This window comes from Sorghum bicolor, chromosome 6, assembly GCF_000003195.3.
Source record: "Sorghum bicolor cultivar BTx623 chromosome 6, Sorghum_bicolor_NCBIv3, whole genome shotgun sequence".
NCBI lineage: Eukaryota > Viridiplantae > Streptophyta > Magnoliopsida > Poales > Poaceae > Sorghum > Sorghum bicolor.
The window spans coordinates 57,083,444-57,195,789 of NC_012875.2; the positions used below are offsets into that span (position 1 = coordinate 57,083,444).

Here is a 112,346-nt window from a genome sequence, read left to right on the forward strand (position 1 = left end):
TATTGATCCAACAAATCCATATCATAAATTGGTGGCATCTGACATGCGAATCTGAGGGAAGGCGAGTCTCCCTCCCACTTGCTGGTCTCGAAAGTCCTCGAGCCCTCGATTTTTTAGCATGTATCCATGGTCAAGAGGAAAATATTGGTAGAAGAAGAATATTGTTCCTTCTTAGGCTACTTCTAGTATCCGGTTGTGTGCCCACCTTTGGTTGTTGCCTCTCCACTTAAGTGTTTATGTCATGATTATGTTGCTACTAGCTACCATGGAGTTTTTAACCTTCTATTGCCTATATCTTGGTTTTAACTTTTAACCATACAACATATATTATGATAGTTGTGACTAGGACAAAAAGGCAAGTCTTAAGCAACACAATGATAATATGCTCTTGAACGTCTATGATTCTAGCCTTCAAAAATTCCTCTTTCATTCGTTTTTTACTTCCCACAATACTCTTAGGCCCCTTTTAGTTTTTTGGAATTGAATTCATCCTAATAATCATAATTTAGACACTAATTAAGCTAATATGGTTATATATGGAATATATTTGTATATTATTGTGGGCCATATGAAAGAGATACTTATGTGTTGTATTTATTTTATATGGGAGCAAGTTGAAGAGCATACTATAAGTTGCAACGTAGAAACATAGAATGATCTATAGAATTAATTTTCATCTCACACTTCATGAATTTGAGATAGACTTAAATGTGCACTTTGGAAAGTTGTGGAATGTCAAATTCCAAACTAATCCTAGTCTATAAAATAGATTCTAATTCTCCCAAAATGAAAAGATCCAAATGGCCCCTTACTATCTCTCATTGTCTCATCTGGATCCCAAAACTCGTAGCATGTACACATACGGGTTAGAACCCTACGTGTTTGTGGATCCAGCAATGGTACAGAGTCTGGTTCCAATATACATTGGCACATATGACACTAATATAAATATTTGAGCCACAAACTATCTAGGTAACCACGCAAGTGTATGTTCCACACACAAACATGTTTGCTAGTAGCTACATAGTACACATATACAAGAGGGTTAAGCTATTTTATTGTTGAGATACAACTTATATCTTGAGCAAGGGCAAACATTTGGCATGCGATCATTCTCATGATAAAATTACAGCGAGAAATCCCCAAAACATATCAAGTGTTGTTACCAAAATATACAAATAAAAAAGGAATGACTTAATTATGTCCGGTCATATTTTTATCGACTCCCTGCATCCACACACCCGACGCACGGCGCCCGCCTGCTCTCTTCCACCTCCTTCCCTCCCCCTCTCTCAGATCTCCCGCGAGCTCCTCCACGGCGGCGATCTCCTTCTCGAGCCCACGCTCGTGCCCCACCTCCTTCCTCTCTCTCCTCCTGCGGTGATGGCGGGTTTCAGCGGTGCTGGTGAGGTAAGCCTCCCCCTCCTCCTACTCCTCTTCCTCTTGGATCTGCTCCTTAGGGTTTTGACGAGCTCTTCTTCTAATCTTCTCGAACCCCGACGCCCTTAGAAGGAAATGGGTTTGGGAGAGAAAGGCTGGCCAGACAGTGTGGAGGCTGGGCGAGTGATTTAGGGTCCCTAGCGACGATGGAGGCAGTTGGGTAGGTCGGCCCGGGGGCGCCATGGCCACGGTGGCGGCAGCAAGGGGAAGGGGAAGAAGGCGACGCCGAGTGAGTTAGGGTTTCGCTGAAGATCGTTGTGGCAAGGTGGTGGGTGGCAGCAGGGTGAGGGTCACTAGAGAGAGAAGGCGTCGACGAGGATTGCCGGCGAGGACAAGGATCTAGCAAGAGGTAGAAGACGACCGTGCAAGACCTCATGTTAGATGTGTCTAATCAAAAATACAAATAGACTACCAGGGGTTCTCTAAAAATACTCACAGTCCTGAGGCCCTCAATTGCAAATTGCGCGCCTCCTCCGCCCTTGAATCCTGACCAAAAAAAAAAAAAACACGCAAAGCAGAGCTCCCTCCCTCCTCTCTCTCTCCTCTTCTTCCCCGTCGTGGTGCGGGGCATCTCGCACCCCACCCGTGTGCCCCCGCTCGCCGGTGTGCGCGCTTTCCTAGGGTTTCCTGTGCCCGCGCCGCCCACCCCGCTCTCCTCTCGTCAGCGGCGATGGCGTCGGCGTCGGCGTCGGCCCCGGTGACAGGGGCCGGGGCAGGGGCCGGGGGCGGGAAGGACGACGAGCTCGCCGATCTGGTGCGGCGCCTCGTGGACGCCCTCGCGCGCTACGCTGATCGTCTGCCCTTCGACCTTGATCGTCAGGTTCGCGCTCGGATCTGTGATCCACTGCCGTCTGTTGACGCCTTTTTTGACCAGTCCATGCCTCGTTGCGGGGGATTTGTGGGGTCCAGCCGCCCAAAGACGTCGCCTTGTTTGGGAAAAGCTTTGTTTTTACTACTATTGTCTAGGTAGTGTTGCGCTGTTCTCGGGTAAAATTCTAGGTTCCCAATCATCATCGATTTGGTAATGCGTTTTTTTGCTGTCGCGTATGCTTGGGCTCCACATGTATACGTTGCTGGGTATATATATAGCTCTTGATTTGCAGGTTTTCAATGCAAAAAATGGCCCCCTTTTGAGTTTTGATTAAAGTGATCATGTTTGGCGGTAAGTTTAGGTGATTAGTGTGCCCCCGTCCTGTGATTTTGATGTGTTCTTTGGCTCCATCTTTTTTTTTGGGTATAAAAAACAGAACAATATATGCAAAACAACAAAACAAGTCTAAGTGAATCACTTACGGAAGTGGAACATTTCTTTAAGAAGATCACATTTCTTGATTGTTTCATTTATATGATGTCAAGAAATGGTTTGTCTTTGTGATCTATCATGGAATTAGAATGAGAATTGTTTGCTCTCAGAATTTTCTTTCCTTGTCACTTAACCTAATGTGTTATTAAATTAGTTTTCCAAATACTTGTAGTTCCTAAGGTCAGCAGCATTTTTGTTGCAATGCTTTACATCTTTGTATTCCAAATGCTTTACATCTTTGTATTTCACAACACATGCACTTGATGTGCTTGATATGGTTGGCTTGATTGACAGCATTGTAGCATAACTGTTTTAATAACAGTGTATAGCCAAAGAACATGCTCATATGGTTCATGGTTCCCTTGAGAATTGAAGCAGTCTACCAGAATATATTGTAAGACAAATCTAGCATCTCTCACAACAGGGCTGATCGTTTACTGATGGCAACGTTGCTTTGTCGAAGAAAGTCCAAGCCTTATTTTTGTAGCTACACATAAACAAACGCACCACTGGCATGTTTATGATGTATTAATTTGAGCCCTTGTTACAAGAATTACTGAATTTCTTCATGTTCATGCTTCAGAAACTTCGTTCACTTACTACACTTGCTGCGATCTCGATCACACTTCTGTTTGCCTGGAAAATGTTGAGAGCTCCTCAAGAGCAAGCTCGGAGGCCTCGTAGGAGGGCTGCCCCATCATCTAGCAACACCAGCACTAGATCACAACCAGGTGCTTTAACCACAACAGATGCTTGTTCATCAGCAGATTCAAGAGCACACGAAGCAGTCAACCAGCTTTTCCAGCCAGTAAATGTATTGCTTGATTTCATTTGTTAGATACAGAGATGATGTAGCTGTTTTGCTAGAACTCTTTGGTTTGATAGTTGCTTGTTTCTTCTGCAGCTGACTCTTGAGCAGCTTGTCAGGCATAAGCTAAGCGAAGGACGAAGGGTACTCTGCTATAGCTTCTTCCTCACAATAGTTATCAGATTTATAGAGTAATGCTATATTGATGGATGTTTCTTGTTTTCAGTTCACATGCCGCTTGCTTGGTGTGATTTTGGAAGAAACATCTCCAGAGGAGCTTCAGGTGGGCTGTAATGATGTTGCATTGATGCCAAAACTAACTTCAGTTTACACTAGTCAACTAATGGATTTATATCTTCTTGCAGAACCATGTCACAGTGAAGCCTTCTGTGGTGGAGGTTCTCCTAGAAATTGCAAAATTCTGTGATGTGTATTTGATGGAGCGTGTTCTTGATGATGAAAGTGAGGCAAGTTCTAAATAGCAACACTTTTTTCTTCTTCTTTTGATAATGTGGGATCACATGAATCAATAGCCCTTTGGTCTACGATTTTTCGATTTCATAGTGCTTTCATTATTCTATATGTACTACCTATTACGAAATTTAGAACTTGAATGATTTCTGCAGGGAAAGGTTTTATTGGCCCTGAGTGAAGCTGGACTTTTTGCTGGTGGTGGCTTGATAAAAGATAAGGTAGGCTGCAAGCAACAACTGATTGATGTTCTAGTATTGTTTATAGCCATCGGCTATTTGCTATGTAAATATGTGACCTATCATTTCTTAAAATCTGCAGGTTCTTTTCTGTAGTACAGAGAATGGCCGTACATCTTTTGTTCGGCAACTCGAGCCTGATTGGCACATCGACACAAGTCCTGAAATTGTTCACCAATTAGCTGTAAGTACACAAACGCCGCAACAACATAGTGACAGAAACTTTATTGAGATATTTTTTGATTTGCTATTTATCTATCTATTTATTTGCCTTGCAGAGGTTTATCAAATATCAACTACACATTTCGCCGCAGCGAACTGAAAGAATAGCAACCAATGTTTTCAGCGCTCCAAGCTTGGAACAATATTTTGGAGGCCTAGACCAGAGATAGAGGTAGAGCACATGCGCTGTGATGTCTGTCCTAATAATCAATACATGGAACACCCGTAAACAATAAGAGGATCAAAGATGATAACATGGAACTCCATAAGAAATACCCTAATTTCTATTTAGTTTCTTTATCTGCAGGTCAAACTCCATCCAGCAAAGTGGTGGCGGCTTAGTGATGAGAACGGAGGACATCGTTGTTTTTTATTTTCTCTGCTCGAATGATGAACTCGTTTTTCCTGTATCATGTGTAAAAGCCTGTGCTATGTACTAGTAATCCGTTGTTATGCGATATGCAGTGCCTCACAATCTATGCAAGGAGATAACATATGTAGTAGCTTACATGGCGAATCAGTTGTGTTAATGTACAAGTATAACCAAAGTACCTGCTGCTATTGCCATTCGGTCTTGTCACTGTTGGTCCCCATGAGGCTGCTTATTACGGTAGCAGTTTTTTAAAAAATGAGACTAACGAAAGCCCGGCTTTGCTGCGCGTCCTGTCGTGGCCCAAAATACCGAGCTACATACATACAGTGCCTATCCACTTTTTTCGGTATATATCAAAATTCTTGTCTTTTGTATCATTCTGTGGAATTTGAGAATGTTAAGATAGCTTTAGCAGGAGAAATATGATAATATTAATACATGTAAGGTTAAACTTATCCAATATGTTCCTTTTCAATTAAAATTTAAATAAATTAATAACATATAAGCATGCATCTTTCGTTTGGCTCGAGACTCCCTCAATTTGACCATTTCCTGTAGAATTAGAACTCTTTGAAGGATTATACCTTTAGAGTGAGGCGTCTACTTGGTAATGCTTAGAGGATACTAGTGATTTTGAGACGAGAGCTGTATTTGCTCGTTTCGAGTGGTTGAAGATAAAGTACAAATTTGTCGAGTTCTTCAATGAGAAATAAATATTTACAGCTAACTTGTTTTTATTTGATATCATATGGTTACCTTGTTGCGCTGTTCTTTTTTTCTTTTGACAACAGTTGTGCTGTTCATTGAAATGACATCAAGATGAAGATGACGAATTGTAAAAGATATATTGACTTTTCTGAGCAGATTAGCAACCAATGTTTTCAGCGCTCCAAGCTTGGAACAATATTTTGCAGGCCTAGACCAGAGATAAGAGGTACTCCCTCCATACCTATAAAGAAAATCGTTTAGGACAACGGCATAGTCTTCAAATCCTAACTTTGACTCCTTGTTTTTATAAAATATATTTATCAAAAAGTGGTATATGTATATTTTTATGAAAGTATTTTTCAAGACAAACATATTCATATGGTTTTCACATTTCCAAATTCAAACACTTAAAAGTTATTCATGATTTATATTCCTAATATTTGACTCAAACTTTGTCCAAAACAACTTTCTTTATGAGCATGGAGGAAGTAGATCACATATGTTATGACGTGGAACATAATGTGAGGCTAAAGACTGATCGGCTGTTGCATTTTAACATGGTCGCCACTATCCATTTGAACAAGAACATATCATCTTTCGCAAGTTGCAACCCAAAAAGAAACTCCCCTTGTTTGTGCACTTTCACTTTTTCCAAGCTTTCAAAAATTACCCAGAGAAATAAAATACATGAAGATTCCCAAATGCCACAAAATACAAACTGAGTTCTCCTTTCAGACCGGTTGCTCTTCTTGGCATTTCAAGCATGTACACGTGAACCCGTAATCTGCAAGCTGTGCTTGCCTCTCCTCGTATGGAAGGTCTTCATCGATGTAGGAGATGGTAATCTGGAATGTTCATTGTCAGATCGTTAGTATAGGTGGCAGCATAGCATAGCCGAAGTTCCCATCTTGAATGTTTCAAAAAAAGTTCTCATCTTGATTGCATAATCAAAACGATTTGAACAAATAATAGGATACCTCTTCACCCTTGCTGATAGGCCTCAGAGCAATTATCACTGCATGGCCATCCTTGTCCTGCAGTTGTATTTCAACAGCTCAGATCTGCCTTACTGACGGCAAATTGGAATGAAAAATGAACTAGTCTGCTCAAACAAAAAATGTACACACTCACCTCGTCTCTCTTAAATGCTTTAGCATTTGGACAGCATGAGTGGTTCATGCAACTCTGCAAAGGAAAGAACGCCGTTCCTGCCAGCAAGAAATCATCAGGGACAACAATTTATACTGTTGAGCAAACATAGGCAAATAACAAGTACTGCAAAAGGAGCTGTGCATACCCTCACAAGGGACTGAATAGTCTTCACCTAAAGCATCTAGGAATGGCCCCGTTACCTTCTCTGCTTCCTCCTAGATCACAATGCAATTCAGGTTTACAAGGGTTCTTTCCAGATTAAGAATCATAGAAATTTGGGCAAACTATCAACAGACCTTCTCACTCTCTGGAAGATCATCAATGTGTATGAAATAGTCTTCAACTGGTGATGCGACAACTAAATCACTGCAACAGAGGAGAGGAGAGCATTTTGAGTTATGACTTTGATGTCAAATGCAGAACAGATATTTCAGATATTTGTGCTCATTATAGTTGCAAATAAAATAATGACATCACATGTATGTCCATCAACACTAAAATAAATAAATAAATCCACTTACAGATTGTTCATCTCAAACATGCCAATTATATGGCCATAGATGTCAAGCGAAAACACTAGACCATTGTCAAGGAAACTTCAAAAATGGATAAGAAAATAATTTCAAGGAAACTTATATATGCCAAACAAGTCAGTAGGCTACTGAAAAGGATACAGGGTGCACACTCAGGATCAAAGATTGCATCCTTGAGAAGCTGCAGTGACTGCAAAATAAATCAGCACATCAGTGACTGATTAGATACATCACAACAGAATAAGGTGAATATATTTAGATGTTATTATATAACTTATTATCCTTGCCCAAACAATATTATTAAATTGATACATTAATGAAAAAGATGCTGCATTGAAGTAGCCTACAATACCATCAGTAGAATTTGGACTATTTGTTTCATAATGTCCAATAAAGTGAATTATCTGCTGCGTAATTACCGTAAATGCCAGATCCCTTATTTGCTGTCTAAACAATTCTTCTTCACTGGAATCAACATCTTCAGGCAAAGCAACACATTCCCACCATCTGCAAACATAAGTTTTTTTTTCACAAGTTTGTAGTAGATAAACAGGATTTTCTCACAACTGGCACACACAACAAAGTTCTCCCATCAAGGTACATGGAAGCCATCCAGAACTAGCCTTCTGCTGGTACATTGTGAAGAATAAAGACTAAAGAAATGCCATGCCATTAGCTATTAAAGAAAGTTTGCAGGTTATATTATTCCATTGAGATGTTACTATCACACACACAAAATAAACAATAAATATCATGCTCAACAAGAGCTGTATCATGTAACACTGTTGCTTAGTGATGTACTAACCACTCCAAGTCATCTGAGGAAAAGTCACACAAGCTCATTCCTGTTACCTCTTTTTGAAGCCCATTGAAAGTGGTTTCCAGGCTTCCATGAGGAGCGAAGAGCTCGATTCATGAGACCCATGCTGTCTTTTGAGTTTCCTATATCTCAACAAGGTGAAAGTGATAGCCTGACATATAAAAGCAGATGTTTGTGCACGAGAATCAAGAAATATTAGTGTATGGCAACCTAGAAGGCCAGAAGACAAAAAGGAAACAGAAGTGTTTTTTGTTTTGTTTTGGTTTGGTTTGGTTTGTTTTGTTGGTGTTGTTGCTCTTTTTAGCATTCTTGATATTCACATCATCGTCTTATCATGATATGTTCCATTCTGGTGCATTGGCCTATAGCAGGTTCACAGTTTTGACAGACATTGGCAACTGATATCAACTTTTAAGTCTGATGCTCAATTTTCTGTTTGCATACGACCAAGACTAATCTGCACTATTCGAATCAAATGTAAAAAGATCTCACTTGAACAAGATTAGAAAATGAAAACCAAACATGGTCAATTAGAGTGATGTTTGGATGCCTACGTACTATATAGTATGCATACTTCTGTCACTTACCTTGGCAGCAATCAAAAAAATATCATTGGTTCCTGAAATGAAGAACAACTATCATCAGAAAATAGGTTTACAACTTCAATGAAAGGTGGAAACTGGACATTGTTCCATAATGATGCAGATCATAAATATTTAGTGCTGGCTTACCATTAGCATGCCCTACAAATTTCTGAAGGGCGGATTTCCGTAATGGTTCGGTCTTGGATCCAGCACACAGCAAAGAGTGATAAGAATCCCAATCAGAATCCGCACATGATTGGCTGTACAAATTGCAATATCACTTAACCAAGTTTTCTTCTCAAGACTACATTTATATGAAATATCAAAAAAAAAACAAGAGTATGTTCTATAGCCACAAGTTTTTTTTGTGAGGAGATTAGGTCTGAAGTTACTATAAATAGTGAGAAGAGAAACATATATCATATGTTTTGCAGAGAGAAGTTAGTTTTCAGGCCCATATAATCATCTGTTGTGTCACTTTGCAAATCGAAAAGAATTCACAAATTGTTAGGAACACAGACCTGCAGTAGAGTTCTCCCTCACATCCACCAGGGCAAGCAACAACTGATGGCAGACAGAACTGATCAGTTAAAGGCAATGACATATTACCATCCATAAGTGACATCAGGACCTCTTGTGGCACAGCATTGCTATTCCCACTTGATGCACCAGAGCAGCCAGTACTTGGCCCAGCATCACTCCCATGGCAATGTCTCTCAGTAGAGCCATCAACACTACCACCAAGGCTTTGCAAATACAATCTACGCCCAATTTGGAACTCTATAGAACCAATGAAGCGGAAGCAGTAACTACACACAACACAGTCAATCTGCAAAAAAGGCACATAAAACTTAATACTTCAGAGAAACAGTTCACATAAAAGCCACAATGAATGATCCACTTTCAATCAGATGGGAGAACCTTGTTAAGGCTGTCCTGAGCACCAACCAACATTTGGTCCTTCAGAACAAGGTCGTCTTCAGCAAAGTCCCTATTTGCACAAACACCTGAAAGAACCAGTTTGTTGAAATTGCCAGCTTTTACCTTATGCCAATTTTACACGAGAACAGCAGACTGGATGGCTGCCCTCTAAAGTAATTGCTCAGTAACGGATACCTTTCCCATGCTTGCCACTGTAGCTCACTCTAATGCCATCAGGCTTCTTGGACCGTATGAGTTCATCATAATATTCCTGATGAAGAAAAAAAAAGGCAGCATATTCGTTACCTTATACTAACACTGGATCAACCACCGATGTTAACAACTAAATATAGGCCCCCTCTCATAATTTTGCATCAACGCTATCGAAGCCTAAGATATCACACCAACAGCGCCATGAAAGGCCAATATATACCACGCTAACGCCATGAATGAAAAGCCTAAATTTGGCAATATTGGAGCAGAGTAACAGCTTTGATGCCACGAGACTGTTCAATTAGGGGATTCTCAAGCAAACAGGCTAGTCGTACAGAATGGGCCGGAAAGAAAGCAAGTACCTGAGCGGATTGGAGAGGAGGCGTGGCGAGGAGCTGGGCGATTTGGGGCGCGAACTCCCTGTCCAGATCGCACGGGCTGACGCCAATACCACCCATGCCGTTGGTGGGGTGCCAACCGGGGTTTCTCGCGGCGGGTTCGTCAGCCCCTGGCCGCCGCCGCTGCTTTTGCTGGCCGCTGGGGTTTGGGGGTTTGAGGTTTGAGCTCAAGCGTACGGAGGTTGTAGCACGCGTTCGCCACAATGAAGACGTAAATATGATTTTACGCGTTCGTCTCCAGTAACCTCCGGCTCAAGTCCTTTATCTCTTCCATGTTTAATCATGAGAAAGCAAAGTAAAGCCTCCAGTCAATTTGATTTAAATTAAACTAGACTAGATTATATTCTAGTATGCAAAATTTATCGCATGAAAAATAGTGCAACATGCACAAATCAAAGTGTGTTGGGTATGTCTGAGGCCATGAACGGTTGGACGGTATGTTAACCATCAGAGTTCAAAGTTTTAAGTAGGAGTTGCAAATTCTAAGGGTTTTCGTAGATGGGTGATTTTTTTGCTAAAATATATTTTTTATTTGAAAATACTATTACTTGTTAAACAAGACTTATGAATTATGTCAATCAATCTGCACATGTGTGCCGAAGGTTGGGAGATAGTTTCCTCAGTTCTACCTCTTTTTGTGCCAGAAAATTCTATGGCTCATTTGTGGCCCCATTTAATTGTTTGACTGGAATTACTGGATTTCGGTATTTTCACCATGAAGGGTAAAGAAACCAGAATATCAAACTACGGTGATTGTGAATGGTAAAAACCAAAACAAGCTATACGATGATGAATTACTCCCGACAATCAAAAGAAGTCACACAACCGCGTTGTTGTTGACTTGTTGTGGACTTAAAGAGTGTGGTTTGGATGCTGAAACAACTGGGCGCTGACAGGATGATTCCGATTTAAGAGATGTTTGGCTAGGTTTGCCTAGCCCTAGATAGCAACGACTCCCCTGGATTTCTTTCTCGAATTCCCCTCATACGGAGATGAGCTTAGATTTATAGTGACAATATTTGTTTTCGGTAGAATCTATCATATACCAAGGGATTGTTTGGTTTGAGCCCAAGCAGAATTGCCTAACTCATGCATGAATCTCATACCTCCAATTTGTATGCTTGGGGCTCAGATTCCTTCCTGGGCCAAGAGGCCTCCAACCAAACAGTCTCTAAGGCACTAAGCCATAATTATCCGATTCAATCTCTTCATATGTTAGTGAATCATGGAAGCCAAATAGTCGGAGCACCACCCTCCCTTCATCATTTATCATTACTCAAGGTTACAAAAAGCTATAGGCGCTAAGCGAGAACGGACCTCTGATTAGAGCTTAAATGTTTTCTACATTAAGGCTTATAGTAGTAGAATTTTGAAAATATACCTACGAAGCAATTATCATCGGCGCAGTCACCACGTAAAATGAAGCAATTTAGGCAAACACCTAGTGCCCTTAGCTATACCCATGGGCCTTTCCATCCAATAAAATCTTCCATAAAAGGAATATGAGATGGGACGAACTTAGTCCTGTGTTTGGTTACATAGATAGGTTGATTCTAGTTTTTGTTTGTTTGTTTGAGCTTGACCTAGTAACGGTACTAATCTTTTCTAACACTATATCATCATGAACCAACACATTGCTTCTTTAGTTTGCATTCCATTGTTGTGATGCACGTACAATTTTACTAGTCAATGTTTGAATAGCAGTTCATGGTTTGAAGTTGGAGGAACGGCTGTAGATTATTATATATGTAACACACAATAGCTCCCAAATGTTGTTTGGGCATTCAAATGCAGCAACCTCTGAATAATGCATGCTACTCAAGATGGTAGAGGTTAGCGGCCGGGGGAGTAGACAGTAGACGACGCGCGCAGATGCAACCTAGTATATACATATACAACTTGATAAAAGGATAGCTCTGACAACTACCTCCAATAATTAGAGCCTGTTTGGTTCCCCTTACTAAATTTTAGCTAGCTAAAATTATTTTAGCTACTCTTGAGTGACTAATGGAACTAAACTATTTTAGCTCATTTTAGTCAATATGTTTGGAACTTTAGCTACTAAAGTGACTAAAGTTTAGCTAGCTAAAATTTAGTTGGTGGAACCAAACAGGGCCTTAGATGGATCGCAGTTACAGTACGCGTATACTAATGCATGAAGTTAAGTACAGACACAAATAACTTGTCAACTGATGTCTGTTTGAACAAACATAGCTCTGTCGTGCTCGCTCATGAACAATTAATCTCTTATTACTATATATATATATATATATATATATATATATATAACAGCAAAGGACTCATCATCAATCAAAGTGTCAAAGCACTAACCAGCATAATCATGCCATGGCGGCGATGCAAATGGGACACATGATACGGGCAGCCTGTTTGTCGTCATCCACGATCCAGTCCAACCACCGGACGTGGAGCTCCATTTATTTGCAGGCCAGCTTCACCATTCGTACGTAACTGCAAGCAGCACCTCTCCCAACTCCCCTGCAGCTAGCTAGCTTCCGGCGCCTCTTCCATAGGTCCTGCGAAAATGCCCGCGCTGCTGGTGAAGGCTCTGGCCGCCCTCTTGGCAATGGCCGCCGTGGCCGAGCTCGCCGCCGCCAAGAACTACACGATCCAGTGGTCCGTCAGTGGGAACTACGGCGACTGGTCGTCCAACAACGCCGTCAGCGTCGGCGACACCGTCGGTGAGCCGAGCATGCTCCCGATCGAATCCTTCCTGCCTATACTGTAGATATGTACTGTATCTGACCGAGTTTTTTGTACGCACGCCGCCGAACGGCCGGCGGGTTGTTGGCGCCGCAGTGTTCACGTACGGGCCGCCGCACACCGTCGACGAGCTGCCGTCGGAGGCGGACTACAAGGCGTGCAGCTTCGACAACTCGGTGTCGTCGGACCAGAGCGGCAGCACGGCCGTCACGTTCGACAAGGCCGGCACCAGGTACTTCGCGTGCGCCGCGGCGTCGCACTGCAGCCAGGGACAGAAGGTGGCCATCACGACCGCCGGCGCGGGCGCTTCCCCGGCGCCTAAGCCCAAGGAGAACTCGGCAGCGACGGCGATGGCCGGGCTCGCGGTGAAGCTGGCGCTTGGCCTTGGCGTCGGAGGCGCCGTGCTTGCTGCCTTCTAGTTCTGAGCGCTTGGTTCTCGGAGCTCTGGTCCGTGGTTCAACTCGTGCTTGCTGTGTGTCCAGTTAGTCAGCTCTTCAATATGCTGTCATTCTGTGTGTGCGTCCCCTGTTTGCTTGAGTATTTTTCAGCGAAAGAAGTGTTTTCCTCTTACAACATTTCAACATCAGGATAAGCCAAATTTTAGCGAAACGAACAGGGAACAAACAGGACTTCATGAGACTGAATTTTCATTGGAAAGCAAACGTCCGCTCTAACTGAATGTGTAGTTCTTGCAAATTTGATGCTCTCAGCATGGCGCTGTGGAATACCGAAAGTCCAAAACCACAAAACAACACGACCAACCTTTGCCAACCATGCATCCTTTTTACCCTTGCCAAGGTTTGCACCAGAGTTCCTTTAAGGATACATAACTTCTGACAAAGTTCATGCAGATAAGAGAAAATAAGCCTAATAAACGGAGTACCTGACTACCAGTGAAGAGTTCCATTGCTAGAGAACAACCAAATTAAAGCTACTATGCAACAGCACGGCCGGCCTGCCGCAACATCCAACGGCAGTGTAATCATGCAAAACTAATAACACACATTAGCTAGGTCTGGGCATATTTGTACAAGCAACATTTGCCCACAGGCCACAGAAACAACCAGAGCATACAACTGCAAAATGATTGTGCCAACAGCCAAGGCAGGTTAGCCAGAGATATCCACCTTAGGACTGCCTCGTCCCCCCAAAGAGAAACCTGAGGTCTTCCTCAGTGAGCTTGTCGTTCAATATGTTCCCGTCATAAACACGTTTTACATTTTTTCTCTTCATCTCCTGACAAGTGACAAAACACAAATTTTGAACGAGAAAAGGAGAGGGGGTTAGAAAGAGAAGTTTGTATTGCGGGCATGTGTTGTTATTATTAACTAAACTGACACTGTTATGAACAATGAGGAAAGAAACTAAAGTAGGACACTGATTAACATATATTCAAATTTCATTTTTGTGATTGTAAATTACAAGTGAACCTCAACATTATGCCTTTACTCTTTTAGATTCTAGTAAAATACAGTAACTTGCATGCCCATTGTGCAGAAGAATAGCCCATGACTCTAGTAGGGTCGGGAATAGTAAGGTACTACCTACCTGCAGCTGTAGAACACGCTCTTCAATCGTTCCTTTGACCACTAAACGGTACACAGTTACCGGACGGGTTTGACCAATTCTATGAGCTCTGCCAATTGCTTGATCCTCTATAAAAGGGTTCCACCAAGGATCAGTGATGATGACATGTGAAGCAGCAACCAGGTTGAGGCCAACACCAGCCGCTTTCAAAGACGCAAGCACTACTGTCACCTGAAGAACGAAAAATGGTTCTATGTATTAGCTGGTGAAATGTTAAAGTCTGGATTTGTGTTAAAGTCTTTCAAACAGTTCAAATTCCTGCTACAATAGAGCAGAGTAAGGAAGGACCTCTGGGTTTGTGTTGAAGTCTTTCACTGCTTCGTCTCTGGCTTTCCGATTCATCTTCCCATCGAGCCTCCTGAATTGTATACCATTGCTGTTCAATAAAGGCTGCAGCAGGTCCAGCATCCTGGTGAACTGGGAGAATATTAAAACCTTCTCAGGAGCTGATTCAATTGTACTTGATTCAATATTACTATCGCTCTCAGTAAAGGCGTGCTTGTTCATAATTGAGTTCAGTATATCGACTATTGCTTTCATCTTCGAGGAGACATAACTTCTCTCCAATATTGTAGAACATTGTTCATAATCAATTCGACTTTTCACAAGACAAGGATGGTCACAAGCAAGTTGACATTCCTTCAACAGTGCTAGGATTCGATCAAAGGTATAGTCCTGTAGTGTGAACAGAAAATCAGCATCAGATATCGTTCCCGAAGTTCTGGAACAAACATAACTTTTTTTGAAAGTGACATGAACACCGGATAGGACTTGTTAATTAAAGGTATTGTGATTTTTGAATCAAAAGTGGTATGAATAGTAAGGGTAAATCTAAAGCAAGGATATGGACTTGATTTTATTAGACACTTTTATCCAAACAAATATCTCCACATATAACGGGTGTTTTGGACCTATCCTACTGAGTACGGGCATTTATTGACACATTGTAATGAGTTGGAGTAAAAAACGGAACTTACCATCAATATTTCTTCATAGAATTGGAGAAGCCACGAGTAGAATTCTTGCTCTGCTGGGGTGAAAATTATTTCTCTCATCTGAATTGTCTTTGGTGGCAATTTAATGATTGGTTCCCCGTCGATGAGTGTGTCTATATGCAAACATTTTTAAAGTTCATCAACGATAGAACAGCACAATGGGTGAAGAACTGAGGTAAAGCCACTACAGGTATTGAAAGAGCATATTACAAAATTTGATAGAAGCAAAAAAAAAGAAAGTTCCTTAAGAAATCATATATATAGGAAGCTGAAAGACAACATCCAAATAAAATAAAATGCGCCTAACATCAGTTTTGAACAAAAAAGAAATTAATCAAATCCTTTAATTACGTAACTCCACGATTCAGTTTTTTCCAGTTTTATGATACCCTTTTTTTCTTGAGGTTTTGTGATATCCTTCATAGCAGTTGGCCGGTTTTTCTTGAGGAACTAAACACGGCCTATAAGATTGTAAAATATTTGTGGAGAATTCAAACTCCCTTGGGAGACTTGCAGAAACATATCATCTTGTTTTTTTTTCTTTGAAAGAACAACAATGGCTTTGCCATAATTTTTATTAGACGAGAGAAATAAAAAGCACAAGAATGGCGGTACCATCACAACCTCCTAAAGCGACTATTTTCTACAAAAGTCCATCGCGTTTTGGCAAATCAAGTTGGCCAGTTTTTTTTTTTTTAATACTAATCATTGGCTCTATGGCCTCAAGTTGGCCGGTTTTGGTCTATAGCTAAGGCCTTGTTTAGTTTTTTTTTGGGCTATAGCATTTTATGTCCAACTACAGACTAACTAGGCTTAAAAATTTCGTCTCACAAATTACAGACAAATTATGTAATTAATTTTTATTTTTATTTATATTTAATGTTCTATGCATGTTTCGTAAGATTCGATGCAATAGAAAATCTAAAAAAGTTTTTGAACTCATAACAGTTTTTTTTCCATTAAATCTTGCATGGAAGGCACTAGCCTCACTCCTTTCTATATTCTCTCCTCTCTTTTCTTTTCTGCGATTTAATTTACTAATCAATCAGTACTTGAAAGTACCGCAACCGAATTCAGATGAGAAGGCAGAGAAGCCGAAGAGAATGAGTCAGAAGCACCTGAAGGTAAATAGAAGTAGGGGAAGCTGGTGCTTGGCGAGAATCCGCTTCAAGCTATCTAGACCGTTGAATGCGAAATCAGACAGTCGGCAACATTTAGGGCGACATGGACGCCGCTTCTATCGCAGAATCAGAAGTGCTTGTAGTTTCTAACGGGTCACTCTTATTCAGAGTTTACTTCCCAAAAAAATTTGCAAAATTTTTCAGATTCCCCGTCACATCGAATCTTTAGACATATGCATGAAGTATTAAATATAGACAAAAATAAAAACTAATTACACAGTTTGGTCGGAATTGACGAGACGAATCTTTTGAGCCTAGTTAGTCTATGATTGGACAATATTTGTCAAATACAAACGAAATTGGCACTATTCACGTTTTGCAAAATATTTTGGAACTAAACAAGGCCATAGTCTTATTCAGAGTCTAGCCAAAATGCCAAATTCATTCTGCGAGTTCGGATTTACTGTTGGCCAAATTCTGGAGTCCTATAGAATTTGTGACCGTTCCCAAGGATTGCACACTTCTGATCTGACATCTGACATTTGAGTATCTTGAGTTACAAGCATGCACTATTTTCTGGTTCGGCAAGAGTAAGGTGGTTAGTATACTCCGTAGCTGTGAAAGGCCAAATTATCCCATCGTCGCCCCATGTATTCCTCTTCCACATTGTTTCCGTGTATTCCTCTTCCACCTTTGTTACGATTTTTAGAATTTTAATTGAAGCACAAAAACACACCTATAGAACCTTCTGAACATATAGAGTACCATGCAATTCCTCTAGGAACTATCCAAATGTCTTTTGCTCAGCCTACTCTTACAAATTCAACGTCCAATATAACCATTATTTACATATGATAGCTATTTAGTAGCTCTCGGGCCCTCACACCTGTACCTTTGAAATCGCCAAAACCAAATAATCCTAGTAGCATATTTATATATGAACTTTACAATGGAGCAGACAAATCATTTACAGCGAACCCCCAGTAATTATTCATCCATCAGATTACCACTACCGTCATCGGGCAGCCTAATTTACTCGTTTTTTTGCTCTCCATGAAAATCCTTCGTGAATCTGCCTGTGACCGATTTACGCCTTGAAACGAACAACAATGCACGATATATCATCTTTACTCTCTCTTTTTTGCGCTTCAGCAGTTAGTTGCTTGGCAGCAGCATAGGGATCCTTGTACCTTTTGGCCAAATCGACAACCTCTTGATTGTTCATCACCTGGTACGGTCGATAAAAGGAAAAGTATTAAGAGTGCAGCCATGGATATGCTTCTGGTCGGCTATATCCTGGCCATTTGGACAAATTTTAAAATAACATGCCACACCTTCCAAAGACCGTCACTCGCAAGGACAAGTAGCTCAGCAGTGTGATCTATGTCTTCGACTTTTATATCAGGCTCTGATCTCAATAGTGATTTTAGATTCCTGTCTCCAAAAGCTCTGGAGACAGCCAACTGACCACATACTCGGGGAACATCTCCTGAAAGTTCAAGTGTTAGATTCAATATGCTGTCGACAGAAAATTTCAGATAACATTGTTCTGCTTATGTTTAAGGCATATGGTTTTGTTTCATTATTTATCTAGGAATAGAATATTAAAGGATAAGAATTGCAATCAGAGTTTCCAAAAGATTTACTAATTCTCTGCAATTATGATTATATTGGAAACTATAACATATGGTAGCTTTAAATTGTCTTCCAGGTAAAACAAATATATGATTTCCACCAGAAGGTGATCATGGAAATGTGTGTGCAACTGTGAACACAGGAACCAATCTTCAAGTTAGCACACTGCAATGTTTATGTGTTTGGCAATTATCCCTAAATATTTATGCTGTTACAGTAACCACTGAGTTGAGTGTGCACAGAAGGTTAAGGGAGCCAAAACAACTTACTACCCATTTATACAATAGTATAAGGTAATACCAACCCCATTGTGGCACAAGAAAAAAAAAGTTTAGAACTATTGCATAAAACAAGCACTGGAATACAAAGGGAAGGCTACTATACCATACCATGAAATGAAGAGAACTTGTTCAATTACATCTTAAGTTAGGGTCTGGTGCAATTTACCGAGAAAAAAAGAACACATAGGGCTAGTGAACTGTTGCCCCCGAAAAGGTCAACATTGACGAATAATATATGAACCTTTTCAGCCCTTTGACATCATGTTTCGAAATCTGAACTAATATTTATGTTTTAAGAATAAATAGTAATGCCATTACACATTACTGGAGTAAGGAGTTATCTCTCAAGACTTATTTTTGAACCAGAGAGGAAGCACATACATTGACTACTGCCATATTTCATATAAACTGATCAAATATGGCAGTGATGATTTGACTTCAAAAATTGCACTGTCCAAAATGACCTAATATGGTGTTGTTGCAATGTGCAATCATTAAGCCATTAGCAGCATCTTTTTTTATAAAAATGTATGCTTTTATTAAATATGATATGACTTGTCATGTGCAATTTATATCAAAACATACTTGGAACGGTCTCAATAATAGAGTACCACATGGTGTTGTCCGATAAACACCTTCATTTGACTAGCAGTAAAGATTAAAATAAAGTAATTATGTTACAGAACTTGGCTAGTAAACACCTTTTATTTTCCCCACACCTAATAGCTGTTCAATAAGATTCCGTCAACAAAAGCTTCACTAAGATTGTGTATTTGAAATGTTCAAATGCTCCGGAACAAGGACAATGAATCAAATATTGAAAAGGCACCCTGGTCAAGTGGTCATTTAAATCAGGGTACCGTGCCTAAAGAGTAAAAAATGAGGACACACCTGGCATATTTGAAACAAAGCCACCCCTATTTTCAATTACACTTCGCTCAACATTCGGGTCATGGTCTATTGACATCTGTATGGGCTCACCACCTTTCAAAAGAACAGCTCTTGAATCACCAACATTAGCTACCCATAACTTCCTGCCATTCACAAGAATGGCAGTTACAGCAGTGGAGCCACCCTGTCCCAAATCTGGAGTATGTGACAGAATAGCCTGGTCTGTTTTTTCATACGCTTTTGTAATCGCTCTATCTGTATGTGTCCAAAACTCTTCCTAAAATAGCATGACAAGATTATGATCACCACACAGATAGCGGATTAATAGTTGTTGAAACAAAAGCTTAAAACTTACCTCATTCAAAATATTTGTAAATAGATTCTTCTGTAAATACGCAGGAACGGTGTCTCCTAGATGACCATCATAAATAGCAAAAAGACCAAGCTCGTTTCCTTTGACCTCAACAAGATCGACAAAATGATAGTCCTCCATTGGATGATTCGTCATCCCTCTTACAAGGTTATATCCATAGGAGACCTTGACTTGCCCGTGACAGACTTTCCCTTTACCAGATGCTGTTGACCCATGCCCCGTGAACTGCATACAAGCGACCAATCAGCAAGAGCGATGATGTGAATGAAGTGCTAACATGAGGCAGATTGCAATTTGTAGAGCTCCTAGCTTATTCACGAGCTTCATGAATAATGACAGCTTATGAACGTCTATTTTTAGAGTGATTGCGGGTCGAGAGATAACGTTTAGTGAAACTCGTTTCGCTAGACGCTAGCATCATGATGGTATTTCATGTCAACAAGTCAATATAGTCACTAGTTATTACTAGTGCCACAGGAGCATACTACATATTACTTCAGCATGTTTTTTCTTCACTACTATTCAGCTATAATATGAAAGGATGAAGAAAAAAAATCATTCCACTCCAATAAAAACTTAAGCTTTATTTAATTTACGCAGGAAAACAGGGTATCTTCCTATCAGTGATTCAAACACGAAATTAATTGACAAAAGCTTCAAAAATTCTCCACGGATGGTAAGTATATATGTCCCAAAAAAGCACCGCGGAAACTGATCAGAAGTGGGACTTACATCTGAGCAACCGGCGCCGAAGCAGCAGAACTTTTCCATGTCTTGGTAAGCCAGACTCAGTTCCAATCCAGGAACTGAAATTTTTAGAACCCAAACAAAAGGGGGGACGGAGAAATCCGAAAGCCCCCCACAGCGACCGAAACCTCCGCTAGCACCAGAGGCGGACCTAGCATAGGACATGGGTGTACACCCGATAATTTTTGCAGAAACCCGGAGTCAGTAGGTACCGATTAGATCCGAATAATTACACATAGCTCGTGTACTAGGGTTTGGCTGCTCGGCTTCGTGCAGCGGGAAGGGAGGGGAGAGAGAAGGGGAGCGGGCGTACCTGGTGCGTGCTCCGTGCTCGGCGCCGGCGAAGGGCCGCGGCGCTCGACGCCGCGAGTAGAGAGGAAGGTGGGAGAGGGGGAGAGAGGCGAACGGAGAGGGGGGAAGGGAGGGCAGGTGGGCTGAGGATTGCAGGTCTCCACTGGCGCAGCAGTCGTCGCCGCGTCGTCGGCGTTAGCGGGTGGGGTGGGGGGGTTGGAATGGGTCAACCGGGAGTTTAGTGTTTGACCCACACTACCCAACAAATTAATTTCGGGATTTTTTGGTTGCCCTGACCCAATGCAATGCGGTCCCCATCAGCCCAGATGACCGGTGGGTTCCCGTCCAGCGTGAAATCGGGCCCTCGATTCCCTTTTTCTTTTTCAAACCAAATTATTAAACACATGAGGGTGTCCGGACCTACTCTCTTCGTGTGGAATTGAGTCTTTTTCTTCCTCCATCCTAAATTATAAGTTTGTTTAACTATTTCTATCCCAAATTTAACCACTCATCTTATTCAAAAAGTTTGTACAAATATAGTCAAATTTAAGTTATTCTTAAAAAACTTTTATTAATACACAACAAAAAAATAATATTTTACATAAAAATTTAAATAAGACAAATAATCAAACTTGACATTAAAAAAGTCAAAACACTTACAATTTGGTATGGATTGAGTAGTTTATTTTGGCTCGAACTTGTCTAACTTGGAATAATAAGATACAGAAAATTATGTAAACATACAATATCAAATAAATAAGCTGTAAAAATACATATAGTCCTAGTTTTACCTTGGTCAACTAATCTTATGTTCAAATAAATTACTATGAAATTGTATCGATACATACGGTATTGAATAACCAAATAAATATCATTAGATTTATCATCAAATATGATTTTATAATACATTAAATTTAGTGTCATGATTACGTGGTGTCTTCAACTCTTTCTATTCCAAATCAGATCATAAAATGTTTAAATTTTTCTATAAAGATTACTTATATATATATATATATGACGCGTTTCTTTTACACGCGCGTGTAGTTACTCTTATCTATATATCTCTAGGTTTAAGGTGTATATGACCGGACGAAATGTATATATAGACAAAGTATATGATCATACTAGACCATCTAGAGTGATATGTATGTTAAGTATGCATACATACATAGAGTATATGGTTATACTTATTGTATATAATATAGTAGTGGCATTTAAGTAATATATTTAAAATATAATTTTTTTTTTGAAATTTTTCGCGTGGTAAGATCTAGAGTATCTTAATATGAGTATATAAACATACTCAAACTGATAAACAAGTATGAATACATACACAATGTAGTTTATTGAAGATGAGAGTAACTACACGTACGTGTACAAAGAAATTTCCATATATATATATATATATATATATATATATATATATATATATTAGAGTGGATTTTATGTCATGGGGGATAGCCGTCACCCCCAAGGGTGATAACGCACCACGTTCCAGATTTGCGCCATCGGTTGTGTTGGACGGTTCTGATTGAATTACTTAATATAGAAAGAAGCAACATGTTTTTTTAGGATGTTGGCTCATTTTGAGTAAGTGGTCCATTCGCTTGCTTCAACATCCTTGCTTTCGTGTGTGTATAAAAAGGATACAGGGAGAGAGGGGTAGGTGTGCTCACTTGCTTGTGCTCATTATTTTTAACAGTATGGGTGCCGCCCAGGCAAAGGTAGTTTGTTTGATTGATTTTCGAACTATGTTTGTTTCTTTGCTATGTTTTGTTTTCTCTGGTGAATCGAATGTTTTGCAAGCCCCCAGTTGTGTGTTGTGTAACAGGGAGAACAGGTGGATGGCATTGGGTTCCTACCTGGGTACCACTTGTTGCGTTTGTCATCTGGGGATCTGGATAGGCTGGTAAGCGTTAGATAACCCGTTTTCTCTTGCTTTCTTGTAGCACGATACAACATATTGTTTGAACTGCATGCACATTTCGGGTTTTTTTTTGTGCAGTTTGTCCCTAGGGGCATGGTCACACTGTGCGATATGTACCCCGGTGCTTCAATCACGCTAGAAGATTGTTTCTCTAGAATGTTCAATGTTATGATTTGTTATGATTTGTTCAATTGTTATGATTTGTTGTATACCTGCTTCAATGCTCTCATGTGATTTAGTAAGGTGTATTTTTAGTCATAACAATGAAGATGGTCAAATTTTGTCGTTAGGAGAGACGCGCCAAAACACTACAGTCCGAGGGTGTGCGCCAGGCATCAGCTTTGAGGACTGGGCGTCGACACTGGCAAACAATAGGTGTAAAAATGCTAGAGCTGCACCTGCCATTTGTACAGTGATTCCTGTCTCGCGTGTGGCAGGTAAAAGAACAAGCTTTACTGTTTGCGGTGCATGTGAATTCTTATTTGTCTGTAGTGAGTGACAAAACAATCTATATAATGTGTCGGAGGGGGCAGCAACGGCGACCAACGCAGGTCCACCTTCTAGATTTAGGGTGTCCAGGTTGTTGTCCATGTACTATATTGTGGCCTTGATCTTATTTAGTTCACTCAAAAACCAAAAACTTTCAAGATTCTAAATCACATCGAGACTTGCGGTACATACATGGAGTATTAAATATAGAAGAAAATAAAAACTAATTAGAAAGTTTGTCTGTAAATCATGAGATGAATCTTGCCTATTTAGTTCGTGATTGTATAATATTTGTCAAATAAAAACCAAAAAGCTACATTATCGAAATCCAAAAATATTTTCAGAACTAAAACAAGGTCCTGGTTTAGTTTCAAAAGATTTTGCAAAATAGAAACTGTAAAACATTTTTGTTTGTATTCGACAACAAATTGCCTAGGCGCGAACTAACTAGGTTCAAAAGATTCTTATGATAGATTACAAGTAAACTGTGCAATTAGTCATTTTTTATCTAGATTTAGTAGTCATCCAGACCGGCAGCGGCTATTGGAGATTTGTCTTCTGAACTTTACTAAAGAAGTAAGGCAGCATATGTGCAGCAGCGTGTAAGTTGTAGTCTGTCCAAAAATAAGGGGGGTGCATTATCCACCGTGGGTGATAGATATCCCCATGCAACCAGGATATTTCCCATATATATATATATATATATATATATATATATATATATATATATATTCTAAAGCCTAGGCTTCAAATAAAACTCAGCGCACCGGCGGAGCGCCGCCAATCTCCGGCGACATCAATCAGAAACAACTACTGTGGGGTCCACTGTTATTTACTAAGTTTTATTATTCCTCTGTCCGTGATATATAGCAATAATATGTATCTAAAAAATCAGTTACAGTATTATAATATTTAGAACTGATGGAGTATAGACTTCGTCAAAGGTATGGGATCATTTGATTTAAGATTGAAGCCTAGAATATTAGCCTTTGTGGAATGGATGTAGTGTAGTCCGTGATCATGATATATCTAATGAATCTTTTTTATGTTTATAGAATTTTATTATTTTCTATAAATTCGATAAAAACTAAAAGAATCCATCTTGAAAAAAGACTAATAAAGGGAGTGAGCGCAACCTTTTAGTCTAGATTTAAACAAGAGAAACGCCGCATATATCATACTCTTTCCATCTCAAATTGTAAGTCATTTTAAAAATTTTGAAAGTCAAAACATCTTAAGTTTGACTAAATTTATATGACATGATAATAACATTTATGCAATCAACTAAGTATTATTAGGTTCTTCATTAATTATATTTTTCATAGTATATTTATTTGATGCCACAAAACTTTGTAATTTTTTATATAATTTTAGTTAAATTTAAGATGCTTTGACTCTCAAAGATTCTTAGAATGACTTACAATTTGGGATAGAGGAAATATATGTAAAAGTTTTTTTTATTCTTTGAGAAAAATTGCGTGAGTTCTATGTTTCATAACATGTGTTCTCATGACCAATAATAACAAAAGAGATGTACAGTACGTAGAGTATTTTTTGTTTATTATTTTATAAGCGGTCGTGCGAACTGCGAAGCGAAGAAGAGCTTCTCTTTGCGGGCCCCGGCCGCTGTTATCTATTTTCGCCGGGTTTGCGCGTCGGGACCGACTAGTGAGCAGCCAGGGCCCAGGGGACAGCCTAGCCCACCAAGGCACCAACGAACGGCGAGTTGACGGACCCGCGTGGCAGTGGCACGGGGGGCGGACACGGATCCCGAGGCGCCAGCAACGGATCCAAGTTTGACTCGCGTGTCTAGGCCGAACGAAAACGGATGTCGTCGGTCTTCCATGGACGTGGCCTATGGAGCAGTGCAGGGTGATAGCGGCGCCGGCGCGCGCGACGCGGAGGCTGCTGCATGGTGCACCATGTCATTGTCACCCACCTGGCTGCTGTGCATCGGGTCTTTGACTAGCGCGGCAGTCCGGTGATTGAGGCGACGACCGCGAGTTCGACTGGTGCGCGTCACAGGTAATCTGCTGAGTAAATTATAATTCGTTTGAAGATTTTCTTTTTGACCTCAAATTGATCACTTGTCTTATTTAATTTTATTCAAATTTAAATTTTATTCTTAAAACTTTTGTTAATAAAGCAAGACACAACAAAAGAAGTGATATTTTACATTATTTTTTGAATAAGACAAGTGTCAAACTTAAGATACAAAATCAAACGAATTATAATTTGAAATGGATTTAGTAGTATATTCAAACTTAGAACAATATATTTTCATTTTGACATAAACAACTAGAATAAAAAAAGATACGTTTTCTATTTGATTCTTCCATTATTTCCTTCCGGAGAATAAAAAAGATACTGTTTTTTAACACATGAGAGTTTGAAAATTAGGACATGAAACTTTCACTAAGACCACACTCAAGAATCAATCTGATGTTGTTGCTTAAAAACCACTATCATCCTAGGGGCAATGATTAGTTTAGAGAGAGAAACCAAATTAATGGCAGGCCACCTTGATTTATCGGCTCACTAGCACTATTTGAGAGTTGAGACCCACTCGTCTCCTAGGATCATAGACAGCACAAAAATCGTCCTTTACCCACACAAACACACTAGCACAATGATTCATTGTATTCGTCAGTAACAGGCCTATAGCTTGCATATTTATCCCAGCGATAAATATTGATCAACCCTACCCTACGAAGGATCCTTGCAATTTACATTCCGTAAGCTGTCATCACATCTTGAAGAGGTATTTGAGATCCTCTACAGTGAGCCGGGTTGCTGGACTGCCACCGGATGGGTCCTCACCCAGCGCAGATTCGATCATCTTCCTTTTTCCCTCCTGCCAGAACAAGCACATACATTGAATCATCAGCTTGGAAGGTATATGATAGAAGTATTTATCTCAATGACAAATCTAGGAATAGTGTTCATGTACTGAACTTTTGGAAATTTAAACATGCCAGTTTCTTAAAGTATTTAGCTCAATGACCAACTGAAACTGAGTGAACCGAGACTAACCATTATTCTGTTGAGCTGTGCTCCGAATACTTTCTAAAACCACACTGTTAATAAAGTCTATGCCTTCTAAGCAGGGGGGGGGGGGGGAATCTGGACCTCCATAATGTAAGTGCATCAATGACAAAGTTACCTGCAGAGATAAAATGCGGTCTTCCACGGTGTCTTTGACGGTTAGACGGGAAACAGTAACCGGACGAGTCTGACCGATCCTGTGTGCCCTATCAACTGCCTGGTCCTCAGCAGAGGGATTCCACCAAGGATCAAGCATGAGCACATGGCAGGCGGCTACCATGTTCAGACCAAGATTGCCAGCCTTCAGTGACATAATTATTACTCTCACCTGATGAAGAATGAAAATGGACTACTTTGTCAGAACGTCTACTTGCAATGAATGAATGAATCAACAGTGAAAACAGGAAAATGGTAGCGCTCAAGAAAAATGACCTCTGGGTCAGTGTTGAACTCTTTCACTGCCTTTTCTCTTACGTTCAGAGGCATTGACCCATCCAACCTCCTGAACTCAATATGGTTGCTGGCCAGTGAACACTCCAGCAAGTCCAACATGCCAGTCCACTGGGTGAACACTATGGCCTTAGCAGGAGTAGTGCTCTCGCTTGGAACTGATCCCATGGTATCATCAGCATCCCCCGTGTTGATGATCGAGTTCAGTATGTCAATGGTGTTCCGGATCTTGGAGGAGATGTAGCTACTTTCACAGACCGAGAATGGTTGGTGCACATCTATGGAATGACTGGCTGGTGCTTCAGACTCCAGATTAGGCCAGAGACAGAACTTCAATACATCGGTGAATAAAAGATTTTCAGCACTTATTTCTCTTCCACAATGTGGAGAAGCAGGGCACACCTTCTCAATTATCCTTTTATTTTCTAATAACTCCAAATGCACACACTTGGAGCAGAAAACATGAGCACATGGTGGTGCGACAGTATCCTTTGGCGGATTCTACAAAATTGTAGCAAAATGAAAGATTGTCAAAGTTGTGGATTAAATAACATTTCAGCTAAAACAATTTAGTAGATCATTTGTGTCTAGTCACACAAATACCCCTAGGCTGACCACCTTTTCGTTCCTCATGAAAAAAAAATCAAGAGCACGGAATACTACTAGAATGAAGGGGCTTTAGCACCTATTTCAAGGTGACAAAAAATTGCATGCACAAATTCTGAATGAACTGTTTGCTTACACCACATATGGTACATTTTGCAGCACCGCTTTCCAGAACTTTAAGCAAATTTACTGCCGTCACCACAGGAAGTTGCTTTGCCAATCTTAGAGAGTGGGCACACGATTCTTTCCCCCTTAAAAGAAAAGGGTGGTTACAAGCCTGCCGAAGTTGAGACAGCAACGCAAAGATGTGCACGTAGTTTTTCTGTATGAAATCTTCAGAACGTCCCTGCAAAATGAACTCAATATATGAGCAACAGATACCACACACTGAGATTTCTAGGCGATTGAAACTTATATTTAAAGATAAATGGGGACCAAAAATCGGGTATCAGTATTGAAGCTGTTTTGGCTTAAATATAGACTGCTGAACCTAGCTCTCATGAACATCAAAATTAATTGAAGATCTCTGGGGTAGCCTTTTCGAGATCAAAACATATTTATATCATGCAAGGCAGAGAGGGAATGGGGAAAACTATGATAGAATATGGAATGAAGATAATTCAAGATGTAAACTGGTAACTACCTTTAACGTTTGACGAGAGTTTTCTTCAAGCCTTAAATAGAAAGCCCGCTCCTCCTTAGTGAAATCTATTTTACTCAACTGAATTGTCTTTGGTGGTATTTTTATGATTGGCTCTCCATCAAGTAGTGTTTCTATAATGAAATAGATCAAAAGTAGATCAATGAAAATAATATTACAATCAAAGAAGAATCAAGCAACAGTCAAATATACTGAATTATTTTTAAAAGTTCAGATGCAAAATAAGGTGGAATTTTCTTCAGAAAATCAAAGTACTAGACGCACACAAATGCAATAACTGCACAGTGCCTAGTACTAAAAAAGATTTTTTAAAAAAATCAATACTTGTTAAGGCAGTTGAATATCCATTGTTATTATTGTTATATGGCAGAGGCCTATGCTAAAAAAATAACTTGTGTAGGCAGAAGGATGCATTGGGCAGGTTTTTCAGTGTAAGCGATAGGTAGAAGAATGCAGACAGTGCAGTCAGTATCTCACCTTTTGTGCGCCGTAGCAGAACTATCCTCAAGACAGTTTGAAGTTTCTTATAGCCAAGACTTGTGTCCCTTGAGATTGGATCTTTTAGCATAGAGCTAAATGAACGAAATTTAGAATAAGGCTCATATTTCAAGAAGCGAAAATAGCTGTAAAGGTCCACAATGTTATTTTGCATAGGTGTTCCTGATAAGCACCATCTCCTTTCTGCATTCAGTCCACAACAGCCTTTAGCCGTTTGAGTTTGGTGTCCTTTTATCATGTGAGCTTCATCTAGAACAACTCTGAACCATCGTACCTTAGCAAGTGGGCCAGGTTTGTTTATCTTCTTTGCCTTGCCTTTCGTATTTTTCTTAAGTTTCCTTTTATTGCCAGGAGAAACCTCATCATTAGGGTTTTCTTTAGGCACTTCACGAGCCACAATTGCGTATGTTGTAACAACTACATCATATTCTGCCAGTTCAGTGGGATACCTAGTCCTTGAACCTCCATGATAAACCAGAACAGACAATTCCGCACTTCTTGTAACCTTGGTGGACAGCTCATTAGCCCACTGCTTAAGAACACTAGCAGGGCACACCACCAATGTACCTGCAGCTGGGCTAGACGTTGGCCTCAAGCTTGATGCAGTAGACCTCAGTCTTTTCTTCTTAACAGCCCTTGGCCGACTAGCATGAGCCTTGAATTCCTTCTTGTCCATAACAAGCACTGCTTCATTATCATCATCGATAGATGTGGGGGTATAAACCCCTATACCCTTACGGCTAGACTTCGGCCAGGAAGCTTGGCCCATTACGAGACGAGTTCGAGGCTTGATCCAACAGCTCGGAGTTTCGCGCAAGGAAACAAGACGTGGAGATCAAGCAGGATTCTAGTCGGTTAGAATAGGAATTGATATTGAACTATCTATGGCAATTGTAACCGACTAGGATTAGTTTCCAGATCTGTAACCCTGCCCTCCAGACTATATAAGGAGGGGCAAGGGACCCCCCTAGGACATCATATTCTCTCAGCACAAATCAATACAACCAGACGCAGGACGTAGGTATTACGCCAACTCGGCGGCCGAACCTGGATAAAAAGCTTGTCCGTGTCTTGCGTCACCATCGAGTTCGTAGTTTGCGCACCGTCTACCGATAAACTACTACCGTGGGTATACCCCAAGGTAGACTGCCGACTAGCTTTCGTCGACAGTGGCGCGCCAGGTAGGGGGTGTGCGTGCAACTTTTCCGGCGAACAAGATGGTCACGATCCCAGCTTCCGCGACCGTGCCCGAAGGCCTCACGTTCACCGTCGGCCAGATCACGTGGACGACGTGCAGCGGCGACTTCGCGACTACGGTTCCGAAAGAGACCCAGATCCAATCTGAGATCACGCCGTCTCCGACCACGCGCACGACGGCACCAAGCGCCCGACCACCGTTCCCACTCTACAAGGGAAAGGAGATCGACTGCTCGGACCTTCTCCAAGCGCTTGATCGCGCTGACTCCAAGCTACTCGAAGTTTCCCAACTAATAGATGGAGTTCTGCGTCGGCCCGACCAAGCTGCTCCAACGGATTTTTTCAAATCTCGCCGGCCAACTCGTGTCACCACACACGAACGGCTGGGAGCGTCTCTGACGATAACCTCAACCCCCTCAGGACGATCCGTCGAGCTCAAGAAGGAAGGCTATCCTTGCGGCCTGAACAACTCGGCCTCTGTTTACTCACAGCACATCCAGTCCACTTTCAGCAAGGCGGGTTGGTTGCCGACAAGGAACAATCGTCACCACGTCAACATGGTGACCATCCGAGAAATACGGGACGACCAGGTTTCCAGCACCAACTCAAGCACCGGCTCCGTCCCCACCGAGGTTATAAACACCGAAGATGAGGACTACGACCTGGATTTTCCTTCACACCCTCCGGGTTTCGACCGATTCCCAATATTCCCCCCCCCCCCCGCCGAGGGGATATTGTGTTCAATGTCAGCGCCGACGAACCCGACGTTGATGGAGAAACAGATGACCAGAGGCAACTCCGCGAACAGCGTAACGCCGAGCGCGCCCGACGACGTGCGGACGAGCAACAACAAATGCCACCAAATAATCTCAACGATGCCTTTGACATGGTCGGGGACCAGCCAGTCTACAAAACGCCAAGCGCCAACGTGGCTGTTGCCATGGCTAACCTAGATCGGCTTCCTGATACCCCCGAATGTCAGGGAGTCCGGACCAGCATCCGAGCACACCTGATCGCCGCAATGGGACAGACAGCCACTCTGCTCAAGAGAGTCCAGGACGTCTCTTATACGGGAGCCGCCTCCGACCAGACTAATCGTAGCCGGGCCTCACCCAGCAGGCGTCACCGCAGCCGCTCCCCCGACAACCGTCGAGGGGACTCACGGCGCGACGATGGTGGTCGGGACGCCGATGGCCGCCGCCAGCAGAACCGCGCACGCGGCCAAGAAGAAAATCAACACAGGGATCTCCGCTACAACATCCCTCCCAAAGATGCCCGGGACCGCATCAACAGGCGCGCCGCAGAGAGGGCAGTCCACGAAAACCCGCGCCGCATCGAGTACGATGCAACGCACGGTCCTCCGGGCCTAAGACAATTCTCCTCACACCTCCGCCAGGTCGTGTGGCCCCGCAATTTCAAGCTAGAAAAACTTAAAAAATACGACGGCAAGGAAAATCCAGAGAACTGGATCACCCTCTATGAAATTGCCGTCCGATCAGCGGCAGGGGATGAGCACGTCATGGCCAACTACTTCCCCGTAGTCCTCGACCAGGCTGGTCATCAGTGGCTTCTCGGCTTGCCCGAGGACTCCTTCGACTCTTGGGAAGAGCTGCGCCAGGCTTTCATCGACAACTTCATCGCCACATGCGAGCAGCCTGGAAACAAGTATGACCTTGAAAGGATAAGGGACAGGAGGAACGAACCTCTGCGCGATTACATCCGACGATTCTCGGATATGCGCCTCAAAATCCCGAAGATTTCTCATGACGAGGCCATCTCAGCCTTCATCAAGGGCCTGCGATTCCACGAAACGCTGAGGAACAAGCTGTTGCGTAAACGTCCAACAACGGTAGCAGAGCTCCTCGCCACGGCTAAAAATTACGCCGATGCCGACGACGCAGAAAAACTAATCCGAGACGATGCGAGAGGTCCCGACCAGCCTCCCCGGCGAGATGACGGTCGTGGTCGCTACGACAGCAGAAATCACCGCCGCTCCGACAACCGCGATCACCGAGAGGGTTGGGATCGGCGGCGCGACGACTTCAGAGGAAAACGCCCCCGCGACTACGACCACGAAGTAAATACGGTCAAACGTCCCAATGGACGACGGGACTAGCAAGAAGACTACAACAAAACGCTGAAGGGACCATGCCAACTACACCCAAAGTCCAATCATACCATGGAAGAGTGCCGCGTCCTCAAAAGTATCTATACACGGCGGGCCGCCCAAGACGACTCCGCCAAGAAACATAACAAGCGCGACGGGCACGACCACGAAGATGAGGATGAGGACCAAGATAGGGACCCCCGACACCAATACGTCAGCCCCACTGACGTGGTCCACTCCATTTTCGGAGGCAAGGTCTCCACTGAGTCCAAGCGAGAAAGAAAGCTGTTAAAGAGAGCCTGCCTCAACATAGACAGCACGGACGGGCTGATCGCAGATCCGAAATTTCCCACGTGGTCCCACAGGGAGATCTCGTTCAGCAGGAAGGACCAGTGGGCTGCTATCCCAGAGCCGGGTCGTTTCCCACTGATTCTTGACCCCTGCATCAACAGCATCAGATTCGAGCGCGTGCTCGTGGACGGGGGAAGCTCCATCGACATCCTCTTCCGCAACAGCCTGCCCGCCCATCGCTGACAAAGCTCCATCGACATCCTCTTCCGCAACAGCACACCCGATCACTTCCGGACGGAGTTCATCAACTTCGTAGTCGCGGATTTCGACGGGACCTATCACGCCATACTGGGCCGCCCATCGCTGACAAAGTTCATGGCAGTCCCGCACTACTCATACCTAGTCCTTAAGATGCCCACGGAGAAGGGTGTCCTAACCGTCAGAGGCAACGTCTACACTGCGTACACCTGCGAAGAAGAAAGCTTCAAGATCACCGAGGCAATCGACCTCTCAATCCGCATGGCGGAAACAGCAAACCAAGCTGCACAGCTGCCTCCCGACCAGCTCCGATTACCTGAGCAGGAGACAGCCAGAAAGAACTCGAAATCCAAGGAGTACAAAGAAGTGCAGCTGGTCGAGGGCAACCCCGAGAAGACAGCCCTCATCGGGGCTAACCTGGATCCAAAATAGGAAGACGCGCTCGTCAGGTTTCTAAGGGATAACGTGAGCGTTTTCGCATGGAAACCCGCAGACATGCCCGGTGTCCCACGAAACCTGATCGAGCACTCCTTAAATGTCTCGAAGACCGCAAGACCAATCAAGCAAAAACTGCGACGGTTCGCTCGTGACAAAAAGGAGGCTATTAGGACAGAAATAACACGGCTTCTAGCAGCCGGATTCATAAAAGAAGTGTATCACCCCGATTGGCTCGCCAATCCGGTTCTTGTACGCAAAAAGAATAATGAATGGAGAATGTGCGTTGATTACACCGATCTCAACAAACACTGTCCTAAAGATCCTTTTGGTCTTCCTCGCATCGACGAGGTGGTCGACTCAACGGCCGGATGCGAACTCCTCTCCTTTCTAGATTGCTACTCTGGTTATCACCAGACCTCGCTAAAGGAAGAAGATCAGATCAAAACATCCTTCATCACACCCTTCGGCGCATACTGCTACACTACCATGTCTTTCGGACTTAAAAACGCCGGGGCCACTTATCAAAGGGCCATCCAGCAATGCCTCCACGACGAGATCCGCGATGACCTCGTCGAGGCCTATGTGGACGATGTGGTCGTAAAAACAAGGGACGCGAGCACCCTAATCGACAACTTAGACCGAACCTTCAAGGCACTCAATAGGTACAAGTGGAAGCTCAACCCCAAGAAATGCATTTTCGGCGTTCCTTCCGGTCTACTGCTCGGCAACGTCGTCAGTCGCGACGGCATACGACCAAACCCTTCAAAAGTCAAAGCCGTACTCGACATGCGACCATCGAAGAACGTCAAGGATATTCAGAAGCTAACCGGATGCATGGCCGCCCTCAGTCGTTTCATCTCAAGGCTGGGAGAAAAAGGCCTCCCTTTCTTCAAACTATTGAAAGCGTCAGAAAAATTCTCGTGGACAGAGGAAGCCGACGCTGCGTTCACTCAGCTTAAGACCTTCCTCACTTCACCACCTGTCCTCACAGCGCCTCAGCCCAATGAAGACCTACTCCTTTACATTGCTGCAACCGACAGGGTTGTTTCCACGGCAATAGTGGTCGAGCGAGATGAACCAGGTCACGTCTTCAAGGTCCAGAGACCCGTTTACTTCATAAGCGAAGTCTTAAACGAGTCCAAGGCCAGGTACCCACAAATACAGAAGCTTATATACGCCATCCTGATAACGTCAAGAAAACTGAAGCACTACTTCGACGGCCATCGAGTCCTGGTAACAACCAGCTTCCCTCTCGGGGACATCCTGCGCAATAAAGACGCCAATGGCAGAATCGTGAAATGGGCAATGGAATTATGTCCATTTTCCCTGGAGTTCCAGAGTCGCACCACTGTCAAGTCTCAAGCCCTGGTCGATTTCATTGCCGAATGGACGGATCTCAACGAGCCTTCTGTTCCCGATGTCTCAGACCACTGGTCAATGTTCTTTGATGGGTCCTTGAACATCAACGGTGCAGGCGCTGGGATATTGTTCGTATCACCCAACAAGGACAAACTCCGTTACGTCCTTCGGATCCTTTTTCCGGCGTCAAATAACGTCGCCGAATACGAAGCATGCTTGCATGGCATACGACTAGCCGTTGAACTGGGGGTCAAGCGCCTCTATGTCTATGGCGACTCCGCTTTGGTCATCAACCAGCTCAACAAGGAGTGGGACGCAACCCACGAGAAGATGGATCTCTACTGCAAAGCAATTCACAAATGGGAAACTAACTTCTATGGCATAGAGTACATTCACGTGGTCCGGGATAAGAACCAAGCAGCAGATGCGTTGTCAAAGTTAGGCTCATCTCGGGCCCAAATCCCGCGGGGTATTTTCGTCCAGGACATCCATGAGCCGAGCGTAAGCTCCCCCCTGGTCGACAAGCAACCCACCGAGGCAATGCTCATAGATGACGCCACTCCGACAACCGGTGGGCGTGACTGGCGTACCCCGTTCATCAAATACATATCAGACGGGACAGGCTTTCAGGACAAAACAGAGAACGAGCGCCTCAGCCGACGATCAAAGAACTACATCCTGGTCGACGGAAAACTCATGCGGAAAAACGCAAGCTCCGAAGTACTGCTCAAGTGCATACCCCAAGATGATGGTATCAAGCTCTTGGAGGACATACACGCTGGATCCTGCGGCAATCACGCCGCATCTAGAACGCTGGTCGGAAAGGCTTTCCGAGCAGGTTTTTATTGGCCAACCGCGGTCGGCGACGCAGAAAAACTGGTTCGGCATTGCGAAGGATGTCAGTTTTTCGCTAAGAGGACCCACGTACCTGCCCATGAAATTCAAACCATCCCGTCGTCTTGGCCCTTTGCTTGCTGGGGGCTTGACATGATCGGACCATTTAAACCAGCCCCGGGCAATTTCAAGTTTGTCTTCGTGTTAATTGACAAGTTCTCCAAGTGGATTGAATACATGCCCCTGGTCAAGGCAACCTCCGAGAAGGCTGTGGAGTTCCTCAATCAAATCATACACAGATTCGGCATCCCGAACAGCATAATCACCGACCTGGGCACTCAGTTTACTGGCACCACTTTTTGGGATTTCTGCGATGACAGAGGCATAGTCATAAAATATGTGTCAGTGGCACATCCACGTGCCAACGGTCAAGTTGAACGTGCCAACGGTCAAGTTGAACCCTCTCCTCGGAGGTCGGGACGGGACGGGCTTGGTCTTCCTCACTGCTGGTGTAATGAGTACACCGAGCAGCGTCCTCCTCTGGCGGGACTTCTCCCGCAGGATTTTCCATCCCCGGTGCCAGTGATACATACACTGTGCACCGGTCGACATCGCCGATCTGCAAAAACAACAGAGATGAGTCAACTACAGACGATATACGAATGCTAAAACAGAATCTGCTACATACCTTTGGTGCTGGTCGTCCTAACTTGAAGGCTTGCACCCGATCACTGCCACGGATGAAGCCCCCATCCGCGAAGTTAAACAGCTCGTTCAACAGCTGTTGTACCTCCGCTTTCTCCAAGATCTCCGGCCGCATCCTGGTCGGGTCCGCGCTTCCGGCATACTCGTACGCCGAGTGCACCCTCTTCTGGCAGGGCATCACCCGGCGGCAAATGAAGTTGCCGACCACGCCAAGCCCGTCCAGGCGCGACCAGTCGATCAGCTTCATGAGATCCGCCACTGGACCGTCGAACTCTGGGCGTTCGGTCCAGCTCGTCCTCTTCTCAGGAATCCCACGTCGCAAAACGTGGAACTGCCCGGTTCCTCCCTGATGTAGAACCACTTCCTGTACCATTCGGTCAAGGAAGTGTTCCATGGGCAGTGCAGGTAGCGATTCTTCATTCCATCACGAAGGTTGAGGTATACTCCACCTGCAACCTTGGAGCCTCCAACTGCTCCCTTCTTCCTCAAGCAGAAAAGATACCGAAAAAGATCGAAGTGCGGCTCTATGCCAACATAGGCCTCGCACAGGTGAATGAAGGTGGAAATGAGGAGAATTGAGTTCGGGTGCAGATTGCAAATCCCGATCTCATAGTACAAAAGAAGACCTTGAAGAAAAGGATGAACAGGAACACCAAAGCCTCTCTTAATGAAATCTTCAAATACGACGATCTCACCGGCGCGAGGGTCGGGGTAGCTCTCCCCCTCCGGTGCCCTCCAGCCGCCGAGCTCCGCGTCATGCAGAAGCCCCATATCGACGAGGTCACCAAGAGATTTCGTGGTGCTGCGAGACTTTTTCCACTCCTTGGCCATCAGTTCGGCCCTCTTCCTGGAGTCGCTCTTCGCCATTGGAGGTGCGAATGTGGGCTTGAGTTAGGAAGATGCAGGCGATTGGAGGAGATGAGAGCGGAAGGTTTGAAGGCAATGGCAGGGTAAGCAGTACAGGCGGAACTATCAGGCTCTTATAGCCCGCAACTCCACCTCTCCCACTTCCTGTATTCTCGAGAAGTGGGCGGGCCATGCGGCAGATGCGGCGTTTCGGTTTACAATGATTATGGACAATTAATGCGGCAGATTTTTCGTACCAATTGATGGTTTCCTTTTCTCAAACCATGCAGAGTTGTCAGGCGCAACTTTTCATGCATCCGTCTGACAACCCGTGGTTAGGAGGCCTCGTCACGTCAACTTTAACTGGAAAGATCTTTTCAAAAACGAGAAGACAAATATGCCAGAAAGTCAACAATCCGGGGACTGCACCGACCACCGAGTACTCGACGCTCGGGGACTGGTCGCCCAAGCTATCAGCTCGGAACTTTAAGGACTGCACCGACCACCGAGTACTCGACGCTCGGGGACTGGTCGCCCAGTCTATCAGCTCGGAACTTTAAAGACTGCACCGACCACCGAGTGCTCGACGCACGGGGACTGGTCGCCTAGTTTATCAGCTCGAAGCTTTAAAGCATGCACCGACCACCGAGCACTCGATGCTCGGGGACTGGTCGTACGGTACAGCAACATAGAATTCCAAGGAGCGCACTTAGCGCTTGGGGACTGGTCGATTGGTCTTTTCAATTGCAGACGAGCATGACATGCTCGGGGACTGGTCGATTGGTCTCTTCAATTGCAGACGAGCATGACATGCTCAGGGACTGGCAAATTCAGTTTAGACCTTGCTACAAGGCTCATACTTCGCCTTCCAGCAAGCTCGGGGACTACATCGGTACGATGCATCTAGCGATGCATCTCAGTCTCAAAACTACTTTGGGCAATTTTCTTTTGACCCTGGCACCACGTGCCTACGTCACCTACTACCAGGCTCGGGGACTAAGTGGGCACACTTCACCTAGCGGTGAATTTGCTTGCTTTTTTGATGTTTCTACCTTTCAAAAAGGTAAAGTGGGCACACTTCACCAGGAAAGAAATTTTTTTTAAGAGCACCATGCATTCTTCGAACAACCTGCTTCTTCGATGTCAATGTTGATCAACTGTCTTTCGAGTTGGTCAAAGAACCGTTGCAACTGTTTGGGCGACTTTCCCACTTATTGAAGACGCCAAGTCTCACTGATCGAAGAAGCTCAAGACGGCGTGTTGCATCACAATACATGGTGCTCGGGGACTAGCTGTGGGGGTATAAACCCCTATACCCTTACGGCTAGACTTCGGCCAGGAAGCTTGGCCCATTACGAGACGAGTTCGAGGCTTGATCCGACAGCTCGGAGTTTCGCGCAAGGAAACAAGACGTGGAGATCAAGCAGGATTCTAGTCGGTTAGAATAGAAATTGATATTGAACTATCTATGACAATTGTAACCGACTAGGATTAGTTTCCAGATCTGTAACCCTGCCCTCCAGACTATATAAGGAGGGGCAAGGGACCCCCCTAGGACATCATATTCTCTCAGCACAAATCAATACAACCAGACGCAGGACGTAGGTATTACGCCAACTCGGCGGCCGAACCTGGATAAAAAGCTTGTCCGTGTCTTGCGTCACCATCGAGTTCGTAGTTTGCGCACCGTCTACCGATAAACTACTACCGTGGGTATACCCCAAGGTAGACTGCCGACTAGCTTTCGTCGACAATAGATATTTCACATTCTGAATCATTACTCATGAACCTAGATTGCTGAAGCCTCTCCTTCTGTATAAGGGCAATTGTCGATATTGTTTTCCCAAGACCCTGCATCACAGTAAACTATGTGCCTATAACAAGGGAATTTGACAAACGATTAAAATATACTGGGAAAAAGGTCTGAAACAAGAAATAACCTGATCATCCGCCAAAATTCCACCTGAGCAATGTGCATTATTCTCCCTAGAGACCATCCGAGCTAATGATATTTTCTTTGAAACATAAAAGAGCATAGAAGTGAATACAGTCCTGGAACACAAATAATAATAACAAGACTTTTTTTTAAAAAAAAAGGGTACCTGATGCTTAAGGAGTGATACTGACAGAACATCTTCAGGCAAATCTTCTTCCCTTTTTTCCTGTTGGATATACTGCACACAGTTTGGGGGAAAATAATTTAGTACGCGACATGCCATGTATAATAAACTAAATAAACTTGCAAACAGGATTTATATATTTGAACAATGCACCAATATGTCAATCAAACCAAAGATCCATACCTGCAGGGCATCTTCATAAACAACTTTCTCATCAACACTGAAAAGGCTTTTCTCTGGGACTTCTGAGCCAATATCGGCTTGAGCATCAATAACAGAAGTTATGGACTGCCCAAGCAATTCCTTCTTTGTCAGTTTTGATATCTTTCCAGTGGCTGGTCTATTCTCGGCAGGCCTATAAAAGGTTGAAGCCGGACGAGTGTCACTTAAAAAACTGTCGACTTCCAACATGATTGGTTCTTCGTCGCTATTCTCGTCAGAAGTTGTGCTGATACTGAGAGGTTGGATGGTCGGGCGAAAACGGGTGCGATCACCATGACCATCGTCTTCACTGTCTGAGCATGAAACGGTGCTGTCTGAGCACAGAACGGTGTTGTCTTCACCATCTGAACACAAGTCAACAAAGTTTTCGCCCTCTGATTCTGAACTTAACTCAATAATTTCCATAATGCCTGCAACAATACATGCATATGAGTTAAGTCTTTCTTGTCAGATATCTTATGTTTATTTGGCTTCATAAATAAAAAGAAAAAGATGCCAATGGTAGGTGCTCGTCAGGTTCATGGAAACGCCAGAAACATAAACGAGAATGTATTTTTCGGGGGGCTTTAATCGGATGAGTAGTTGCCGTTCCAAAAAAACAGGCCAAATGGACCACTAAAGCCAAGGGGATTTATCACAAATTCACAGCACAGGAACAGGGTTCATTTTACCCAGAGCATCGACAAAAATAAACTGGTGAATCTATCTAAGACGCAAATGCATAAAAAAAAGACCCGATCAGAACAATGATCAAGTCGATCTGGACTATGATCACGTGCTGCTGAAAAAACTCCTGACTGCATCTGCATACCCGTCGATCGAGACAATTCCAAAGCTAGCCCCCTAGTGATCTGATTCTGATCTGCTAAAAGTTGCCTCACCCTTTAATTTCCGTGGAAAACCGAGTCATGAAAATCATAACATACGTAGAGGAAAATCGCCGAAAGCCAAGAACCGGCAGGAAAGAAGCACCGGCTTGTTACCTCCACCTCCACGTCGTCGTCGTGCGCCTTGGTTGGAGGAGCCCAGCGGGGAACTATATATGCGGCGCCGGTGCAGTTGCAGAATGAAGCGGCGGATTTGAGTTTTGAGGAGGGAGTGGTGGCGATCAAGGGCGGCGGAGGCTATTTGTTTGCGAACGTTGGGGCCTGGAATACCGTTGGTCGTGATCATCATTTTGAACTTAAATTTGAAATTAGAAAAGGAAATAATGGGGGTGCGGCACCGATAAACCGGGAAACTAACCAAAGGAAACTTAGCCTCTGCCTGTGGGCCCGCCGGCCAGACGAAACAGCGGCACGGCAGCAGTGGCCCCAGCCCACAAGGAGCGACGTGTTTGTAGCCTGCGAACCCACGGGGGTGGGCCTGGGCTGATCTGGGCTGGGCTGCAATGGCCCACGACCTCCAATGCATACGTACGTGCACCAATGCACAGCTCGTCGGCGGCGGCGATGCGGTAACAGCGTGGAGAGCCTGCTTGGTCAGCGTCGAGAATCAATATGGAGTTGACAGTTGTGAAATATCATGGGACACACAATAGAATGAACCAGGAAAACCGTACATAGATAGCTCTGATGACAAATGTCTTGCAAGGAAATGTGAAAGATCAAGCAGGATTCCGAAAGAAAAATTGGTATGTCATGAAACAATGCTAAAGGGCATTTTTTTAAAAAATGTGAACTTGACTGACTCAAGACTACGCAGTTAATGAATTGACAAAAATAAAACGCACAACAACCTATGATTTCACATTCACTATCAGAGACCATTTCTGTTAAGAAATTGGAGTACAGTATTCCAACCTCTGCATTAAGGATGCACACAGCCAGCAAATTACACACCCAGCAGTTTTATGGTGAACATGTTTCAGTGCACTGCACACATCTGTAACTATGGTTAGACATAACCAAATGTCATAGGAAAACATTTGCATCGAACAGAATATCATACTAAGAGGAACAGCAGGGGACAAAACCCACTACATTGTTGTATCGCAGGGTAACATAAAGTTTTGCGTTTGCGGCTTGCCCCATACAAGCCTTGACCAAATTAAGGAACACCAATATCACAACATAACTGCATGGAAAATTAATCAACCTAGCTCCAATAAATGCACAATAACAAACTGTGGTAGATGCCAAATTCTGCTGAGATATGAAACAACAGTTAAACTTAGATTTATCCAATTATCCATTACTCTCACAACTATCCAAACACAAAATTTAGCAGAACTGAATGTAGTATCCCAAAAACAGGCCACATTTTTTTGCTAGAGAAATCAAAAGAAACTGCATATATCAGTTGGTGTCTCACATATAGAAACAATTCTAGGCAACAGTACAATTTTGCAAAAGACATGGTGCTGCTAAGAAACTTCAACACCTACATCAGCTATGCTCACAGAAACATTCCCAATGTTCTTTGTCTTAGCTTATATGTTGTTGGCTGCAGACTCAGAGAGTGCTAGAATGTTGAAGCACAGAGGCTGCAGAGTTCAGCATTAGCGGTCAGAAGATCAAACGGGTCTCTGCATGAAAAATTAGATGCCATTTTGGAAGCCCAAACAGGGGATGCCAAATCAGAGGATGGACTCTTGAAGACAATCAGTTTACAGTCTTTACTGGCCCATATTGCAGAAATCAGAGGCTTCAGCTTAGCATTGACAGCATCTGCTGAAGAGAAGCATTTAGAGGCCACCGTGACCACCATCTTCTCCAGGACTTGTGCTCTCTCAGCAATGAACTTGAGGAACGCTAGCTCACTTCTCTTACCCCGAAACTCTTGGAAGACAAATCTCTTCACATGCCTCTGGACGCAATCAATACAGCCAGCCTCCTCCTTCCAGAACTTGGGATCAACATTGCCACTGGGGACATCATTTAGTGACTGCAAACAGATCAAATCAAAGCATACATAGTTCAGATAGCTATTGATCTGAGTCAATAGTCACACAACTAGAACCTATCGAAACAAGCTAGCAAGCTGTCATTGGTGCCATTGATGCTAGATGCCGAATAAACGAGATGGGGTTGGCAAGTCTTACGAAGACATGTAGTGTCTCGACGTTGGGAAAACATTTGAGAAAGCAAGGCATCATTTTTACTTCATTGTGGACTTGAAATCCCACCTCCAAAGCCAAGATCTTGACGGTTGGGACCATGGCGCTTGGGCTCATTTTAGTACCCACCTGCAATGTAAAATTTGCAAATAAAATGCGCCAGAGCAGAAGTTTAGATCACAACAAGTATTGGCACACTGTATTGACACAAATATAAAAGCAAAAGCAGAAACTAGACCTTGAGGATGGTATTGCCAATCTCCAGTTCGAATCCCGGCTGCCAATGTCCCAGCATGCACAGGTTGGGTGCATGGCCAATCTTGATCCTTGAGCAACTCTCGCCCGGAACAGCAGGTGATATCATCCACATGAGCAGTCTCTCCAGACGAGGAGCGTCCACCACAGTGACGTGCACTTCGGCAGACGTGGTCACCTGCACGCACCGCAGGCTGCGGCTGATCAGCCGGACTCGAGCCCCGGTCTGGTTTGTGGTGATGGTGAGGACCTCCAGGACGGGGCTCCGGTTGATCAGGAAGTGGAGGTCTCCTTCCTCGATAGCAACCGTGTCGAGGACAAGCTCCCGGAGGTGGGGGAAGCGTGCGGTGCGCGGGAGCCCGGCGGTGCTGGGGACCGTGCACATGCCGAGGTGCAGGCGGGTGACGGAGGTGCAGCCGTAGAGCGAGCGTGGGAGAGGGTGGTCGATCGGCCACGGGCGGTTGAAAAAGACGAGCTCTTGGACGCCCTTGGCGGCGAGGAGCTCCAGCCAGCGCTCGACGTCGGCCTGGTGCGACGCCATGTGGCAGCGGGAGAGGTGGACGCAGCGGAAGGGGCCCGGGTGCGCGTCCAGGACGCGGGACGCCACGACGGCGACGGCCCAGGACAGGATGTCCTCGCCCCCGGGCATCGCGTGGTCGTCCGGGATCCAGTCCGGGAGGATGTGGGCGTCGACGACGGCGAGGGGCACGGAGCGCCAGAGGCCGCGCCAGCGCGTGGCGAGCGCGGCGGTGCGCGCGGCGTCCTTGGCGGGGAGGCGCGACACGACGTTCCTGAGCAGCGCGTCGGAGAGGAGGCTGATGCGGTCGACGCCGTCGGCTGGGGCCCGCGCGGCGAAGGCGGAGGAGAGAGGCGCGGCGGGAGACACGGGTGGGTCGGGGATGGCGTCGTACGCATACATGAGCACCAGGGCCGTGCCCATCGTCAACGGGTCGGGAACGTCGACGCCCTTGCGCCGCAGGTGGCGCTGCAGGTCGCGCTCCATGTTGCTCACGCTGACGTCCACGTTCGTTTGAAACTGCTGCTCCTCCATCTCCATGGTCGCCGCCGCGCTGGAGCGGAGCGGAGATTGGGGGCTGGGGCGTCGCTGGAGCGGAGTGGAGTGGAGGCGCGTGTGCGTGTGGACTGGGGATCGGAGTGAGTTGTGCCGCTGTTTATCTAGGGTTATACGTTGCTGGGCCGACAGCTACCAGGCCCATCACATATTTCATGTGGCGTGATGATGATAATTATTATTATTATATTTTGTCGACAACATTACGCGGCAACTGAGGCCTTGTTTAGCCGTGAAAAGTTTTTTGATTTTGATAATATAGTATTTTTGTTTTTATTTGATAATTATTATTTAACTATAGACTAATTAGGTTTAAAAGATTCGTCTCGTAAATTAAAATTAAACTTTGCAATTAGTTTTTGTTTTCGTCTATATTTAATATTCCATGCATATATCATAAGATTTGATGTGCCGAAAAATCTTAAATTTTTTTTTTGAATTTTAGGATAAACTAAACAAGGCCTGAGGCCAAATATTTGGCCACAAGGTCAAAATAAACTTTACCCATAAACACAAGCTTGGAATACTGTCCAGAGCCGAGACAGTACCCGGCCGGGCTCAGACTTGCCGAGCAGCGGTCAAAGTTTGAGGACGTTGCTGCCTCAAACCCCATCGTGGCATGAGCCTCCAAGACCACCTTCTGAATCCCAAGCAGCTCTCTGCAAGACCTGAAAACGAGCAATAATCTCTGCATGAAATGGCTCTCCATACCAAGCAGCACAAAGCGCCACTCTGTCGAAAAGCTCCATGCTGCTTTTGGCCGAAATGGTACAGTCTCCTCCACTCCATTCAGGCCTTGTTTTTAGGTTTTGTTTAGTTCCGCTCAGAATTCAAATTATGGCATGGAATATTTTATATATATATATATATATATATATATATATAATAACTAATTACATAGTTTGTCTCTAATTTGCGAGACGAATCTTTTGAGCCTAGTTAGTTTATGGTTGGACAATAATTACCAAATACAAACGAAATTGCTATATTATCAAAATCCAAAAAGTTTTAGGATCTAAATAAGGCCTTAGTTACACCCAAAACCAAAAACTTTTCAAGATTCCCCGTCATATCGAATCTTGCAGCATATGCATGGAGATATAGAAAAAAATGACTAATTACACAGCTTGCCTGTAATTTGCGAGACGAATCTTTTGAGCCTAGTTAGCCCATAGTTAGACAATAATTGTCAATACAAACAAAAGTGCTACAGTACCGATAATTTTTAACCCAGAAAACTAAACAAGACCTCATTTCAGGGCAGACAATTCCTCTTCATAAGACATGACTGATTGTGCTAGTGCACTCTTATTTTTTAAGGTCGTTTATGTCTTATTGTCTATCTTTTTTTTTTGTACTCGTTTCTCTGAGATATATCGGTTATGAGTTATTTTTGTGTGTTTTTATAGAAGAAACAAACTATAGGACAAATCAATTAGTATATCACAATTAGTTAGTACTCTCTTTTTCCCACAATAAACAAAGTATAGGATACGGAGGCAACTTAGGCTCCATTGGCTTCTCTTTTTTTTATCGAACAGCGTATCATTATATTAATAGAAGCGGGAAAGAGTCTTACAGGGGCTAAACCCATACAGAGGCAAAACCCCACAAACACACACACTCACAGCCTTATAACAAAAACAGCTAAATCATCGGGGAAGAAATACAGAGACGACCAAGAGAGAACCCCCCAACTAAGCTGAAGCCCGGGCAGATATTAGGGAAATCCCCTTAGCCCCTGCCGCACTCCATCGACCAGCCTCCTCCTTGGCCAGATGCAGGACTGAGTTAACATTTGAGGTTACATTGTCGAAAACACAATCATTTCTGTGCCGCCAAATACTCCAGGCACCTAGAATTACCAGAGAATTCACGCCCCGTCTTAGATCACTTTGAACAGCACCATCCATCTTTCTCCACCACTCCTCGAAATTCTGATCAGCGGGTGTTGGAGCAAGGATTGCAGCACCAAAGTGAGAGAGGAAGGTGAACCAAAAAATTCTTGCAAATACACAGCCCACAAGGAGATGATGGAGATCTTCCTCGTGCTGGTTGCATAGGACGCACACATCAGGATGAGGGAGGCCCCTCTTTGCTAACCTGTCTGCAGTCCGGCACCTGTTATGGGCCACTAACCATAACCCGTACTTTTTCTATTGGTCAGCAGATTTTCAAGGAAATTTCATTTCACAAGAATTAATTCAATTTCACAGCGGTGCAGAAGGTCCATATCATTCCACTTCCACATAGCTCCCGTGCAGGTGTTCCAATCAGTACCCCCTATGCAGACCCTAAATTTAACTTCATTTTAGGACAAATTTTGAACCACATAGGTGCGTTTATTACGGAACAGAGCGAGTATATCACAATTCAGAACCAACCTATGCATAGTAAGCATTTACACGCATGCCACTGCCATATTCAGATAACCAGAATCTAAGGGTAACTGTCATATTTACACAATTGCCTTCTCTCCTGAAGCCTGGAATTGTAAGAGTTCTCTTAGGAGCTCCATCCCATGGGAATAGTCACAAGAGAGTCAGGTCAACCAGAACTACGAAAGTGGGTCGAAACATCAGCCATGGTGAGAACCATAAACAAACGCTACCTCAGCTCCAAAATGCCTACTGCTTACAAAAATAGGGGTGCCAGATACTGTGATCAACTCTAACCTAGCCTATCCGTTAGGATTGTCACAACAAAAGTCATCAGCCCTACGGATGATTACAAGCTGCCATCACACCATGAAGAGGTATCTGAGATCTTCGACCGTCAACTTAGTAGCAGTGCCTCTGGAACCATCCTCGCCAAATGCGGACTCGACCATCTTTCTCTTTTTCTCCTGCCCAGTGAAACATTCACAGTTAGCCAACATAAAGCTCAAGAAAAGCTCAATGCTAGTTACTCCAATAGACCTTAGGGCCAATATAACGTTGTTAAAAAAAAACGAGATTGACGCTGCATATAATGTACATCAGTAATAGTTGATCGTAGCTGCAATGTCATTTCACATGAAAAAGTAGCACAAAATTGAAGTACTGGTGTTGGCTTTCATATTGGCAGATTGGGAGACCACATAAGACACAAGGTTACAAATCAAGATTGAAATGAGAAACATAAAAATTTTGACTATCTTTTATGATTAATAATTGATTATTCCTTTCAAAAAGTTCTGACTAATTGACTATAGTATTATCCCTTTCAAAAAATATGATTATTTGATTATAGGCTGAAACCAAACACTTAGCTGTTGAGTTTTCAGTGCCAATCTAAACTCACATGCTAAAATCTTCTGTGGACTAATGAAGTGTGTCCTCTACCTAGAAAAAAAAACTATCATGATTGCGTTGGCAACAATCGAAGTAATTACCTGCAGAGCTAAAATGCGGTCTTCCACCGTGTCTTTAACTGTGAACCGTGAAACAGTAACAGGGCGGGTCTGACCAATCCTGTGTGCTCTGTCAACTGCCTGGTCCTCAGCGTAAGGATTCCACCAAGGATCAAGCATAATCACATGGCAAGCATCTACCATGTTTAAACCAAGATTGCCAGCCTTCAGTGACATAAGCATTACTCTCACCTGAAGAATAAAAATTATTATCAGTATTTACTTGTGAAATGTCAGTAAATATTGCTAAAAACTTAGAATGCAGGAAAGGACCTTGGGATCAGTTTTAAACTCGTTGACTTGTCGTTCTCTCAAGTTGAGACACATTGATCCATCTAGCCTCCTAAATTGTATATCATTTCTGTTCAGTGAAAGCTGCAGCAAATCCAACATGCCAGTCCACTGGGAGAAGACTATTGCCTTAACAGGGAGTGCCATGCTGGGAATTGATTCAGTAGTATCCCCCACTGTAAGGGCAGGTGTCTTGATGATTGAGTTAAGTATTTCCACTGCTGCCCGGATCTTCGAGGAGATGTAACTGCTTTCACAGATTGAGGATGGCTTGTCCGCTGCTGTGGAACAACTAGTTTTTTCATGAAACTCCAGCTTTGGCGAAGTACAAAGTTTTAATACAGCTGGTGTAAAAACAGATCGAAAACTTAGTTTCTTTCCACAGTGTGCATAGGGGCAGACATGTCCATCACTTGTTAAGCTCTCATGTACACACTGATAGCAGAAAACATGACCACATGTCGTGACAACAGCATCCTCAGGTGGATCCTGCAAATGGGAAAATAAATTATTGTACTCATCAAAAACTTTTGGATTATAAAGGATTTTCAGCTAAAATCAAGGACATCAGTCACTGTTTAATGTTTTGTCACACACATCTCTTGGTTAACCTCGTTCTTTTGCTTCTTCATACAATAATGAAGTATTAAAACAACAAGAGGTAATACACTGCGCCTGTAAAAAATTTTGAGTGACATGATTGCTTACATTGCATAAGAAACAAATTGCCGGACCTCTTTCCAACTTTTCAAGCAAATTTGTCACTGTTTCTTTAGGAAGTTGCTTTGCCCTTTCTATAGAATTGCTGTCAATCAGATCTGATTCCTGCCCGTTCAAAAGAAGAGGGTGATCACAAGCCTGCCTAAGCCGCAACAACAACACAAGAATGTTTGCATAATTTTCCCTTATTGTCCCTGCTGCATCGTATGCCTGTATAACAAACACAACATGAGCGTCAGACATCAATTCCAGAGCAATTGAACCAATGGGAGAAAATTATAGGCAGAAATGGAATTCAGTATTTAAGCTATTCTTATTTAATAATAGACTCAGAAGTCTAATTTCAAATGAAGGTAATGCAATTAGTTGGTTCATGTTTATCAAAGCCATGCATTTTTTTCTATATGTTTAGAACTTCAGATAAAAAGAACCCGACACCCGACAGGATGCTTCTGAGATTAGACAAATATAATGCACCATGATTGCAAAAAAGAACATAATATTTCAGCAATTACTCCCTCCATCGACAAATGTAAGGACTTCTGACTTTCAAAAATTGTACACAAATGTAGGGACTATGACCTAATCCACCTGAATAGTCAGGATTTGACACTGTCATTATGGCATTGGTTACCTAAAATAGACAGGATTTACTGATTCAGTTGAATCACTGCAAATTAGGTGCTTAATTGAGGGGTCATGTCATTTCCCACCCTTCTTGGGTTGTCCTAAAAAGAAGTCTTTAAATTTGAGGACAGGGGAAATAAGTTCTTACTGAAGAAAGATGATGCAAATTTTAAGGTACCTTGAACTTCTGCCGGGAGCCTTCTTCAAGTGCCAAGTAGAAAGCTCGCTCCTCTTGGGTGAAATCTATTTTACTCAGCTGAATTGTCTTTGGTGGCAGCTTTAAGATTGGTTCTCCATCTATAAGTGTTTCTGTATGGACAACGGTTCAACAGTACATCAATGACAATATCACAACCAACGAAACAACAACATTGGCATATACTGAAAAGCTTGAAGATTTAAGGACCACAATGGAACTCTTCTAAAAGATGTACTGAAACACAAACAGGATCCAGATGCCAAACAAAGTTTTCAAGGTTGCAAATGCATTCCAGATTGAGCAATGAGTGGGGGATTAGTAAGTTTTGTTGGCAAGAGCAATAAAGTGTGCACCAGTGCAGGTTTCATAGCATAGCTCAGAACAATATGCATACAGATATATATATTTATGGTCGAAGTACTTTAATTCACCTTTTGTGCGCCGCAGTAGAATTATCCTCAAAATAGCTTGAAGTTTCTTATAGCCGCGACCTGAATCTCTAGTAATTTGGTGCTTGATCATATATTTGAAATTACTAAATTTAGAGTAAGGTTCATATTTCAAGAAACAGAAATAGCTATACAGATCATCAATTTTATTTTGTATAGGTGTTCCTGATAAGCACCATCTCCTTTCTGCCCTCAGTCCACAACAAGCTCTAGAGACTTGAGTCCGGTAGTTTTTTATTGTTTGAGCTTCATCAAGCACAACTCTGAACCATCGTACCCTGGCAAGTGGGCCACCTTCTAAATTGATAGGTTTGTTTTTCTTCTTTGGCTTGTTCTGCCTTTTTCTTTTGCTGCCGATGGAAACTTCTGGAAATATTCCATCCAATTCACTGTCCTTTTGCTCATCATTAGAGTTTTCTTTAGGTACTTCATTGGCCACAGTCATGTACGTGGTGACAACAACATCATATGTTGCCAACTCATTAGGATCTTTAGTCCTTGAACTTCCATGATAAACCAAGACTGACAATTTATTGTCTTCCATAACCTTCACAGAGAGCTCATTAGCCCACTGCCTAAGAACACTAGCAGGGCACACAACCAATGTTCCTGCAGCTGGTCTAGTCTTGGACCTCAAGTTTGATGCAGAGTACCTCACTCTGGTCTTCTTCTTAGGTTCAGCTTTATCAGTAGCAGTGTTTGACTTGCTATCACAGAGCTTAAGACTGCTGGCAACATGCAATCGTGCAGAATCATCCAGCTCATTCAAGGGTTCATCCTTCAGTTCTTTCTTGGCCATGACAATCACAGCATCGCCATTGTCATAAGGTTCAGCTTTATGAGTGGCAGCGTTTGACTTATTATCACAGACCTTAAGATTGCTGGCAACATGCAATCGTGCAGAATCATCTAGCTCATTGAAGGGTTCATCCTTTGGTTCTTTCTTGGTCATGACAATCACAACATCATCGTCATTGTCATAATCACTGTTTGGGGCAAATTTTGTACTGTATGAACCAGCAGTCATGAACCTAGACTGCTTAACCATCTCCTTCAGTATAAGGGCGATCGTTGATATTGTCTTCCCAAGACCCTGTATCACGCGAAATTAATTGCTAAACATAAAGGAACCTGGTAGGAAGAACAATTAAAAGCTATTTGAATATGGTAGGGAAAGTAAGAAGTAACCTGATCATCTGCCAAAATTCCACCTGGACAATGTGAACTATTCTCCTTCGAAAGCATCCATGCCAATGCTATTTTCTTCCAAACATAAAAGAACATGAAAAATGAATAGGGCCTCCAGCATAAGCAAAGCAACTGCAAAACTGATATTAGAGAAAAGGTTACCTGATGCTTAAGCAGTTTAACTGACATAACACCTTTGGAGAGATCTTCCTCCTTCGTTTCCTGAGTGATATGCTGCATTCATTTTTTTTGTAACATTAATAAGGGTCGCCCAAGTGATTAAAACAGAATATCAGAAGATGGCAAGGTGCCATGCCTGTATGAATCAACCAAAGACCTATACCTTCAGGGCTTCTTCATATACAGCTCTCTCATCAGAACCGAAAAGCCTTTGTTCTACGTCATTTTCAACTTTTGTATCATTAACAGAAGATGGCATTGGTGGAGGGAAGATCCGATGTGGACGTGGACCACCATACACAAAGATATCATCTGACAGTTTGAAACATTTGTCTTAAATATCCACACCTTGAACAGATACAAAGCATTTTTGTAGGACGACTCAAATCATAATATATTTCAGAATAATAATGAAATAAAATGTCACCATTTGGCACTGTAGATGAAGGCATCCCGCCTCCATGGGCAGTGCATCTTTGAAAACCACTAAATGTCATAGACGGCTCTTCCTTGATCCTGTTGTCACCTAAACTTGAATGGCTGGGTGCAAATGATTGAGGAATGAAGCTTCCGTAGGTGAAAGATTGTGGAAGCTGATGTTCAACATTTTGAGAATAGAAAATGTGAAGGTTTTGCTGCAGAAACAATTCTTATTGATAATGGAAAGAGTCCTCTTGGTATTGTTACTCACCTTATTGTTCACCTCAGTGGTTGATATATCCTCGACAGGGCTATAAGAGGATGAAGCATTTGTCCTAAACCAGTCATCGTATTCTTTCTTTGCGACCACGCGCCAATCATCGAGTTCTTCCATGCTATTCCAGTCAGGTGCTGTGTTGTGAGGAAAAAAAGGGAGAAGGAAAGGACTAGGATCATCATAGTCCACATCCTCTTCTCTGTAATAAGGGAGAAAAAGAGTGTTGTCTTCACTGTCAGAAGACAGGTCAATGATCCCTTCCTCGCTATCTGAACTTAAGTCAATAATGTCCATACTGCTTGGAAGCATTGAATCTGCCTTGTCGGATATCTGGTATACTTAAATTTAATCACCAAGTATAATCAGAGTAATCGAGATCAGCATGCTTCACAACTGTCTCCTGCCAAATGGCTTGTTACTCGGAACAAGTAATGCACCAAGCCTCAAGCAGCTCACAGTAGTACTTGTGACCAGATCTCACTAGCTAGCCTGCAAGTGGCATCAAGATGGCAAACGCTATTTCAGCTACACGTGTCAGAGTGGCAATAATGCAAAATCTGAAGGGAAACTCTAATAATTAAAAAAAACATTAGCACAACAAGAAACTAATATTTTGCTACAAGAAAGTACAAGAGTACAGTACAGTTGGTACTCGAGCACAAGGTGTTATTAGCTCCAAATAATATAATCAAACCCACGTTATCGCTTGCCAAGGAAAATGAATTTTTTTCTAAGGGTAAGGGTTACAATTCAAGCCAAGTGGAATCGGCACTACAGCAACAGGAAAACTGCCATCAGACTGATATTACCTACGCCAATTGACAGACAGTTTCTTGTCAGTAACAGTAGGTGCTCGAGCGCAAGATGTTACTAGTACCTCCAAACTAGGTGCTCGAACGCAAGATGTTACTAGTGGGTCCAAAGAAGTGAACCAAAGCACCGTTATCACTTATATACCAACAAAAAGAATCATAAGCGCAGTAGAATCGGCACCACCGCAACAGGACAAGTGTCATCAGACTGACAATTGCCAAGCATTGGTACAAACTCGTGAGCGCGTGGTGGTACAGAGAGAAATAATCGATCGATCAATATAAATACGTCAGGCAACATCTGCGGAACTCGCGAACCCAATTGATCCGACCGATCGCTTAAACCTTCCCTCCGACTCCCCTTTCGAACAAACCCCAAAGCCCTAATCTTGGGTAAAGCAGAGCAGCCGCCATCCGTTTCCATCACGAGCGGAATCCAATCAACACCGTTTTACATTTCCCCTGAATCTCCTCACCCACGTACAAATAAACAAACCTTAGAAAAGCAGTACAAACGACCATAGCTTCCCTTCCCGTGAAGGAAACGAACCAGTCCAAGAAAGCACCACGGGGAGAGCGAGCGGGCGAAAAAGCAGCGCCGAACTTTACCTGCAACCGAATCGGCGAGCACGCGAGCGCGGAGGCCGACGGGAGACGACGACACGCCGGCGCGGCGTCGGGGCGCGGCGGGATCGCCGCGAGGGGAATCCGGCGAGGCGGCTGTTGCTCTCGTGTGCGTGACGGCGGAGCGGGGAGAGTGCGAGGACCGAGACCAAGACCCGCGCCGGCGCGTCGGCTGCCGAGTTTTGTATGCCTGCGAAGTAGGCCCCGCGCCTCTCGGGCCCGCCTGACAGTGGCACATCGCGAGCGGGAAACGAAATATTTTCCATTGGCTGGGCTTATCTTACGATGGAAGGAAGCGTGTAGGGTGGGGGATGAAACGGCATAGATAATGACGCCTTGTGGAGAAATGAGGGCTAGAACTGGGAATTACCGATGAATTCCCCTGAGATTTTGCAAGGTGAAAAAAAAACATGCAAGTTGCAAGCAACGAGCAGCAGAGCAGGAACAAGAACCGGAGAAGCCGAGGTGAAATCGGTAATTATAATGGAAATAATACACAGTAGCTGTAATCATAGTATCCATCGAACGGGAAAAAAAAGGGTGAAGTTCGGAGTAATTTACCAAATTGTATTGTACAGCGAAACGAGTCAAAAACTAGTGGAAACCTAATAAGAATTAAAAAAATTGATAATAAACTATATTGAAACGGTGATTCCAGAAAGGGAGAAGACTACGACTAATAACGAGCAAAAGTCAAAAAGGCAGGTCGCATCGCCTCAGGCAGTCAGGCCTCCAGCGGCTTCAGCGGCGGCCTCCAGCAGCTGGGCCGAGGCCCACGACGAACGGGCCAGGCGGCCCAAAGTACGGTCCGCCCGTGGGCGGCGCCGCGACGCCGGCGGAGGAGGAGGACGACGGGGTGGTAGTGGCACCGGGAAACGCGGCGACGGCCGGCTGCGTGAGCGGGTTGGTCGGCGTGGTGGCCGGGAGGAGCGGGTCGCCGCCGTACGCGGAGCCCTGCTGCTGCTGGCAGTCGGGCCAGCGGCAGTCTGCTGGCTGGGCCCTGTCGGCTCCCCAGGTGTGGCGGGCCAGGCCGAAGCCGAGGACGAGGCCCGCGACGAGGAGCGCCGCCACCAGGCACAGGAAGATCTTGGTGGCCTTGCCCACGTAGCAGCACATCGGCGGAAGCTGCTGCCGCTGCCGCTGCCGCCGCCCCCTGCTCTTCTTCTTCTTCCTCCTCTGCTCCTCGTCCTCTCTCTACTCTGAAGAAGAGTGAAGACCATGCACGAAGTGAGGTGAGGCTGGGAGGGAGGAGAGGAGGTATGGAAGAGAATTGGAGGGTGAGTGATGGCGAGTGAGATGGGTCACTCGGCCACCCACCTCGCCTTTTGTTTTTGGTGTTGGTGCTGGTTGTCGGATTAGCGCTCGTGCATGGCCGGCTCCACGTGAAGGAGAGAGAAAAGGGGAGATCGCGTGACAAAAAAAGTTTTGTTATATTACCAACACCGATGTTGATTAAATATACAAATAATAAACACTGCAGCAGCGGTTCAGATGCGTACTTTGAGTGTGGTAATCAAACTGTTTCTGTATGCATAACTAATAACAGAACAGATCGACAGAAGGCCGGATCGTCTTAGCAAAGCAAAACTACTCTTTGTGCTGCACTGACAAATTCAGAGAAATAACCAGTTGATACCAGCAGATGTTCAAGCGACAAATACATGCACTTAAAAGGCCCCTCAGCTGCAGTTGCAGGGCAGGTAGCTTGTCACTTGTTAGTAATAGAGGATAAGGCCTTGTTTAGTTTACCCCAAAAACAAAAAAAAATCAAGATTCTCCGTCACATCAAATCTTTCAGCACATGCATAAAGCATTAAATATAGACGAAAATAAAAACTAATTGTACAGTTTAACTGTAAATCGCAAGCCGAATCTTTTGATCCTAGTTAGTCTATGATTAGACAATATTTGCCACAAACAAACGAAAGTGCTACGGTAGCGAAATCCAAAATATTTTCGCATCTAAACAAGGCTGCCGACACACCAGGTCAAGTAAAACCAGGGGTCTCTTTGCTGACAGTAAAAGTACAAGAGTGAAGCTTGGGGATCAGAAGCGCCACAGATCATGAAATCATGGAGAGAACACTGTGCAGCACAGTCCATGCCATGGTGGCATGGCGTCGGACCGTCGGTCGGTCTCCCCAACAATGATTTGCCTTTTCTTCCTCCTCGTCCCACCACCTTTCTCCCTTCATTTCAGTGCCTCCTGCCCTCCTCTCGCTCTCGGCTCGGGCGAAGATGAGTGCATCATTGAGCGAAAAGCTGAATGCGACCTGGCACGTGTCAATGCTTTGTCACATGTTGCGTTGGGCCACACATCCAGCTTGCAGTTTTGTCCATAATCCTAGGGTGGTTAGGCGTGGTGCCCCAGGTCAGGTACGTTTAAGTAGCAGCAGCAGCAGTAGTATATTCTTTTGATTCAGATGCAAAGCTGCAGCTGCACTGGCGCTTCAGATATAATAATCTTTTTACCAACGAAATCTGGGATTTCCATGATGCCTGACCTTGGGGATTTGCACATTTGCAATGCCGCAGAGGGTTACAATTTAATACTCCACTGTCATAGGAGAGCACTCTGGGACTAGTAAATGTATAAGCAACCACTATCATATGTGATGAAAACATGGGAAACAATGGAGAGTGTTAAGTTGTTTTGATTTCCAGAAAAACAACAAATAAAGCTGCCCTGCATGGCGCAAAGATTACAGTAGCCAGTAAGTGAGCGAGCTAGTTTTGTTGGTTTATTTTCAACCCCCAGAACAGATGCAACATTCAGAGTCACACTACAGTCAGCTGCACCTGCACGACCAGACCAACAGGCAACAGAAGAAGCAAGGCTGCTACTACTACAAAGCGACACCCATCAGAGTCACACACACGGCCAACACGAGCGACATTGGACAGTCTGGGACATCCAGACCCTGACCAAGAAGCACTCACGCCCACAGTCTCACAGAGCAGTTTCCGAAGACATGACTGAAACGGCTATTCCACGACAATCTGAGTTTGGAAGGGTTCAGCAGAAGCGTCCACCAGCTTCTTCACCTCATCTGGGTTCGCCCCAACGATCTTACTCACCACCTCCTTGTTCTTGATGAGGAAAAATGTCGGCATCGCCTTCACTCCGTACTTGGATGAAACACTCTGCACCAATTTACAGTTCGTCAGGTTTTACCTAGCTTAATCAGTCCATGTTCAGAGCACTATGCAGATCAGGTCAGTTTGGCACATGTGAGAAACAGCAAGACTTTTTGCAACATGTTTTTTGTATTCTGAATTCTGATCAGAGAAAAAATGTATTATTAAATGTATTCTGAATTCTAAAAGATGATCGATTTCAAAGCTAAAATTTTGCCTTTCCCTGCCTTCCCCTTTCTATTTCTTGGAAGAAATGTGATGGTGTGGCCATGTGAGTTCATTTCTTTTGTTAGAGGTTTAGACCAAGAGAATCCAAGACATAAGACCTGTAAGATCAGAGAGTTGTTACCTGGACATCATCAACGTCTACGTAGAGGAACAAGACCTCAGGGTGGGTCTGAGCAAGCTCTTCAAACTTGTAGTTCATGGACAGGGACGTCACACACCATGATGCCCCAAAATGAGCAACAACCTACACAACAAAGCAGGACAGATTTGTCAAGTTTAATTTTTCTGTGGATGGAAAAAAAACATGAGTGCAGATTGCAGAACCGCTGTTCACTAGAAAGACAGAGCACCTGCCATCAGACTAATATTCCCCCAAATTCTACTGATTTTGCTAGCAAAACCAAGAGATGTAATAAAGGGTACACGAACAGCTACATGAACATGAAGAACAAGGAGCATGGACACATATGCAGAGATCAAGCTGCTTCGAAGCTGTTATAATCTCACAAAAGCAATGGCTTTATGATAATACACATCTACTATCATTCTAGCACAACTGGAAACAGGAATAAAGAATGGTCCAAACCGAAATGATTGAGAGTTCAAGACCCAAAACATCAAAAGGGATTCATTATACAACTCTGAAAACTGAACAGAATCTGAACAAGAGGAAAAGAACAAGGCCAAAGGAAGGAGGGAAAGGAAGGGGAACTCACAGGTCGCCCTTCTTTGCTTGCTTGATCGGTGAACAGATCCCATGCCTCCTGGCTCTGAACCTTCACAACCTTCGAATTGCCAACCCCGCCGTGGTGCTGGATCTCCATAGAGCCCCAACGAGCTAGGCAAAGCCTCGTCCCCTTCTCTGTTCTTCTTCTCCGTCTCCTCTTCCCTGACCCCTTCCCCAGCAAGATAAAGATTTGCAGCTTGTCTACAGGAAAGAGAAGCGTGCCAATCCACTCCGCTAGGATAAGCATGGGAATACGAATATATCCTACAGCTGGTGGGTCCGCCCATACTTTGTCTGCTCTGCTCTGAGTTTTCTGGAGTATTCCAAAAATCCCATGTCCTTATGTGAGCCGCATAAAAGACATCTCCACTTCTAATTAAAACCAGAGGCATGTTATATATCCATGCTTATCAGTTGAAAAGCTATAGCATTAATTAACACCTTAATCTGATGCCTATTCAGGTGAGAAGCTGCTAGAAATTTGCTATTATAGGATTGCAAACGTGTGGGTTTCGCTATAATAGGATTCCAAATATCTGTTTCGCTATAACGACTCTCGAAACATTAACACTTTGCTATTATAACATCATAGTCTAACAGCGTCGCGCCGCTCTCGCCCACCTTCAGCAGCACCACGGGCGGCGGCGGTGAAGCCTCCGTGGCGGCTTCCGCCGGCGCAGCAAGCTGGTCGGGCCAGTAGAAGAGGAACGCGTCCAGCTTGTCGTAGTAGTCGTCCGTGCTGCGGTACCCCTCCGGGCTGAACCCGCCAAACCAGAAGCCACCGCCGGTGTAGCTGACGACGACGCAGGGGCCTTGAAGTCGCACCGCCGGTGGAAGTCCGTTGCGCTGAAGCCGTCCACGGTGGCCTTGTAGCAGCACTTGAGCTCACGGTTTGCACCACCATTATCATGCACGCAAATCAAAGAAAATTAGTCACTGCTATTATAAGACGGGACCTTTCACTTCTAATTAAAATCTATTATAACATCATGATCTATGATTAAATGAAAATATTTGAATTTAAAGAGATTTGAGTTCAATTTGTCTATTTGAAGGCCATGATGTTATAATAGCAAAGTGTTAATGTTTCGAGAGTCGTTATAGCGAAGCAGATGTTTGGAATCCTATTATAGCGAAACCTACACGTTTAGGATCCTATAATAGCAAATTTCTCAGAAGCTGCAAAATAAGCCCACAGCTTGAGCTTGTTAATTAACATCGCTATCAAACTTACCCATCAAATTCAAATCCACATCATAGGGTGTAGATGGAAGTGCTATATTCCCATCTTCCCATGTGGATTGCTATTGTTATCTTCTTGTATTTGAACAGATAATCTTATTGGCACTGATCTGACTGAATATCCAGTTGACCAGTTCTAAAGCTTCGCTTAACAGACCCCTTGTGTCAGCATATTCAGCCACCATGGGGAATCGTCGTATATGTAACTAACAATAACATCAGTTTTATGGTTCAAAAAAAAAACATCAGTTTTAAACAAACAATTGTGTAGACATAGAAGATCCACAGGGACGGCCGACGGTAGGGGAAAAGGCAGCTCTGCTTACCTAAGATGGCATAACATCACATCAACGGTAGCACACGGCATCACCAAAACATGGGGATGAGTTTACGATAATGTAACGTAGCATGTAGATGTTCAATATGTACTATCTACACCATCTAAAGTTTCCAACATGAGTTTAGTAGTATTACTTCGGTACCACTTCACTGAACCCTGCGTGTTTACAACTGGAAAAAGGAAAATAAGTTTCCAAGCGCGTTTTTCTTTTCATGAAAAAACACGGTGAGGTGAGTATCGTTGGAATTGAGGATACAGGTTTCTTCGAAAAAGAATTGAGGATACATGTTCTTACGCGCACTTAAAAATACTGTGCCCCTTCAGTAGCAGTAACTTAGCACTTCTCTAGTTTCCTTGTTTCTCTTAGTTGCTTGGTATTATATTCTTTATTATGTTGAATGGAACTCGAGCATCCAAGTAAAAAGGCACTTAGAGTCGATCTTTTGGAGCTACTCATAAAGATATGGTTTATGTACATGTGTTTATAAGGATGAATTTATGTGCGTATTGTAGATGTCTATATTGTACCGTGTATTTCTAAAAAAAATCTATTCTATCATATTAGCATGACTCGGGGTGCTTTTACTTATAAGAAATGTTATTCACGGAATTGGAACAAAGAATTATCAACATAAGCCACCTAGAAGCTGTCTTCTACCAACTTAATGCAGAGACACAATCCAGAGTCTTCCGTAGTATTATTTTACATACGGCATGGTTTGTTAAATATTGTATCCTTAGTAGAGACAGCACTAAGATCCAAAATAGATGAGAAAGAGAAACAACCCCTGCCTGATTCCGTATGATTTAAGCAATAATTGAGTTTGACAAAAAACGGTTTAACCCAATCACTAAGTGCATAATTCCATCTAGTGGAGGACCACACACAATGTATGAGTTGGCGCGCACACATGGAATGTCAAAATCAATTGTACACGAGGACATACCATTGAAGATGAAACAGCCCCTCTACATGGTGGCGTACACCGTAAGAAATACCATCAGGCCTTGTTCGTTTCATCGGGATTTAAGGCCTAGAACAATTCCCAGCTGGATTGGTTCACAAATTTGTATAAGATTCATCAGCTGGAACAATTCCTGATCCCATTCCACCCTAAATGAACGGGGCCTTAATGTTTTCTAAACAGCCAAATGAAACTCAAAAATGAAGTTTTCCTTGTTGCCTTATATGAAATGCAAAAGTGCAGTGCAGCACAAAATCGACCACAAATCAATGCCATTAATTCATTATTCCTTGTTTCTAGACAGTGATTTAGAAAGAAGAAAACTAGAAACATATTGGCTGATCGTTTTTGCGGCTGATGTTGATTTATTTTGAGAGAAAAACATTATTTCGTGGCTGATAAGCTCAAGCAAACAAGACAATCACAAGTTATTCCCAAGCCATATTAGGTGCGTATAGGAGTGCATACATTTACCAATTGGCGATTGCTAAACCACGTGAGGAAGAGGAATTGCTCGAGGTCATAGGGCGCAACGCGTGGAAGCCCTCCGATCGTCGCCCATGGAATTGAAAGGAAAGACGCCGCGGATTCTTACGGGCTCCCCATGCTCGCAAAGCCACGGAGCGCAGCTTGCACTTGGGCTGCAGCTGCGTGTGTACCTAGATTCAGCTGTTCGCTTGGCTGAAATATAATGATTGAATATTTGCTGATTTATTATAAGATAAAAATATTGTTAAATATTTGTCAGATTCGATAGATAAGCTTAAGATCAAAATAAAAATCAAATAAAATTTGTGAGAAAAACATTGCTGAATGACTAACAGCTAAATTAGGACTAACAAGTTGGTAAGTGTGTACATCAAGGTTAGTCCGGTAAAAAGAGGATGTTGAGGACAATGAGGTTGAAGCGACGAAGGAGATGAGTGCGAGGAAAGGGACGAGCTTGCAACGTGGTCCTTCTAAACAGACAAATTAAACTCAGAAATGAAATTTTCATTGCTGCCTTCTCTGAAATGCAAATGTGCAATGTAGCACAAATTATACCGGAAATTCATGCCATTAATTCATTATCTAGATTCTAGACAGTGATTTAGTTTTTTTTTTGGAAAAATATAATCACAACCTATTCCCAAAGACCCAAACCATACTAGGTGCGTAGGACTACATACATTTACCGATTGGTTAACCACGTGAGGAAGAGGAATTGCTCGTCGCTAGAGCCTGCTGGCGTCGATCCAGAACAGAGTCAGTTCGGGAGAGCGCTCGAGGTCACACAGGGCGCAGCCGCATGGACTGGAAGATCGCCATGGAAGACGCCGTCGCGGATTCTCACGCCTCACGGGCTCCCCATGCTCGCAAAGCCCCATCCATACGATTGCACTTGGGCCGCAGCTGGGGGCTGCGCGTGTGCCTCGGCCCAGGACAAGAATGGATTGTACGGATGGGGCAAGGCCGAAACAAAAATCAAATTAATTTACGCATACGATAGAAATTAGGGAATGGAACTTTGATAAGTGGGGGGTAGACATCCTGATAGTTTCGCATGATGAGAATATAAAAAAGGGAAAAAATCAGAGAAAGAATAAAGTTACCTGGGAAACATGTCAGGCTCATATAGTGTAGCAACGCTATGAATTGTTTCATCTGCATCAACCTTGTTTCAGAAGCTACATACAAACTGGCTCTCACAGGCAATGCTTTATTCTACTCCTTCAAGGAATCACAATTGTGAAAAGAACAACCACACATGGTCCAAATAAGTGGAGTAGAAATGAAGAAATACAAACATTTCAAAGGTTTCACAACTCAATGCAAACTTCCATGGCTACACATATATTATGGTAAGTCATAACGTACAAGGTATAAAACTAATTTCTTTGTAGCATTTTAGCATATCGCAGAATCATTGCTGCAGTGTTGCCATAAACCAGCAGATGAGTTCTGCTTGGTAGAAGGCAAAAAAATTCGTAGTTCCACATTTGAACCCACATTCGAACCCGCCGTCATAACTATATTAGCTACACCAAAAAGGAAAGCGTGATAAGATGTAAGCACTCGTACATATGCTGCTCTCAGCAAACCACCATCGCCTACACTGTACAAGTTACAAGAATTCTGTTGGGCATCATTGTTGTGGCCAAATGTGGCACAAACCAACTCATTATATATCACATTACAATGACGCCTACAACTATCTTCACCCATAACTGAGCCTAGAATCAAAGGAGCGGGCTTGTGTCTGACGTCTTGGTATTCCAATCTCACAAGCATTCACCCTTGAAGCAAACCTCAATGAGCATATCGTCTCACCAACAGAGGATGCCTCAGGTGAAATGTTGACAAACATGAGAGCTTTCGAGTCACCTCCAAGGCAAGGCTGCAAAGTAAAATTACAGCTAAGAGATTGTTTCAAGTAGACTACTCAACATACAACTCTAGATAGACATCCAGGGATCACTGACCTGCAATAGGTATGTAAGTTTTGAATTTCTGAAGGGAACGTGGTCATCTCCTTTTGCAATCGCAAAGATTACATCACTCAAAGCCGACAAGCTTTTATTGATTGACTGGACATTAAAGTAATGTGAATATATGGCAATATCAATTGCTTCGAATATTGGAAAATTCTATGGTAAGCAAACACTCACCTGAGTTTCCTTCAAGCGATCACCTGTGGAGCCACTTTTAGCAAGACGTTCACTCCCAGCTAAATCAATCAAGTTAAGGACTCCTTGGACATGTTGGCCTGTGTTCTACAACAAGAAAAAAAGAAAGCTTCCTCTTAGGATTTGTTATTTAACATGCAAAATATTTGTCTAAAGGGATTCAGTCTGAAAGAGAAGATCTTGGTGTGATAATTATGAAAAATGTTCCAATCTACCTCATTAGATCCGGATATCTTCAATGTGAACACAAAATGACTTCTGGAAGACTGTTCATTCATCTGAGTCTTACCCACAGACCTATTTAGATGCAGATAACAATATTAGATCAATCGAGATATGTAGTCACGTAGAGATATACACCCTCCTTTCAAAATTATAAGCCGTTTTGACTTTTTTAGTACGTAGAATTTGCTATGTATCTAGACATACGTTATACCTAGATGCATATCAAAATGGATGTACCAAAAAGTCGAAATGACTAATAATTTGGAGCGGAGAAAGAGTGTTGAATTAGAAAGAGCCATTTTAGACACAATGTGAACCCTCAACAAATTCATTTTCCATGAAAACAATATGCAAGACATGATTTTATCAATTTTATAATAAGATACTACCCCTTATACATAATAGAAATAACAAACTAGTGATAATCTATCCTATTTAAGCAAACAAGTACAACTAATAGATGTCATATACAATACTGAAATCAAACTGACTCACCTACTCTGGGATGCTTTCTCCAGTAGACTAGTCACATCAGTAATACCAAAGACATCGATAATTGTAAGCTCAGACACGGTCGTATTCCCATGAGGGTCATGCTTTATAGTGTATTGTTTATTTGGCGTCATTTCAAAACCGTTAGACCGACCAGGCACTAACAAATCACGAATGGTCTCATTGTATATTTCCAACATTGATGCCTGCATAATGAATCAAATATGCATTGACTAAATTAGTAACAACATAAAGTAAAACAATACTCCAGAAGCTAAATAGCTTTGCGAGACTAACTTGCATAGAATAATTCCATCCTTGAGATTCTAGAAATCGGCTGGTCTTAAAAATTTGCTCCAAAGAACGAGGTATTATCCCTTTTTGATCAATCCCTGGTTTACCCATCATTGTATAAGTTTTACCAGATCCAGTTTGACCATATGCAAATATGCATACCTGCATCACAGAGACACATAAACATGATATTACCATGACAAGTTATTTGGGGAAAATAAATATTGACACTACATATGAGGCTAAAAGAAACATAGTTGTGTGTGAATTATGTAATCAATTTTGGAATGCTGAACACTTGCAAAGATGTTCAAAATAATATTACCATATGCCAAGATCAATGGAAAAATAATCATAACACAACAGTGAACAACTAAAATAGCATGTGGGGTGTCTTGGAGGGCAGAGAAAACAAAACTAAGGTATCTTTGTAGCTTGAAACTCATCTGACTAATAATTTACACATATACTTGCCAGTACCTAACTCATCATGCTGAGAAGAAAAAGACAATATTTAAAAGGTAAGATGACAATTCATACTTAATATACTATCAATTAGCACATATTGCAATGCAAAATTAATACCTTGTATCCATCAAGAGCACTTTGGACTAGTTGTGATATTTCCACAAACACATCTTCCTGTGAAGCATTATGGTCAAAAACCTTATCATACGAGAAGGAGAGCTTTTGACCTACACAAGAAAGAAAAAAACAACACACGTTACTAATGTCATTATCCAAAACTTATTGGACAACTCAAGAAATAATGCATTGAACGTATATAAATCACCTTGGTTTATCAAATCAATAGCACGTCCAGTAGATTCTACAGATGTTGGAAAAGAGATAGAGGCACCTTCTGAACCATTTGAATCACCATCAAATCTAAGTAGTGGTCGAACTCTACAAAAAACTCTAATGTTTCCTTTTAATTCCTACAAATATGAGGTCGATTATTACTTAAAGAGTAAGTCATACATAATAGTACATCAACCATTAATTTAAAATATTTTTTTAGAAAAGAAAATCAAATAAATAAATACCAAAGAGGGAGAGAGAGCGAAAAATTATGTTTTTAGATATATTACCAATATAGTGTTGTGCAGTTTTTTCCGTAACTCGTCACCTTCTACAATTTGAGACTCCGCCTGTGCTAAACGCTCCTCAAGGTATTTTATTTTTTCCTTCTGTTCTTCATATCCTGTCATCGCCTCTATCGCAGTTACATCAGCAAGCTGCATAATTGAATAATGTATTAATTTTAAGATGACAAATAATGAAACATTGTATATGTTTTATAAAGACAAGAGCACTACTAGCATATGCTTCAACTTCTAACCTTCAACTTCTCGGTCGCAACTGCAAGCTGCTTCTGAAATGTCTGAATCTGTTCTTGTTGTGTATTGCACGTTTCCTAAAAGTGAAGAGCAATTTAAATCCAATAGTTATCCATAATAGAGATGAGTATAAACCTGAAGATACAAACCTCAAGTTTGGATACTTTTGTGCGGAAACTTTCACATTCTTTTGAAGTTTTACCAATTTCTTCCTTGTAATTAGTAAGTTCAATATTCAGACTATTCAGTTGAATAACTGAATGATCACGATCATCTCTAACTTGCTTCAACTCAACTCTAAGGCACTCCACTTCTTTCCTGAGCTCTTCCTTCACCCTAATAGCTTCTTGTTGAGAAACCTAAAAGCGGATTAAAAGATATCACAATTTTTTAAAAAAAATACACACATATGTTACGCATTGTGCAGTATACATTTTCAAAGAGGTTGTAACACAAAATCACTATCAAAATTCACTAAATAGTCCATGGCTTCTTTTATGACAGCATGTAAAATTAAATAAATTGTCGATCAAATACATTTCATGGAAATACTCACTCTAGAAGATTCAAGCTGATTGCCCATTGAGCTGTTGCTTTCTCTCAGAATAGCCATAGTTTCCATCATGGCACTCTTCTCTTTCTGAAGTTTTGAGATAGTCTCACCACTCTTTGAGGCATCAGCCTGAAGGTTACTGTTGTATTGTTGCAGGCTGGTGTTGTATTCTTGAAGCCTTTTATTCGTGTCTTGGACCATTTTTAGCTGGTTTGACAATTCACAGCACATATTATGTTAACAAAACCATGTGAAATATTCAATGAGACTATGTTCACCATTTCTCAAAAAAAAAAAAAAACTTTCAACCATTACCTGCTCGCTAAACCGCTTAGCATCATGAGTGACCCTTTCTAGGTCCACAGTGAGTACATCTCGTGAACTCTCAGCTGATTCTCTTTCGTGCTTTTCTTTCTCGTAAGACTCCATAGCGATCTGCCATATGTACAATTGAGCATATAAAACTTCAGCTGGAAATATAGAAGTTATCATAACAGTGAAACAAGATCACCCCCTCACCAGTTTTTCAGACTTCTCCTTGTTGAAGCTCTCCTCTAGAGACTCACAACGCCTTGTCAAGTCCAAGTTTGCAGCTTTTAGCTCTTCAATAGCATTGCTGAGCTGGGTCTCTACAAGGAGAATTCTATCAATAAATACTGTGGATCTGACGTACACTCAACTCAACTAATGATAGAACAATAATTCAGAATCTTCAGACATAAAACTAAATAGTACTGTATGCTGAGAAGAGCTCAATTTTCCACCCCCACAGATCAAGCGGACAGAAACAAAGAGAAAGATAAATGATTCATTACCCAATTCAGTATGACGAGCGTTCTCAGAGTCCATAGCACCTCGGAGCTTCTCCTGCTCCACCAAATAGGCATCCTCCAGCTCTATGTACCACCGGATGCACGCCCTGAGCTTCTTGATGTAGTCACTCATCTGATCAACTCTCCCCTGCATAAGAATGACCAATTTACGGCACTGCTCCCCAGAAATACGCAACAATAACACATCATCGTCAGTAAACAGAACTCCCAAAACCCACCTTGAAATCGTTCTTGCTTTTGCCCTTCATTTTCTCGGCGAGCAGGCGCTCCACATCCTCCCTCCCACTGAACTCGATCACGGGCGCCGCCTCTGCCGCGCCACCGGCGGCGCCGCCGCCATCCGCCGGCGTCCCACCGTTGGCCTCGCCGTTGTTGAGAGCCGAGAGCACGTTGCGGCGCGGCGTCGACCTGTACCCCATCTCCCGGCGCGCCAGCCCCGCGTTCTCCTTCTTCTGCAGCGTCACCACGGCAGACACATTTCGTCAAATCCCAGGCAGCTCGGAATGCGGATCAGTACTAGCCCAAGAGCAAGAAAACAGGGTCTGCGCTGCGGGAGGAGGGAAGAGGAAACAGAGAGGGGGGTCACCTGGTAGGAGCTGCGCGGCGGCAGAGACGAGGCCATGGTGGGATTACTGGTGGGATTAGGAACTAATAGCTAGTAGGTTTTTTTTTTCTTGTGCGCGGTGGGGGAGGTGGAGCTTTCTTGGTGCGGGGTTGGAGTGAACTCGACGGCAAAGAATCTCGTGGCTTTGAAGCGCCGACGAGCTCGCGCTTTGTTGGATCGGTGAGGTGAGGCCCGCCCCCCCGGAAACGAGAACCTCAGCGAAATCGCGGAGCTCGCATGCACTTGCAGCCTCGAATTCGCAGGAATTGTTCCGTTCGCTCGGATCCGAGCGAGAAGCCGAGGGGAGAGGAGGGGTAGGAGGAGGCGGCGGAGAGCCTTTTCGAAATATTTTGAACCGAAGCGACAAGGGGTACCCGGCGTCGAGGCCCGATGTGTCAGGGCAGGGTATATTTACTCCTCCTGCCACTGCCACTGTGTGGGAATGGTGCGGCGCCGGCGTGGCAGGTGGCACACGCCGGCAGGCCGGGCGCTCGTGAGTCTGTGGCAATGGCGGGCCGGCCTAGGAGGCCCCCTCGTGGCGGTCTCGTGGCTCTCGTCCACACGAGGCGAGTGCGGCAGCCGGCAGGGGGGGCAGTCCGGGGCTCCGGGCACATCCGACGAACGGTCAACTTCTTGCTCCCGACTGCCGTGTCGCGGCGCGGGCCTGGGGGATGGGCCGGGCCGGGCCGGGCGTGTTGCCACGTTGCTCTCCGTCCGGCCTTTTTCTTTTTTTGTCCTTTCGTGTTGGGCGCCCGCGAGCGCGACGAGGCAAGTCCAAGTCAGCAGCGCGAAGGTGCCGCGTCTCTGTTGTTTCTTCTCTCCGCCGCTCTCGAGCTGCAGGCTTCAGTCGATTCAGCGTAGGACGAGAGAGAGAGAGCGACGACGACGACGACGAGACGCGCATGGCCATTAGTAGTAATCCGCCGTCTGGTAATTAATGAATGAGCTAATGGCGTTGGCCGGGGTGTTTAGGGCACTCGCAATGCAGACTCTATCATAGAGTCTAAAGTTATTTATTACTTCGAATAATGTGGACTTGGAGTCTAAATAAGACTTGGAGTTTTATTTTTTCTATCTCTTTCTTCAATAAATATGCTGCCACATCAGCAAAATACCATAAATAATATGTAATTAAGTGTCTTGGACTCTGTGATAGAGTCTTGCATTGTGAGTGCCTTTAGTCTTGTCGTGTGGTGCCACTGCCAGGGGTCAGGAGGATTAGCTTAACTAACATGTGTTTTTTTCAGATGGGTTTAGTCGATCGCTGCTGGTGCGGGGGACTGATTAGGTCCGGGAACCTGCCGTGCGTGGGGTCTTGTCTGAAATCTGAATGTTACTTCCCAGCTGCAATGCAATCGGCACGCCATTTTATTTCTCGCGTACTGTACGTAGGAGTACTAGTTTGGACTCTGGTTGGTCACGGCACCGTGTGTTTGCTTGTTGTTTCTGGTGCGGCATTGCATCGACAGCAACAGCCAGCAGCAGCAGCACGCTGAAAGATACGGGGCACGCGAAGGCGATCGGATTCGATCTTCAGTTCTGGGACCTTTTTCCTTATCAATGAAGCTGTGGAACCTGAACTGAACATGCTGTACGCGCGCCGGCCCATCGTCTGAGACTGAAAGCTTCAGGAGCCTAGAATGTGGTGCGCGCGTGCTTTAAGTACTGTGCAAGTAAGTAGTATCAACGTGATGATGAGCGACTCGAGCGGATTCCGGTGGACGCACGCGCCGTCATCATTACTATTTACTAGATGGAGCATTATGATATGATATGGCTTAGATTGTGATCCATTTCGTTCAGGGTAGCTCAACTGTGAATGCGAGCGATCGAGCCCACTCTCCATCAGTCATCGAATTCCCCCGGCCGTAGCCTGTGGATGAAGCTAGTGCTGTCGTGTACTTCACGCAGGTGCAGGATTGGCCCGTGCCACGTCACCTAGCTCGCAGCAGCAGCTTGGTGCCAGCCCTCTCCCGTAGGCCGTAGTCGTAGCCTTTTTTTTCTCTAGGCGCTGCGCGGCGCTGCTGCTTCACCCTGCTACCACCCTATACGAGTTGTAGCTCGTACCTACGAGCTCCGCTTCGCATCGCTCGCCGTCCGTGCCGTGGTGGGATCGACCGGTGGATGATGGATTCCCGGATCCCCATCACAGAAAAATTTTAGGAAATGGACACTGTAGCACTTTCGTTTGTATTTGACAAATATTGTCTAATCATGGACTAACTAGACTTAAAAGATTCGTCTCGTCAATTTCGACCAAACTGTGTAATTAGTTTTTATTTTCGTTTATATTTAATACTCCATGCATGCGTCTAAAGATTCGATGTGACGAAGAATGTGAAAAATTTTGCAAAATTTTCTAGGAAGTAAACAAGGCCAAAGTGAAAAGGGAAGGAAAGGAAAGGAAGCGGGCGCGGTCGAAAGTCAAGTCTACTGACCAACACGCACCACCTCGCTGTTTGGTTGCGGAAAGCGGCGTGGAAACCATCCATCCCCATCCATCCGATCGACGGACACGAGCAGCAGTACAGACGTGCAGTGCAGTGCGGCGTCAGTCACCCTGCCGACACGCGGGGGGCGTGTCGTGGTGCGCGGCGCGCGGTCGGGTCGGGTCGGGTGCGTCTCACGGCACCGGCGGCGGTCCGTCCGGTCGGGGAGGGACGGGAGCGTGCATCGTGCATGCGATGCGACTGCGACGGACGAGCCCGCGGGTCGGTGGGGGGATGGATGGATGGATGCATATCGATCAGCGGCTGCTGCTGCCGGTGCCGGTGACGCTGACGGGCTGACGGCGACGGTGGTAGCCACTGCTTGCGACGGGCTGTCATGGAGGAGTGGAGTGGAGGCGTCAGGGGCATGGGCAGGGGAGAACCCGAGCTGAGAGCGACGGAGCAGCAGTGGCCGGCGGGCTGTCCCCGGCGCGACACCGCCTGAGAGGCTGAAACGCGAACCGATTCGTAGGGCCTGCCCGGACGGACCACGAACGCGAGACGGGCGCGGGCGACGACGGGTTGTCACCTGACGGGGGGATCGTGTGGTGGGCGTCGCGTGGGCACGCCCCGCACGCGCACGTCCCGGAGGTGGCAGGCGACGAGCCGAGCCGACGGCTGGGCCTTGTTCCTTCGGCCGCGATTCGTGTAACACGTGCGCAGCACTGCGCCTGCGCTCACCCCTGCCCGTGCTCCGCTTCGTACTCCCTGAGGCAGAGATGATCTCCATCCACAAATGACACAGTACTGCCAGTGTCCAGCGCATGGCACGATGTTCCCACCGGCCTAAAAAGGTGAGGCTTCGGTGAGAGAGAATGCCGCATTCATTAACAGAAGAAGATGGTTGATTATTGTCACAAAAATATGTGATCCAACCTCAAGATCTTCACTAAATAAACAAGTCAGTTTCAAGCAATTAATAAACTATAAAATGGTCCAGTGAAAAACGTAAGCTTCACCTTTTAGAGTCCAGTGAAATGATGACTATCAACTGATCTGCTCGACTTAACGAGAACCACAACATCATTATCAATGAATTTTTATCCATTAATATAGCCATGGATATATTAATCAGTCTACACTTATGCTCTAATGACCAAGGAGATAAAAATCTGTCAGGTAAATTAGTCTACACTTATTATGCTCTAATGACCAACGAGATAAAAATCCATCGAGGTTCGGTCGTGGGTAGCCTTTGCCATCCCTGTGCGTGAAGCGTCGATTTACCCTTTGCCTGGTTTGGAGTGCGTTGGGCTGCATGATACTGTTACTGCTGGTGGCTGGGCTGGTCAGCTGGGCCTCTGTGTGGGCCTAAGGGTAATTAATTGATATCTGTTTTCTTTCTCTCTGTCTCTCTCTCTCTGGGTCCCCTGATTCTGCTGCCGCGCCCGCGCCTAGGGTTTTAGCACACCGGCGGCGGCGCAGACCAAGGACGTTTTTTTTTTCCCGCGCCGATGCCTCGCAAGCACGCGCCGGCGTTCACGCCGGAGGCGGCCACCGCCTCCGCGACAGTTGGGGCTGGCCAGCCGCACAACCTCCCCGTGCTTCAGGCGAAGATGAAGCGCGACCCGGAGGGCTACGAGGAGGAGCTCCGCCAGCTCCACCGCCACTTCGAGTCCTCGGTGTTCCTCTTCCAGCAGCAGGCGGCGCTGGCTACGACCTCCTCCTCGGGAGGTGGCGGGGAGGTGGCCAAGGAGCTCGGGGACCTCGCCCTGTTCCTCGCCCACGTCGCGCCTTTCTACCCGGATGACCTCGCCGATTTGCCCGACCAGATTGGGGGTTTGCTCGACACCAACGCGCGCGGGCTGCCGCCGGGGCTCAGGGCGCACCTCGTGCAGGCGCTTATACTGCTGGTGAATCGGAAGGTAAATAATTTTGGTGCTACTGTTGTGTTTGTTTCTGTCTTTTAATTGCAGTTTAGTATTGCAAATGCAAAATGGTTAAGTTTTTGTGGAGTTTAGAATATATATATCCTTTGTGGTTAGCTTAGAGGAAGGATGCCAACAGATTAAGGAAAACGGCTTTACAATGAGTATGAATTTCTGATGATGTTACAAAACGACATGCTCATGTTCTATTATAGTATTTCTTATGTTTGTCTTAACACAAACGTGTCATAATTTGTTATGATCTCATGTCAGTAAGGTCCAACATCAATACATCACTGATTTTGATCAAATGATGTGACCTTCACTACATTTTGCTAGAGTTGTATTACAATGAGTACCCTCTTTCAAATAAACAGTGGGAATATACATATCTCAAACTAGGATTTTTGGGTATGGGCTATTAGTTAAGGTGTAAATAATTCACTTTTGCTTTGCACAGTAACTGATTTATTTGACACATCATTTGTGCTATTGAAATCTGATCACTTCTTTTGCCACCCCCCTCTTTTGTTTTGAAAATAAATAAATAAATCAGATTGTCGATCTTGAGGACACAATGGAGTTATTCATGGAGCTTCAAGTTATTGGAGACCGAGCTGTAAAAAAGCTAGCATTTTCGCATATTGTACACAGTATCAGGAGGATGAATCAGAAGCACAAGAATGAATTGTCGAATCGTAAACTGCAAAACGTCCTTTTTAAATTCTTACAGGTTTGCGACATCCTGTGAATGCATTAATCAGTACTTCTTTTACTATATTGAAAAACATATACAGATTTGTTTCCCGTAGCTCATTTATACACCTGCTTCTCAGGCTGAAGAAGAGTCACGAGCCAAGAGAGCATTTACTATCCTGTGCGATCTACACCGTCGGAGGGTATGGTTTGATGAACGCACAACAAATGCAATATGCGATGCTTGTTTCCACCCTTCCTCTAGGTACATGCTGCCAGAACATTTTTTTAAAAAAAATTCTATTGGTTGCTCCCAATCTAAAATGATTGTCATTACGTGCAGGATTATGATAGCGGCTATTTCATTCCTTCTTGGATATGAAAATGCTCCACAAGAGGATGACAGCGAAGCATCAAGCAGTGAAGATGAAGCAGATCAAAACCCTCAAATTCTTCTCAGTAAACAGGATGTTTATAAGGTGCTTTAACTGTTTAACTGTGCCTCAACTGACATTTTTAGATATCCTTGATTTGCTTTGTTTTATTCCCTCTGATGCATTTTGTATTTTGTTGGTATATGAATTCTCAGGCAAATCACAAGGGTACAGCTGCTAGTAAGAAAAAGAAGAAAGCTAAATTACAGCGTGTCATTCGTAGCATGAAAAGGCAACAGCGGAAATCTGTTGAGGAGACTGGTTCCAGTTTCTATTCACCCCTGACATATTTAAAGGATGCCCAGGTGAGATAGTGCCTCTAATATCTATGGAATGGCGCATCCACTTGTTATCTATGAAACTCCTCTATTTATGCTGAAGTGTTTTCTATTTTTATGGATGACAGGGTTTTGCTGAGAAGCTTTTCTCTCGGTTGCAGAAATGCAATGAGCGATTTGAGGTCATACTCATTTTTTCTACATTCAATTCATAACGTTGCTAATGCCTTCTTTGACTTTCTCTTTAGTAAGAATCAAGCATTTAAGCTTCAAGAAAATCTTTTGCACTGCAGGTAAGGATGATGATGCTAAAAGTAATTGCGAGGACTATTGGGCTGCATCACTTGGTTTTGTTGAACTTCTACCCATATCTTCAAAGATATGTTCAAGTATGTTATTTCACATGGTATTTTTGTTTGTGTCAGCCTTTGAAACACCAACTAGTTTAGTCACACTAACTCAGGTATAATTTTTGATACATCTGTGTGCAGCCTCATCAACGAGATGTGACGACTCTACTCGCTGCAGCAGTTCAGGCTTGCCATGATATGGTTGGATGTCTTCCAAAGTTCATTCCTTTGCAACTATGGTTCCACACTTCTACTTACATTTCTTTTTTCTTTCTGAATGCAAAAAATTTGTGTAAATGTTAGGTACCTCCAGATGCTGTTGAACCACTGTTCAAACAGATAGTAAATCAGTTTGTGCATGACCGCTCTCGCCCAGAGGTTTGCGACCCTTTTTCAGCATACATATTATGTATTATTCCAGCTAACAGGATTACATAAGCATATATCTGACTTTACTTCTTTTAGGCTATTGCTGTTGGCTTAAATGTTGTGAGAGAGATCTGCATGAGAATGCCTTTGGTAGGTACCTTAATCTTGTGTATGCCTTAAACAATACTCTTGTCTGCAATGGTACTAGACAGATACCCCTAGGCACTGGAGCTGAAATCTAGTGCTTTTGTTAGTTGTGTTTCATAATTGCTATGTTTTCACTAATTTTTCTTTTCTGTATTAGTTACTGATAGACTGAAAAGGTTGCAATATTGTGCTGCTAAAATTTTTGAGCATGTAAAATTGTAAATAGCTGAATGGGAATAGAGTTTAAACAGCTTTAGTTTGTCGTTGTCTGCCATTATTATTGCGGTGGAATTTTTTAATTGTGCTCTTGCTTATGTCAAACCCGCATCTAAATCTGAGATTCCTGTGCATTCTAGAATATCTGGTGAGATGTATAGTTTCTTTGTTGCACCTAACTTTATACTTCATCCACTCATACGATAAACCTGCAGATGATGAATGAGGATCTGCTCCAAGACCTTGTTTTATACAAAAAGTCCCATGAGAAAGCTGTTTCCATTGCTGCTCGTTCGCTGGTCACATTGTTCAGAGAGGTCAGATCTTTTCTTGCAAAATTTCCAATGTTTTTTCTGTATGTTGGAATTTCCTGTTGCTAAACCTTTGTTAATCGAAGTTCAGATATGCCCTTCATTGTTAGTCAAGAAAGATCGTGGCCGTCCTGTGGATCCAAAGGCTCGGCCCAAAGCATTTGGAGAAGTCACTGTTGCTAGCAACGTGCCTGGTGCCGAGTTGCTAGATGAAAATATTTCTTCAGAAGGGGAAGGCTCGGACGATGAGTCTGATGCTTTTGATTCGGATGATGAGATGGACTTGGCATCTGCTTCTCCTGCAACAGAAGAAAATATGGAGGGTTTATCTGTTGCAAACAAACATGGTGCTGATGGAGATACCAAAGAGGAAGATGAAGCATCTGATGATGAAGATGGTACAGGTCAAGATGACTCCAACAATGATAGCGATGAACTAGACGATGACTCTGACATGGATGCTGATACTGATATGTCTGATGAAGACGAAGATGATGATGATGAACTGAAAGAAAGCATAAATGGTTCAGAGGATGAAGCTTCAGGCCAGGATGAAGACAGCGATGAGGAAGACAAATCGAAAGGCAGTGGCTCTAAAGTGGAGAAGAGGAAGTTAAGTGATTATATTGGAGAGCTAAATGCAGCTGATGCAAGCCTTCGAGCTCTGAAGAGGTTAGCAACTGCCAAGAAGGCTGAAGTTTCATCTGATGAAACTGGTAAAATTTTATCCGATGAAGATTTTAAACGCATCAAAGAACTCAAGGTATGTGAATTGTGGATGGCTAATAGATCTACAGTATTTCATTTTGTCTGATTAGTTCACTCAATTTCTGTTAACTACGAGGTTGGGCATGCCTTTGGGAAGGGAAAAGTTACTTGTGGCAAAATAAATTTGCTCACATTCTGTTCTTAGATGGATCATAGATGTCTTAACCGAATATACTTGTGTTTCAGGCAAAGAAAGAGGCAAAGCTGGCTTTGGCTCAACATGGACTAATCAAGGGTGGTGACACGAGATCTGTAACCTTTAAGATGCCATCTTCTGATCAACTCAGTAGGAAGCGTGTTGATCCACTTGAGCTTGAGGTGCTCCCCCTCACCCTTTGTTGTGCATTCACAGTGACACATGCATACGCTTCACACTAATAAATTTGTGACACAGGCTCACGTCAGGAGAAAGATGTCGAAGGAAGAAAGGTTAGCGTTAGTGAAAGCTGGGAGAGAGGATAGAGGTGCATACATGGCGAGAACGGCTGTGAAACAGAAAAAGGTAAACTTGCAGGCTGTCAATGTCTGTCTGGGGGGTGAAAACATGCCTTTTTTTAATTCATACTGTTCTGGCGAGTGGATCCTTGCCATCAGGGTCATCGCCTAATTGATTCTTGTATAACCTCTTCTGACTATGATTCATAATGTCCTGCAGACCGGTGGCCTGAGCAATAAACAGAAGCAGCACAAGAAGAGGATGCCCCTGGCAGCGACTAGAGCCAAGGCAGCACGTTCCCGGCAGGAGAAGAAGCAACAGCGCAAGCGCTCTGGGAATCAGTTTAGGGGCCGCAAGGCGTGGAAATGAGCATGAGCTGCTACTTTGCAATTCATCTAGCCAAATGGCCAAAATTTTGACTCTTGTACTACTCAGATAATGTTTCCAGGCAGTTATCTCAGGGCATGTGGGGCTGGGCTTTTCTTTGGATGTCCAGCCAGTTATCCCAGAGCATGTGCGTGTGAGCTTTTCTTTGCTATAGCAAGCAAGTGGCGAGCAAAGGTTGCCCAAGGGGTTGGACGTCTCCTTACCTGATTAGCATTTCTAGCTTGCTTTGTTGAGTCCATGTCCAGTCGTCCACCTACGTGGATTGATTAGGTACTCATACGTGGATTGCTTTGTTAGCCTCCGTGATTATCTTGTCACCAGCGAGCACCATCGTCGACGCTGGCTATGTCGTCATCCGTAGTGGAGAATAAGACGGCGTGCGTGACAGGGGGCAGTGGGTACGTCGCCTCGGCGCTCATCAAGACGCTGCTGGAGAAGGGCTACGCCGTCAAGGCGACGGTCAGGAACCCCGGTCTGTTTCATTATTTCTGTATAATATGCAGCCATCTTCTATCTCGTCTCAGCAAGATTTATTTATGTTTTTTGTTAGCATCACGTCTCATCAAGGATTGCCAAGTCTGATATGATGTGCACGCACTTTCTTCGACAATCTCACTGTTTAATAACGTTCATGCATGCCTTGTGTAACGTAGATGACATGGCCAAGAACTCCCACCTCAAGGACTTGCAGGCGCTTGGCCCCTTGCAAGTCCTCCGCGCCGACCTCGACGAAGAAGGCAGCTTCGACGAGGCCGTTGCCTGCTGCGACTACGCCTTCCTCGTCGCCGCTCCGATCAACCTCGCCTCAGGGGAGGATCCAGAGGTGCGTGCACAACTCGTTTGAATTCAGTAATGAATAGCCCGTCGCTTCATCGTGTGATGGATGGATGGACGCCACGAGCGGCACACGCAGCTCTGAGTGCTAGCTATAGCTGTTTGATTAATTTCTCGGCGATTTCCTTCAGAAAGAGCTGATCGAGCCTGCCGTCCGGGGGACGCTGAACGTGATGAGGTCGTGCGTGAAGGCCGCCACGGTGCGGCGCGTGGTCCTCACCTCGTCGGCGGCCGCGGTGTACATGAGGCCGGATCTGCGAGGCGGCGACGACGGGCATGTCCTGGACGACGAGTCCTGGTCCGACGTCGAGTACCTCAGAGCCAACAAGCCGCCGACCTGGGGGTACAGCGCGTCCAAGGTGCTCGCGGAGAAGGGGCGACCAGGTTCGCGGAGGAGCACGGCGTCAGCCTCGTCACCGTCTGCCCCGTCATCACCGTCGGCGCCGCGCCGGCGCCGACCACCCGCACCTGCATCCCTTACTGCCTCTCACTTCTATCAGGCGACAAGGCATCGCTGGGCGTGCTCAAAGTACTCGAGGAGGTCTCCGGCGGGGTGCAGCTGGTCCACATCGACGACCTCTGCCGCGCCGAGCTGTTCGTCGCCGAGGAGGCCGCCGCCGAGGGGAGGTACAACTGCTGCAGCCACAACACGACCGTCGTCGAGCTGGCGCGTTTCCTGGCACACAAGTACCCGCAATACGACGTAAAACGGAATCTGCAGTAAGGATATAGATATTGTTCGCACCCAGAGCTAACTCTGAATTTTAATACTGTATTATTCTGGCATTAGTGCTGCAATGGTCAGTTGGTCACGGCGAGTGAATGAAGTGACACAGTATGTATGCTCCTGCGTGTCAGCACCTACGATCAGGATGAGCTCCTGGAGAAGCCGAGGGCCTGCATTTTGTCGGCGAAGCTGGCCAGGGAAGGGTTCCAGTTCAAGCACAACACCCTGGATGAGATCTACGACAATGTCATCGAGTACGGCAAGGCCTTGGGTATTCTGCCCAACTGATGAGTCATGAGACACACACATGACGTTTGCATCGTCGATCGCTCCAAGGACCACGGCGCGAAGCATTTTGATTTTCACATTTTCGGGGCTGTCTGTATGGAGCATGTGCATGCTACTACTTGAATGTTCAATAGCAAATCGACAGGAGCAATGTACAAAACACACCTCGTGGTATTGTGTTGGTCATCAGTCGGTTCAAAAAATTGAAAGAAGGTTGGCTGAATAATGTCCTCCATTGCTATTGGTTGTACTTATAACAGCAGTGTTAATTTCTTATCCAGCTAAGTTTGCCGGTTTATTTCTTACTGTATGCAGCAAGCAAACATTCGCTGATTTATCAGCAGAACCGTCTCAGTTTCTACTCCCTGCTAGCTGCTGAACGACAGTAGGATGCCCAAACGAGACACACTTAGGAAGCACCATCTGCCAATCACATAGCATTACATATTGTGTCTGAATGTGCTGCTGAAATATCATAGTAGTGCATCGGCAGTGTTTAATTTCTTCTCAGATAGCTACTCTACAGTACATTCCAACCAACAAGCAGAGTAACAGATGTTTTTCTCCTGAACATCCGTGGTTGGACAGTTGAGGGCTTGAGGCTTCAGTACTTCGGTGCTGGCTTCTGGGTTGGCAGAAGTGCAAATCTTTTCTTCAACAGGTACCTCTGGCGAGAGTACTTGTCATCTGGTGAGAAGCGAGCTGCAGCACAAGGAAAACATTTCAGTAATTAATGTTGAGAGAAAGAGCACTCGAGTTATTGAACAATCAAAACCGCAAATGCAACCATGAAAAAGAACATATTCCACATGTCTCAATTCTGCAGGCTACATATTTGTTTGGTTATATACATCGACAGTACAAGCACTCACATTTAGTCCAATAATACAACAGAGTGAAGCTTTAGTCTGCCATACATGCTCATGCTAAGGCCATTCATGACCGGTTAGAATTCTAAATCATACACGGAAGTCAGGCAATGTCATTGATCATATAAAAGCAAAGGGAATTGTCACTGGAAAAAGAAAAAAATATTATCTGCAGTTTTGATAGGTGCCATTACTCTTTACTCAGATCCTCATTTATCTGCTTAAAATACTCAGAATCCAAACTCAGAAGAAATTGAAGATACAACGATCAGATAAATGACACAAATCAGGTGGGGCTCCAATTAGACAGACATGACTGCATCCTTCAACCCAACAAAAGAAAGCTACCCAACTATTACACGTTGACAGGTAAGTAACATAACAGTGACAAAGGAGTAACTCCAGTGAACAAAAGCGGCGTACCCGGGTGAGCAGACTGCGTTGGTACCCCAAGAGGCGACTCCTTCTGCAAAGCAAGAAGAAAGATACACAAATTAGCATTGGCTAACACCCCAAAATCATCAGCTATTCAGTGAAGATTAAGCACAAGCTCATACAACCTTGGTGGTGTAAACCTTGTCTCCCTTCTCGTTGATGTAGTACTGGAGATACATCTTGAATCCACGAGCAGGGATGAGCCCTGATAAATCTAACATGAATAAAGAGGAATCACTTACTATATCACCAATACTCACAGCAATCAAGCAGGAGAGCCTGGGGCAGGTAGCGAAGTTTTCTTTATCGAGTTTGGTAATGACAGTATTAAAATGCAAGGATGTAGAAAGACCAACTATAATTCTTAAACAGACCCTCAACCACAAAGATGAATAAACAAGCAAGTCCCCAGGAATTTGAGAAGATCAGAATAAGTACTATTGCATGAAGGCTTTGAGTTTCCTTATTAATCCTACCTACAAAGTAATTTCTCCAATATCCTCAAATTGGTACACTCTTCTCTCTCTCCTCCTTTTTTATTTTTTTTATTTACCATGATAAGTAGCCTAATCTCAGCCTAGAAGCTTCACCAACGTCCCATACTCATTAACAGAATCGCTTAAAAGCTCATTGATACAAGCAAAACACTACAAGTTGACACCATCCTTCCATTCCATTCGTTTGCTGTTGTATGATTCTACAACATGAATGGAATGCATGATGATTCTACTCACAGAGTATAATATTGCTGCTACAGGATATAGGAACTAGAATATACAGTTGCAGACTATAAGTCTTCCAGATATGCATCATTTCAACTTGATCTTGTCATCAGTTAAAAAGAACACGACAATACAGTGACAGGTATGCATCTAGGCAATCCTGAAAATGCGCATGGAGCAAATTCGCATCCAGAAATGTGGCCCTTCCCAGCAAACATACATAGCTCGACATCTCCTGACTCGCTGCTACAGAGTTCAAATCTTGTGAATCAGGGCTGGGGATTGGGGCTCACCTTGGGAGGACCGGAGCGGGGTTGGGGAAAGGGCAGTCACCGGACGAGGGTGTCGATGTGCGAGGTGCCGAACAGCCGACGTCGTGCGTGGGGGTGGCGGCGCGGTGTACTAGCTGCGTTGCGTGCGGCTGGGTGTGTGGGCGTGGCCGACTCGGGGCGTTGGACTGGGAGAGAATGCCTAGGTCATACCGTGGGCTGGGCCGGCTGTGGCTGTTTCGTGGGCTGAATTCATATACTCCCTCCATCCCAAATTGTAACCATCCTAAATTATAAAAATCTTAGAAAGTTAAAGCATTTTCATGTTTGACCAAATTTATAGAGAAAAATACTAAGATTTGTAACGTAAAGTAAGTATATTATAAAAATATAATTAAGAAAGAATCTAATGATACTTAGTTGGTATCATAATAATAATTATTTTATCATATAAATTTGGTCAAACTTATAAAAATTTGACTCTACAAAATTTTTGTAACGATGGTCCCTCCCATAAATATGTAAACGGTAACGGTACGCACTTTTTCGTTTCCAATTCCAACACACACTGCACAGTCCACGGTGCACGCGAGCTCTCCATGGGCCGGGTAGGGTCACGCTAGCTGCAATGGGCCAGATGGAGTTTGCCGGCAGATCGATAAGGGACTCGAATCGGATCGGCCATCAAAGTCGGGACTCCCTGGTTTATTAGGTGCCGTGCCGAGGTGCCCCTCTGTGTTCTGATAATTATTAATAAATAAACAAACTCTCCTCTGGACTACATACAATCGGTTAATCTTTAGCTTGCAAAAATTGCGTAGCATCACCACCCTTTCCTCGGCGTATATCGCAACCGCAGCAGGCACGTCCTTCCTTCTGCACAGGTTCTAATTTCATGTTGTACTACTATATTCAATTTCAATTTCTGTATATAGTATATTTAAAGAATTTTCACATGATGACATGACCCAACCCCTGGGGTTTTGACTATGTACGGACTCCATGAATTTGCCATGAGTTTATAAACTCTCTCACCATATATAGGATCAATTATATTACCAGATGGTTTGTGCTAACTTGTGACCGATGTGATCACCTTTGTAGATATATATACATGAGAACATATATATAAATCTTTCCTTCTTGTTCGTGTGTGTGTATAGATACAGGTACGGTAACCGCTAGCATACCCGACAACGCGTACAAGTCGTCAATCCACGATGGATGTGCGCCGGCAGAACATTACACAGGCAGCAGCGGGCAAGACGGGCAAGAGATCCAGTACCATTACACCAGCCTAAAAGGGTCCAAGACGACTGGCATTCAAGATCCGCCGGCGAGGGTTCACCTTCGAGGGAACGCCGAGCCTGCTCATCAGCGACCGCTACGGCGTCTGGTCCGTCACCCACCGGCGCTACATCCGCAAGACGAACCACCACCGCTTCCATGACCTGAAAAAGCATCTTGAACCCATCAGAAGAGAATACGTGGACCTGGTACGCAAGGTCAAGATAAACCAGTGGCCAGAGTACACGCAAGACGAGGAGCTCAGGTCCTTGCGCCACAAGCTGGCCGACTTCTACTGGGCCGTCATGCCAAAGGAGGTGAAGGCGAGCATCGTGCTCTTCTACCGTCACCGACGGCAGCAGCGCCTAAACCGCTTCACTGCCGCAGTGGTGCTCGTGGCTCTGCAAGGTTTCGTGCTGCTCAGTCTGGTGCTCATGGGATTCTACAGCCTATGGGTCAGCCTGTTCCTGGGCTTGGGTTACCTTGGTGTGGTGTTCCAGATAGATAAGGCCGGTGTGGAATATGGTCTCTGATGATCCGTTTCGTTCTCTATAGTCTGCAAAAATCACTTTGGGTGCCATGGATTGATATGATATTGCACCCTTCTTGACAATATATGTGTTGTCAGGAGATGTTAGGTAAAGCCAGGACAGCAACTCTCATGGATTGATACCTGATGGCAATCCTTGACGTTGGCTGTTAAAGGAAGATGTTTTGCATCCATGTCACGAAACCGTCAGAACCTATTGTCAATCTATTTTTGTCTACGAACCAAACAAGAAAAATTACAACCTTGCCTTATGATTTTATACTTGCCAAGTAATAAGGTAGGTACAAATGGCATGGTCATAATAAAACACACGTCACGCTACCAACTTCACAAACACAGCTCGGAAGGACAAAAGAAGCAACAACATAGTATTGAAATGCCACGATCATACATTAGCCATTTTATGAACAAATTAAATGGTTTGTGCTCTGATATAGTGATATAGAAAACCAGAGACATAGGACTGACCTTGGTTCATTGTCGGTCACACAATACTTCATGCTTGTTGCACATATACAACTACCGCCATGGGATAATGTCTTTTTCCTGCATAAGAGGGGAGGGGGAGGTTCACAATATACCATGATAGCTCATCACTAGCAGATTCTTTATGTTCAAGGGCAATGTGTACATATAACCCTACACTGATAGAACTGGTAAAGATTACTCTGTGTATACAAATGCAGAAAAATATAAAAATGTATAACACTAAAGTCACAATACATGATTAATGCAACAACACGTGGATTGACAATCTCAGCTAGCTCTGAAACTTTGTGGAATTGAGGCACTTTGTGACTACACTGGACTACACCATTCTGGCTGAGTCCTCCGTCAAACCTATGTACACATTTAAATGTATTTTGGAGGAAGACAGACCAATTAACATATAGCACAATAAAATTGCTCAATAATACCTATTCTGTAAAGCAGCAGACTGAGGGAAGACAGGATATGGATAAGATGATAACCGATACGGACAGCCATCGTACATAATATTTGAAATATGTTTATGGTTATATGCAACACATGAAAAGATATAATCGCAAACATAATTTCTTTCTAATAATACACAGCCATCCTACATATTCTCAAGAATAAAAACAGACATGAATAGCAGATTGGTTACATGCCTGTTTGGTTGCCCTGATATACTCGTGCTTGGCTCCTGGGATGCAGTTTCACAGTGTTTGGTTCCCTGCACTCATTGCTGGGCCTGGCCCTGGGCATGCAACCGAGGCACTGGAGCCTGGCTCCCAAAAAACGGATTTGGAATCCGTTTTCTCATGGCCTGGCTCGCGGGCGGCGATGGCGTAGTCATGCGAACCAAACAAACAATGGTTGCACACCCGTAGCCTGGTCAGCGGGAGCCAGGTGCAGTGCAGGAACACTGAGAAGAGAACCAAACAGACCATATACCTGTTTTTTGGGAGGTTTTACACTGACTTAGTCCCGCTTTTGGTGTTCTTAATAGTTACATGTGTGGAAAATGAACAGACCAATTAACACTGACTTAGCACAATAAACAGACCAAAAGAGGAGGTTTTACACTGACTTAGTCCCGCTTTTGGTGTTCTTAATAGTTACGTGTGTGGAAAATGAATTTAGAAAAACAGAATGTAATATACAGTGAGCAACACTTCAACAGAAAGTCCAACAGGGGGGAAATGAATTTTGCTAATTTAATATTGCAGTAAATTCAAAGCAGAAACACAGTGATAAAAGAAGACAGAAATAGACTTTTTTTCCATCTCAAGACCATCCAGAGATTCCATTTATAAGAAGTCACACCAGAGATGAAATCAGTTATGCTTCCTTAAATAAAACAAAATGTCAATAACATATGCAGGCATGAAGTGGGGAATGTGTGAGGCACAGGATTGACTTTAGTGAACTTTATGAACCATCCCATGTAGTAAGGATGATCAGCAGTGTGATACTTAGTTCGGGAACTATGGGCCACAGAATTTAATAGAGTCTTTTTTGTTCAAAGTTAGGCTTCGACATTAGAACCCATCTCTCTGGAATCTAGCCTTCCAAGCACCGACCCTGTACAAAAAGCAGTTTGTGAACTCATGCAGGTAGTCTGAAGAGGATCGATAGCAAGCCCAACAACAACCTCACCTATTCATCAAGCAGAACAAGGTATATACCTATGGATCTTCAGAAGTTTCTCATTGGCGACATACTAGAGAATCTAACCATACTTGTCCTGTGGGCGGATGGACCAAACACATGCACATGAGCCTAAATTTATTTGTGTGATTGACGCTTGTTTCACCAAACCTCATCAGGCATGTCAGGGTTAGGACTTAGGACAGGATCAAGCGAGTCAATCACTAGCACTGCAGGAACCAAATCAGAGGGCGGAAAACTAGACCTCAGAGGGAGAGGGGTTGGGCTTTGGGCGGCGGCCAGATGAGCCCAGAGGCCCTCCTCTTCCGATTCGTTCCAGAACCATCCCAGGCCGCCACCAGCCCACCGCAACAAGAGAAAGCCGCCGCCCGGCGGCGGCGAGCAATTGGGCATGGCCATGCCGCAATGGGGATGCTGTGGTGTTCCTTTTGCGATGTGGCGGAGGTAGGCGGCGTGGGCGAGGGCCGAGGGCGGTGGCGATGGTGAATGGTGAATTGGTGATGGCCTGATGGGACCGGACCACGGATCCTGTGTGATTCTGTGGTCCGGTTCAGCCCAACAACACCAAAGCTTCAGTGGATAGCGCTCGGGGCCAAGTGGATCTCAGGTGGGTGGTGGTCTCTCTCAGACTAAAGGCGTGTTTGATTATGAGTGTTAAAGTTTAATATAGTATTTTTTGTTTTATTTGGTAATTAATATCTAATTCTAAATTAATTAAGTTTAAAAGATTCGTCTCACAAATTATTCTCTAACTGTGTTTTAAATTTTATAAATGATTTATTTTTTGTACTTCATGTGCTAATGATAAATCTTTTAAGTCTAATTAGCTTATAATTAGCCATAACTGCTACAGTAACTCATATGTGCTAATGATAAATTAGTTAGATTTAATAAATTTGTCGAGCTATATAATTTATATTTTTATTAGTATGTAGATATTCCTTCCAACATCACCGGTGGTCGTCGGTAGTGGTTGGCCTGGTTTATCCCGGCCGACGGTTACCGGTAGTACGCGGTAGCGATGTATACAATGAAAGGCGGTTCCGCCCTTCCATGACTGGCTGACCGGACGTTGCCCGCTACCCTGCCAAGCCCAAGCCCAACGAGTCCGCCGGTTCCGTGGCTAGGCAACACGTCAGCCGGTGTTGGTTCGCGGCGGCCGAGGCAACATGGCAACGAAGCCGTGAAGCGGAGCCGCACGGCGTGCACCATGCCTTGGCCGTCGAAGAGGTGGTGCCCCGGCCGCGGCGCGTGGAGCGAGGCTCGAGCGCGCGCACGTAGCTGCCGGCGATCTGGACGGCCCGGTCTGCAGTCCGCAGGAGCGGGAGCGGGAGCGGGTGCGCGCGCTCGAAGACGCCCGCCACGAGCCGGGATTCTTCCCGTGTCGTCGGATATTTATTTTCTGCGCGAGACTGTTTTCACGTGGCGGAAGCACCTGTCGATGATTTCCCGCGCCGAGGCTGCTGGTTTCCCGCTCAGAGGCCTATGGTTTCTCAGGCATTTCCAGGCGTTAGCTTTTCACGCGATAGATGTGGATGAGACCTGCTGCACCCCCACTTGCAGGATTTCCTCAGGATGTACGTATATTTTCTTTTTTATTTTTCTTTTCTTTTCTTTTTATTTTATTTTCTTGTTGTCTTCCTCCTACTACGTGCGGTGTAGGTAAGTAGTATGTTTTATTTTTATTTTTATTTATTGATCATTTGTTTTTCTTATCTTATCTTTTTTGTTTCTATTTTTCCATTTTCCATTCTTTTCTTTTATTTTTTTATTTTTTATTTTTGTACTTATTTTTTATTTATATTTCTTTTTATTTTTGCGTCTACCTTCACGTAGGAGTATGTTAGTTTCTTTTTTTCTTATTCTTTTGATTTCTTTTTCTTTTCTATCTTTTCTTTTTGGTACTTCATTTTTTATTTATTTATTTTGTTTTCATGTGTTTTTATTAATATTTTTATGTTTCTCTTATTTTTTATTTTATTTTATTTGCTTTTCTTTTTTATTTTTTTCTTTAATGTTTTTAATGTTCATGTAGTATATATTTGATATTCTATGATTTTTTTAATGTTTATGTGTTATACATGTGATTTCTGTGATACTTTTTAATGTTTTCGTAGTATACATGGGATGTTCTACAATATTCTTTTTATGTTTACACAGTATACATATAATGTTATATGACTAATTTTGTGATGTTCACGTAATATATATGCGATGTTCTATAATACATTTAGCGATGTTCTATAATATATTTAGTGATGTTCTATGGTGTATTTAGTGATGTTCTATAGTCTAATTTAGGATGTTTGAAAAGTATCCTTATGATATTCTTTTTAACTTTTTACTATTATGTTTTTAACTTTTTTTATATTTTTATTTATTTTATATTTTTTGTTTTTACTATACTTAATTATTTTATTTTTGTGATATACTTTGTGACGCTCTCGTGGTATATAAGTGGTATTTTATGATGTTCTCGTAGTATACATATTATGTTTTATGGTGTATTTAGTGATGTTCACGTAATATATACGCAATGTTCTATAATATTTTTTAGTGATGTTCTATGATATATTTAGCCATATTCACCTAGTATATATGTGATGTATATCTAAATATTTTTAGGATGTTTGAAAGATGTTCTTTGAAAAATTTATCTATTATGTATTTTTATTTATCTTTGCTTATGTTGTGCTCTAGATTTTTATTATATTTATTATATTATGTATTTATTTATTAAATTTATGATAACAACTCCATGAATCTAAAACTAGAATATTGTTCTTCTAATTTGAGAGTAATCTTCTTATAAAGAACATTATTCTCTAAACTTAGAACATTGTCTCTGCTCAAGAAAATAAAAAATAAGATAAATATTCGTTAACAAAATTTTATTTAAATATATCTATGTAGGATCTTGTTTTGAAGATTTTATTATAAAAATTTAATCGTATAATTAAAATTTAATTTAAAGTTTTAGTTTAGGAGTTACAATTTTTTTAATCTGTTAAAAGTCACAACACTTAATATGGATAAGGTGGGCCAACGTGATTGGCCAGCCTGGGCAGGGCATGCCTCCATGTGCCTTCTGCTCCCGAAATTCCAGCGCTGCTCGCTGACACATTAGACTTTTAACGCAGACAGTGAACGAGAAGGCGGGAAGTTAGAGCGGGAAAGTACCCAACGACGGTTTCGGTCTGAACGGCCGGATTGGAAGAGCCCCCAGTGCTTCCGCCACGTGAAAACAGTCTCGCGTAGGAAATACTGACGGAAAACATCGGACGACAGTTCCATCCGAACGTTCGGACGGGAAGAATTCCGGAGAAAGAGAGCCAACATGATGTGCCACACGGGGGAGGCAGATGCAGAGCATATCCTGGCTCAATTTTTCTAGCGACGGACAAGGACGGGATGGACCGCAGGCTAATTTAGAATCCAGATTATACAACATGTTGGGACCTACTGTTGGACCCTACGGCAGAAATAATATACTCTCTCCGTCTCAAACTATAAGTCATTACAAGAATTTTGGAGAGTCAAAGTTTTTTAAGTTTGAATAAATTTATATAACAAAATGATAATATTTTTGATACCAACCAAGTATCATTAGATTCTTTGTTAGTTATATTTTCATAGTGTGCCTATTTTATGATATAAATTTTTATATTTCTCTCTATATTTTTAGTCAAACTTAAAAATATTTTGACTCTTCAAGATTTTTGGAATGACATAATTTGGAACGGATAGAGTATTTTTAGTTGCTCTATCACACGATGACGTGCGAGATACAACTAGGTTCGACCGTTCAGTCCAAAGTGTCCGCCACCCGCCCACCCGGCCACCCCCCACCCACACCATTACTTGATTTATTTATTATTTTTTTACCACTAGTAGTACTGATGCACCGTACTTTTTGATTTGATGAAGCAAGGTATACGTGCTATTACATAAAGTACTGCTAACTGATTTATTTTGAATGACTGACAGATTTGGCTGATAAGCTAAAATAAACAAGGTGTTCGTCGGGTATCATCCACTGCTGACGAGTCGATGAGGCTTCCTGTCCTCCCAAAATAATCTCGCCCCCAAACTATCTGTCCTAGCAAACTACTGTGTCTACTAATTTCATCAATCATCAAGCTGCAGGACTGACCCACAGTCACCGGCAAAAGCTTCATCGACGACGAGGGTGCGTGCGTTGGTGGGCGCCGGCGATGTCGTCGTCTGCGCGCAACACGACGAAGCTGAAGACGGCGTGCGTGACCGGAGGAAATGGCTACATCGGCTCCGCGCTCATTAAGATGCTGCTGGAGGAAGGCTACGCCGTGAAGACGACGGTCAGGAACCCCGGTTCGGTTCTCCCTTCTCCCGGCCCTCTTCTCGGTTCAGTGTTTCGTGGTTGTTGCAATTCCGCGCGGGATTGCAGCTGTGCAACAGATAAACGGCATCCTGAGAGCTTCTCAGATTGCATAATTAAAAAATAGCACAAGAATTTCAACGATTTTATTTTGTTACTGAATTCTGATTTGATCGTTCAAGTTCAACAGCAAGCAAGCAATCCTCTAGCTAGCTAGGCGCACATCTGCTTTTCCAGTTGATGTTGCGGATAGACGGTGGTTGTGATGTGATTGTGATTTGTGAATCCCACCCACCCATGCTGTTGTCCTGACTCCTAAGAATCGACCATGATTGGTTTCTGAAACCCTACCAGATGACATGGAGAAGAACTCCCATCTCAAGGGCTTGCAGGAGCTTGGACCGCTGACGGTCCTCCGCGCCGACATGGACGAAGAAGGCAGCTTGGACGACGCCGTTGCCGGCTGCGATTACGCCTTCCTCGTTGCCGCCCCGGTGAACCTCTGGGCGCAGGATCCAGAGGTGCGCAAACATCGTCACCACTCACCACACACACCATGCACGAGCCGTCGTCGTTGTCACATAATCATCACTCACTCTCACTCAAGTTTAGTTGTCTCTGGACTTGCTCAATCGATGCCTCCTTTTCACTCCATCACTTGGGGTGGTTTCAGAGGAAAAAAAAAGAACTGATTTTTAGCTTGCTTGCCGATGCACGATCGCAGAAACAGCAGATCGAGCCGTCTGTCCGAGGAACGCTGAACGCAGTGAGGTCGTGCGTGAAGGCCGGGACGGTGCGGCGCGTGATCCTGACCTCGTCGGCGGCCGGAGTCTACATCAGGCCGGACCTGCAAGGCGACGGGCACGCGCTGGACGAGGACTCCTGGTCCGACGTCGACTTCCTCAGAGCAAACAAGCCGCCGACCTGGGTCCGCCCCGCCGTCCGATCGATGATTCTGCACCCAACCCATTCCTTTTTTTCTTTTTTGACACCCATTCTCCATCGTTACATGCACGTATGGTTTTGATGATAAGCTGTGGATTGCATGCTTTGCTTGCAGGGATACTGCGTGTCGAAGGTGCTCCTGGAGAAGGCGGCGTGCAGGTTCGCGGAGGAGCACGGCATCAGCCTCGTCACCGTCTGCCCCGTCCTCACCGTCGGCGCCGCGCCGGCACCCAAGGTCCGCACCAGCATCGTCGACAGCCTCTCCATGCTGTCTGGTGAGTGAGTGAGCAGTCAGAGATCCTGCTAGCGCCAGACTACTGGATTCTCCGCGCTGTTAAAAACAGAGAGAGAGAAACAATCGAGTTCGTGTGAATGTGAATGTGATCGATCGATTGCGTGATCTTCAGGCGACGAGGCCGGGCTCGCCGTGCTCAGAGGCATCGAGACGACCTCCGGCGCTCTGCAGCTGGTCCACATCGACGACCTCTGCCGCGCCGAGCTGTTCCTGGCAGAGGAGGCGGCGGCCGGCGGGAGGTACATCTGCTGCAGCCTCAACACGACCGTCGTCGAGCTCGCGCGTTTCCTGGCACACAAGTACCCGCAGTACCGCGTGAAGACAAATTTGTAAGCAATAGCCAGCCTCACTTCTGCGCCGTCCAAATCTTATACTCCTTCCATCCTTTAAGCTATTTCAAGAATTACAGAGAATCAAAACATTTGATCAAATTTGAAATTCTTTGACTCTTCAAAAATCTTGAAATGACTTATAATTTGGGAGGAAAATTTGAGATGGAGGGAGTAGATGTTTTGCAGCTCTGATTTTTGACACTTTATTTGCAGCGACGACGATGAGCATCTCCTGGAGAGGCCGAGAGTGATCATGTCGTCGGAGAAGCTGGTCCGGGAAGGGTTTGAGTACAGGCACAACACGCTGGATGAGATATACGACAACGTGGTCGAGTACGGCAAGGCATTAGGAATTCTGCCCTACTGATTTAAACTAGTACAAGCCATGTCAGTAATAATTCAAGCTCGAGTTTGAAATGTCTCTCTTCCACAGATCGACATTAGCAGATTTTTATTTCCAGATCGCTGGTCGTCATGCATGCATGACTGCTGGCGCGACCAGGTGTGCCAGAGCCTGAGAAGTGGTTTGATGACCCAATGTGAAATTGCAATTTGCTACAAAAGACTCGTATATTGTACTCGATCATATCCTACAAGAGTTGAGTTTCGTCGTCTCCAGACACATGTGCACAACGTTGATACGGTTAGCAGCTTCGTTTGATTTTTCAGCACACCCTGCCATCTTGGCACCTTGGGCCATGTTTAGTTCTCCAAAACCTAAAAACTTTTTAAAATTTACAATCACATCGAATCTTGTGGAACATATATAAAACATTAAATATAAATAAAAATAAAATTAATTACATATTTTGTCAATAAATTATGAAATGAATTTTTTGATTCTAATTAATCTATAATTGATCACTAATTACTAAATATAAACGAAAGTGCTATATTAGTGAAATTCTAAAAAAATTGAATATAAACGAGTCCCTATAGGACTAGAAGTACGGTATAGAATAACGTACAAATCTGTCCTTGTACCCGGTCAACCCAGCTATTAATTTACTATATATACACTGACTTGACAAATGGTCTCGTGTGTGTAAACGGAACTAGTCAAGCTCGAAAAAAAAGCTCTGCTACGCCGTTTCGCGGCCAGCCTCCGACGACCATTATAACGGCCGGAGATGGCCGGGAAATTCCACAGCAACCTTCCGTGTTGGAATTGGCTTATTTTAATTTGATTAAAATCAAATAAATCTTAAAGTTCATACTAAGGCCTGGTTTAGATCTAAATTCTTTTGGATTTTAACACCGTAACACTTTCGTTTGTATTTATCTATTATTATTATCCAACCAATGGACTAACTAGACTCAAAAGATTTGTCTCGTACATTATAGACAAATTGTATAATTAGTTATTTTTTATCTATATTTAATGCTCTATGCATATGCCGTAAGATTCGATACGACGGAGAATCCTGAAAAGCTTTTGGATTTCAGATGTAACTAAACAAGGCCTAAATGTTGGATGCATTAAACTGTAAAGGTGACTATATAGAAGAGAGGTGAATTTCTCTATGAAATTGGCCTCTATCCCAGATCCAACCCCAAAACTCCAAAACAGCAAGAAAGGCTCAATTCAAGTCAGATAATAGCTAGATGAACCCTAAGTAACACCAAGACCATAACTGATCCAAGTGAGAACGAATCGAATGAAAAACCAGCAGAAACAACTCAACAGCCCGTCACACCGGACCTTTTTGGTAGCACTGGATGAACAAAAAAAAAGATAATGGCAGTGAGCCATTGATGACAATGCTACAATAGAAAACCAGATAATGGTAGTGAGCCATTGATGACAATGCTACAATAGAAAACCAGCTCAGCTATATCTATCTACACCTAATAAATACCGGAGGTTATCGTCTGCATGCCCCACTGCTCACCCCGCTCCCCTCTCATACGCTTATCGGGCTCGAGCAAAGAAGTCTCCCAGTCTCCCATGTAGAGATGTCCAACGGGCCATGCCAGGCCGGCCCAACATCGGGCCGTGCCGTGCCGGACCGTGCCCCAGATCACTAGGCCGTTACGGGCCGTCGTGCCTAGCGGGCCATGCCTCTACAGGCTTCGTGTCTAGCCTTCGGCCAAAGGCATGGCTTGCGGGCTGATTTTCGTGTCGTGCCGGCCTACTGCTCATCAAACCGACAAGAACTCATTTTCATCAATATTTTCATCAAATACTAAAATATTTCATTATTTTCACCAATATAACAATTAACAATATATATATATAGTCATAACTACACCAGCAGTTTATGTTCACCGGGCCGCTATCGGGCCAACCGTTGGAACGGGCTGTGCCCGTGCCATGCCGCATGCCTGGTTGACGGCTCAGACATGGCCTTGTCCCTCGGGCCGAGCCGGCCCGAACCCAATGGCCACCGTGCCGTGCCATGCTCGGGCCGGGCCATGGGCCATGGGCCTCATGGCCATGTATACTCCCATGAGTCCATCACCCTATCGATCTCCCTCTCTAACTCCAACGGGCAGTACATCAGGATTGGTGGTTTGGTATTCGGATTATAAGTTCCAAATTAGAAGAGGAAGCGATCCATGCAAGCAGGAGCCGCCAACAAGATAGAGGTTCTAGAACAGATAGACCCAGCTGTAGGGGGCCTCAGTGCCCTTCTCGTGGGTGCTGCAGGTGGTAGAAGTAGTCCCATGGCACCAGCTTGAGGACTACTTGTGCTGCACGCGTGACACAACACATGGAGGAGCTTGGAGGAGTACCCTCGTGCTTTCGTGGGTGATGGGATGAGCATGAGACTGAGCCTTGAAGAAAATAAAAGGCATAAAATTTTAGGAAAATCAATTTCATATAAAATAGTTAGGGGCACTATGAACATATGACATCTTTGTTCCATTCTAGAAAAATAGGACGGATCATTTTACCAAATGTTTTTTTAGAGAAGTTGTTTCTGGTGAAGCTACAACCCTGCTCAAATTTGTTTTACGATTCTGAAAGCCTTAAAAAATAACTGTAAGACATGGTACTGGAGGTCTGGAGGTCGTCATCGAATTCAGCGTGTTCATTCTCTCGAGAACTATATACGTTAGCATGTGCTAGGAAAGGGGGTCATGCATGTTTGTCAAGAGGTAATACGTAGAGCGGATGTGTGTCGGTCAACAGCTGGTTCATGTTTGTCAAAGCATGCATGTTGACCGTGGTAACCATGCTTGGCCCTCTATCCTCACGCACAAACGGACTCAGGCGACTGGCACATGTGTTGACCTCTGGGTCTGGGAGCTGGCACACGTACACGTTCGATCTGTAGACATTTTCCACCGTACTATACGGTTTGAAACCTTCAATTCGTAGACAGACTTGAGATGGCCGGGTTAGTTAGCGATTGGGAAAGGGTCGACAGGAACGTGGATGGGTGACTAAATAATAATCTAGATTAGAATCCCGGATAAATCAATATCTATAGCAGTTCTCTGGGAGTTGCCGTGAAGGAAACAAATTTGAAAAATTTGTGCATGATGATATCATACAAAGTCGACGACGGGCTACATTGGTTGTTGTCTTTTCGTCGATCAGGCTGATCAAAGTTACCAGTCCTCTCAAAATATCTCGCCCAATGCAAACTATATATAGCTACTAGTTCTAGCAAACTAATTTCATCAATCATCAGGCCTGCTGCTAGACTCACCGACAGACAGTCACCGGCAACAAGCAGCATCGACAACTCGACGACGAGGGGAAGCTTTGCGTTGGTGTGGCTGGCAATATGTCGTCGTCCGCGGGTAACAAGAAGACGATGAAGACGGCGTGCGTTACTGGAGGGAGCGGGTACATCGGCTCCGCACTCATCAAGTTGCTGCTGGAGAAGGGCTATGCCGTCAAGACGACGGTCAGGAACCCCGGTTCGTTCGATTTCTTTCAATGGTTCCAACGGTTTATTAATTGGAACTTCCTTTGGAGTGCGTAAAAATAGCACAAGGATTTCAACGAGGTTTCTGATTTTATGGTTCAACAGCAATAAAGAAATCCTAGAATAAATATGGTATTTGAGCTAGGCGCACGAACGCTTTTACTGTTGCAGATAGTCAGATAGATGGTGGTGGTTGTGATGTGATTGTGAATCCCACCACGGCCCTATCCTACCCTTGCTTATAGAAAAAGAATTGACCTTGATTTGGTTTGACCCCAGATGACATGGAGAAGAACTCCCACCTCAAGGACCTGCAGAAGCTTGGACCGCTAACGGTCTTCCGCGCCGACATGGACGAAGAAGGCAGCTTCGACGACGCTGTCGCCGGCTGCGATTACGTCTTCCTCGTCGCCGCCCCGCTGCACTTCGAGGCACAGGATCCAGAGGTGCGCAAACATGCATCCTGATCAGTATTCACTCGTCGTCGTCGTCGTTGTTGTCGTCGTTGTCTTTTTTTCGAAAGATCTGTTACCGGCTTTCATTGAAATAGATGTCGTTGTCACATAACCGCAACTCTCACTCCGACATACGACGTCGACGGTCGACATCCCCTGTCTCCATCTTGGCTGCTCCTCTTTTTCACTCCATCAGTTGGGTGGTTTCAGAAAGAACTGACTTTTTTCCTTTGACCTGCTTGCCGATGCCCGATGGCAGAAAGAGCAGATCGAGCCGGCTATCCAAGGAACGCTCAACACAATGAGGTCGTGCGTGAAGGCCGGGACGGTGCGGCGTGTGATCCTGACCTCGTCGGTGGCCGCTGTCTACTTCCGGCCGGACCTGCTAGGCGACGGACATGGGCATGTGCTGGACGAGGACTCCTGGTCCGACGTCGACTTCCTCAGAGCCCACAAGCCGCCAACCTGGGTGGGTTCGCCGTCCGATGATTCTGCACCCATTCTCCATCGATTATCTTCTGTCCGCCATTGCTAGGTCAGTTTGATGGTGACCTGTATTGCTTGCTTGCTTGCAGTCACACTGCGTGTCCAAGGTGCTCCTGGAGAAGGAAGCGGGCCGGTTCGCGGAGGAGCACGGCATTAGCCTGGTCACCATCCTCCCCGTCATCGTCGTTGGCGCGGCGCCGGCACCCAAGGCCCGCTCCAGCATCGTCGACTGCCTCTCCATGCTGTCCGGTGAGTCAGTCAAGAAAAAAAAAACAATAGAGTTCGTGTGAATGATTGGTCGATTGACGATTGCTGATTATCTTCAGGCGACGAGGCCGGGCTCGCCATGCTCAGAGCCATCCAGAAGACCTCCGGCGAGGTGCAGCTGGTCCACGTCGACGACCTCTGCCGCGCCGAGCTGTTCCTCGCAGAGAACGCGACGGCCAATGGGAGGTACATTTGCAGCAGATACCACCCGACCCTCGTCGAGCTCGCGACTTTCCTGGCACAAAAGTACCCGCAGTACGGCGTGAAACCAACAGATTTGTAAGCAACGGCAACGGCCACGGCCGGCCTCAATTCCGCGCTGTGGATATTATACATGTTTGCAGGGGTTTCCAGCTCTGATTTTTGACACTTCTTTTTTTTTTTTTTTTTTTTTTTGCAGCGACGATGAGGAGAGGCCGAGAGTGACCATGTCGTTGGAGAAGCTGATCCGGGAAGGGTTTGAGTACAAGCACAACACCCTGGAAGAGATCTACGACAACGTGGTCGAGTACGGCAAGGCATTAGGAATTCTGCCCTACTGATATATAGATGCCCGATTTAGCTTAAATAAATGGGCAGTATGTCAGTCGGACGTATGAGTCTTGGAAAGTACTTTAAATAAGTTATATGGACATTTTCTATTGGGAAAATGTTCAAGGAACGCTTAACCTTTGCGTTCTCGCTATTCATTTTTCAACACAATAATTAGCCACCATAGAATGTGATGTCTGTTTGGTTGTAATTGATTGATTTATCATCTCATCTCTATCTATATTTTTTGTCGCTTTCATGGCGCCTCTCCATATCTTGTGTTGAATATATGCTTAGTTGAAATTTTAGCTTAAGTTATATTAACACTTGGCAGATGTGTCGTGTTATTACGAATCTAGACTTTTGGCTTAAGTTGTATGACTTCTATCATCTCTAAAAGTAAACTAACATGTCCGTTCGAACGTACCAAAAGTTTTGTTTAGAAAGACGGTAAGAGCTTTGCCGTATTTTTATTAGACGAGGAGTACGTACCAAAAGTCTCCATCTAAATTGTGAAAACTATAAATAACCATAAATTGCATATATAGTTGTTTCTAAACTACTCACTTATATCTATAATTAATTATATACAAAACTAATGATATAAAAAATTGCACTTGTTTCTAACAACTCACTTATTGCATATGCATACTTGATGCATCTATATATGGTTTCTAAACCCTATACAATTAGTCACATCTATCTATACTTTTTGCTAATAAAAAATATTATGAGTCACATGTGCAATTATGGTTTATGTTATTGCTAACGATATATATAATATGCATAAATATAAACCATAATAGCCTTAAATTATTGTTGTTTGAATGCATAATATACTTGATATGCATGCATATATCTATTTAGGGAACGTATCTGGTGGAAATCACAATCTTCGTGAAAATTCGTGCAAACCATGACAAAAAAGTCATTAAAATTCACCAAAAACATCACATATGTAGATGATACACAATCTTGTAAAATATTTTGTCAAAACTCAAATTCGTTTATGAGATATAAAAATAATAAATTTCTAATAAATCATGTGAACAACTTTCTAGCTTGAAATTTGTTACTTTATCTCACCTTTCATAATTGCACATGTGCCCAATTTAGATGTAGAAATAAAATTTATTTTGCATTATTTTTTTATAGTAACAAATGTGAGTAGTTTTCTTAGAAAATAGAATAGATTAATGGCCATTACTAGTTATGCATATTCGATGTGAGCAATTTTATGCAGAGCAAAGATCATCTGTCAAAATCATAGGAAACCAACTAGCAACCATACATCTCGTCAATCTCCTCCGTTCCAAAAAAAAAATAGCATTATGTGTATAGTAAAAAATATTATATTTAATTAAGTTGTACAAAATATTAGCAATATTTGTATCTCCAAATAAATTTATTATAAAAAAATATTTAACAGTTTATATAATAATAAATATTAAAATATTCTAATATATATTTGATTAAAGATGCAAATGTTTGAGTTCTGGAGAAGTGATGCTGGTGGTAAGGAGTTATACGAAAAAAGTACTAGCATTTAAAATATGAAATAGTACCATTATATTAGTTATATAATATATTTTTGTAATAAATTTATTTAGAGATATAAATATTAATCTATTTACTATAATTTTGATCAAACTTAAGTTAATTTGACTATCATGGATCCTATAATTATATTTTTTTGTGGACCTAGTCTACAAAAATATCATTCATGTTTTTTTTAGAAATCAGACGGGTTGATATATAAAATATAATGATAATTTTGATACTAAGTATCATTAAATTATTATAGAATATGTCTTTTTAGGATGGAGAAAGTACCATTAATCGCTGTTACCAATAAATGGAGCAATAGCTACACCTCATCTATACCTTTTCAGATTTTATAGTGCTTACGTCTTTGTGCACCTAGTGTTGAGCAACGGGCTAGCCTACCGGTACATCACAATTCACAATACATCTTTGTGCACCTCCGTATAGGTAGACTGTCGATAAGCTTTCGTTGACACTACCCTGTATGGCACGGGTCCGTATGGCCTGTCATGCTGCCGAGCTGTGCCTCCACAGGCCACCGTATTTAGTGCCTGCCGGCTCAGGCACGACACGTGGGCTGATTTTCGGGCTGTGCTAGTCCGAAGAATACGAGGCCCAATAATTCATCGAGCTGGCTTATAGCCCACTATATGAAAACATCATATTCAATATAGAATTCAACAAAGCACAAGTAAATCATATTCAAGTTACAGGCCATGATAGTTTATAATTCACAGAACACACAATATACTTCACAGATCATATTTCACAAGCCACAAGTCACAAGTTTCACAAGCCACAAGTCACAAGTTTTACAAGTCACAGAACTTCAAGTTTCACAAGTTTTCTGGTACTAGACCGACACCGTGTCTACTGTTAAAAGCGGGCCGACATCAACCTTGCCATTAAAAGCGGGTCGTGCCGTGCCATCTGGCGAGCCGATGGATCAGTCAAAGCACGGCCTGCTACGTGCTTTGGGCCGGGCCAAATTGCCGTGCTTTGGACCGTGCCTCTGACCCAACAGGCTGCATGCTTATTTTTATGTGCACCCCTCCCTCCCCACCCCCCGCAAAAAAAAAGCCGTTCCAAACTAGTTGCTGCCATACAAATTTTATCGCTTTAGCCTCTCCCTAGCAACTTTTGTGAACAAATTACCAGGCTTCCGCCAGTCGCCGGCAGCATAGACGAGGTGTTTGGTGGCTGACTGGCCGGCGGCAATGTCGTCGTCCGTGGTCGAAAAGAAGAAGATGGCGTGCGTGACCGGCGGCAACGGGTACATCGCCTCCGCGCTCATCAAGATGCTGCTGGAGAACGGGTACGCCGTCAAGACGACTGTCAGGAACCCCGGTTCGATTATCACTTGATCCCTCTCTTGTCGTGTTTCGTCGCTGGTCGATCGTACGTTTTCTGAAAAAACAAAAATACTGGGGCACTGTGGAATTTTTTACGTACTGTTCGATAATATAATTATTGCTAAAAAAATGACACTATGTGAGCTATAAGGGTAATTATTCAGTCCTCTCTTGATTAAATCTGAACCCCAGATGACATGTCCAAGAACTCCCACCTCAAGAACTTGAAGGCGCTCGGCCATCTGGAGGTCCTCCGCGCCGACCTGGACCAAGAAGGCAGCTTCGACGAGGCCGTCGCTGGCTGCCACTACGCCTTCCTCGTCGCCGCTCCGGTTTGAACCTCGCGTCAGAGGATCCAGAGGTGAGCAACCACCACGAATGATAATCCGGACTCCGGAGTTGATCGTTCCCATGCCACGATCATCAATCAGTACGTACTTCGCCGGTGGTTATTTTTATTTCAGAAAGATGTGATCGAGCCTGCTGTCCGGGGAACGCTGAACGTGATGAGGTCGTGCGCGAGAGCCAGGACGTTGCGGCGCGTGATCCTGACCTCGTCGTCGGCCGGCGTGTACATCAGGCCGGAGCTGCCGCAGCAGGGGGACGACGACGACGGGCACGTCGTCCTGGACGAGGACTCCTGGTCCGACGTCGAGTACCTAAGAGCCGAGAAACCGCCGCTCTGGTGGGCCTACTGCGTGTCCAAGGTGCTCCTGGAGAAGGCGGCGTGCAGGTTCGCGGAGGAGCACGGCATCAGCCTGGTCACCATCTGCCCCGTCGTCACCGTCGGCGAGGCGCCGGCTCCGGTCGTCAACACCAGCGTCCCCCTCTGCCTCTCGTTTCTTACCGGTGAGCGATGAGGAGGATGTGAGGTCCCTGTCGTTGTGCTGGCACTAATTGCGGTTGGCCGGTCTTTTTCAGGCAACGAGGCACTGCTCGCGGCGCTCAAAGGCATCGAGAAGACCTCCGGCGGGGTGCAGCTGGTGCACGTCGACGACCTCTGCCGCGCCGAGCTGTTCGTCGCCGAGGAGGCGGCCGCCGCGGGGAGGTACATCTGCTGCAGCCTCAACACGACCGTCGTCGAGATCGCGCGTTTCCTGGCACGCAAGTACCCGCAGTACGGCGTGGAAACAAATTTGTCGTAAGAATAATCGAGCCAACCGATGATGCTGATTGATCTGACGTCCTCAGTGATGAATAAAGATTTTTGGTGGTTATATGTTCTTATCTGAGATCCTGTTTCTGAAATCAATGCAGCACCGACGACGACGAGCAGCTCCTGGAGAAGCCGAGAGTGAGCCTGTCGTCTGCAAAGCTGGTTGGGGAAGGGTTCGAGTTCAAGTACAAGACCCTAGACGAGATATACGGTGACGTCGTACGTCGAGTACGGCAAGGCACTGGGAATTCTGCCCTACTGATATAGCGTGGATAGTCTGATGTGTAGCCCGTTTTGGGATAGTCTATTTTGTCAATATCTATATCTATTCTACTTCTACATCCATCTAATATTAAAAGAAAAAAATTATGTCGTCTATTTTTTTTTCATCCATCGGATCATCCCATTATGCCTCACTTTTCTCCATCCTCATCTCACATTTGTTGCCACACACATTTCTAATCCAAGTTCAACACGGGATCATATTTTTTTTCTAATCTAAAACCTGCACGATCTTAATCTACGGCAAAACCACACGTTTCAAATAGTGAATGTCTAGCCATGATGCAGAGTCTGATTCCAAAAATATATCAGAATATATGACATAATAGTTGTATAAATCTTCAATCCAAAAGTCGTGACAGTATAATAAATTGTATGTTCTATTGCAATGTCTGGATATGTTTGCTAGTTATTGAAAAATATGCTAGGGTTAAGTTATCGAATGGGATGGTCTACTGTGCTAGCTAGTACTAGCAGAACTACATACTCCCTCCATACCAGATTTAAGTGACGTTCTGGGCACCTGTTTAGATTTCGTAAAGCAGCAAAAATGGGCATGGCGTTTTAGCCTCTGAAGAAGTCCGGCGAACTGGAATGCCCCTGCCGCTTCGTTCGTCGCAGAGCAAAAATGGCACAGGACGTGGGATTTGAACCGCTGCCCTCGCCCACGCGCACCTCGAAACCACCCTAACCAGTAGAGATGAGAGTCTTTCATGTCTAGGAACACCTTCGGCTCCATTTAATAGGGGCTAAACCGGAAGATTAGCCCTTAATCAATGACTCCTTGGTAAGCACAATCATGTTCTAAACGTCATGTAATCTTGGTACGGAGGGAGTATCAGCTTGAGACCTTAGGAGATATAGAGGCCGGCCGGGCTAGACTACCTTATTAGGGCCATCGGCTGCTAGAGCACTCCATTAAATGGATGGTGGGTTTCTCGGGTATCTTAGGTTAAACTTGTAAAACCAATAGTTTAGCATTGCTTTCTCTAGGTTTATTAGGTTGGTTCTAATCTAATTTGCATCAAGTACAAAAGGTGCGTTTAGTTTGAAGGATCATCACGAATGAGATTTGACAAATCTAGTTTCACTAGTTTATTTTGTTCTGGGGCAACGAGGGACGAAACCATCCCCAGGTGAAATATTTCTCCTAAATCCAGCTGACTTGTGGCAATAGCGACCGGATTGAGTAGAGCACAACCACTATTGAGGATGGCATGGCCCTAGGGCAAAGGCGACAAGGACATAGTAGTGTCGGCACGGAACAAAAAGACATCTCGACACATGTGGTGCTCATGGCGACGGTGTGATGGCTCGGTGGAGCATATGTGGCGAAGGAGAGAGATCAAGGAAGGAGAAGGTGTGGTATTGGCTGACATGTGGGGTCCCAAGACTAAAAGTGACTAATGGCGTAGAAAACACCATCCGCCTCATGTCGTTTGATCTTTCCGACCAAATAATAAGATAAGACCGTTTGGTCCTTCCAACCAAGGCCTTGTGGAATTTTACAAAATAGAAATAGTAGCACTTTTGTTTGAATTTGACCAATATTATCCAATCAAACTAGTCTCAAAAGATTTGTCTCGCAAATTACAGATAAACTATATAATTAGTTATTTCTTTTATCTATATTTACTTATTTAGTGCTCCATGCATGTGTTGCGAGATTCGATGTGATGGGGAATGTGAAAAATGTTGCAAATTATTTTGGGAACTAAACAAGGCCCAAATAATAAAATAAGATGACCCCATTCCCTTTTCGATCAAACAAGAGCTGAGACAGTTCCATCCTAAAAGCTAGGGATGGATTCATTCCATGGCACGTTGTCTCTCCTTACCAAACACATGTGAAGGCAACAACTCCATCTCAACTGTGTACAACGTGGACATTGATTTTACTCAAATGGGAGGAGAAAAGTCCACAACGAATCAATAACATCTGCCCTTTTTATTTTATTATATGTTTTTATTATTTTTATTGTTATATATGTAACCTCAATAATTGAGTCTGTGGTTTTTTTCTGTCATAGCACAGATGTAAATACTCATACATGTACATACCGAACCTACAATGGACTAATTTCGCATTTCCTCATATGGGTGGAAACCATGTCAAAGTAAAAGAAATAGTATCAAAAAATAAAATTGTGTTCTTGGGCTTGACTAGGGGGCTAAATGGCCAGCAAGAAAACTCTTACTTTAAAGGCATCAATTTTTAACATTTAGCCCATTGAAGCAGCATCAGTCATATATCACCACTGACAACATGGTGAAAAAGAATAAAGGAGCAACGTACACTGTGGCAATACTGGCACCGCACCACAGCAAGTTCTTGCTCCGACAAGAGGTTAAGAGCCTTGCTCATAACCTTGTCATAGTCGTTAATGCCCGACTTTTGAATATATAGCACCAATCCGAGAATTGACCCGCCGGTGAAGACGATTTCCAACCGTCCCTCTTGAATTGCCAACAGGGGGCGAAGGAAGCTTGTGCGTGCTAACTGAACACCTACCAACCGGTCAAGCGTTCGAACAAAAAAACCAACCGGTCAAGCGCAACGGACTGAAGTGTGTACTGTGTACGTGCTCCATGATAAAATGCAGACTAGCAGCTCCATGATCAGAACTCACTCCTGCATGCAAATCGTAGCAAAAAATAAAATATTTAGTGGCGAGTTCTCATTTCCCCCATTGCCAGGCGGAAGAGGAGGTGATCGGCAATGTCAGAGGGCGGCAGGAAGCAGAAGACGGCGTGCGTGACCGGAGGTAACGGGTACATCGCCTCGGTGCTCATCAAGATGCTGCTCGAGAATGGCTACGCCGTGAAGACGACGGTCAGGAACCCCGGTTCGTTCGGTTCTTCCCTAGCTAGCTAGTTTCCACACTAGATTGAGCGTGAACAGTTGCAGTTTCTTGTGATCCCGTGACAAAACTTTGTATTATTGTGATCCTGAATCGCAGATGACATGGCCAAGAATTCCCACCTCAAGGACATGCAGGCGGTCGGCCCCCTGACAGTCCTCCGCGCCGACCTGCTAGAAGAAGGCAGCTTCGACGAGGCCGTCGCCGGCTGCGACTACGCCTTCCTCATCGCCGCTCCGGTGAACCTCCATTCGAAGAATCCTGAGGTGCACAAACGTCACCACTACCTACGACTTGTGATTTTCACCTGCTCCGATCCTTTGCTCAAATGTGGTGGCGGTGACTGAACTGATGGCAGAAAGAACTGATCGAGCCTGCTGTCCGAGGAATCCTGAACGTCATGAGGTCGTGTGCCAAGGCAGGGACAGTGAAGCGCGTGATTCTGACCTCGTCGGCGGCTGCAGTCGCCGGCAGGCCGTTGCAAGGCGGCGGCCACGTTCTGGACGAGGAGTCCTGGACCGACGTCGAGTACCTCACTGCCAAAAAGTCCAGTCACTGGGTAATAAGGAAATGGCACCATAAATGTCCTGTCCCCGTTCTCGTCCGAATCGGAAGAATGGCACCATCCATTTCTGCTGATGACGAGTATGGCACACCATCCAACATCCATGTGCTTGCATCGCAGGGGTACGGGGTCTCCAAGGTGCTCGCGGAGAAGGAGGCGTGCAGGTTTGCGAAGGAGCACGGCATCAACTTCGTCAGCGTCTGCCCCGTCCTCACCGTCGGCGCAGCACCTGCCACAAAGATGGACACGAGCCTCCACGCTAGCCTCTCCTGCTATCCGGTCGCTTCCAAATTCCCGTGTTTTGACTCCCAGTCATTCAGCAGTGTTTTTCTCTGACAATAAATTAATCAACAGTACTTTCTGCCATGGCAGCCAAACGAACAAGATAATTCGCACGCTACAGTGCATGTCTCATGAGTCATGTTCATGGTTCACCGATCGAAATTTGCAGGCGACGAAGCAGCGTTCCGGGTGCTGAGAGGAATCGAGATGGCCACGGGCTGCATGCCGCTGGTTCACGCCGCTGACCTGTGCCGTGCGCAGATGTTCGTCGCCGAGGAGGACGCGGCCGCCGGGAGGTACATCTGCTGCAGCGTCAACACCACCATCGTCGAGCTCGCCCATTTCCTGGCGGACAAGTACCCGCAGTACACCGTGAAGACACATCTGCTGTAAGAATAAGAATCGGCCGGATTTCGATCACACCTACAGCTCTGGATTCTGGAACATATTTTGCAGGGGACAGATCAGTGACCGAATAATTCTCGCGCTTTAATTTGCAGCTCCTCCGGGGTCCTTGAAAAGCCGAGAGTGAGCCTGTCGTCGGCGAGGCTGCTCGGCGAAGGGTTCAAGTTCAAGTACGAGACGCTGGACGAGATCTACGACGACGTGGTGGCGCAGGGCAAGGCCCTGGGGGTTCTGCCCAACTGATACTTTCTTTGCATTGCAAAGCGATCGAGAGCACCAAATTAAATAGCAATGAAGTTGGGAAACAAATAAATTTGTTGTATCTCTATCCATACGGTAGCTGAACTGTAGAGGTTCAGTCAGTTTGTGTAAAAGTGGGATCTGTGCGTTTGTGTACTCCTGCAATATCTATATCTATATTTACATATATATACTTTTTTGTCTTATTAAAAAGGAAAATTTTCTCTCATCCAAATCTTCGTCCCGCACCATCCACTGTTACTTTTCCTACAAATGTTGAGTATATCAGAGTCCCCAAATTCCATATGTCCTGAACTTTTTCGAAAGATCATATGTCCTGAACTTTACGTGTTCAACACACCAATTACGTATTTCCACGGCCTGTACTTTGACGTTCATCTTCAATATTAGCAGCGAAAGGATTTTACATAAAAAACACATTGCTAGGGTTCTAGATTTGAGGGCAGAAAACCATTGGCTCCAAAAACCAAGCAATTAGAAGGTAAGACATGGCACACCCTGGCAAGACATGCATGGCACGCTCTTCCCGTTCTCATCCTCGCACGCTGTTTGGCTGGAGGTCTGGGTGACTTGCCTGGAAAAAAAATCTTGTACAGAATGTCCGTTTGATTGGAGGCCTGTGCTTTGAATGTATAATATTATGTGTACTTATGGTGTATGATAAACATATACTTTTATAGTTTAACTCAAATAAATAGATGATCTAGATTAGTGTTATTTCCCCTTGTCTTAGAGATTAATAAGTAACAGCGACAAAGTATTTGTTAAAAAAAAATATCCGTTCAAGGAATCAAGCAACTAACTACCAATAAGAGTAGTAGGGACCAGACAAAAGAAACAATAAAGACGGCACAGACAAAAAAAAAAAAGCTAACATGCATAGAGCTGTTTCTTTCCTCTTAATAAGCTATAGTAGAAAATATTATTTGTTTTATAATAAAAAATACTACTAAATGACTTATAGATTTGGCTAATAAACTTAAGTGAACAGCACTTCAATTTCAGTCGCCTCTGGACATCGACGCGCTTGCCTGGTACAAGCACAGGGCATTAACCAAACGTACACGAGGCAAGGCGTGCGCAAGGTCCGGACCAAGCAATTCTGTCCCAGGGCCCTAATGTACACGAAGGCAACGTCATAGACGTAGACGTAGACGTAGGTATCAATGTTCAAACTTGCAAGCGAGGAGGGCCCATCATAATTGATCTCAATAATGATGACAACGTTGATACAGGCTCAGAAGTAGATGCCTAAAATGATGTCCTGAAAATGTATATGCAAGATGTTTTATGAAAGGAAGGTGGGCAACCAAATTACATCCTTCTCACCTAAACATTTATACCAGGTAAATAAACTTTAGTATCATTTTCCTTTTTTTTGCTATTTCATCTATACAACTTAATAATAATAATAATAATAATAATAATAATAATAATAATAATAATAATAATAATAATAATAATAATAATAATAATAATAATAATAATAATAATAATAATAATAATAATAATAAAGAAATAAAATTTCTCACTGCTAAAATTTTGTACGGCCTAGCCCGTCTCTTATTTTCAAGGGCCCAACCACACCTCCTGACCAGTCACCCACTAAAGGCACACCAACTAATGGGCTATGCTAACTTGAGGCCCACTAAAGGCACACCAACCAATGGGCTATGCTAACTTGAGGCCCACTAAAGGCACACCAACCAATGGGCTATGCTAACTTGAGGTCCACGGGAAGTGCTTTCAAATATAGACAAAATTTTTGGAACTAGCGTCAAATGCTAACTAGAGGCACACCACAAATATAGACAACCTAGTTTGTATTTGACAAATATTGTCCAATACTAACTAGGTTTAAAAGATTCGTCTCGTCAATTCCGACCAAAATGTGCAATTAGTTTTTATTTTTGTCTATATTTAATACTCCATGCATGCGTCTAAAGATGTGATGTGACGGGAAATCTGAAAAATTTTACAATTTTTTTTGGGAACTAAACAAGGCCTAAGTGTTGAATTTAGCCTTATTAAATATCAATATCTATCATTTCTGTTCCACCGTATCGCCCAATGCAACAAATAAAGTGCCACTGGAGCATGTTGCCATGGGTGTGGGTTGGCTCCTGGAGGAAGAATGATAGGATCGGATTATTAGCTTGAGTATCCTGCTTTTTAATCCTACTACTATCAGACCAATTGGCATCGTCGCGAGGGTTCTCAACACGCGGCGTCTATATGAACTGACCTGGCGATGCTCGAAGCCATGCACTTTCAGGCGCCTCTCCAGGTTTGCCCCATGGCTGACGCATATGGTTACACGGCGCCATCCGGCAACGGGAGAGCATCACCGTACCACCAAGTGCCTCATTTGCTAAATGATGAAGTAGATCTCACGTCTGTGCCTGAAAGTCCTCAGTGTCCTGTGATTTTTAGTGACTACAGAGTAATTCACTTTCTGGACACGTCAGTTTCATCCCTTTATTTACTAGCCTTTCGAAAAAGTTTCATCCCTTTACTTCTAGTGTGGTGTCTATATATATATATATATATAGCGATGGCCCCCGACAGTTACAAGCCACCAAATCGAAGACGACGACGGGTCTCAGTGTCAATGCTCCCTGCCGAGAGAGCTTTTTGTGAGCCCTATCTCGCATGTCATGAAAGAGAGGTTTTTCGCGATCGAGAACGTGACTTGCACGTGTTTCATTAAGAGTGATAGTCATGAGAGAGGTGGTCAGTTGTGATCGGCGTATAATGGCAGCTGGCGACATGAAGAGGACGGCGTGTGTGACCGGAGGGAACGGGTATACATCTGGGGAATCTTTTCGTTCGAACGTTCGGACAAGAAACACGGTTTGATTCTTGTCACGGTCTTTCTCGTCACGAGTTCCAACCATAGAGCGACAGCTACACAGCTGAGCGACTGTACGCAGCGAAGCTAGAGAAAATTTAAGGACGGTGCACTTACTTTATGAATGTATAGATTTTTTTAATAAACAGGAGAGGTCTGTGGAGGTACATATATATAGTGAAAAATTGGTCACTATAACTGATTTTTAAAATTTTAGGAATGTATAGGCACCTCCTAATGACACTGCAGCTTCACCCATGTATGTTTCTTTTCCTTTTTCTTCTCGGGACGGATGGACAGGTAGTTGACTTTCTTCTTATTTGTAACGCTTGCTAGTTTGTAGTGGTTGGCTTGCGTTAGTTTCTTTTCTATTTCTTTTTTCCTTTTTTGTTTTATGTATTTTTTATTATTTTCTCATTTCTTATATTTTTATGTTTCTTTTTATTTCTTTTTTCTATTTTCTCTTTTTTTTCCTCTTTTTATGTTCCCACGATGTGCATGTTCTATTTTTATCTTTTTCCTCTTCTTTTGAATTCTCTTCATTGTTTTTCTTTGCTTCTATTTATTCTTACCTTTTCTTTTCCTATTAGTTTTTTATGTTTTTTCATTCTTATTTTTTCTTTTCCCGCCCCTATTTCAGTTATTCATTTTTTATTTGTTCTATATATTTTATCCTTGTTAATAATATTTTTGTTTCTTTTTCTAATTATGTTTTTCTTTGATCCATGTTTTTTATTTTTTATATTTCTTTATTTTATTCCTTTTCTTTTCGTGTATATTTCTTTTTTCTTTTCTGCTTTTATTATTATTATTATTATTATTATTATTATTATTATTATTATTATTATTATATGTTTCATATTTTTAATGATATTTATTTTCTTATTATGTATTTTGCGATGTTCGCCTAATCTACATGTGATATTCTTGTAATATACATGAGATGTTTTATGACGTTTTTTGTGATGTTCACACAATATACATATGATGTTCTATGATGTATTTAGTGATGTTCACGTAATATATATGCGATGTTCTATAATGTATTTAGTGACGTTCTATGGCATATTTTAGTGATGTTCACTTAGTATATATGTGATGTTCTAAGATCTAGTTAGTGATGTATATGTGATGTTCTATAATGTACTTGGTGATGTTTTATGGTGTATTTTGTGATATTCACTTAGTATATATGTGGTATTCTATAATCTATTTTAGAATGTTTAAAAATTATCCGTGTGATATTTTTTAAATTTTTCTCTGTTACATCTTAATTTTTTATTATGCTTTGGTCTAGATTTTATGTTTTATTTATGCTAGATATTTATTTATTTATTTTTATATATATTATAATACCAATATCATGCATTTAAACTAAACATTGTTCTTCTAAACTAAGAATATTTTTCTTACAAAGACGGAACATTGTTCTCTGAACTTGGAACATTTTCTCTGCTTAATAAAGAAAATAATCTATTTTCATAAGATAAATATTTATCAATAAAAAATTATCTAAATATATCTATGTAAGTCTTGTTTTAAAGAATTTATTAAAAAACCAAATGATTTATTTAAAATTTAATTTTATATGTTTGGTTTAATATTTACGACTTTTTTTTAATAAAAACGTATGACATCACCTCATGCAAATCATCAAGCAAATAAAATAATCATTTGCATGCAGGCTAGTGTCCTTATCCGTCCAGTGCGCCATCCTCTGGTGGTTGGAAAAGTTCTTTTTCCTATGCTCCTGTGAGGCTCACGAGAACAAGTATTACAGTGGGCTGTAAGCTGGCTAAATGCTGAGGTGGAGGAGAGAAGAGAGGAGAGAGAGGAGAAGCAGGCTGTAAGCTTACAGCCAGCTTAGGTACAGGAATCAAGAAACTTTGTGAGAGAGATAAGTGGGACATATATTAATAGTGAATAGCTAACTATTGTATGGATGGGCTGAGAGAAGGCTGCAAAAAACCTTACAGCCAGATATTATTAAACTTGCTCTCGCTGCGAGCGCCGGAGGGAAATTTATCGGCGCGAAGCCCAAGGAACCGCACGTTTCCTCTGTTCGCACGCTTTCCTAGCCAGGGATAGGTGGAGACACTGTAGGCAAAAAAAGAAGTCTCGTCAATTTTTTATTAAACTGTGCAATTACTTCTTATTTTCGTTTATATTTAATACTCTATATATGTGTCTAAAAATTCGATGTGACAGGAAATCTAAAAAATTTTACAAAATTTTTTAAAACTAAACAAAGCCACTATCGAACGCATATTTCGGTCCGCCCATCGAACGCTAGCAGCCCTCAGTATACATCCCTCCGCGATCATCAAGGGCCCGTTTGGTTGCCCGTATAAGACCATACATGCATCTCGGGATACATCGTGACCCTGTTTGGTTGTCTGCATGCAGCTTTGGACCAGACATTGGGCATGCAAAAAGAAGCCCTCAGCCAGGCTGGAGGAACGCCCGAATCGGCCGTTCCTGGCCAGCCAGACTGGGCAAATGCAGCCGTTTACGTGGCTAGCGGTGTATTAGTGCGTGATTAGTAAATATCAAGTGATATTACTGTATTTTAAAGTTGATTAAGATATAATTAGATAAAATAAGATCTGTAAGAGTGTATTCATACACAAATAAAAATTATAATCATAATTTTATAATATTTTTATCTCATACAGTTTACCTTCATATAGATAACCAAACAGCATCTAATCAGAGTCTGACTTCACATATGCATACAACCAAACTAAACTTCCTTTATGTATTTGGTCTGGTTGGGATGAGAAGGGAACCAAATAGGCCCCAAGATGCTGCTGGAGAAGGGCTACATCGTGAAATCGGTAATGATATGTATAAGACGTCCGGACGGACGGACGCTGCTGTCCACTCGTTTTATCCGATTCACTCGTTGCCTTCTTCTCTCCCTCGCGCTGCTGTCCACACGTTTTATTCACTACTTTTCATCTTCTCTGGCCGCTCCACTTCTCTTGCCACACACGTCCGCACTCTACTACGCCGCTGGCTAGCCATCCCTCTCTCTCCCTTCCTCCCTTCCTCACCTCGCTACAACCTCCATGTCTCCATGCCACCGGAGTGGGGGCGGCGACGGTGGCTTGCAGCAAGCCGCACGTCTCCCTATCTTCGTACTCTCTTCCTCGCTCGGCGACCTCCATGGATGACGGCGCACCTCCAATGAGGTAGGTGGGGACGATTTGGATCTGAGGTCTCTCTTTCCCCTTCCTCCTCCTATGGATCTAGATCTAAGCCCTCCTCTTCTTCTTCTTCTGTGGATCTAGATCTGAGCCCTCCTCCCTCCTCCTCCACGTTCTTCAACTCTGCTCCTCCTCCTCCTACTTCTCCTTTGGGTCTGGATCTACGTGATGTGGTGGTGGTTAAGATTTCGATGAGCTTTTGGGTTTCAGCGTTCGCGCATGTTGTAATGGTGTTCTCTGCTTGTTGCAGTACGTTTTCAAGTGATGTTGCAGTAGGGTAGGATTTTGACGAGCTCTCAGGTTCAAGTCTCGTCTTCATTGCAATGGTTCTCTCTAGACGTTGCAGTAGGTTTCAGTCGTTTGTTGCAATACTGTGTTTCAAGATGTTGTTTCACTTGCTTCAATCTGCATGTTCTAGTAGTTTTCTTTCATGTTGTCGCAGCAGTTGTTCGGTGTTGTTGTAGTACTATGTCCATGGTGTTTCAGTTGCTCCATCTAATGTTTCAATCTTCACTGTTGTATTAGTTGTTGCATGTTGTTGCAACAGCTGTTCGGTGTTTGTTGCACTACTATATCCATGGTGTTTCGGTTTCTCCACCCAATGCTTCAATCTAGCTGTTGCATTAGTTGTTACATGTTGTTGCAACAGTTGTTCGTTGTTGTTGTAATACTAGGTTTCATGGTGTTTCAGCTGCTCCATCCAATGCTTCAATCTGTATGTTGTAGTAGTGTTTGCATGTTGTTGTAGTAGGTGTTCAGTGTTTGTTGTAATACTATGTTTTATGGTGTTTCAGCTACTTCAACCTATTGTTGTAGTAGTATATCTATGTTGTTGTACTATCACGCGCATTGTGTTGCAGCGTTAAGTCTATGGGGTAGGCTATCGGGACGAGTTGACGATGGGCAGATGTGCTAGGGACCGGTGAGACGAGGGGCGAGGTGGATCCGGTGCTCGCGGTGGTGGGGACGGGCTCCTTGTCTGGGGAGCGGACGAAGAGCAGTCCTCCGTGCGGGGCAAGTAGAGCAGAGCGCGAGATGGTTGCAGACGGACGGTTTCCCTTCTTTTTCTTTTTTTTTTCTTTTTGCGGGTGGGGGCTCGACGTACGGATGTGTTGTTGACGCTTTTTTTTATTTTCTATGGATGGCGCGGGTTGGAGGCTCGGCGTCCGGATACGGTACTGGCGCCGGACGTCCGGGCGCTAGGTCAAAGAACCCAGTCCGGATCACGGTTCGACCCATCCCAGAGTCCCGTCGCCCCGGCCTTGTTTAGTTTCTCAAAAACTAAAAAATTTTCAAGATTCTCCATCATATCAAATCTTACGGCACATGCATGAAGCATTAAATATAGATGAAAATAAAAACTAATTATATAGTTTTTCTGTAAATCATGAGACAAATCTTTTAAAACCTAGTTACTTCATGATTAGATAATATTTGTCAAATAAAAATGAAAATATTATAATATCATAATTAAAAAAAATTAGATCTAAACAAGACCTAATATCACGTCTGCTATTGTTTCTGCAGCTCCGTTTCTCCATGGATGAAGGAGACGCCGCCGTGGCGACTGGCGACCATTCTGGAGCAGCGCGCGGCAACCGGCCGACAGAACGAGCAAACGGTGCACCTTTCGATTTGGCGTGAGGAGGTTCCTTAAGCCATGTGCCATTTGTTTGCTTGCCTGTTCCTGAGTCTTGGAATACGCTAGCCGCAGCTTCTGTGTAAGATTTTTTTTTCTCCAAGTCAAGGCATACTAACGTTGAGCAGCTTTTTTCTCATGCAGTGAATGATTTTAGGTCTAGGCCTTGTTTAGTTGTGAAAAGATTTCGAATTTTGATACTGTAGTACTTTAGTTTATATTTGATAATTATTGTCCAATTATAGATTAACTAGGCTGAAAAGATTCGTCTCGTAATTAAATTACAGATAAACTGTGCAATTAGTTTTTGTTTTCGTCTATATTTAGTGCTTTATGCATGTGCCACAAGATTTGATGTGACGGAGAATCTTGAAAAGTTTTTGAATTTCGGGGTGAACTAAACAAAGCCTTACTGTGAATACATTTGAATATCTGAGAACAAGACCAATATTGAGCATTCAAGTATGTTACTTAATCATTCAAATTCCAAATGGAGAAGATGGGTCCAGTTCATCTGTCAAATTTGTCAGTTCAGATATTAGACACTGGTAAAGTGCAACGCAGCCAAAAGCAAGACAACAGACTCATAGTCATTACGTGGCGTTGATAATAGAATTACATTTTCACAGATAATGTTACTCAACATTATGACACTCATCAGTGATAAGGAGGCAATAGGAGCACGCCAACAACAAACTATTTTTCTAATAATTGAACAAAAGAGCATCAGTTGATGGAGACTGTTAGGACTCTTGCACTATATTATGAAGAACTTGATGAATGTCATCACTGAAATGTTGTTTTGACGATAGACTTTCAGCATTTTTGACATAGTTGAATATCACTGGACATTTTTCTGATGGTGAGCAGTTCCCGCGCTATCTCCTTCTTGGACATCCCGCCGTATGCCTGCAAAGTGTGCAAACCGAGAAATTGTAGGCAGCAAGCGGTGGATGTTCAGAACCACAACAACATTTACAATGGTACATGTTAGCATCATATACCTGGAAACGGCATGAATTTGAAGAACACACGCCGTGTTACAGAAGAAATGCAGACTTTTACTTTCTCATAAGTCATAAGCTAGGTAACAGCGCCACAACAGAATAGACTTCTGCACCTTATCGTCACCTAGAGCTCTCCCACCACAAAAACAGACTCCTGCAGCTTATCATCACCTAGAGCTCTCCAAAATCCAAACAGACTGTATTCTATTGTTACATTCGGCTTTACACAATTCAAAAGCACCAAACATGAAAGCTGCACGTAGAAAACAATGATAATATGAACCTATGAAAGGTGCATACAAAATAGAAGTTCCAACTTAGATATAACAAATTCATGGATCGAGATGCAATTTCACCTTTGTTTGCAAATTTCTAATCTCAATACAGAGTCTCATGCACAGAACATGTCAAAGGCTATTTGTTGTT

General features: G+C 43.7%; 16 protein-coding genes and 2 pseudogenes across 19 annotated transcripts; 7 read left to right on the forward strand and 11 right to left on the reverse strand.

Annotated features, from left to right (window-relative positions):
• On the forward strand, window positions 1,923-5,063 carry LOC8066833 (peroxisome biogenesis protein 22). 2 transcript variants are annotated; one of them, XM_021463358.1, is made up of 9 exons: window positions 1,923-2,260; window positions 3,327-3,557; window positions 3,648-3,695; window positions 3,778-3,834; window positions 3,917-4,018; window positions 4,178-4,243; window positions 4,344-4,445; window positions 4,540-4,655; window positions 4,776-5,063. In XM_021463358.1, exons 1-8 carry the CDS (start codon window positions 2,111-2,113, stop codon window positions 4,651-4,653), a joined length of 870 nt encoding a protein of 289 aa, XP_021319033.1. In that variant the 5' UTR covers window positions 1,923-2,110; the 3' UTR covers window positions 4,654-4,655; window positions 4,776-5,063. The 2 variants fall into 2 exon arrangements, with proteins under 2 accessions (XP_021319033.1, XP_002447149.1); XM_002447104.2 differs by having other exon boundaries at window positions 1,925-2,260; window positions 4,791-5,063.
• LOC8066834 (histone-lysine N-methyltransferase ATXR2) lies at window positions 6,087-10,377 on the reverse strand. Its single transcript, XM_021463357.1, has 15 exons — window positions 10,150-10,377; window positions 9,770-9,845; window positions 9,575-9,660; window positions 9,175-9,482; window positions 8,801-8,913; window positions 8,657-8,688; window positions 8,102-8,220; window positions 7,669-7,756; window positions 7,391-7,439; window positions 7,238-7,292; window positions 7,013-7,082; window positions 6,862-6,931; window positions 6,696-6,772; window positions 6,542-6,598; window positions 6,087-6,409 (listed from the first exon to the last, which is right to left on the reverse strand). Exons 1-15 carry the CDS (start codon window positions 10,243-10,245, stop codon window positions 6,296-6,298), a joined length of 1,410 nt encoding a protein of 469 aa, XP_021319032.1. The 5' UTR covers window positions 10,246-10,377; the 3' UTR covers window positions 6,087-6,295.
• LOC8074746 (blue copper protein) lies at window positions 12,631-13,568 on the forward strand. Its single transcript, XM_002447105.2, has 2 exons — window positions 12,631-12,884; window positions 13,003-13,568. Exons 1-2 carry the CDS (start codon window positions 12,728-12,730, stop codon window positions 13,323-13,325), a joined length of 480 nt encoding a protein of 159 aa, XP_002447150.1. The 5' UTR covers window positions 12,631-12,727; the 3' UTR covers window positions 13,326-13,568.
• On the reverse strand, window positions 17,351-21,029 carry LOC8074747 (probable protein phosphatase 2C 41). Its single transcript, XM_002448532.2, has 6 exons — window positions 20,850-21,029; window positions 20,522-20,687; window positions 19,772-20,014; window positions 19,417-19,693; window positions 17,944-18,098; window positions 17,351-17,837 (listed from the first exon to the last, which is right to left on the reverse strand). Exons 2-6 carry the CDS (start codon window positions 20,558-20,560, stop codon window positions 17,697-17,699), a joined length of 855 nt encoding a protein of 284 aa, XP_002448577.1. The 5' UTR covers window positions 20,561-20,687; window positions 20,850-21,029; the 3' UTR covers window positions 17,351-17,696.
• LOC110436507 (helicase-like transcription factor CHR28) lies at window positions 25,653-29,207 on the reverse strand. Its single transcript, XM_021463652.1, has 6 exons — window positions 28,483-29,207; window positions 27,988-28,118; window positions 27,439-27,690; window positions 26,721-27,239; window positions 26,407-26,616; window positions 25,653-26,097 (listed from the first exon to the last, which is right to left on the reverse strand). The coding sequence occupies exons 1-6, from the start codon at window positions 29,177-29,179 to the stop codon at window positions 25,990-25,992; spliced, it is 1,917 nt and encodes a 638-aa protein (XP_021319327.1). The 5' UTR covers window positions 29,180-29,207; the 3' UTR covers window positions 25,653-25,989.
• On the reverse strand, window positions 38,245-39,285 carry LOC110436508 (ATP-dependent helicase ULS1-like). The gene is made up of 4 exons (XM_021463653.1): window positions 38,842-39,285; window positions 38,641-38,712; window positions 38,479-38,553; window positions 38,245-38,389 (listed from the first exon to the last, which is right to left on the reverse strand). Exons 1-4 carry the CDS (start codon window positions 39,283-39,285, stop codon window positions 38,276-38,278), a joined length of 705 nt encoding a protein of 234 aa, XP_021319328.1. The 3' UTR covers window positions 38,245-38,275.
• On the reverse strand, window positions 41,036-43,350 carry LOC8074749 (F-box/FBD/LRR-repeat protein At1g16930). The gene is made up of 3 exons (XM_021462530.1): window positions 42,177-43,350; window positions 41,924-42,067; window positions 41,036-41,766 (listed from the first exon to the last, which is right to left on the reverse strand). Exons 1-3 carry the CDS (start codon window positions 43,248-43,250, stop codon window positions 41,344-41,346), a joined length of 1,641 nt encoding a protein of 546 aa, XP_021318205.1. The 5' UTR covers window positions 43,251-43,350; the 3' UTR covers window positions 41,036-41,343.
• Window positions 45,630-52,849, reverse strand: LOC8074750 (helicase-like transcription factor CHR28). The gene is made up of 12 exons (XM_021463389.1): window positions 52,429-52,849; window positions 51,002-51,496; window positions 50,738-50,903; window positions 50,474-50,622; window positions 50,293-50,364; window positions 50,131-50,205; window positions 48,925-50,035; window positions 48,473-48,603; window positions 47,656-47,877; window positions 46,930-47,436; window positions 46,639-46,848; window positions 45,630-46,110 (listed from the first exon to the last, which is right to left on the reverse strand). The coding sequence occupies exons 2-12, from the start codon at window positions 51,314-51,316 to the stop codon at window positions 46,006-46,008; spliced, it is 3,063 nt and encodes a 1,020-aa protein (XP_021319064.1). The 5' UTR covers window positions 51,317-51,496; window positions 52,429-52,849; the 3' UTR covers window positions 45,630-46,005.
• On the reverse strand, window positions 52,972-53,764 carry LOC8074751 (uncharacterized protein Os04g0629400). The gene has a single exon (XM_002448536.2). The coding sequence runs from the start codon at window positions 53,557-53,559 to the stop codon at window positions 53,185-53,187; it is 375 nt and encodes a 124-aa protein (XP_002448581.1). The 5' UTR covers window positions 53,560-53,764; the 3' UTR covers window positions 52,972-53,184.
• On the reverse strand, window positions 55,078-56,877 carry LOC8074752 (thioredoxin-like protein CXXS1). The gene is made up of 3 exons (XM_002448537.2): window positions 56,526-56,877; window positions 55,931-56,053; window positions 55,078-55,587 (listed from the first exon to the last, which is right to left on the reverse strand). Exons 1-3 carry the CDS (start codon window positions 56,781-56,783, stop codon window positions 55,429-55,431), a joined length of 540 nt encoding a protein of 179 aa, XP_002448582.2. The 5' UTR covers window positions 56,784-56,877; the 3' UTR covers window positions 55,078-55,428.
• Window positions 60,890-66,477, reverse strand: LOC8074753 (kinesin-like protein KIN-14H). The gene is made up of 17 exons (XM_002448538.2): window positions 66,073-66,477; window positions 65,705-65,938; window positions 65,469-65,613; window positions 65,173-65,282; window positions 64,969-65,088; window positions 64,657-64,860; window positions 64,250-64,459; window positions 64,103-64,177; window positions 63,852-63,998; window positions 63,554-63,698; window positions 63,346-63,455; window positions 62,764-62,922; window positions 62,470-62,672; window positions 61,965-62,046; window positions 61,732-61,836; window positions 61,546-61,650; window positions 60,890-61,460 (listed from the first exon to the last, which is right to left on the reverse strand). Exons 1-17 carry the CDS (start codon window positions 66,106-66,108, stop codon window positions 61,281-61,283), a joined length of 2,370 nt encoding a protein of 789 aa, XP_002448583.1. The 5' UTR covers window positions 66,109-66,477; the 3' UTR covers window positions 60,890-61,280.
• On the forward strand, window positions 69,931-75,012 carry LOC8074754 (protein SDA1 homolog). Its single transcript, XM_002447106.2, has 15 exons — window positions 69,931-70,444; window positions 71,004-71,180; window positions 71,284-71,408; window positions 71,487-71,622; window positions 71,733-71,882; window positions 71,984-72,037; window positions 72,149-72,244; window positions 72,347-72,406; window positions 72,509-72,583; window positions 72,671-72,724; window positions 73,153-73,254; window positions 73,340-74,011; window positions 74,203-74,334; window positions 74,411-74,518; window positions 74,672-75,012. The coding sequence occupies exons 1-15, from the start codon at window positions 70,034-70,036 to the stop codon at window positions 74,819-74,821; spliced, it is 2,502 nt and encodes an 833-aa protein (XP_002447151.2). The 5' UTR covers window positions 69,931-70,033; the 3' UTR covers window positions 74,822-75,012.
• Window positions 75,155-76,914, forward strand: LOC8066836 (annotated as a pseudogene).
• On the reverse strand, window positions 76,903-79,188 carry LOC8066838 (H/ACA ribonucleoprotein complex subunit 3-like protein). Of its 2 annotated transcripts, none has more exons than XM_002448539.2 (4): window positions 79,008-79,184; window positions 78,118-78,206; window positions 77,981-78,023; window positions 76,903-77,390 (listed from the first exon to the last, which is right to left on the reverse strand). In XM_002448539.2, exons 2-4 carry the CDS (start codon window positions 78,169-78,171, stop codon window positions 77,293-77,295), a joined length of 195 nt encoding a protein of 64 aa, XP_002448584.1. In that variant the 5' UTR covers window positions 78,172-78,206; window positions 79,008-79,184; the 3' UTR covers window positions 76,903-77,292. The 2 variants fall into 2 exon arrangements, with proteins under 2 accessions (XP_002448584.1, XP_021318470.1); XM_021462795.1 differs by having other exon boundaries at window positions 76,954-77,390; window positions 78,118-78,197; window positions 79,008-79,188.
• Window positions 81,953-83,519, reverse strand: LOC110436260. The gene is made up of 2 exons (XM_021462794.1): window positions 83,201-83,519; window positions 81,953-82,239 (listed from the first exon to the last, which is right to left on the reverse strand). Exons 1-2 carry the CDS (start codon window positions 83,353-83,355, stop codon window positions 82,002-82,004), a joined length of 393 nt encoding a protein of 130 aa, XP_021318469.1. The 5' UTR covers window positions 83,356-83,519; the 3' UTR covers window positions 81,953-82,001.
• On the forward strand, window positions 86,832-89,503 carry LOC110436259 (anthocyanidin reductase ((2S)-flavan-3-ol-forming)-like). The gene is made up of 6 exons (XM_021462793.1): window positions 86,832-87,306; window positions 87,668-87,834; window positions 88,038-88,241; window positions 88,374-88,533; window positions 88,666-88,882; window positions 89,099-89,503. The coding sequence occupies exons 1-6, from the start codon at window positions 87,171-87,173 to the stop codon at window positions 89,250-89,252; spliced, it is 1,038 nt and encodes a 345-aa protein (XP_021318468.1). The 5' UTR covers window positions 86,832-87,170; the 3' UTR covers window positions 89,253-89,503.
• LOC8074755 lies at window positions 92,521-98,947 on the forward strand (annotated as a pseudogene). Its single transcript, XR_002454302.1, has 11 exons — window positions 92,521-92,758; window positions 93,046-93,212; window positions 93,481-93,690; window positions 93,797-93,956; window positions 94,034-94,253; window positions 94,375-94,513; window positions 97,235-97,397; window positions 97,595-97,763; window positions 97,867-98,251; window positions 98,324-98,543; window positions 98,660-98,947. The product of XR_002454302.1 is annotated as an uncharacterized LOC8074755 (transcript).
• Window positions 101,460-103,403, forward strand: LOC8066840 (anthocyanidin reductase ((2S)-flavan-3-ol-forming)). The gene is made up of 6 exons (XM_021462796.1): window positions 101,460-101,686; window positions 101,801-101,967; window positions 102,060-102,260; window positions 102,387-102,539; window positions 102,711-102,937; window positions 103,049-103,403. Exons 1-6 carry the CDS (start codon window positions 101,560-101,562, stop codon window positions 103,194-103,196), a joined length of 1,023 nt encoding a protein of 340 aa, XP_021318471.1. The 5' UTR covers window positions 101,460-101,559; the 3' UTR covers window positions 103,197-103,403.

What these genes read in the sequence shown, in the direction of transcription:
- LOC8066833 (XM_021463358.1), top strand. Translation starts at nt 2,111, where the DNA reads ATGGCGTCGGCGTCGGCGTCGGCCCCGGTGACAGGGGCCGGGGCAGGG. An exon ending in AGCTAAGCGAAGGACGAAGG is followed by an intron (nt 3,696 to 3,777) that starts GTACTCTGCTAT and finishes TCTTGTTTTCAG; the next exon opens with TTCACATGCCGCTTGCTTGG. An exon ending in AAATTGTTCACCAATTAGCT is followed by an intron (nt 4,446 to 4,539) that starts GTAAGTACACAA and finishes TTTGCCTTGCAG; the next exon opens with AGGTTTATCAAATATCAACT.
- LOC8066834 (XM_021463357.1), bottom strand. Translation starts at nt 10,245, where the DNA reads ATGGGTGGTATTGGCGTCAGCCCGTGCGATCTGGACAGGGAGTTCGCG. An exon ending in TGATCCTGAGTGTGCACCCT is followed by an intron (nt 7,293 to 7,390) that starts GTATCCTTTTCA and finishes ACAATGGTCTAG; the next exon opens with TGTTTTCGCTTGACATCTAT. An exon ending in ATCTTCCAGAGAGTGAGAAG is followed by an intron (nt 6,932 to 7,012) that starts GTCTGTTGATAG and finishes ATTGTGATCTAG; the next exon opens with GAGGAAGCAGAGAAGGTAAC.
- LOC8074746 (XM_002447105.2), top strand. Translation starts at nt 12,728, where the DNA reads ATGCCCGCGCTGCTGGTGAAGGCTCTGGCCGCCCTCTTGGCAATGGCC. An exon ending in CAGCGTCGGCGACACCGTCG is followed by an intron (nt 12,885 to 13,002) that starts GTGAGCCGAGCA and finishes TTGGCGCCGCAG; the next exon opens with TGTTCACGTACGGGCCGCCG.
- LOC8074747 (XM_002448532.2), bottom strand. Translation starts at nt 20,560, where the DNA reads ATGGAAAAGTTCTGCTGCTTCGGCGCCGGTTGCTCAGAT. An exon ending in CTTTGTTTCAAATATGCCAG is followed by an intron (nt 18,099 to 19,416) that starts GTGTGTCCTCAT and finishes TTGAACTTTCAG; the next exon opens with GAGATGTTCCCCGAGTATGT. An exon ending in CGAGTGACGGTCTTTGGAAG is followed by an intron (nt 17,838 to 17,943) that starts GTGTGGCATGTT and finishes CGACCGTACCAG; the next exon opens with GTGATGAACAATCAAGAGGT.
- LOC110436507 (XM_021463652.1), bottom strand. Translation starts at nt 29,179, where the DNA reads ATGGACAAGAAGGAATTCAAGGCTCATGCTAGTCGGCCAAGGGCTGTT. An exon ending in AGTTCAACACTGACCCAGAG is followed by an intron (nt 26,617 to 26,720) that starts GTCATTTTTCTT and finishes ATTCTTCATCAG; the next exon opens with GTGAGAGTAATAATTATGTC. An exon ending in ACCGCATTTTATCTCTGCAG is followed by an intron (nt 26,098 to 26,406) that starts GTAACTTTGTCA and finishes TTGTTCTGGCAG; the next exon opens with GAGGGAAAAAGGAAGATGAT.
- LOC110436508 (XM_021463653.1), bottom strand. Translation starts at nt 39,285, where the DNA reads ATGGAAATTATTGAGTTAAGTTCAGAATCAGAGGGCGAAAACTTTGTT. An exon ending in TATCACTCCTTAAGCATCAG is followed by an intron (nt 38,554 to 38,640) that starts GTACCCTTTTTT and finishes TATGTTTCAAAG; the next exon opens with AAAATATCATTAGCTCGGAT. An exon ending in GAATTTTGGCGGATGATCAG is followed by an intron (nt 38,390 to 38,478) that starts GTTATTTCTTGT and finishes ACTGTGATGCAG; the next exon opens with GGTCTTGGGAAAACAATATC.
- LOC8074749 (XM_021462530.1), bottom strand. Translation starts at nt 43,250, where the DNA reads ATGGAGATGGAGGAGCAGCAGTTTCAAACGAACGTGGACGTCAGCGTG. An exon ending in TTGGCAATACCATCCTCAAG is followed by an intron (nt 42,068 to 42,176) that starts GTCTAGTTTCTG and finishes TTTACATTGCAG; the next exon opens with GTGGGTACTAAAATGAGCCC. An exon ending in TCGAGACACTACATGTCTTC is followed by an intron (nt 41,767 to 41,923) that starts GTAAGACTTGCC and finishes ATCTGTTTGCAG; the next exon opens with TCACTAAATGATGTCCCCAG.
- LOC8074750 (XM_021463389.1), bottom strand. Translation starts at nt 51,316, where the DNA reads ATGCTTCCAAGCAGTATGGACATTATTGACTTAAGTTCAGATAGCGAG. An exon ending in CCACTGAGGTGAACAATAAG is followed by an intron (nt 50,904 to 51,001) that starts GTGAGTAACAAT and finishes GTTGAACATCAG; the next exon opens with CTTCCACAATCTTTCACCTA. An exon ending in TATATGAAGAAGCCCTGAAG is followed by an intron (nt 50,365 to 50,473) that starts GTATAGGTCTTT and finishes AAATGAATGCAG; the next exon opens with CATATCACTCAGGAAACGAA.
- LOC8074751 (XM_002448536.2), bottom strand. Translation starts at nt 53,559, where the DNA reads ATGTGCTGCTACGTGGGCAAGGCCACCAAGATCTTCCTGTGCCTGGTG.
- LOC8074752 (XM_002448537.2), bottom strand. Translation starts at nt 56,783, where the DNA reads ATGCTTATCCTAGCGGAGTGGATTGGCACGCTTCTCTTTCCTGTAGAC. An exon ending in CAAGCAAAGAAGGGCGACCT is followed by an intron (nt 56,054 to 56,525) that starts GTGAGTTCCCCT and finishes TTTGTTGTGTAG; the next exon opens with GTTGTTGCTCATTTTGGGGC. An exon ending in TAGACGTTGATGATGTCCAG is followed by an intron (nt 55,588 to 55,930) that starts GTAACAACTCTC and finishes AAATTGGTGCAG; the next exon opens with AGTGTTTCATCCAAGTACGG.
- LOC8074753 (XM_002448538.2), bottom strand. Translation starts at nt 66,108, where the DNA reads ATGGCCTCGTCTCTGCCGCCGCGCAGCTCCTACCAG. An exon ending in ATCAGCTTGAATCTTCTAGA is followed by an intron (nt 64,460 to 64,656) that starts GTGAGTATTTCC and finishes ATCCGCTTTTAG; the next exon opens with GTTTCTCAACAAGAAGCTAT. An exon ending in AACTGCACAACACTATATTG is followed by an intron (nt 63,699 to 63,851) that starts GTAATATATCTA and finishes TCATATTTGTAG; the next exon opens with GAATTAAAAGGAAACATTAG.
- LOC8074754 (XM_002447106.2), top strand. Translation starts at nt 70,034, where the DNA reads ATGCCTCGCAAGCACGCGCCGGCGTTCACGCCGGAGGCGGCCACCGCC. An exon ending in TACTGCTGGTGAATCGGAAG is followed by an intron (nt 70,445 to 71,003) that starts GTAAATAATTTT and finishes TAAATAAATCAG; the next exon opens with ATTGTCGATCTTGAGGACAC. An exon ending in TGTTTCCACCCTTCCTCTAG is followed by an intron (nt 71,409 to 71,486) that starts GTACATGCTGCC and finishes CATTACGTGCAG; the next exon opens with GATTATGATAGCGGCTATTT.
- LOC8066838 (XM_002448539.2), bottom strand. Translation starts at nt 78,171, where the DNA reads ATGTATCTCCAGTACTACATCAACGAGAAGGGAGACAAGGTTTACACC. An exon ending in ACAAGGTTTACACCACCAAG is followed by an intron (nt 78,024 to 78,117) that starts GTTGTATGAGCT and finishes CTTGCTTTGCAG; the next exon opens with AAGGAGTCGCCTCTTGGGGT. An exon ending in AACGCAGTCTGCTCACCCGG is followed by an intron (nt 77,391 to 77,980) that starts GTACGCCGCTTT and finishes CTTGTGCTGCAG; the next exon opens with CTCGCTTCTCACCAGATGAC.
- LOC110436260 (XM_021462794.1), bottom strand. Translation starts at nt 83,355, where the DNA reads ATGGCCATGCCCAATTGCTCGCCGCCGCCGGGCGGCGGCTTTCTCTTG. An exon ending in CCAACCCCTCTCCCTCTGAG is followed by an intron (nt 82,240 to 83,200) that starts GTCTAGTTTTCC and finishes CCCAAAAAACAG; the next exon opens with GTATATGGTCTGTTTGGTTC.
- LOC110436259 (XM_021462793.1), top strand. Translation starts at nt 87,171, where the DNA reads ATGTCGTCGTCTGCGCGCAACACGACGAAGCTGAAGACGGCGTGCGTG. An exon ending in GACGACGGTCAGGAACCCCG is followed by an intron (nt 87,307 to 87,667) that starts GTTCGGTTCTCC and finishes AAACCCTACCAG; the next exon opens with ATGACATGGAGAAGAACTCC. An exon ending in CAAACAAGCCGCCGACCTGG is followed by an intron (nt 88,242 to 88,373) that starts GTCCGCCCCGCC and finishes CTTTGCTTGCAG; the next exon opens with GGATACTGCGTGTCGAAGGT.
- LOC8066840 (XM_021462796.1), top strand. Translation starts at nt 101,560, where the DNA reads ATGTCAGAGGGCGGCAGGAAGCAGAAGACGGCGTGCGTGACCGGAGGT. An exon ending in TCCATTCGAAGAATCCTGAG is followed by an intron (nt 101,968 to 102,059) that starts GTGCACAAACGT and finishes AACTGATGGCAG; the next exon opens with AAAGAACTGATCGAGCCTGC. An exon ending in CCAAAAAGTCCAGTCACTGG is followed by an intron (nt 102,261 to 102,386) that starts GTAATAAGGAAA and finishes CTTGCATCGCAG; the next exon opens with GGGTACGGGGTCTCCAAGGT.